Source organism: Lynx canadensis, chromosome C1, assembly GCF_007474595.2.
Source record: "Lynx canadensis isolate LIC74 chromosome C1, mLynCan4.pri.v2, whole genome shotgun sequence".
Classification (NCBI taxonomy): Eukaryota; Metazoa; Chordata; class Mammalia; order Carnivora; family Felidae; genus Lynx; species Lynx canadensis.
The window spans coordinates 154,514,877-154,636,772 of NC_044310.1; the positions used below are offsets into that span (position 1 = coordinate 154,514,877).

Sequence of the window (121,896 nt, forward strand, 5' to 3'; positions counted from 1 at the left end):
AGCTCTTGGTTTCTATTCACAATTATAGGTGGAGAAAAATTGACAAATGTTTCAGCAGAGCTTTAATTTTATTTACTTAAAAAATTTTTTTAATGTTTATTTATTTTTGAGAGAGAGAGAGAGCATGAGCGAGGCCGGTGCGGGGCTGGTGCAGAGAGAAAGGGAGACACAGAATCTGAAGCAGGCTCCAGGCTCTGAGCTGTCGGCACAGAGCCCAATGCAGGGCTCGAACTCGTGAACTGTGAGATCATGACCTGAGCTGAAGTCGGATGCTTAACCAACTGAGCCACCCAGGTGCCCCAAATTTTATTTAATTTTTAATTTCATCAAAGGAAAATAGCACTTCAGCCTTTTGATAAAAATAGCTTGCCCCTGCTCCATTGCCCCACCTCAAAAGCAGCACTAGATTTGTTCATAACGTGTATCGCCCCAATTTTTCAACTACCTGCTCACTCTATTGACTTGCCAATTGGAAATATCATTATTGACTGATTTCCCTTCATGCGTAACGAAGATCAAGTAGTCTGATGCACCCTTCTTATCACACACCACAAATACATATTCCTCTTTCCATCTTTCCACCATAGTTAGAGCATACTTTGGGGTTAAGTCAGTGCTAAATATTTTTTTTTTTATTTTTTTTTTCAACGTTTTTATTTATTTTTGGGACAGAGAGAGACAGAGCATGAACGGAGGAGGGGCAGAGAGAGAGGGAGACACAGAACCGGAAACAGGCTCCAGGCTCTGAGCCATCAGCCCAGAGCCCGACGCGGGGCTCGAACTCACGGACCGCGAGATCATGACCTGGCTGAAGTCAGACGCTTAACCGACTGCGCCACCCAGGCGCCCCAGTGCTTAATATTTATATTACTAACTGTGCATATCACTCACAGCTGAACCACATCATGTTTCGTAACTTACATTTTTTTTCTTGTATTCATTTTTGTTTTACATGGACTTCAAAATGGCCCTGTGCTGTTTTGTCTCCTTAGCTTCCTATGTACCTATCATTCACACACCCTCAATATTCTGACACTGCTGTTAACCCCTTAGTGAAATCAGACGCAGTAGTGAACTATCAGTACTACCTTTTTCATGGACACAGTCTTCCTGGGGTTGTCTTTTGTGCTCACGGTTGCTGTGCTGATGCAGTCCCAGAAGTTTCCTCTGCCCTCATTCTGAATATCCCCTTCCTTTTTTATTTGCAGTGTACCCATTATAGTTTGGATTTTGTGCCTCACTCTTTTTAATTTCCTCCCTCATTTTGAAGAAGTACATGGTTCAGTGGCCTATTGAGAATGAGGACATCAGAGGTATTTATTGTGTTGAACCACTACAAATCAGAAAATATCTTTATTGTGTCCTAAGGTTTGATTGTGGCATGGCACAGTACAGAATTCAAAGTTGTAAATTATTTTCCCTCACAATAGTGAAGGTAGAGCTCCAACTGGAACATGGCCTGTGTTGTTGTTGAGAAGTTCAATGGAATCTGATCTCAATTCTAACCCCTTGTCATGAGAACTGATTTTTCTCTCTTGAAAAGTTTTAAAGTTTTCTTTATGTTTGGCTTTCTGATGATGAGCCTTAATGTGGCTTTTTCTTCCTTCATTGTGCTAGACACTTGGTCCACCCCTTTGATCTGAAAATGTGTCCTTTACCTCTAAACATTTTTATTCTATTACTTCTTTGATAATGTTGTGTCCTCTGTTTTATCTCTTCATTGATTGTGGAACTCTTATTTATGGGCTATGAAGACTCTTCTCTGATTTTCTTGTCTTTTCAATTCTATTTTCCATCTCTCTCTTTTTTTTGAGTTTCTGAAAGAATTCCTCAAAACAATTCCTCTGTTTTTATTTGTACTATTATATTCTTTTTAAGTTTGGGAACTCTTTTTTTTTTTAACGTTCCTTTTAAATAGTATTTTGTTCTTGTTTCAGGGGTACAATGTGTACTTTTGCCTCTGAAGATGTTTTATATAGACATTCCTCCATGGAATGTCTTGTAGCATAGGGAGCTTAGACTCTGCAGCAATTCAAATGCTAATAGTGTCATTGATTATGGCCAATGACCTTAGGCAAGTTACCTGACCTCTGTTTATCAGTTTTCTTAGTAAAATATAGATAATAAGGGTACCAATTGGATAGGATTGTTGGGAAGTACAAATGACATTAATAGATACCATGCACTTAGAAGAATCCCTGGAAAATAGTAACCTTATATAATATGTTATTGTATGCATTTCCTCTGAGTTCCTTTTTTTTTTTCTTTTTCTCCTGTTTTGTTCAGTTAAGTTTTCATGTTTTGTATGAGACACTTTCCTCCAATGCCTGATGATCCTTGGCTATGTGTTCACATTTGAGGATGAGGAACTAGAAAGCTGATTGGAAGCTCTATGTGCCTTTGGATCCCCAAGTTTCCAGACTAGAAACCCAATCCCCTGAGGCTATGATGCTGGAGAGAGGGCATGATGGTACAGAGAGGGGCTTGAGGAATGCCAGATGTTGTAATCTCTACCTGCAACCACCAAACACCCATTTCGCCAAATCCAGTCTACCCCAAAACCATGAGAAGTCATAATAATAATAAATGAGTGCTGTTGATTTATGTCACTAAGTTATTCAACAGCAAAGAAATAATAGGAGGGGAATAGGCTACAGAATGAGCACAGGTCCCACCTAGTATCAGATCTTGTGACTTGTAAGTTTCAATTAGTTGTCCAGAAACAGCCTCCTGATCTCTATTCCTAGTCTACTTAGAGAACATCCTTGTTTGATTCTCCATAGACATTAAAAACTTTTCTCTCTCTTTTCAGTTCAAGGTCAGTTGTAGAACCCTGGCTGGGAGGTGTAAGAAGAGGTGTGCCTCTAAGGCATTGTAATCACTTGTTTTCTAAGTATTAAGATAGCGCATAATAATAAACCACTTACGGGGTGCCTGGGTGGCTCCGTCGGTTGGGTGACCGACATCGGCTCAGGTCATGATCTCACGGTTCGTGAGTTCGAGCCCCGCGTTGGGCTCTGTGCTGACAGCTCGGAGCCTGAAGCCTGCTTCAGATTCTGTGTTTCCCTCTCTCTCTACCCCTCCCCTGCTCACATCCTGTGTCTGTCTCTCAATAATGAATAAACATTAAAAATAAATAAATAAATAAAAAATAAGCCACTTACAAAAAACACAGCATCATTGTTACCTAGATTAATAACACTCTTTTTTCTCTTCGCATCTTATCAGTTCACTCTCTCATCTAAATTCACTCCTATGACAGAAGCAGGATTTCAGGAAAGAGATTCCTTTGCAAACTCAAAAGAGTACTTCAAATTAAGGGAAAAGAAAATGTGGTGAGAGTGCCAGAGAAAGCTTCTCAGAAGCTAAATCAATTCTTTGAAAAGAGATGACCACAAACATTAAGGCTTGACTTTTAGAAGCAGATAATTCAGCATTAAATGATGTGCAACATAATTGCTAGGAGTATATTTGTTTAAACACTGCTGCAGTTATTACCCTGTGAGAGGGATTTTTGGACTTTGAACATCTTGAGAGAGACCTTGTGTCTGAAACGTATTTATTCCAAGTCAATAGACTTTGCTTACATTTCATTCTTGATTTTATTTCCCCCAATGAGAATGATATTAGTCTTTCCCTTAAGAAGTCACTGCTACAAGGATGGGTGAAAGCAGAGAGTAGTCAAGGAGATCTCACAGGGGAGAAGGTAACTAAGCACCCAAATTCAAACACTTAAAACAGTTGCAAACCATGAAATCAGCCACTCGGAAGGTAATGGTCAAATTCAACCACACTTACTGAAAAGTTTACGTCGTGTTTGACATATTTCAAAACTCTTGAGTTTAAGATGACTAGCATATCAGGTTAGCAGAGGAAATTTTCTCTATTCTAATCTTATTCCATTATAGTGAACTATGGGGAGCTAAGTGTAAGTTTCCTGGAAGATATTTACTAAAACTGTCACCGTTCCCTGGTTGAACCTTAATCCTCACATTTAAGTGCTATGTGCAAGAATATGCAGAGAATGAATATCTATCCTATAAGTGATTTAGATTCAAAGAAAACCAGATTTATGCCTTTCAAAATCTTAACACTGCCCCAAAAATAATCCAGCCACTTACACTTCCTTTTGAAGAGGGTGTTGGCTATGGGTTGTCTAAGCAGTTGTAAACTATGGAATAGAGCAGTATTTTCTAACTTGTACATGCATTAATATCACGTGGAGAGCTGGATAAGACACAGATTTCTGGGTCTCACTTCCATGGCTTTTGATTCGGTAAATCGGGAGGGGAGTGTGAGAATTTACATTTCAGCGAGTTCCCAGGTGATGCCACTACTGTTGGTCCAGGGACCACACTTTGAAAAGCACTGAAATAGACCAATCAAAATCGTTATAAGGACCCATAAATGGTGTGTGTGTGGGAAAGGGGATGTGGGGGCGTGTGGGTGTGGGTGTGGGTGTATTATCAAATTTTAGGGTATTTAGACCCTGGGCAAGGAATCCCTCTTAGCTGATTCTATGGAAATGGTCAATGTCAAGAAGAAAGCATAGACCAGACAAGTATTCACTGTAGAACTCAAAGGGTTTATAGACTGTTGAGGAAATAGGACAATGTGTAACCTTTGACCTGCTTACATTGAAAAGAGCTAAAATGGGGCGCCCGTGTGGCTCAGTCGGTTAAGCGTCCGACTTTGGCTCAGGTCACGATCTCACAGTCCATGAGTTCGAGCCCCGCGTCGGGCTCTGTGCTGACTGCTCAGAGCCTGGAGCCTGTTTCAGATTCTGTGTCTCCCTCTCTCTGACCCTCCCTCATTCATGCTCTGTCTCTCTCTGTCTCAAAAATAAATAAACGTTTAAAAAAAAAAAAAAAAGAAAAGAGCTCAAAGGATGCATGAAGGTCACCAGTAATACTAGATCCAGATTGGGCCTTGGGAATATGTGTATAGACTTGAACTTACCAAATCAAATCAAAAGAAATTAATGTTCAGTTTATTACCATGACATCATCATATCTTTACTGTGGGTTCTAAGGGGTTTTGTTTAAACAATTTTTTTCAGTTTATTTATTTATTTTGTGAAAGACAGAGACAGTGTGAGTAGGGGAGGGGAAGAGAGAGAGAGAGAGAGAGAGAGAGAATCCCAAGCAGACTCTGTATTGTCAGAGCAGAGTGTGGGGCTTGAACCCACAAAACCGCGAGATCATGACCTGAGCCAAAACAGAGTCTGGCGCTTAACCAAGTGAGTAACCCAGGTGCCCCTAAGGGGTTTTGTCTTAACACAAATAGAGTAACCAAGAAGAGTATAATTTTGTCTAGTATTTCTCAAATAGAAAGGGTTATCACTGTAGTCATTATCATCACTATCTTTATTATTTAAATGAATTTGCTTCGGGCTAAGTAATTAACATACATTGTCTTACTAATCCATTTTTTAAAATGTTTATTTATTTATTTTTTTGAGAGAGATAGAGAGGTAAGCAGAAGAGGAGAGAGAGAGAGAGAGAGAGGAAGAGAGAGAGAGAGTCCCAAGCAGGTGCCTCGCTGTCAGGGCAGAGCCCAACATGGGGATCGACCTCAGATCCATGAGATCATGACCTGAACCAAAATCAAGAGCCAGACTCTTAACCGACTAAGCCACCCAAGTGCCCCTTAAATCCACTTTAACTGAAAACAAGGCTCTAAGAGTTGACATTTACACAGCTAACAAGTGGCGAAGTGTTTCTGACTGCTCACTTACTGTGAAATACATTCTGACAGTGGATATTTTAACAATTAAACTTTTGTTGACATAACTTCAAATTAGTAAAAAATTGAACAAAGTTTGATAGGACCAGGTGTTATTCCAAGAGCTTTCCGTGATTATACAATACTTGTATATTCCTCATTAGCCATATGCATTAGGCCAACACTGCCTGTAATGTTCAGTAGGCAAAGGTTTTCCTTGATACTCCAAGTTGCCCATCACGGCCTTATTTACCTCTGCTAGCACCAGGAAGATTCATTTCGCATCTTCACAGTCTTTGCATTCTTCCCAATCCTATAAAAAGCTAAGATGACCAGGTCAAACCTGTAACTTCTCTCTATACGTCATCATGAGAGAGCACATTGTATCAAAGGAATAAATGCTTCAAAAGGTGGTATTTTAATTGTTGACAAGTATCCCTAAAACAGCTTTTGTGTGTTTCTCCTTTTTAGAGCAGGGAAAAAGACAGGGATAGAATGGCAGGATGTGTTGTAGAGAGTGGTTTGGATGAAAGGAAATCCTCTGTAAGGCCGTCACATCACTTGTTAATGACTTCACCCCTGGATCAAGAGTACTGTGGAAAAATTATTAATAAGCATGGAATGTTATAAGTGAAAAAATAGAAAGTTATTAGTCTTTGTGTATCTACCAGCATATATGTACGTGTATGTGTTGTAAGTTTACTGCTCTAAACATTGTGTGTGTGTTATAAATTTGCCACTAAAAACATTAAGCATGGGGACACCTGGGTGGCTTAGTCAGTTGTGTCCAACTCTCAATTTGGCTCAAGTCATGATCTCAGAGTCATGAGATCAAGCCCCATGTGGGGCTCTGTAATGGGGGTGAAGCCTGCTTAAAGATTCTCTCTCTCCCTCTCCCTTTGCCCCCCCATCCCCCTGCTTACTCTCTCTCTCTCTCAAAAATAAATAAAAAGAATAAAACCCAGAAAAAATATTAAGTATCAATGGGGACGGTTATCTGTATCACCAGGTAAGATCTATCTGTCAGGCAAAGGGTGTAGAGTGGCAGGAAATGGAACAGGAGAGTCTCATAGCCTACCAGAAGGAGAGAACTCTCATGACTGATGGCGGGTTCAAAGCTGAGTCACTTCCCATAACACAAGCACATTCAATTGAGTTGTAGAAGCATTTGCTATGGAGAAATGGTAATGAAACTTAATAAGGGCTTTAGGATAAAATCCCAAATTTGAAACCTTGTTAAGTGCCCTTGTATCACCCTGGTTTGTTATTCTTTCTGAGATTGGTCTGCAATTAAACCCATCTTTGAAGACAGAACTCCATAGCAATCTCCAGAATGGGGAAGTCTGGGCTTATTCATTCATTTATTCTTTCTTTCTTTTTTTTTTATTTTTATTTTTTTTAATGTTTATTTATATCTGAGAGAGACAGAGACAGAATGCGAGTGGGTTAGGGGCAGAGAGAGAGGGAGACACAGAATCCAAAGCAGGCTCCAGGCTCCGAGCTGTCAGCACAGAGCCAGACATGGGGCTTGAACTCACGAGCTGTGAGATCAGGGCCTGGGCTGAAGTCAGCCGCTCAATGGACTGAGCCACCCAGGCACCCCTCGTTCATTTATTCTTTCAACAAATATTTACTGGCTGACTTGTAGGTGCCACAGCATTGCCATGTTTTCTTGTTGAACGTGAAAACAGAAAAAGAGTATAGCAGCCTAACTCTCACAATCCAATGCCTGACAATGAAAAATTGGAAAAACTGAAGTGGAGATAGAGCTTGGTTTTGGTTTCCTCCTAAGTTTTTGAATTAAAAGAAAAAAAAAATTTTTTTTTTAATTTTAGAGAAAGGGAGAGGGTGAGTGGGGGAGGGGATCAGAGGGAGAAACAGAGAATCTTAAGCAGGCTCCAGTGTTCTCCATGTTCATTCCAGAGCCTGACACTGGGCTTTATCCCAGGATCCTGGGATCATGATCTGAGCCAAAATCAAGAGTAGAAATCAAGAGGTGGATGCTCAACTGACTGAGCCACCCAGCGGCTCCTCCTCCTAATGTTTTTAGAACCCCCTGCCCCTCCTGCCAACTGAACTCCCTGATGAAGGTATGAGATTTATTGTGCAATGACCAGGGAATTCCTGGATCCTTGCATGTCTTGAAGAGGAGATCAGTATCATAGTTCACTGTGGCTTCCAAATGTTCTTGGTAAAGAGCTGGAAGGTTAGGGAGCCATTCACTCTCTGGGCTTTAGTTTCCTAGGTTTTAAATAGGCATTAAAACAAAACAAAACTGGGGCACCTGGGTGGCTCAGTTAGTTGGTTAAGCATGGGACTCTTGGTTTCAGCTCAGGTCATGATCTCTCGGTTTCGAGATGTTTGAGCCCCTCATAGGGCTCTGCACTGACAGTGCAGAGACTGCTTGAGGTACTATCTCCCTCTCTCTCTGCCCCTCCCCTACTCACACTGTCTCTGTCTCTCTCAGGATAAATAAATAAACATAAAAAAAAAAATCTACTTCTCAAAGAATTAAAGACAGAACTTCCACAGGGAACCTGATCATAGAATGTGAGATAACACATCTAAAACCTCTAAAATAGGAACTTTAATCAGGATGGTCTGGTTCAAACTGCAAGGGATCTAAAATGCCACTTAAGAATGTCAGACAAAATGCTTCACCAGTTCAAAGCGGGGGATGATTTGTTTCTCCCTGGAGCCCCCTGTTGGATGTGTTTGGAGAAATTGTGCCATGGCAGTAAAAATCAAAAGACAAACCTGGCCTTTTTCCCGGAGGCGTGCCCTAGAGAGCCCCCTTCATGATTTTTTTCCTGGGCGGAAAGAGCAAAAGAAGTTCATGGAGAATTAAAACCTCTCTCTCGTCTTTTGATAAAGACATTTAGCAAGAATCGTCAATAGTTCCACAAGCATTAGTCACTGAGGGATCTAAATCACCGAAGAACAGAAAAGCCTGCTGATACAAGTTTCCTGTCAGGAATAATTTCGACTGACCAATCTGGCTGTTCCACTCAATGTGGCCACCGGTTCTCAAAGATGTAAACTTCTAGACGGGTGTTTAGGTCACACATTTGTCTATTTCATGTAATAAGAAAGAGACAAGCTCCTAAAGAGCAAGAATTGTGTTTCCCTGGCATAGGTTCTAAATACGTAAGCAAGTAAATAAATGCCAGCAAAAACCTATGAAAAGATTGATAAAATTATATTTTTACAATTTTTAAGGGCGAGGAATGTGGCAAGAATGAAATGGAATAAAAAGAAGAAATGAAGCCATTAATTTATTATGTTATTTGACATAATTTGAAGATAAAGCAAATATGCCTAGAAGGCAGAGCCTGAGAAATCTGTAGGGGAATGGAAACTTATCACCCAGATTCTGCCTTATCTCTGGCCTTAGTGTTAAAACCACGTGTTTCCTTATTGCTCACATCAGTTATCTATTATTTGTGGTTAAAAGCATCATAACTGGTTCAACATCAATGTATTTACTTCAGTCTTTTTATAACCAGAAATGCATTTGTTTCCTATTCCAGACACTCCTTGTTATGTTGGAAAATCTGCGAAGTCCATATTAGTCATCAGATGGTTCTCCCCCGCCACCCCCATCTCCACTTTTCTTTATTTTTTTTTCTTCTTTTCCTCCTCTCTGAAGGTAGAATCTTTTTTTATTTTTTTAATGTTTATTTATTTATTTATTTATTTATTTATTTTTTGAGAGAGAGAGACAGAGAGACAGGGTGTGAGTAGGGAGGGGCAGAGAGAGAGGGAGACACAGAATCCGAAGCAGGCTCCAGACTCCAAGATGTCAGCACAGAGCCCAAAGTGGGGCTTGAACTCCCAGACTACGAGATCATGACCTGAGCCGAAGTCGGACACTTGACTGACTGAGCCACTCAGGCGCCCCAAAAGGGAATGGGATAGTTCATAGTTATGGGATTGTTTTCCAGAGGATGTTAACTCAGTCTTTAGAAATCCTGTTGAAATATTGCTACTTAGACACAGAAAGCATCTCTCTAGTGGCTGGGAAATTGCATGCACTCCAGAGCAAGACTTTTATTTCCTCCTGGACAATGATAGAGACCCTCTATCCTTATCTTCTTCTTTACTGCTGTTTATGTAAACCATCAGGGTTGAAAAGAAATATAACACGAGCCTCAAAGGCAAGCAGGGAATTTTCTAGTAGCCATATTTTAAAAAGTAAAGAGAAACAGGTGAAATTAAATTAAATGACATATTTTTAATCCAATATATCTAAAATATAATTTCAACATGTAGTCAGTATAAAATCATTTTTAATATAAAACTATTAATGTTATTTTACATTCTTATTTTTGTACTAAGTCTTCAAAAATCTTTGTTATTCTATGTTTCTAGCACTGCTCAATTTGGGCTAGTCACGTTTCAAGTGCCCAGCCGTGCAGTTGTAGCTGGACACACATCTCTACTTCTGTTACAGCCTAAGACCCATAGACACATAACATCTGATAGGTAACTGCTTTCCCTTGTTATTGCAATCATCATCAAACTAATGTCATTCTATCCTTTTATCTGATTGAATTCAATTTCATGTGTATCATAGTTTCTGATATTAACTTAACAAGACAGTCTTCCTGATAGGTCTAAGGGAGGCCATTTCTCTTTACCCAAGGATTTCCTTATTATATAATAGATAAGATTATATATATAATAGATTATATATTATCTATTATATATGTTAATATATTAGATAATATATAATAGATTAATTTATATAATATATATAGATTATATATAATAGATTATACATATATAATATATATATAATAGATTATACATAATTATATATATATATAATATATGTGTGTAGAGAGAATATATTCTCTATTTTAAAAAGTGACTGAATGTTAGTTTACAGCTATTACATGGATGCATTGTAATTCATCCTAGGAACTCTACTTTTAAACTATGAATTGACCAAAAGTAAATATGTAGAAAGTATCTGTTTATTCATGGTAAACAGAGTAACTAATGCAGCAAACAGATACTCACACCAAAAGCAAAACTTTGCTCTGTTGGCCTTTTGATGAAAAAGTGTTTTTATCTGATTAGTTGCATTCTATCTTGGGCAATAGATTAACTGAGTGTCCAAGAGACAGTGTATCACAGTGAAAAGAGCATGGCCATCAGACATACCACTTGGGTCTATTGCTTCCTAGCTGTGCAACATTGGGCATATTTGTTAACTTCTCTTACCCTCAGTTTCTTCACTTACAGAAAGAGCATGCTATGCTGCATAACACACTATGACAGACACAGTTAATTTTATATCAATATCCATTCTTTCTTTATCAGCCAAGACTCCTCGAACGTTAGCTAGACACCAGGATACCCAAAATGACGTCCACATTTCCAGTCTCTCTTGCAGTTAGATATGTTTATGTGATAAATTTCTGCCCCAAGAGATAAAAATGGAGGTGATATCTACAACTTCCAGGAAGTTTCCCTAAGAGAAGAGGGAGATCATCCTTTTGTTTCCTTTCTCTTCCCCCCCCTCCCCGCCCCCCCTTCTGCAGGCTGGGATTCAGACACAGCAGGTGGAACTGAATCAGTTGTCTTGAAAAATGAGATGTAAGCGGCTTGTGAAGCAGAGCAGAGCAAGAGCAGGAACCTGGGTCACTTCCGATTATGAAATCGCCACAAATGCCCTAGATCATTTGCCCAGGCTCCTTGAGAAGAAAAAAAACACATATTTCTATTTTGTTTAAGGTATTGTTATTTATTTTCTGTAACTTGCTGCTGAACCGAAGACATGCCTGATTCCTAGGGCTGTTTTTAAAGATTAAATGGGATAGTATATGTCAAGAACTTTATAGAGTTCCTGACACAGGGGAGTTATTAGGATAAAATAGCTCCATAAGAGTCATTCTAAGGGTCAAATGAAAAATATAAGGAAATATGCTTTTTAATCTGTAAATCTAAAAATCACTGTATAAATGTTGGTCATAATTATCATCATTAAATTATGATAAAGAATTAGCTAACTGCCAGCACACTCTACTTGGATCAATGTATCTAGGCCAATAAAAACAAACAAACAGACACAGACTTCTTTACTTTTGTTAGGTTTACTTAGTTTTAGCCAATTGTGAATGTTTAGAGGCTTGCATTTTATTGATGCTTTAAAACTTTGATGCAATACTCATTTGAGTAATATAAAGAACATATATAGAACCCAACAAAACTAAAGTATCTTTTATTCACTTAATTTAACCTTTAGAAAGTTCTCCATTACAAGAATCAATTAATACTTGTAGTTAAAATCAATTACAATTACAAAGACTTGAGTAAAGTCCATCCTTTTCCTTCTCTTCCCCACCCCATTCTTTAGAATTAACTATATTAACAGTTTAATTCAAAATTCCTTGTGAATAAATTTTTTTTGTATGGTGATATACACATTTTCTCCTTACAAAATAAATGCAATCATTCTTGCAGGAAGTTTAAAATTACAGAAAAGAAACTTTTGCAACAGCTTTTGGGTTTTGTGTCATTTTGTTTTCCGTTTTAAAATATCCCTTGAACATCTTTTCCTGTCAGTACATATCCATCTTTCTCATTTTTAAACACCTTCTAGGGAGTCATTTAAATTTCATTTTACTAACTAATTATTGTAAAATTATTTACGAAACAAAGGAGAGTGCCCTTGAAAGAAAATAATAGTAGGTAGCAATTCTGAACATTGTGAGGATTTCATTAGATAATTCAGTAGAGTGCTTAGTAAAAAGTCTGCACATAGTGAACGATTAATAGGTATAAATATTAGCCATTTTGATAATGATAGTAATAATAATTAAAGTTGACCATTTCTCTGAGCTCAATCTCAATAAATTGCTATGGTCAAAGTAGTGGTTTCTTATCCCCTATATCTATAAAACATTACTCAATATATATAATATTCCTCATACTTTCATTCTGGACCCTACTTGGGCTTTGTCATATGGTGGAAGTGGGTGTCATGTTCTGGAGGACTGTCAGACTCAGGTTGGTTCTCTCCAGGATCTGATCAGCCCTTGACTATCCAGATCAGTGCCAAATCTGAACAAAAAAATATGGTCCACCCTACAGCCATCTGTTGAGGCAGCAAAGAAGGCATTTAGTTTCTAGGGCATTGGGGAACCTAAATGATCCCTTGTCTGAACAAGAGATGCCTGCTGGGTTGAGCCTTTGGGACCAGTGGGGATTAAATGGGCCTAATGACTCCCGAATAGCTACCAAGCAACCAACCTGCCATGAGGAGATGAATCACAGGGTGCAGTGGGTAGCAAGTCCCTTGGAGGAGCCAGCTGGGGGTATCTGCTCCCAGGAAGGGGACTGGCTGATGTGGACTAATGGCTCTGGGGCAGAGGGAGAAGGCTATGACAGGAGCTATCACTCAGAAGGGGCAAATGGCAAATTCAACTTGATAGATGGTACCCTTCACCTTGTAAATCTGATAATTTTGCCATTCCCCAAATGCCTGAAGTGTAATTATTCCAGAGGCTGAAAAAAAAAAAAAAAAAAGACTGAATAAGGGAGAAAATGAAATCAACTTATTTTATAAAAACACACAATTCTGCCTTTAATAATGTTATCTAGCCAGGTAAATAATATTAAAAATAAATCTAAGAGCACCTCAAAAACTGGAATGTTCAGGAGTTTTACATGTATCTGAGGTTGGTAGTATCCTTTTCCAGAACATTTCTGATTTCTTGTGAAACTGGAGGCTTGAGTGGTTATAAGTGGATCAGAAGTGACACTGGATTCAGTACCATCATACACTTTTTTGCTCTGTACAAGAGCATTTGAGGCCCTGAAATCCATCCCTCACTGCTCTTGAAAAAACTCTGAGTCTTAAAGGAATGCCTTTCTACAGTGCATCCACCAGGAGTGGGAGCCTTATGATAATCCCCACAAAGTCTTGGCTGGTGGAGGTCTTGCCTTGACTGGCTGAGAGACCTAGGTTTGGATCTCAGTGGAAGTGCTTTCCAGAACCATCGTTCCTGTTTACATAAAGCCATTCTCGGGGCGCCTGGGTGGCGCAGTCGGTTGGGCGTCCGACTTCAGCCAGGTCACGATCTCGCGGTCCGTGGGTTCGAGCCCCGCGTCGGGCTCTGGGCTGATGGCTCAGAGCCTGGAGCCTGTTTCCGATTCTGTGTCTCCCTCTCTCTCTGCCCCTCCCCCGTTCATGCTCTGTCCCTCTCTGTCCCAAAAATAAATAAAAACGTTGAAAAAAAAAAAAAAAGCCATTCTCAAACCTATAAGCTCATAGAATCATGGAATTTAGAACCTGTTAAATATCCTAGAAATGACAAACTTGAACTCATTTTATAGATGAGATAACTGAACCATCAAGAAGTAAAGAGTTTTACCCAAGTTTAGATAGCTAATAATCTTATTCAACAACATAATATAATCTTTTATGAGTTCGTTCATAGTCCCATTTTTACTAGTATATCACTAAAACTTTACTGCGAATTTTTTGAGGTTTAAGCTGTAATTTCAAGCAGACAGGTTAAATTAAGGGCAATTCTGCTTGCTGTTTAGGTCATAAAAAATGTTGATTCTCAGTATAGACTTCCATATTTGACTACTTTACTACTCTTCTAGGTTTTCAGTCAAAATGTGTGGTCATTTCCTCTGATAAATCTTTCCCTTCCTCTCCAGCATAGGTTGGGTATCCCTTCCATATGACTGCCCATCACTTTAATTTGTCTCTGATAACATTCGTGACCTTATATTATAGTTGCAATTTATATTTTGATTCCCCCAAACCTGTAAGCTCTGTGAGATGTAGGATCTAAATAGGCATTAGAAGTACAAATAAATGTAAACAAATAGTTACAAAGTTTATAAAATTTACAATTACAGTTTAGAATTTATAATTTCAAAAATTAATTTACAAAGTTTTAAGATCTCCAAGTAAGGAGGACAGAACATAACATGCCTTAGCAGAGTTCTCTGTCTTTGCCTTTATGTGTCTGTTTACAAGTGGGGCGTTGGAGGTTTGTGGCAGACACCATACAAGGGAACCCCCATGATTCCTGCCTCCTGTCTCCCTTCCTTCCCCCCAATGGAGGGCTAGTTATTTGTATAGCATTAGTAAAACTGGGCCTATGTATGTATCATTAGTATGATACATTAGTAAAAATGGGACTATGAACAAATAACTACATAAAGGTTCACACCTTTCTGCAATTCTCTCCCCTTGCACGTGGCCAAGACTTTTGACCATCTTCTAACCAATGAATATGGTAGCAGTAATAAGATGTCACTCTTGAGATTATCTTACCTTCTAGAAGACTGTCTTGCAGGCAGACTACTCTAGAGGCTGTCCTTGCTGGCCAGGAGAGGTAAGCCATGGGAAAGCCCACGTGGCAAGGAGCAGTAGGAAGCCTCTAGGAAAGGGGGTGGTGGCTAGGAACTGAAGGCAACCTCTAGCTGACACTCAACAAGAAGCTAGGGTCTTCAGTCCACTGCAAGGAAATGAGTTCTGCCAACGACCTGAACGAACTAGGAAGCAGATTCCTCCCTAGTTAAGCCTCCAGATTAGAATACGACCCAGCTGGTACCTTGCTTGCAGCTGTGTAAGACCTTAAGCAAAAGACCCAACTAGGTCAGGCACAGACTCCAGACTCACAGAACTTGTGAGATAATAAATGGGCGCTGTCTTAAGCCACTAAATTTGTGGTAATTCATCACACAGCAAGAGAGAACTAATATAAGGTGTTAGGTTATAAAGATGCTACATAAATAACTAGCCCTCCATTAGAAGGAAGAAAGGAAGGAAGGGAGAAAGGAATACAGCTTCAGTTAAAGTTTCCAGATTTTTTAAAGGACTTATTTGGTCATTTTAAAATCAGTTCAAAAACATTCAAAGGAGTTATCTTAAAAGATTTTAAGAAAACAGCATACAAAAAATATTTATGTGACCTGCAAGGTTTAGATTTGGGTGAATTCTATGAACATATGGGACCAAAAAAGATCTTAAGAAGATAGGTGATCTGTTTTTACTTCAGGTAAAGTTTTCCCCAAACCTTCCCAAACGTACAATGACAATGATGATGACGATGTGAATATTACCATCTTCTACTTACCGAGTTCCTCATATACATCACACAGAATAGGAAGCACTGACTTTATGGAGCACTTACAATTGCCCATATACTGTATGATGAACTTTAGGTAAATAACCCTATATTAAATAACAATAAGCCTTTCACAGTAAGACACAAGTATTGCTTTCCCCCATTTTACACACATCTGTGCACTCACATGCTTGGTATGCACGCAAAAAGAGACACAGAGAAAAAGTGCTTTGCTCCAAGCCAATCAGCAATTAAGTTGTGAAACTGTGATTCAAATACGTAATTAACAGTTCCCACTACTGGAAATTTCCACAAACAATCAGATTTCCAATTTTCATGCCATATTTTAAGCCCAAGGATGTTACATAGGCAACCATCCTGATTTAGTCCTGTCATCTGATATTCAAAAAACAATGAATATGCTACAGAGTGAAACAAGTTTAAAAACTGGGAAAAGATGTGAAAAAGACAATTCACAGAAAAGAACTGCAAATGGCTCATAAGTATACAGTAAAATGGTCACCGTCACTAGCAGTCAGAGAAACAAATCAAAATGAGAAGTCCCTTTATATTCATCACGTTGGTAAAAACTAAAACCTTCAATAGTACCAAGTGTTGGTAAGTCTTGGGAACCTTTGTACAAGGCTATTGGCTAACTAGAACTGATGAGATCAATTTGCAATATTTGGAGACATTCACCATGTATATTTTGAAAACCTAACAAAGTGTCAACTCCCTATTTTATAGAAGCTGGATGCAGGTGTCAACCTAGATCTGTTATTGAAGGACTGGATAATTAAAAGTGTTGGATGCCTCCTATGAAATAACATGTAGTGGTTAAAAGCTATGAATTAGTATGTATAACATCATCTTAAAGATAAGGCATTGAATGAATAAAAAGTATAGGAGAGAGTAAAGAATTAAATCTACTGTATAGGAACACTTCTGAATATTAAGATGTGCATACAGGGGTGCCTGGATGACACATTTGGTTAAGCATCTGACTCTTGATTTTGGCTCAAGTCATGATCTTACAGTTGTGAGATCGAGCTCTGTGTTGTGCTCTGCTCTGGGCATGGAGTCTGCTTAAGATTCTCTCCCCACCTCTCTCTCTGCCCTTACCCCTGCTCATTCTCTCTCTCTCTCTCTCAAAAAGAGAAAAAAAAACATCCATACATATAATCAGTTTATGTATTTTTAATTTTTTTTAATGTTCATATTTTGAGAGAGACAGACAGAGCATGAGCAGGGGAGGGGCAGGGAGAGGGGGAGACACAGAATCTGAAGCAGGCTCCAGGCTCTGAGCTGTCAGCACAGAGCCTGACACAGGGCTCAAACTCATAAACTGTGACATCATGAGCTGAGCTGAAGCTGGATGCCCAACCGACTGAGCCCAGTTTATGTATTTTTAAAGAACATTTACAATAACCTACATCAAACTCATTAAAAATGGCTGCGTGTAGGCGAGGGAAAGATAGATGACGTGGGGGCAGGGGGTAGATGGATAGGGAATAGATTAAAAGAAAAAACATATGAAAGAAAAAAAGGTGGGGTCTTGACCGGACTAATAATTGTTCATTATGGACTAAAGGGTATGATTAACACATCCTTCAGCATTTGAGATCCCCCAAAAGACAACTAAAAATGCTGTGGAATGAAACTTTATTCTTATAGGCTGAAGACCTTACACTGACCTGAGATATTTGAATTTAAAAATGGATACTCAACGTTTTACTGGGGAGAAGAGCCACATAAGGATAACACACTCTCAAATGCTGAAGAGAATAGAGAGATTTTTTTTTTCTAAAAATAAAGTGGGTAATTTCTTAGATTTGTACTTGGAGAAAATACAATGACAAATGTTTTGGCAAGGTGTTAGAACTTGTGCATTAGTCTTGTCTTAATGGAAGAGAATCTGTTGAAATCATTACATTTGAGCAGAGCAATCTTGTAGTAGATGATGTTGTATCTATGTATAAACAGCCAAAAGAGACTTTAAGCCTGGGTTTCATGGTGCATTCCACTTATATACTCTCTAGTCAAGGACTGTGGAATCTCCATCCTCAGGTCCTTGTTAACACCCAGCTCAACAAGGCAGGGCATACCAATGGTGTGTGTGTATATATGTGTGTGTGTGTGTGTGTGTGTGTGTGTGTGGTGTGCATACACATATTATTCCAGTCAATCTGATTTCACAAGGAAGAAATTACAAGGAATAGCTGCTGTGTGCCTTTTCTTTTTTTTGTTTTTTTGTTTTTTTGTTTTAGTTTTTGTTTCTTTTTTTTTTTTAATGTATGCCTTTTCCAAACCATTACACATATTTGACATTGTTTAGACATGTGGTTAAGAATACATTTACCATCTAGTGTTTTAGAACTCACACAGGAAGTTAGAAATTATAAATGAATGAAGCAAGAAATAAACAAATAGAAGCAAGGCGAACAAAACAGAAAATACAAGGCACATACCTCTGCTGTAAATACAATTATCACTTGGCTACAAATTTGAGGGAGTATGTCCTACAGTAAATGTTATCACTTGGTTGAAAATGATTTTTGCCTATTTTGAAAGGTAGCAGATAGATGGAGGAAAAAGAAAAAAACTAAGGTGAGTAAGAAATTATTCCATTTAATGATACAGAGAAGATTATCATGGCCCTTGTGCAAGGATGACATGCAAATTCGTGACATGTTCCATATTAAAAAAAGGGGGGGGGGATTTACTTCATTTATCTATACCTTTGGGGAATGGTGTTTTATGTAAGTGATCCATCACTTAACCCTATGACTACTTCTTTTTAGTTCACCCACCTCTTTTTCTTAAATCTAAACACTTTCTGTAGAATTTTCTAGTTTGTACAGTGAATAGAAATTAATGATATACCTTTAAGCATAGGATCACTAGATCAACTATTTTATTATGACAAAAGGCAGTAATGTGTACAGAGGCCATTGGGGTGTAAAGGCTTAGCATTATACAAATAGCCCTGAACTTCCACGTGTTTACAAACCCAGTCTGCCTTTTATTAGTGTCTTCCTTCTCAATTACCTGTCATTTCTTTCCGCCATGATTGTTTTAGCTGTTCCACCCTTTGTTGGCTATCCCCATGCCTACCACATTCACATCCTCTCCCACTGGAAAAGGATCCACGGACTTTGTGACAACCATGGGGAGTAGTTGTTTTCTCCTTATTTCCTGGTGTGTGTATCCAACTCAAACACCTAAGAGACATTCTAAAAGTGTGGTGGATCTAGATTAGAAAATCTTTTCTGATTGAAATTATTTTAAATGAAACAGTCATGATTTTTATTAGGATTTTCCTGTTTACTAATAGATAAATGTGTCCCATTTGGAGTTTATAGATCATTTTTTTCCACAAGGCGATCAACCAAGACACCAGATAAAATTTTATCAGTACCTATTTTATTGTGCTGCTCCTGCATTTTACTAGTGAAGTTCAAAGTAAGTTTTTTTTCTTTGCTCTCTTCTGCTTACTCCAAAAATTTCCAGAGGCTAATAAAATCTGAATCTTAATAAGGTCTTAGCTATAGTAACAGCAAAATTTAGCATAGCTGAAGAGATATGAATACAATTTCCCAGGCTTTTTTCTCATTAAAATGCTACTCTTCAGACACATAGAGTAAAACTCATGAATAAAACTACGTCTATATACTTAGCAGTAGAACTGTAACAAAATTTCAGTTAGCAATTTTTCACTGGAGGTCCTTTGAGGCTGAGCTTTTAGCACTGGCGGACAGTACATAAACTATGACCTACAAACCTAAGCCTTTCGGACACTAATACCATGCCCTGTTCATAGTAGGTACTTTAAAAATAGTAGAGCACCATTTCTCTTTCTTTACTACTTAAAGTAACCTTAACTAGGAAACATTTCAATCTCATTTCTCAGAATGCAAACAAAAAATAACAATAACCACTTGGCCCTACTGGGTCAGGATGAAAGATTTACCTGACCACCCCGGCTGGTTACAGAAGCTCAGCAGTAAAACAATTTCCGAGTTGGTCTACATTCTTCCAAACTAGAGGCTTCCTTAACCATGAGCCACCACTCCTCCTTGCAGGACTATCATGGCTAGAGTTGAAGAAGGGTTGGGTGATCTGGGCTGTGCATCATGTCATGCAATGGCCATCAGAACAGCATGAGGACAACTGAATGCCCACATGAATAATTCTCAGTGTGCAAGCACAGTCAGAGTGCACACAGGACAGCAACACTTAAAAGGTCTAAAAGCATAAACTGCAATATGCTAGACTGCCACAGTCACACTCCAATTCAGTAATGTCTTCAATCAGTATTAATGAAAGGTGCTTTTTTTTTTTTAATTTTTTTTTCAACGTTTATTTATTTTTGGGACAGAGAGAGACAGCATGAGCAGGGGAGGGGCAGAGAGAGAGGGAGACACAGAATCGGAAACAGGCTCCAGGCTCTGAGCCATCAGCCCAGAGCCTGACGCGGGGCTCGAACTCACGGACCGCGAGATCGTGACCTGGCTGAAGTCGGACGCTTAACCGACTACGCCACCCAGGCGCCCCGAAAGGTGCTTTTTCAGGGGTTTACAGGTTATTTTCCTGAAGGGAATGAAACGTGCTAGAAGATCATCTTCTAATTCCTATCTTTGTTTCTGTAATACTATTAAATAATCACATACAGGCAACTCTAATGCCCTACTGAGACAATACTTCTGTGTAAATATAACATTTTCAGTACATCCTCAAGTCACAGATATGATACATCACAAATTTACATGTAATGCATTGTCCCCAAAGAAAGAACTCCATTCCTTAAAAAGTGACAAAGCATTTAGGTATATTTCTGAGCAGTAACATTCAAATCAAGATTACCAACAAGTGATAGGTGACAATTTTCAATGAAGAAAGCTGTAGAAGATAATTGAATCAGTTTACCATTTGTAGCAGAAAAAATAATCCATATTAGATGTATTCTGTGATACTTTAAAAACTTCTCAATACTGACAAATGAAAAAAATAAATGTGTATGTATCTAATTTTTTCTTCTAATATACATATACATATAAATTATAAGAACTATCATGGCAATCAAAAATTCTGTGTAATTTTTGGGGCCCCTGGGTGGCTCAGTCAGTTAAGTGGCCGACTTCAGCTCAGGTTATGATCTTGCAGTTTGTGGGTTCCAGCCCCGCATGGAGCTCTGTGCTGACAGCTCAGAGCCCGCTTCAGATTCTGTGTCTCCCTCTCTCTCTGTCCCTCCCTCACTCATACTCTGTTTCTCTCTGTCTCTCAAAAAATGAATAAAAATGTTAAAAAAATAAAAAAAGTTTTATGCAATTTTTAAGTCTGATTTAAGAATGTCTAGTGGAAAGCCCCTTTTAAAATAATATGACAATAATTAAAACATTTACAGTTCACTAAATTTAAGAATATTCTTTTACTTTCCACCTTAAAGGTCAACAATTAACCCATGTTATTATAATTTATTTTGTAATTTTCCTCAATTTAATACTTACAAGATTAAATTATCTGCAACTTGTCTTTAAAATTCTGGGATTCAAAATTCTTTCTAGGTTTCTGAAAGTATTAGTATTTTTTCCTCTGTGTAAGTGGAGCTACTATTATTTTTTGGTGTGGAGGAGTTGCTTTAAAAAAAATACAGGTAAATGTGAGTGGGCATTCAGTTACACACTATTTTAGTTTAAAATGGGAGGGGATGGCAGTGGAAAATACTCACGAAAAGATACCTGTCAGGCAGACTCTTCAACTCATTCATTTTATATTTTCTTTCTTTTTTCCTCCTTAACGAATGAGAGGAAAATGCATCTTTGGCATTCCAAGGAAGTGATTCTGAAGCGTAATCTCCATCAGATCATCTAGAAGAACAAATGTCCAATGACGTGATATTAAAGGCAATACATAAGGTTGTTCCAAAGACCAGCTGAAAGCCTGAGACCCCGTCAGTAGCCATGACTGAAGCTCATCATGTTTGGACACTGCAGCTGAAACCTCCAGACTTACTGAGCAACAATGAAGATATTGTACAATCAGCTAGGATTACAGTGAAGAAAAACAAAATGCTCTCAGATCATAACAGAAGTGATTATCACGAGGAAAGAGAAGGGACTGTTGGATTTAAAAGGCAACCAGAGCAAAATAAAAACAAAAGCAAATACAGAACATTAGCACCCTACCCCAGAGGATGTTAAAATCACAAAGAAAAATTTCCAAAGGAATTATAATAAGCTCACACATGAAAAAGCACTTACACAATCCATTGTAGGATGTACACTTTGCTAAATGATCTGCAAAATTAGAAAAAGAAACTGATTCATTGTAGAGGTGCATTATCTAAAAGTACACAGTGTCCAGAAATTCTATTGCTTCTTTCATCAGAATCAATGTGAGGTTTGCACTAGTAAAGATGGTGAAGTTATTTTATAAGAGGAGGAGGAGGAGGAGGAAGGGGAGGAAGAGGAGGAGGAAGGGAAGGGGGGGGAGAAAGCTAGAGAACCAGTATCAAGTCAAGAAACAAAAGGGGTGGAGAGGGCTTATTGGAATATAATAAAGTGCCTTCTTTTTCTTTCAGCTAATATATAAAAGTTAAAAATTTCCAGTACTCCTGAAAAGAGATTTCTACAAATAATGCACCCTTTAAATACCGTTCAACAGCTGTTGTTGAAATTTGGCTCATGAAAAGGTTGCCAGAGGGGATGGACATGGGGGGCGGGGGATGGGCAAAGTGGGCGAAGGGGAGCAGGAGGGGCAGGCTTCCAATTATGGAATGAAGCCTTCCTGCATTCCAATTATGGAATGAAGAACTCATGGTAATAAAAGTTACAGCGTAGGGAATACAGTCAATGGCAGTGTAACAGTGTTGTAGGGTGACAGATGGCAGCTACACTTGTGGTGAGCATAGTGTAGACTTGTCCAATCACTGTGTTGCACACCTGAAGCTAATGTAACATGGCCAACTATTTTTCAGGTAAAAACAAAACCAAAAAGCTGCAGTTACATCTTTCATCAGGCAAATGACGCTAGGCACATCAACTAGTTATGCAATATTTTGCCACTGTTTTGTTTCATGTATACTTTTGTCAACGGTGTGTGACGGCAGTTCTTGTCCTTTTATGTCCCAATACACCTGATGTAAATATTAGTCTCCTGTCAGTAATAGGGATCACTCGACTAATCATGAATGCTTTCGTAGGAGATGATGCTAAGTAGTAGAATTTTTCTCCAGTGGGGAGATGAGAAGGGACTCCAGCTTTAAACACCTTGCTCAGGAGATTCTTATAGGATACCCACGGGTTGTAAAGTGCTTCCCTTTTTGAGAATCACTAATCTTCTCAAAGGTTATAAACCTCTTCCCCCTTTGAGAATAACTGATCTTTGGAATGAAGATAAGGAATTTATATATTTTCTCCATGCCAGGTTAACAAGCTTCTAGAATATGGTCTGTATATGTTGGATTCAGCAAGGGCATTCACTAACCCACATTTGGTAGGGCTTGCACTTTTATTTTTTCTTGTAGCAATGAAAGATTTATGCCTATCCATCACTTTGTTGTGATCGCCACCAGAAGAAAGTTGTCTGGGGTTAAGGGTATAGACAGGCCATGGGATAGATGAAGTTTCACTTTGGCTTATCTGCTCAGCCATTCTAACCAACACTAAGAAACCATAGATCAAAGTCACATGTTTACAGTAATATTAATGGCAACCTCACGTCTAAGTAAATTATCTGGTCCTTTCACTCAGATGTTTGGATCTTAGGAAGATGAAGGAAGAGGTCAGGCAAGTCTTGGCTGTGACAATATTCACTAGCACCTGAAACAATTAGCTTTAGTAGACACATACGTCTTTAAGTGCTTTGTAACTATTTTTCTATCCCAATGATTGAAAACAACTGTACAAAAAAGTGATCTCCTTATAGATGGGCATTGCATCGCCAGTGGTTTCTGTAGTGGGCACCATCTCCCTCTTCAAGATCAAAGCATTCCTTCCCCCAGCTGCCAGGTTGTGACTGCAGATGGTTCACAGCTAAGCCCCTTTTTTTAGGAATTATCCTTGGCCCAAGATTATATCCCCTACTGGAGTGGGGGAAGGACAGCCTGCACACAATGCAGGGCCAAGAGGTGGGTGGAGGAAGTGAGGAATTGGCCTTGGTGCTCAATTTTAAGGGGGGCCAAAAACTCAGGAGCCAAGATAAATAATATTTCAATGCACTAGTTTTTTTTAAATAAAAAATGTAGGGACGCCTGGGTGGCTCAGTCGGTTGGGTGTCTGACTTTGGCTCAGGCTCACGGTTTGTGAGTTTGAGCCTCGCGTCGGGCTCTGTGCTGACAGCTCAGAGCCTGGAGCCTGCTTCGGATTCTGTGTCCCCCTCTCCCTCTGCCCCTCCCCCACTTGTGCTCTGTCTCTGTCTCTGTCTCTCTCTCTCTCAAAAATAAATAAATGTAAAAAAAATAAAATAAAAAATGTAAAGAATCCATGATGATCAAATATCACAATTGTAAATAAAGACAGCATCAATAATAACCAATTTTTCTTTTTTGCCTGAGGCTTCAATATGGCTCCACACAGCACTCTTACTGATCCTATCTTAATTTATTATGTTCAATATTTTGTTCATTGCGGATGTTGTATTAATTTAGATTTTATTAAAATAGTGCATCAAAATATTTATCATGGTAACTGAGGGTTTTGGCATCCCTAAATTTTGTCCTTGAGTGGAGTGCCTCCCTTACCTCACCCAAGTCCCAACTCTGGAAGGTGGTACTATTGCTTGGCTCATTTGCCCTCCAGAGGGACAATGTTGAAAGGCCATCCCAACAACAGAGTACCTGCAGGATTGGTTGTGACTTCCTTTCTTGTGACTTCATCACATCCCAGTCCTGCTTCCTACACTCCCTTTTAGTTTTATTCCCAAGAACACCAGCAGGCAAGTCTCTGTCTCTGTGTGTTTCCCCTAAGACATCCCCATAGAAGAGGTGAAAAATGAAACTCAGAGAAGCTGTGGGACTTGCCCAGGTTCTCAGCATTCCTAAGTGGTAGAGATGAGAACCCAGGTAGGTCTAACTTGAAGCCAGTGTTCTTCTTTGTAACACCGGAGTTTGGGTTGATAGTCAAATAATCCAAAGGTTAAACCCAGATATCAATAATCCCCATGCATGTACCTAATAGTAGACTGGAAATCAGGTTCTCTGGTTTCCAGGAGGTAAGCCTCTGATTATGTTAGACCCTACAGCAGACAGAATAATGTCCACCCTGCCTCCCCAACAAAGATATCTACATCCTAATCCCCAGGACCTATGAATATGTTAACTGACATTAAAAAATGGATTTTTCAGATGTGATTAAGTTAAGGACCTTGAGATGGGAAAATTATATACACTGCTTTTCCAGGTGGGCACAATATAATCACAAGGGTCCTTTTTAGGGAAAGAGGGAGATGTGATGATGGAAGCAGAGGTCAGAGGGGTGTCACCATGAGCCAAAGAATGCAAGCATCCTCTAGAATCTGGAAAAGTCAAGGAATAGATTCTCCCCGAGAGCCTCCAAAAGAAACAGTCCTACTGCCACCTTGATTTTAGCTCCGTAAGCTCCATTTGAACTTCGGACCTCCAGAAGTCTAAGAAAATAAGTTTGTGTTATTTGAAGTCACTCAGTTTGTGGTAATTTGTTACAGCAGCAACAGGAAAGCAATACAGAATCCAAAGGCAGCATCTTTGCCCTGATATCATGGCACCATTCACATCACTCAGAATTAGAATGAATCCCTAACAAAAATCAGACAGAATCAGCAGAGGGATTTAACGATGACTTCTCAGTTGTGTTATATTAAAAAAAAAATCTCTTTTAAATAACTTGGATATGTGGAAGGATTGATGATCTTGTTCTGGCTCCAGATGGTCATGTTCTTCTAATGACAGATGGAAGTCCAGAACAGGCAGGCTCATCTACGTGGAAGGAGGAGAGAAATGATTAAGAAGGCCAGCAAGATCCAAGAACTCTTTAAAGCCTGTTTTTTTACTTTCCAGATTCTTCATTAATTCTCTTTAAATTGCAAACATCGTATTACTAATATTTTATAATGGGACAAACTACTCTGTTTTTCTTCTCTTTCCTTGCTGCACTTGAAGAATTTAGAGTTTAAGCTTCTCTGGCACTTACGCAAAAATAGACATTCTGGTTGTTATTCTTGTTTTTGATTAGATTTTGGGTCTGATGTGCCATCAATTTCCTCATAAAAAGGCTGAGTAATGACGAAGTTTGTTTTTAAAGGTTGGTTATAAGAAAGAGGACAAAATACTTTGGCTAGAAGCCAAAACAAGAGAATTGGGGACATCAAGAAAATATCTTGAACAGAAAGAGAACACAGTAGCAGGGCTTCACTCCAGGCAAGAAAGGAGTTCTATCTTTTGGACATACAAGAAGAAGAGAAAGTACCGTGTGTATGTGAATTAGAGGTGGGACAGTGAGGAAAAGGGGCAAGGGGAGGTGATTATACCTAAGCAGATGGGACCTCAAGCAACCTTGCAAAAATACTCTTACCTCCACTGTGTGCCAGCAGGATGTTCCATGGCCAGTCACCTCCTCGGAGCGGAGTCATCATTGGGAAGTGGTAGCTTTTATCCAAACAAGCATCTCCTACCTCTGCAGGCTCAGTTATCTGTACTTGCCTTCTGCTTCTCCTGAAGATGTCCCTCCATCAGCTAGCATCTTGTTTGAGGCCTCTCTGAAGAAATGATGCTTATCCATTTCCTTAAATTTTTCTTGGTTTCTGCCTGACTTACTCTTACCCCACACTGCCTCAAGCATAATGTGAGCCCAAGAAAAGTGGGGTGGAGTCCTGGAAACTTAATGGAATGGCATAAACAAACAAACAAGCAAACAAAAACTAAGCTAAATAGAACCAGTTTAATTTCTCCCCTACCGGTACCTGTCTTTCGCATGAGCTGGGATAATGTTTAATGGCTTCTTTTTACATGATAATAAAATTCCCTGTAAATACACGGGCCATCCTGCGCAGAAGGAATATCCAGGTCAAAGGTCTTATTATAGATCAACATATTCTTTTTAACGTTTTATTTATTTTTGAGACAGAGAGAGACAGAGCATGAACGGGGGAGGGGCAGAGAGAGAGGGAGACACAGAATCGGAAGCAGGCTCCAGGCTCTGAGCCATCAGCCCAGAGCCTGACGCGGGGCTCGAACTCACGGACCGCGAGATCGTGACCTGAGCTGAAGTCGGCCGCTTAACCGACTGAGCCACCCAGGCGCCCCTCAACATATTCTTTCAAATAGCTTAGTAACCAATATGGAGGAGCACTGGTCATTTCGGCTGATTTGGAAAAGCATAGGCCTGGGCAGTTATGAAGTCACTGAGACTCTCAGCAATAGAGGCCCCTCTGAACTCCTAGTTAACACTGAAGCGGTGTAGACCTCGGTACATCCTAGGTGGGGCTTTTTGGGCATCTGGTGGAAAGAAAACAAATGGAGGAGTTATGATTTGGAACAATTTACTGTGTTAAAAATTACTTCATCAATGAAAGTTGAGTAATTTTTCCCATTATTTAACTAAAGTTTGTGCTTTTTTATGTAGTTGGTCAGCTATGCTTGTGCCTCAGTGCCTTTAAAAAAAGTATATTGCATTAAATACTTTGGAGGGAGATGTGCAAAAAGATCAGAGGACATGCTTGTAGTGGAGCCTTGGGCTGTCTGCTTAGAACTTTCTGAACCCTAGAGGAGACTTGGGTAGTCTGCTTCACTGGGTGGCCTCCCTTGTGGCCAGAGTGGGAGAGAAGTGGGACCAAGGGCTGCACATCAGTCTTTGCCTGTGGTTAAAACTGTAACATGGGAGCAGTGAAATGTCCATGAGAAGTGAAGAGTGTTTCTGCCCTGTTTGAGGATTCTCCTCTTGCTTGGAAGTTGTCTTCAGTGAGCATTTGTTGAATGACTTGAATTAGTGAATGGATGGATGGAAGAATGAATACAGCCATGCAGAAAACAGCAGAGGAAAAGGGTAGAGTCCTGCCCACATTCCAGTCCCTGGTTCTAGTTCCTTCCTGCCTCTTAGCTCCAGTGCTGACTTTAGTAGCACAAGCCATTCTATGTTGGTTTCTGTTACTGGAGATTGTAATCACTAATAAGGGGAGTTTGGAGTCTACTTTGAGACTTATGTGAAAAAAAAAAAAAACATAGGACTTATTCTCTTTGTATATATGTATATTTATATGAGTGTATGTGCATGCATGTGTATGTATATATAGTATCATGCACATATATATACTCCAAATCAATCAGTGTCCCTGAGCTCTCTTCCTTATATCTAAAATGAAAGGATTAAACTAAATGATCTGAATTTTTAAGAGGTTATGCTTTCCAGGAATTGTGTCAATGATTTGTATACAAGGTATAATGTTGCCCAAGTGCCCAAGATAGGCCCTCTGGAAATTCTTATACTTTCCATGTTGTGTCATTGCTGAAAACAATTGGGAAGCTCTTTTGGAAGTGCATTCAGAGGTGGTCACACATTATTTTAACTCCCTCCATGGAGGCAGATCTCCAGTCTGATAAAATGGTGACTGAGAGAGCTGGTAACACCAGTTTGGACAGAAGGCAAATTTTGGCTGTAAAATAGCAGTGACAATTTTCCCATGAACTGGCCCCGGAGGCAGACTCCAGGGAGTGCCATGGCCCTAAGGATGGAATATCCATACACCATGTTTGGTGAAAAAGACACACCAAATTGAAATGTCTGGATGGGAGATAACTTGTAGGAGTCACCCACACTTGGTTTCCCTCTTTTTGGATGGATAGTTCTTCAGTATCCCTCTCACATCAAGCATAAGGCTGGGCCTATACCAGGTTTAGGTATAAGCACTGAGTGATTGACTAAGCCAAATTCATAATGACAGCTATCGTTGTTTGAACTTTTACTAGTGCCAGGTGCTTTACATACACATATATTTTCTTTTCTTTCTTTTCTTCTTCTTCTTCTTCTTCTTCTTCTTCTTCTTCTTCTTCTTCTTCTTCTTCTTCTTTTTAAGTAGGCTCCATGTCCAGTGTGGTGCTCAACTCAGGGCTTGAACTCACAACCCTGAGATGGGGACCTGAGCTGAGATCAAGAGTCGGACATTTAACTGACTAAGGCACCCAAGTGCCCCTTCATGTATTTTCTCATTTCACACTGTCAACCATCTTCTTCTTAGTCTCATTTCAAATGTTAGGAAAGAGAGACTTCAAGAATTTAAGAAACGCGTCCCTAAATTCCACTGCTAACAAGTGGTAGCACGAATGCGGTGAAGCCAGGTTGTCTGACCCGAGGCCCGCTGTGCTCTCCTACCTCCCTCTTCTCGGCCATAATTGGAGGCAAGTGAGAATGGCACAGGCACAAAGACTGTCCATTACATAATATTGATCAGAACCAGAATGTTCTCCTGAATAGCATTGTCTGCCTAGAAAATAAAGTTAGGGGTCGTAAATGGTTCAAAACGTTGTGTGTAAGTATTTTGTTCAAAACATTGTGTATATGCATTTCTAGCTGTTACTTTTGCTTTGTGTTTTCAGAATGTCTGAAAGGGCAGCGTATCCTGTATAATACTCTTCTCTACATGTCTCAGCCGCCCATGTGGCTTTTACTGGCATGCATTATTGTTCTCTCCTTCTCCTATATGCCTTAAGGTAGGGCAATTCTGCCACCCACTGAAGTTCAGTTCTAAAAAGCTAATAGCTTTGGCAAAATAGCAGAGGGGTTAGTTATTTTTTTCAAGTTAGTGTGGAGAAAAGGGAATAGAACAGGTTCTTCCCAGATGCCTGATTTCTAGTCAGCATGCGGCATGAATCCCGGTTGAGCACGTTTCAGTCATCCTGTGCCTCAGGAGAAAACCACCACTCCTGCCTGCGTCGCTATGGTAACTGATGCTCAGCAGGCAGTTGCAGTTTCATTTAACATAACTGGCTTTTAGAACTTGAGGGGAAGCATGCTTTCATGTAAGAGAAAGGGAAAGGCAAGTGGTTTAATTAATGTGTCTCAATTTAACATAGGGATACAGGTCACTTCCACTGTTTGACCATAGCGTGTGTAGCTCTGTTTTATATCTGTGTCAGATCTAAGGCATCAAAGGATGGAATATTTCTCTCATCATGTGTGAAGTGTACAAAGTGGGCAGAAAAGGAGAGACGGGTTGTGTTGGACCCTTTACGAAAGGTTTTTCACTTTATAAAACCATCTCGGTTTGAGAGTGTATAGAATTGCTTCCTCTTCTCACATCCACAAAGGAGGCCTGAGAGATGGGTTGCTAGGCAACCTCACACCGAAGACTGGGGCGCTTTGAAATTAACATAGTTGACCTCCCCGTCATCTCTGCAGCTCTGCTATTCAAAACCATTTGGTGAGGTCCTAGGACTCAAGAAAATAGATACAAAACGTAAATGCAAAAATAAAGAAAGGGTGAAACACATCTAACCTTTTCAAGCAAAGATCAGGATTCTCTCAGTGAAAAAAGGCAACAGTATGAAAAAAGCAGGTTGAGGGGAAAATGGTATTAGTCGCTATAAAACTAGAAACTTATATTTTGAATAATCCAGGAGGCAAATTTTCCTTGCTATGTTTTTAGAGATGTTTACAACTGCCATGTAAACTATCATAGCGAAGAGTCTGAAAACACTTAAAGGGCAAACAAAAAATAAATCAGTTTATGATAATAAGATCTACTACATATTTTTGATGAAAAGCTCAACTCTCAATCCTCAGCACGTGATGTTTTGCTTAAGCTCCAGAGTCCCCTATTCTCCTTCCTGCCACTACATCATTAATATGACACTAGTTGGTGTGGGAAGGGATGGCATTTATTTTGCAAGTAGATGAATATTTGGAAGGAAATTGCAAAGCTGGTTTATGGAGCAAAGCATACACTCTTGTCAGCAGTAAATTATTTAGTTTGATTTTTAAAATACTTCATACCACTGCAAAATGGTTATGGTAACATTTTAAGATAGGCTGTTAAATTTATCAACATTAAAATCAATCAAAATTGGTGGTGCTGTGGAAGGTGGGGGACAGTAAACAAACCTTGAGGTCTTTTAGTAGATTTGTTTTTTTATCATGAGTGTTAAGTGAAGCAATTCTGAAGCTATTTTAGATGGATTACAGGATTGAAGAAATGAACAAATATGTTGAGGTTTTTGGGACACAGGGTCTCCCTGTGGAAGAAGGGATGTACAAATGAACACAGGGAAAAGCAAGAATGAACCTTAAGATGATAAATTGGAATTTGAGAGATGGATGTAATTTTGTGATTCCTAAAATATGTGTCAGTATATGAGTATGTGTACTTATATGTGTGTGCATGTGTATACATGTGTATGTACACATATATATACATGCAAATGTTTTTTATTTGCTCAATGTGTTTAGAAGCAATTCACCCTGGTAGCAATGAGCACTTAGCAGTAAGATCTTGATCTCTGATACCATTCCCCCACTAAAGAAAACCAGGGCTGCTTGTAGAAACTGCAGCTTGCAGGGCTGAGGCAGGGTAATTAGAAGTTCAACCTAACACATTTTGTTATGCTGAAAAGCAGGGAAGTGCTCAAAAAAAAAAAAAAGTGATGGGGGGATGTCACAGCCCACAGGGGCCAGCTTAAAGCAGTTTCTGCTGGCCAAAACTGAAACAATTTGAGCACCAAAAAAAGAACATTAATGACTTATGAATCATTGGTGGGGGGAGGGGAAGGGAATTCATGAACCCATATGATACTAAATAATAGATTAATACATAAAAAGTAAAAAAATAGAGGAAGGGGCTCTTGCTTACAGTAAAATGCTGAGTACTGACTGGTTGGTACATGTGGAGAAAGTGCTGATGATAGATTGTATTTAAAATTTTTTTTAATGCTTATTTTTGAGAGCAAGAGTGCGTGCATGTGAGAGATTATGCAGGGGAGAGGCAGAGAGGGAGAGGGAGACAGAGAATCCTAAGTAGGCTCTGCACTGTCAGCACAAAGCCCTATACGGGGCTCAAACCCATGAATGTGAGCTCATGACCTGAGCCAAAGTCAGACACTCAACCAACTGGGCCATCGAGGTGCCCCTAGACCGTCATCTTTTATGACCATCGTGGTAAAGAGATCAGGCAAGAATCATGCTAATCTAGGGGGTATTTTTGAAGAAGAGTAGACTATGTATATGATCTAGAAGTGTCTCCTCACAGATTGGTTGCTCGTTACAAGGGAAAACAATAACAACTACATAGTGGAAAAATTTGATTGGGCAATCAAAATTAATGTCACCAGTGAGGACAGATGGACATTGTGTGCTTCCAGAGGACACCGGGGGGACACAGCATTATCTGGTATTATGGCCAGGTATACTCAGTGTGGATCTAATCATTAAGAAATATCAGACAATCCCCAAACAAGGAACAACTCTACTCAAGAAAAGGAGGGGCTGAGTGGATGGATTCTTCAAACATGGCTGTGTTATAAAGGACAGAGAAAGGCTGTGGAATTGCTCAAGGTTAAACAAGACTAAAGAGACATGACCAGCAACACGGTTGTATCTGATCCCACAGTGGAACGGGTCTGGAGGAAAAGGATGCTATAAAGGACACTATGGGATCAACGGACAGAGAGTGGAAGATGAAAAGTACCGTGTCTATGTTCAATTTACTGAAGTTCACAGCTGTACTGTGATTATATTAGAGAATATCCCTATTCTTGGGAGATACACAAGAAAGTATGTAGGAGGACAGAGGCATGTATGCAACTTATTCTCAAAAATGCTTGTAAAAAAACATTTCATGGGCTGCCTGGGTGGCTCAAAAATAAATAAATGTAAAAAAAAAATTAAAAAAAATAAAAAAACATTTCATGTATAGATAGGAGTATATATGTAGTGTATATAAATGTATATATAAACATACGTAAACACACAGAGAAGGCACAAATGACAACACAAATGAGGTAAAATAATGGCAATATTTTAATATGTATCTGAGTAAGTGGCATGTGGGCGCTCTCTGTACTTTTCTTATTCATGAAACTTCTGTAAGTTTAAAATGATTTACAAATAGTTAAAGTCAACCAAAAAAATTTTTTTTTCTCTTTTTGTGAAAACAAAAACAATTTGTACTGGAACTAAAATAAGGACTCTTTGATACTTAATTTGTGAAAACAACAACACATACAAAAAAATGTTACACTGTAACCCAGGGTTGTGTGTTTAGCACAGAGAAGTGATAGCGGGATACAGACACACCCTGGTTGTACCATTTCTTTCTCTTGCCTCTTTGTGTGGCATATGTTTAATCACTTTAACTTTGCTCTTGGGTGTTCTCAGAATCCTGGACTTGCCCAACTCCTAAATTCCCCTCAAACTGTCCTCTGCAATTTGTGACTTAGGTCAATGTGAAAAATTGACCAGTTTTCAAGAAATTATATGTCAAGAAGTTTTTATTCATCAACTAGAGTAATTTCAAGTATTTCACGTAAACTGTTTGAAAAGAGCATTTATATGACTGTTTACATTTTAGCAAAAGAGTTTATTTTTTCCCTTCCAAGTTTTTAAACGTAGTGTGTTTTTCAAAGAAAGTTTAATCTATAACTCTGGGGCAGGACCTGTTACCCTGACCCATTACAAGTGAGGATACTACTGACTACTTCACAGCTGTTTGTGATTCAAAAAACTTTTTTTTTAAAGCTTCTTACATCATTTACCCATTAAAAATAAAAGTAGCCTGCCTTTGGCAGAAACTGAAATAGTAATTACCTTCTTAAAATACCCTTGTTTTTTTTAAAAACAGAGTTTCTTTCACATTGCCAAAACAATTTGTTTGAAGAAAGATAAAAATAACATGCACACTATTTGAAAACAGCTTGGTTTAAAGATTGCCATAGATTCTAAGGTTATACCGCTCGGAAGGAAGACATTTAGAACCTGCTCATTACTCAGCTTTCCTCATTTATGGGATCAAATTGCTTTTATGGGCATTGTGCCAGATTCATTTATGTGCACTGTAAGGCAGATTGTAGAGTGAAGCATTTTTCTAGAAAACATCTGGCTCTTAAGAAGAGTATTAAAAGGTGCGTAGCACTTTTTTTTTTGCTCATAACTATGATTTATTATGTTACGGTAACCCCCCTCTAATCTGGCAGGCAGACTTCCAGCAACCACAACCAGGAACCTGGAAGTAAGTGAAAAATATTTTAGAACCCAAGGAAAACAGAGGCCCCCAAATTCCATGCATATGAAGGAGAGGTACTGCATTTAGGTCAAAGTCCATTTTCTTGATTACAAAACTATTGGAGCAAATTAGTGTAAGGGCTCCTGAGGCCACCTTATATGTTACACCTCTTTCTACAGTTATTTTGTTCCTTTACTCTTATAAAAATCGTGCATGCCTGCAAACTCTTAATTTTTCTAAACACCCCCTAGAAACCTACCCTTTTCCTTTTCGTTTTTCCCTCTTCTCTTCTACCTTCAATATCTATTGGCTTTAAATATTCCAAGATGTTCAAGCAGCTCCTCCCTTGGGGGAAAAAAAAAAAAAAAAAAAGCAAGACACTTGTCATATCCCTCTGCAGCCAGCACTCCGTCACCCTTACCTTCAGTCCTGTATCTAAACATTCTCCTGCACTGTATTTCCTTACCTTCCATTCACAGGGCTGTCACTAACCCACCAGGACCTTTTGTTCAAATTAGAAGAGGGGATCCTCTTCCTCCAAGTGGGGGGCAGTTGCAGGACCTAAGACCTGGATGCTGGATTTCAGCCTCCACCCACCACCCCCGTAGCGGGGTCCTTCCATTCAGGACACGAGCTACACAACCACACTTTGTGGCCTTGTGTGATTTCAGTTATTTCCACTGGCAAAACTCTGCTGCTAGAATATGGGCTAAAAGTGCAGAGGACTGGTTTTTCTCTCCATTTTCCCGCAGTTGTGGGACTGTGCTCTTCACCCATTTTGACAAGAGAAGCTCCTACCCTCCTTAGTAATTCCATGTTCTATTACCGGCTATTACCCCTCGGGTTAACATTTTCCAGCAGCGTCTTGTTCTAACTTCTACATCCTGAATCTTTTTCTCTGACAACTGAAATAAACCAGATTACATTTTGCATAAACAATTAGTAGTAGAGTGTGGGTGTTAAGAGTTGAAAGAATGCTAGCTTTTGTGTAGTTTTTTCCACTCATCTTTGTTCAGCTAAACAGCTTCAAACAGGCAGCAAGAAGCAAGCTTGAGAACGTTATTCTCTAAAAAACAAGACAAAACAAAACCAAACCCGAACTTTTTTAGTGTAGATGTTCACTGCAGTGAACTTGAATAATAGCAAAGAAATAAATTGCTGATTATTTCAGCACTCAGATATAACTAGCTATAAATTGGGTTAACTTCATCTAGTTTTGTATTTATATCTATGCATCTATTTTTTTGCAAGTTAATATATGAAGTTATGTTTCTTCTTTTTTACTATTTTGTGAGAATTTAGTAGTTAAAAATCTAAAAAAAGTTTCAAAAAACACATAAAAACATCTTTGAAAATAGTTTTTGATGACTACATAGTAGTACTCCATTATTGGGTACACTTTTCATGTATTTGACCACTTCATTTATGTTGAGTGTTTTTGGTAACAATAAAAAAAAAAAAAACTCAAGCTGTTTGCTATCACATTTTTTTAACCGAAATTTCTGAATATTTCTGATAAATTTTCTCCAAGTGGGATTAGTCAAAGGACAAACTCTTAATCCACGTTGCCAAAACGCGCTTGAGTAAGGCAGCACTGCGTTCTGCCAGCAGAGTGTGAATGTGGGTTTCTTTGCACCTTTGCCAATCTTTCATTTCAAACAAGGCATTTGTTACTTTATCAGCACTAGTGCTGCTATAGGATCCTGTTATAAGGCACTTGTCGTCTCTAGTCCCAAACTCAAATCGTTTCTGTCAGTCTTAACTGGTCGTTTGGTTTCCATGATTGTTAGCTACTCGTACCCTAATGCAAAGTTCAACCTAGCTTCCTCAGCTGTGGGTGCATAAAGCCCTTCCAGAATGGCTCTAGGTTCTTGACTTTTGGAAATAAAGCGATTTCTTCTTGGGACCCAGTTCGTCATACTAGCTGATTTAAGCTCAAAGTGCATTAAACTTTGACGGGATGGTATTCTGATCCTAGGTTGACAGAAAATTCTTCCATGCTGTGCTCCTCTCCTCTGTCCTGAGTGCAGCCCCCAAACCCTCATCTAACTTGATTCCTTCAAGCAGCAGTTCAGAGCAGTCTGAGCTCCCGCTTTCCTGGATGTGTGATCCTGGGTACGGCACATAAGCCGTGGGCAGAAACCATGCCATAGTGAACAAGAAAACCTCAGAGATTGGTTAAGTGCTAAGTGGAGTTTAAAAAGGATGATATGGTAGAGTATGACAGGACGGCTACTTTAGATCATGGGCCTGGCCGTGGACATGGCCTCTGAGGAAGAAAAGGAAATGGATACCTGAAAGAAAGAAAGAATAAGCCTAGAGCAGGAAGCTTGGAGACAGGAAGCAGGGTAAGGTAGAGGAGTAGGGAATAGAGAGAGAATCCTGGGTACAGGAGGTGAGGGCAAAAACAGAGCTGGATGAAATGAGATTATGCATGTAGAGAATACAGCACAGTGTTCCTGGGGGGAGGGGAGAGGGACAGAGGGAAAAAAGAAGAGATAGGGTGGGGAGGAGGGAGAACGTGAATGAGAACCCTGAATCCTGTCTGATTGAGCTGTCTTGGGGAGCTTACTTGTCCTCTTTATCATACCTTGGACTGCATTTTTCTCTTCGGTGAAGGTTTTTCTCAGTTGCAATTACTACTTGGCCCTGTTCCACTTATAATAAGTACAGCCACTATTTATTAAGAGCCTAAGTGAGTCAGATTCATTATAGGTTTTATATATGTTCTCTCATTAAATCTTACAACAACCTGAGACAGATTTATTCTTATATGCTTCTTTATGGATGGGAAACTTAAGCCTCAGAGAGCCCACGTAACTTGAGAAAGACAAAACATCTAGTCAGGGGTAGAGCCAAATGTAAACCTAGGCTGGTCTGACTTCAAATCCATGTTCTTAACTGCTACACCACACTGCTCCTCAATTAGACTTCTCTTTGGTAGTTCCCACGTTTGTAAGAACTGTGCATTCCACTCAGTTCATCTTGTTCCTCATTACTTGACTATCTCTGTGACAGAACATCTAGTTTCGTCTGCTAGCCAGATGTAGACAAGATAATTTGCTCTTACAGACACAATCTCTCTAGCTCTATAAGATGTCTCACTATGGCAAATAGGGTATGAACTTCGAAGCTGTCTGGGTCAGTATGGAATCCAGATTCTGATGCTTTGTCTGTGACCTTTTGCGCAAATCATTTACCTGCACCTCCATCTTCCTTGCCTGAAAAATGAGTATTTTTCCTCTGGAGAGTTGAATGAAAATTAAAAGACATAATGTAAGTAAAGTTCCTAGAATAGTACCTAGCAAATGGCAGGTGCAAAATATTCAGTGGCTGCTGAGGAAACAAAAACAAACTCCTGATTTTACAGAAAGGAAGACTGATTTGGAAATGTCTTGCTGGGAGAAGAGATGTTCTGCTGTCTCTATCCAATTTCCAGGACTCTAGCATCCCATGATGCAAATTCACTAGAACTCCTAAAGGTATTCTGTTCTATAATGTCCTTAACAGTATCCGTTCAGGCTGAAATACAAAGAAAGATATAATCTGCCACAGTTCCAGAGTTGTAAACAGGGATAATGAAGCCTATGTCCTAGGGTTGTGGGGTGATATTAACTGTACTAAGACACGTGAAAGTGTTTCAAGAGATACGAAATGCTTCATAAATGCTCTTATTATTAAATAGTTTCATGAAACACAATAAAGTAGGTGAAAAAGAAGTATGATTAGGGATGCCTGGGTGGCTCAGTTGGTTAAGCGTCCAACTCTTGACCTCAGCTCAGGTGGTTATCTTGTGGTTCATGGGTTTGAGCCCCATGTCAGGCTCTGTGCTGATGGTGTGGAGCCTGCTTGGGATTCTCTTTCTCTCTCCCTCTCTCTGGCCCTCCAATGCTCATGCGCTCTCTCTCTCTCTCTCAAAAAAAAAAAAAGAAGAATGATTAGAATTTTATAACATATAATTGGAATTAAAAGGACTCTGGAAAATTGCAGAAGTGATCAAAAAGAGATATAAAAAGAAATAAACATAGGACATTTAAAAGCAGCAGTGACTAAAAAATACTCTATTTATTGAAAATGCAAATGACATAGAAGACCATGATATTTTTAAAGACAAGTGAGAAAGAGGTAGACAACAAATCAGAAATAATGCTAAAAACTGAGTTTATTAAGATTAGGTTAAACTTAACCTAAAAGACTGAGAACTGCTGGGCCACAGGGTGTTAGGCACGGTAAGGTAAGCAGTTGCTTTCACAGGGTGTGCTTGGTGAGTCCCTGTCGACCAGAAATATTGTCACCCTTCTCTGCCAGATGTTACAGTGTCTGAAGTCATCTCAAAAGACCGAGTCTTTGGGCTAAGGTTAATTATTGCTGTAAGAGCTTACCTATGTAAATGGATTTCAGGTATAGATTATTTCTTAAGATCACATTAGCATCAAAAGCAGAAAGAAGGAGTTCAACGAAGGGAAGGGAAACTCACATTCTTTGTATTTTTCTAAAAAGATTCTTCTAGGCAAGTCACATATTCTGTGCTACTACTCACTAAACATCGTGAATTGTACAGGGAGCTTACCCTGATTTTGCAAAACTTACCATGTCTCTTGAGTTCCAAGAGCAATACAAACCATAAATTTGTAAAGTCTTTATTAAAATAGACTTTTTATTTTTCATACATTATTAACAAGAAAATGTTTTCAAACCTTTGAAACAGCAAAGAATGTTAACAAAGAACAATAGTGTTTTAAATATATTTCCTGAAATAAACAACTAATGTTCCTAAGAAAAGGTATAGGATACTTAATGACCTAGTATTTAATAAAATGTTCTTTATAGAAATGGGTTATAATCTTTACCACAGAGACACCAAATCTATTCCTAATCAAGACAGGCAATCAAATAAACCAGCTTTAAGTCACCTGCTCCATTAGAAACCATCCATGTGACACAGCATTTCTCTTTATATACAATAGCAGCCTCTGCTGGAGAAAGAAAAGGATGCTTCTGTTATAGAGCTTTAGCTCAAACCTATTTTGTCCCAGAAGAACTGATTCCTTCCATTTCCTGCTGCATCAACAAACTAAATATTAACAGTTTTCAAGGTCTCAAAGACATGCGGGCCTTATCAAGTATATCCTTTCTGATTTTTGGATAAGTTGGATGTCCTTCAAGAACCTGCAAAAACAAAAAACAAAAGCACAAGAACTTGTAATTGATTACTGAGAACTAGAGCTATAAAACTTACTGGAAATATGCATTACAGTTGAGATTTCATTGTATTAATATTACAAATATAACAACACTTCTTAAAGGTGACATTTGAAATGTGACATAACTCCTAGTAATAGTACTTAGAAGACAACAATAGAATACATGTGAGAAATACAACAAATATAATTACTTCCTTAATGGATCAGTTGCAAAAAACAAGTATGTATCAATGATTTTAAATATTTAGAAAGTTTAGCTAATCGGGGCGCCTGGGTGGCTCAGTCGGTTAAGTGTCCGACTCTTGATTTCGACTCAGGTCATGATCTTGTGGTTCCCAAGATTGAGCTCTGCATCAGGCTCTGCACTTTCAGAGCCTGCTTAGGATTCTCTCTCTTCTCTCTCTGCTGCTCCCCCGGCTCAAGCACATGCTCTCTCTTGAAATGAATAAATAAAAACTTAAGATATTTTAGCTATTCATATGATATTAATAAACCCTCACAAAGTTAATTTTGACCAGTAGCACATATCAGATATACTTGGAGTTATTTTGAAACATACAAATTCTTAGGCCTACTGAGTCTAGTAGTGGGGAGATACTCAGTTTTTAAAAAAGAATTCCACAAATGGTTCTAATGCATAACCTTACATTAATGCACAACCTTAACCTTAATGTGAAACACTGCCTTACAGAGAGGCTCAGCAATCAATAGCAATCACTGAAGCCAAGTATTTGCTATAATGATGCTGATACAGCTATTTAGGATAGGAGACATTACATAATTCCTTTCGAAGGAGCTGCTTTTCTTGGAGCTCCTAACAATATAATGCCTTATCTGGAACAATGGTGCAGTGCCTTATATATCAATGGGACAATGTACATATAAGGAAACTGCAAATTCTAAACCTGCAACTTAAATATTTGTCACTTGCTAAAGGATCATTTAGTTAGGGATAGATTACAGAAATGTAATTGAATGACTTCTAAGTAACAGGAATACCTCCTATCTCTAATTTATAAATCTGGATTCTGCACTAACCAGACTTAGACACATTCACAAGAACTTCTATTCAGAAGAATGGCTTGGAGAATCAATAGTTTTAGTTCACATGCTTCTCCCCTTGTCTCTGTCTTTAACGTGACACAAACATTTTATTATTTGAGCCTCAATTAAAACTATGTTTGATTCAAGTAAATTTATTATTATCTAAACTTTGAAAAGCAGAAATCTCTCCCAGATGTATTTGATGAAGCCATTTAATCCAAATACAACATCGTCTACCTCTACCATTGCAGTAAGATGTATTCATGTACATCTTGAGATTAACTAAAAGTAGGAAATTGTGTATCTGAAACATTTTAAGAAATCTATATTGAAGTATTACCTGGTGACATACGTCAATTGCATCCACATATCTTTTTGCTTTTAAGTAATTGAATGCCAATTTGTATCCTGTTAAGACAAAACAACAACAACAACAACAACAACATAATGATGTAGCACTATTTATAGAGCACACTGCTAGCATTACCTTTTTTGCCCCCTCCTTTGTTTGCTTACTCATTTGAGAAGTCTTAACGAAGGCTGGTGACTATACTGTAAAGAGAGAAGGGATGGGATAATGGAAGGTGGAGTGGCTCAAAGGGAGAACAGGTAGCAAAAAAAATGGAGTTAGAAAAAGGACTGCAGTGAATACCCTGTTGGGTTAGAAGACTGCCATCCTACAGGAGTGGCTTTTGTAACTTACTAAAAAAATCCCATTTATTTCAGATTATAGTAATAACTCATCACAGGGCAGTAAATGATAACACAGCTATTCATTTATACCACATAGGTTTATTCAGCACTTAACATGTCAGGCGCAGTCAGGAGGTTTACATTTTATTAGGGAAGGAATGTATATTATTTAAGTAATTATGTAAGTATGTCACCAATTTCCAAAGTGAGATAAATGCTATGAAAGAAAGGTACAGGCCAAGAGAGCTATCATAAGCAACCTGGGTGGGGAGGGGGTGGGTATCAGGCAATGCCTGGAATCTGAAGGATGAGGGGATAGGCCGAGGGAATAGGAAGCAAGATGGCAGAAGGAGCTGACCAGGCAGCAGCAGTCATGGGACCCACAGGAAACAAATGGATTTGGAGTACGACAGGGCAGAGCAGTCGGGAGGGTGGCCCAGAAGAGGACAGAGCAGTCACCAGATATGCCACATCAATGATTAGTAACAATTATCACAATTACTGATACCAAAATGTCATGTTTCAAATACTGACAATTTAAAACAAAGTTTTAAGACATTCTTAAATGATTCCTGCTTTTCTGTAAGAACACTGTGTAAGAGTTAGCAAACAGGAGATAAGACAAATAAGATATGATGTATATACCATGATGTAAAATAATATGTAATCAATACATTCAATATTTCAATATTTCACTTTACCTCTTGCAAATATAAATCAGGGAAATTTAAATGCTGCTCTTGGGGTCTAATAAAAGTACCATTTTTTTTTTTATTTCAAACAAATATTTGAAAGGAATTACTGGCTAATGTAATCATAAGGTAGTAAAAAGTAAGAAACAGGACTTATCTGAAATTCATAGTGTTTGATAAAAACACACATGAACACACATGCCTATAAAACCATCAAAGATGAAAACAGTAAGTTTAGGAGAGTTAAACTTGATATCATTACAAAGGAATTGTAAAATTGGCTAATAAAGTTGGTGACATTTAAAAAGGAAAACAATTTAAGATGTCATGCCATGTCAAACATACTTTACATGAAAACTAGAGCCAAAAAAGTTGGACTTCAGTTTTGGGGTCTGGCTTCCTGACTGGCTTTGAGACCTCAGGTGAGCTGCCAACTTCAAGTTTCCTCATCAACCCCTCCTCCCCCCAACTCTTAGTATACTTTTAAGATCAAAGGAAATACTTGCCGTGAAAGGATTTTAAAAGTTTTAGAGCACCATACAAATAAATAGGACTAATAGTAAAATAGAAGAACAAAGTTTTAATGTTGGAAGAAACTTGATAGATCATCTTGTTCAAAATATTTTAGGGAGGAAATAAAGGGCCAGAAATGTCAAAGGATATGTACACTGAGGCTGCATTATACCTGTCAAGCTTACAAAAATTCAACTCTGTGTAATGAGGGGAAAAAAGGTAGCATGGCAGGGGAGGCGGGGGAGGAGGAACATGAACAATGTACACAGTCTAGTGAGTGTCATATAACCAGAGAATGGATGTAAAGGGGGAAACAGAAGTGTGTTTTCTTTTTGGATCTCAGTTCCTGGTGCCTTTCATAGTGACAGTACTCAAGCCTCAATCCTTTGGAAAGAACATGACCGTGATTTTAAGGATTTCCTGACAACTGTAAAAGTGAAAGGCAATTGCAGGTGTTGGATACAATGACAATCTGAAGGAAGAAACTAAAGAATGAACTGGGAGCCTCAGAGAAAACTCACTAATGAGAAGTCAGGGAAATTGACAAAATCATCTATAAAATACATAGATGACACAATGAAAGAATGAATGAGTTGGAATATTTGCTGACGTCTTCCAAAGAACAGAATGTTTAAATAATTTAACTTGTAAATGTATTCCTTCTGTGGAATAAAATATATTTAAGGAATTTTTATTTTACAAGCTGACTTTATTGTGTAGGATACATGATCTTAAGAAGGAAAAATACTATCAACAAATGGTATGGTATTAGTTCCTGTGCCGTATACCAGTCTGGTAAAATAACAAACTCAAGAAAAATACAAGGTGGGGGAAGTCCTGAACTGACAGCAGTTAATGTAAAGACGACCTATCTGATTGCAAATTAAATCTGAGTCCATACCATGACATAGCTGCTCAAAAGACTGATGCCACCTTAAGGCTAAGTTAACAACGGCTAAAATGCTTAATAAAAAAATAGCTTGATTACGCATATAATTAGATTCTTAAATTATACTTAAGAACTTGTTAATTTCTGGTACAACATTTTGGGAGGGACATGGACAAACAAAAGAGCCTTTTCCAAAGTTATCTGGCCATGAAATCTAATCTCCTCATACTCAATTCTCTTCATTTTTTTTTTCTTTTTTTAAAGAAGTAACTATTAATACCTCACCAACTATTCCAAAGGACAGAGTAGGAAGCATTATTTTAGAGTTTACAGGAGACAGGAACAAGAAGGCTGAAAGATTTGGAAGCAAGTCTCAGGAAGAATGGACAAGTAATTGAGATAGTTTGAAGAGATGTCTTGGGAGAGACAGGACAGAGGTTGAATTAGAATGCCACCATCGGTAAGAGGGAAGAGACTCTGTGGGCTGCTCCAGAGAAGAGACCTGACCAGTTTCAATGCAGCATATTTCAGCTCAGTACAAAGAAAGGGAAGAGCACAGGTATGAGCTCCTCGCAATGTGGAGGGAGGCTAGTCACTGAGTATATTCTAGATGCTGTCCATCTGGTAGGGATGTTGGAGACTGCATTCCTTGAGTCTATCACTGGAACAAATTGATGTTTCTGGATGCTCAGTAAAAATAAAAAAAAAATGTTCCAGGGTCATATTATTGTGGGAAACACGTCCCTCTGTGATATCCATCACAATGTACATTAGTGTTTAAAGGCACAAGAAGTTCTGCAGTAAAGAGACCTGCAGGGGCGTCCGGGTGTCTCAGTTGGTTACGCATCTGACTCTTGAATTCAGCTCAGGTTATGATCCTACAGTCGTGGGATTGAGCCCCACATTGGGCTCCATGCAGGGCATGGAGCCTGCTTAAGATTCTCTCTCTCTGCTTCTCCCACATCCCTTGCCACTGAATTTGATCTTGATTTAATGAAATGTTTTCCTAACTGATGTGACATTGGAATACTTTTTCCCACAGCATTATCACTTTAGAAATAGCAGAGGGTTAAAGGGAGAGAAAGGGGCAGAGTTAGATTAGATGCAGGGGCGCCTGGGTGGCTCAGCTGGTTAAACGTCTGACTTTGGCTCAGGTCACAATCTTGTGGTTCGTGGGTTTGAGCCCTGTGTCGAGTTCTGTGCTGACAGCTAGAAGCCTGGAGCCTGCTTCAGAGTCTGTGTCTCTCTCTCTTTCTGCCCCTCCCCTTTTCATGCTTTGTCTCTCCCTCTCTCAAAAATAAACATTAAAAAAAAATTAAAAAAAAAAAAAAAAAAAGATGTAACTGAGGACCCGTCTGAATCTCAGGACATTATACTTAGTAACTATTAAGCTAATAATTATGAACATAAAATTTATTTTTCAGAAGGACTGATAAAGGAAGTTGGCTTTTTATTTAGGAAGCTGACTGTTCATTTTGTTCTTAAAAAATATTAAATGCATTTAAATGGAGATTTACAAATAAAACCCAAGTTTCCAGAAAAACCTAGTATCTAATTTGTTAAACTCACCTACTGTTGGATTTGTCTGATTGCCATGTTTCCATGCCATCTCATAGTTTAAGGCAGCGTCTGTATATGCTTGCTCTTTTTCCATAATGTATCCCATGTATTCATAAGCTTTGCAGCAAGACTGAAAAAAAAAAAAAAATGGAAGATGTTATCAACAGATATCACTTGATTTTATGGGGGTGCTTATGACTCTAGAGGTTGACCATATTAACTCATTTAATTGGCATATAAAACAATGTTTTTCAACCTTGGCTATGTAATTAAGTCATCTATGGGACTTAATGAAAGATTCTGATCAAGTCCCACTCCTATTCCCCCCAGAGTCCAGAGTTTTACATGCTAGGCAATGGACTGTGTATTTTACACATATACACAGTTTTTATTACAAATAGTTTTAAGTTAAAATTAACAGTGTAATGAACCCCATGAACCTCTATCTTCAACAATTAAATCAGGACTAATACTGTTTTAACCTCTACCCCCCACACTTGTCCTTCTGTATTATGAAAGAAAAAAAAATCCTCAGATATTGTATCATCTCATTCATAAATAGTTTACTTTAGTATGCCTCTTTAAATACAAGGACTTTCTTTAAACATAACCACAATTTATCATACCTAAACGTAACAACTCATTGATATTACCAAATATCCATTCATTATTCAAATTTCAAATGGTCTCAATATCATTTTGTTTTGTCTTGTTTTTAGTTTGTTAGGAAGATGATCCAAACAAGGCCCACACATTGTAACTGGTGGAAATGTCTCTCAACTTTCTTTTGATCTAGAGGTTTCCTCTCCATCTCTCTCTGTGTCTCTTTTTTTGCAATTAAATGTAGCAAAAAAGAATTTTTATCCTAGAGTTCCTCACAGCCCAGATTTAGTTGAATGCATCCTTGCAGTGCTTATGTAATATATTCCTATATCACCAATATTTCCTGGAAATTGTAATTAGATCTAGAGGTTTGAATTTGATTTCAATCTTTGAGGACAGAGGTAAAAGTACTTCTAGGTCAGTGCCCTGGTGAGCCACATTGGAGCCTGAGGCAAAAGGAAAAATGCACAACTCTGTATACATGTTTTTGTGATTTAATTGATAATTTCCCCCCCAGATGTTAACATTTTACAAATCAAATTGACAAGTTGAGATATTAAAACTCACAACATTTAAAATTTAAATATTTTCTTTATACCCAAACTAAATTTACTATAATTTTATTTTCCTGACTTTAATGGGAATAAATATATTAACATTTTCATTAAAATCATTACCCACTGAAAAATATATAGGGGCACACGAGTGGTACAGTCAGTTAAGCGTCTGACTCTTGATTTTGGCTCAGGTCACGATCTCATGGTTCATGAGTTTGAGCCCTGTGTGGGGCTCTGTGTGGAAGTGTGAAGCCTGCCTGGGATTCTCTCTCTCCCTCTCTCTGCTCCTCCCTGCTCGTACTTTCTTTCTCAAAATAAATAAGTAAACATTTTAAAAAGGAAAAATATGTAAAAAGATGGATATGGAGGCATAAATTTTCCCCTTTTGTTTCAGGCTTCAATACCACTCAGCACAGCACTGTCAGATGCTATTTAACATTTTGGCATTTTGGTTAAAAAATACTGCATTAAATTATTCATTAAAAATTTTTTCCCCAATGTTTATGTATTTATTTTGAGAGTGAGACAGACAGAATGTGAACAGGGGAGGGGCAGACAGAAAGGGAGACACAGAATCCGAAGCAGGCTCCAGGCTCTGAGCTGTCAGCACAGAGCCCGATGTGGGGCCTGAACTCACAAACTGTGAGATCATGACCCGAGCCGAAGTCAGATGCTCAACCGGCTGAGCCACCCAGGTGCCCCTGCATTATTTATTGTAATAATATTTTATTATAATTTATAATAGGTATCTTGATTAAATGATAATTTATCTACAATGGACTGTTTCTATTCCCCCCAAATCCGTACATGGAAAGCCTAACCTCCAGTGTGATGCTACTAGGAGATGGGATCTTTCAGAGCTAATTAGGTCATGAGGGTGGAGCTCTCATGAGTGGGATTGGTGTCCGTATAAAAGAGACCCCAGACAGTTCTCTTATCCTCTCCTCCCACCATGTGAGGTCACAACAAAAAGTCAGTGGTCTGTAACCCAGAAAGGTGCCCTTACCAGAACCCAGCCATGCTGGCACCCTTACTCCAGACATCCAGCCTCCAGAACTGTGACAAATCAACTTCTACCGTTTATATGCCACCTGGTCTATAGCACTTTGTTATAGTAGCACCAGCTGCCTAAGATCATTACTGAGACGTAAAGTGCCCTTGGAAATTTTGGACCCCAAGTGAGGGTTTCACTCGCCTCACCCCAGTTCAGCTGTGTCATAGATGGCGTGATCTTCCCTGAGGAGGCACATAACGTCAGATTCTCTTTTTATGATGTTATACCCGTTCATCAATTTATCAGGGCTGGAAAATGATGATAGTCTATCACTCTTCATTTATTATCTGGAAAACATCTATAATAAGAGATGTCTTTTATACTATATTGTTTCCCAGTAGTGTAGTTCATACAGAAAAGGTAGGCTAAGTGCTTAATGCCTTCCCTTTATTTCCCAGCTTCAGAACTAATAGTTCATCAGTATATGCCAATGGTGACTAATTAGGTTTTTCATTTTTTTTTCTTTTTTGGATCTTTGTAAACCCATGGATTTAAACTTTTTTGGTGTGTTTCAATCCACTGCAGTTACTATTCTTACTGAGAGTTAATGTGTTCCAACTCTGGCTACTGTGAGTGTCTTCAAGTTGGCTCCTGAGTCCTTGACATGACTCTAATCATCTTCGATAGCTTCCTTGCCATCTGGTATGACAAGATGGTCTAGTGTCATCCTGTACATTTCTGTCCCAGATCTGGATGATCTCCATCTTTTAATTATACAATTCAAGGTTCCTAAGCTCTAGTTCCTGAATCTCATGCTTCCAATATTGACATGCCTAATCAGCCAAATGGCGCCTCTAAAGTAGCCATTGTGTTCAGCCATGCAATATATTGCTGTCAGTGTTCCAGGAAACTGAAATTCTATCTGCACTGAAACCTTAATTTCCATGTAATCTCACTTAATCCTAGACGAGGCGTGTAAGGGTCAGCCATTTGGCTGTTTACATTTTTCTTTTTCTTTTTAATTGAAGTATAATTGACACACAATGTTGCATTAGTTTTGGGTGTACAACATAGTGATTTACCAAGTCTATACTTTATTCCATGCTCACTACAAGCATAGTTCCCATGTGTCACCATACAACGTTATTACAATATCACTGACTATATTCCCTATGCTGTACCTCTTTTCTTTTTTTAAATGTTTATTTATTTATTTTGAGGGGGGGAGGCGCAGAGAGAGACAGAAAGAGAGAATCCTAAGCAGACTGTGCCCTGTCAGCATAGAGCCCAACCGGGGGCTCAAACTCATGAACCGTAAGATTATGACCTGAGCCAAAATCAAGAGCTGGACACTTAGTCTCCCAGGGACCACCCACTCCATGCTATACCTCTCATCCCCATGACTTTTTCACTCCATAATTGGAAGTCTGTATCTCCCATTTCTCTTAACCCACTTTGCCCATACCCCTACGACCCACCCTCTGGCAGCTATTAGTTTGTTCTTTGAGTCTGTTTCTGCCTTTTGTTTGTTTAGATTCCACATATAAGTGAAATCATACGGTAGTTATCTTTCTCTGACTTATTTCACTTAGCGTAATACCCTCTAGGTCTATCCATGTTGCACAAATGGCAAGGACTCATTCTCTTTTTATGGCTGAGTCATAGTCCACTGAATATATCTGCCACATCATCTTTATCCATTCTATCAATGTACACTTGGGTTGCTTCTTATCTCAGCTATTGTAAATGATGCTGCTTTTTAAACATGGGAGTGTATATAACTTTTTGAATTAGTGTTTTCATTTCATTTGGGTATATACTGAGCAGTGAAATTTTTGGATCATATAGTCTTTCTATTTCTAATTTTTTGGGGAACGTCCATACTGTTTTCCATAGTGGCTGTACAAATTTACATTCCCACCAATAGTGCACAAGAGTTTCCTTTTCTCTACATCCTTGCCAACACTTGTTATTTTTTGTCTTTTTGATCCTAGTCATTGTGACAGGTGTAAAGTGATATTTCACTGTGGGTTTGATTTGCATTTCCCAGATGGTTAGTGATACTGAGCAACTTTTCATGTCTATTGGCCATTTGTACATCTTCTTTGGAAAAATGTCTATTCAGGTCCTCTGCCCATTTTTAAATTGGATTTTTGTTTGTTTTTGGTATTGAATTCTACAAATTTTTCATATACTTTGGATATTTTTTCAATTTTTTTCAAAAATTTTTAATGTTTATTTATTTTTGAGAGAAAGATAGAGAGAGAGCGTACATGCTAGTTGGGGAGGGGCAGAGAGAGAGGGAGATACAGAACCCGAAGAAGGCTCCAGACTCCAAGCTGTCAGCACAGACCCAATGCTAGGTTCCAACCAACGAACTGTGAGATCATGACCTGAGCCGAAGTCAGAGGCTTAACTGACTAAGCCACCCAGGCACCCCTATATACTTTGGATATTAACCTCTTATCAAATATATCATTGCAAATGTCTTCTCCCACTTCTGCCCTTTTGCTTTGTTGATGGTTTCCTTCTCTGTGTATAAGCTTTTTATTTTGGTGTAGTCCCAGTAGTTTATTTTTGTCTTATTTCCTTTGCCTGAGGGGTCTGGAGGCAGATTTTTCAAAACCTATTAATTAGTATTACCTGTTTTTCAAGTCCAACTTAACTTCAAATTAGATGTACAGACTATAAATTGATAAATGGCTTGATATTTTGGGTTTTTAAAGTTATTAAAGTAACTTAATAGCATTAGATGATCTGTTTTATAACTTAATTTGCTCAAAGAGAATAAGACAGATTTACTATGATTACGATTTTGAGGTAATTGACATGAATCTGTAAAGATAAATATCCTTAAGTTTCTAAGTTGATTGCAATTATTTCTCAACAAATAGTAACAAATTCTTTAAAAATGTTATAAGACATTCTTTTTTGTGTGCCTAAAAACCAAAATGCGCTATTACTGAAATATGGTGGAATTCTATAGACTTAAAGATTTTCAGCTTTATACCTAAAGGTAAGAACTTTTTAATAAGCAAATTAAATGCTGGAAAGACTTTTCCCCACAAAATATATTATGCATAGTGGATTTTAATAATGTGAAAACAACATGCAGCTGCAGTAAATTTATCTAGAGTATTTCTTAATAGGAGGGACAGACGTCCGCAATTAACGTTCTTCTGCAATTTTCATTAGTTCTGGGATGAGCTGGATAATCACAAATGCTTGACATTCCATAAACACTTTCTGTAAGTGGGGCGTAAACCACAGCTGAACCCTGAAACTGCATAAATCTCTATTTTTCTTTATTTTCAAAAGCAAATGGCTTCTTTCTTCTCATGACTGTTTATTTCCTGATTGTGTTAAGAATAAACATTTAATTTTCAAAAAATACACAAGAATCCTTAGAAATGGACCAACATTCTATAATAACCTATTACGGGAAGCTTGTAAGTGAAAGGTTAACAATGATGTTTTATTCTTCAATCACCTACCCTATTATGACGCAGGCACCGTTTTAATAGCTCTTCTGCCATGTCGTATTTTGCTGATTGAATATAAATATCAGCAAGCAGCAGCCAACTCTTCTCAAAGTCCTCAGCATCAATAGGATTCCAGTTCATTTTCGCAATCCGCTTTAGCTGGTTTCTGGCCCTTGGAGTCTGTTTCAAGATCATATAAGCTGTTGCCATTCCCAAAAGTGCTGGAATATGATCCCTCTGTAAGAAAGCAAAACTTCAGATGCCCATATACACAAATATACATGTTGTATGTTTAAAAGGAAACAGGGAAAGTAGCAAGTGCAACACAATGTGAGAACTGGCCTGTGAATTCTGTAACTGGCTCCACAGATATAACTGTGACATAGTCATTATTTAATACATCGAGTAAACTCAAGCTATCATGGAGAAACCTGGTCAGGCACCATGCGGTCAAAATAATTCAATAAATACACAGATGCCAGAACCCCATGATTCAGACCATTAAGGCAACTTGATCTTTTGGGGACTAATTAGTTTTAATGGTTTTATACAGAAACAGGAAAAAACAAAATTCTATTTCAGTATGATACTCATTAAACATTTGCGTTTCAGATTCTGCATTCAGATTCCTTAGTTCTTTCACTTGTAAAACAAGAATGAGAATGATTTACCTGCAAATGATATTCCTTCTCTATGTGAACTTCTACTGACTTATCTATATTGACTTTTTATCGATATGGACTTTTATTGCTTGTTTTCCCTTCCTTCTTGTTTTATTTGAAAGCCTCTTCATCCAATTAAGTTTGACCAATGAAATCTTATAAACAAGGCATGCGATTAATCACTTAGAAATTATATGAAATAAACTCATGCCTTAAAACACTCTTTTAGACTTAGAGTCTGCTGCTTGATAGTGTCTATAAAACACAATGTTCTTTTAGAGAAGAGTTCAGAGTCAGAAAATGTCACTCTGTGAAACCTACAGACTAAAAAGAATTGGTATGAAATGGAAGCCATTAGTGATCTACCCAGAAAACCAACCTACCTAAGCAATATGTGTATATCCCTGATAAAGCTAGGGGGGCTTCTTAAATTTCAGCAGTGGGATCATGATGTTTTAATAAAGAGAAGCCTTCAGGTTAAAATACAAATAAAAGATGAGAGACTGTGCTTTAGAAATTACAATATCATGACTATAATAAAAGTACACTGTAAGATAGCAAGTTTGGGTAACCAATAAGGAATACTGCCAAAAGGAGACTAGAGGGGCATGTTCAATGTCCAACCCTGATCATGGTTGGAAGTCAGAAATAACCCTGGAATATGGGGTGCCTGGGTGGCTCAGTCGGTTGAGCGTCCAACTTCGGCTTAGGTCATGATCTCGCGGTCTGTGAGTTCGAGCCCTGCGTTGGGCTCTGTGCTGACAGCTCGAAGCCTGGAGCCTGCTTTGGATTCTGTGCCTCCCTCTCTCTCTGCCCCTCCCCTGCTCATGCTCTGTCTGTCTCTCTGTCAAAAATAAATAAAACATTAAAAAAAATTAAAAAAAAAAAAAAGAAAGAACCCTGGAATAGAGAAGGACAGTTCCTTAGAGCTTGATGAAAATTTTTTGGAAGATAAAATTTCTTTGGTTGTAATTCTATGCCTAGCAACAAACTTCCAATATGTAATTTGCTGTTGTAATTAAGGGATGGCAAAAAGGTTTGAGTGCCAAATTCAGCCAATTGGTGGTAGATTTTGGAGACATAAGGGGCATATTATCAATTATTGAGCCCCTCCCCCCTTCTGTAGAAAGGAAAGAAAATAGAGGTCTGCTCTGAATTTGTCAGCCTGGTCCTAGGACAGCCCAAGACAAGAAAGGTTCTATAAAAATGTCCAGATCTAGGGGTGCCTGGGTGGCTCAGTCGGTTAAACATCCAATTTCAGCTCAGGTCATGATCTCAGTTTGTGAGTTTGAGCCCTGCATCGGGCTCTGTGCTGACCCTCAGAGCCTGTAGCCTGCTTTGCATTCTGTGTCTCCCTCTATCTCTGCCCCTCCCCTGCTCATGCTCTATCTCTCTTTCAAAATAAAAAAAAATTAAAAAACGTCCAGATCCAGTCACATGCTAAAAATATCCCACACTATACATTTAAAAATAATCTCTCTGAATCACACACCTTGAGTTTGATTGGAATTAATCAACTTCTCACCGCTTGATCACTCCTGAATGAACTCAAGAATGGTTTCTAAAAGTGCAAACCTGAGTTACAACCCCTGCATTAGACCCATATGTCTTTTCTTGTGCAGACATCCTAAGGTGTTCAGCTGGCTTGTCAATGTCTTTCTCAGTCACTCTGAGCTGCAGCAACTTTAGATCACAGAAGACAATATAGCCATGTTGTAACCAATGCACCCTTATGCTTCAAGACGACAGGATGAAAGCAGGTGGAAACAGTTTGCTTGGGTTTAATGTGTCTTCTACCTTTTCCTCAGGTGACTTCCTGTTACATACCTCTTTTTCAATCAATCTGAATGCTACAGAGTGTCATAAATATACCCCATGCTTGTCTGCCTCCTTGCCTTTGTTCGTACTTTCCCCTTCCCCTAGAATGTATGTATCATCTGTCTCTGCCTGTGAAAATGCAATTTATCATGGTTCTTCTTAAATCACACCTCTCCACAAAAGGGCCTCCTCACTTTCCTTATACTGTTTCCTACACCACTTTTACCTGTAACTCTAGGACAGAATGTAATAGATTTTGGTTTGTACACAGGCAGTATGCTTTGCCTTATCATCCCTAGATTATGATAAACTCGATAAAAGAGACTATACACTTTTGTGATTCCCATTTTGCCTAGCACCCACTGGCTGCTTAGTGAATATTCATTTTATTAATACATACAGCTTATGAGTTAAAAGAAAAAAATGCCAGATAAAACTCACTGCTGAAACTTCAGTTCATGCATCAGTCTTAGGCTGGAATGGTCAGTGAACAGATTTGAGGGTAGTATATTAGTAATCACACATATATGAATGGTAAAAACAATGCAGTCTCACCAACACAAAAAACTGGCACAGTACTGCTAAGAAACAGCCGTGATGTCACTCACTGATTTTGGTGTTCTCTCAAACCTCATGACTTAAACTCTCTCCCCTACTTCTGCTCTCCATTCATCAGCCGCTGTCGTCCATCTGCTGCCACACGGCCCACCCCTGAGAGTGGTCACGTCATGGTGAGCAGAAGGGTGCTGCTCTAGAATGTCACTGCTGCTGATACTACCTTGCTGTTAAGTTCCAAGGGTGGCTTACAGGGGTGATAAAGTGCCATCTAGGATGCTTGTGCACAAATGGCAACAGGAGCTATAGGTTCCCCAAAGCTCTCCTCGGTCATGGGAGGCAAGAGGAAGAGGCCACTGCAGGAGGGTTTTGGTGGCTTACTGCTACCACTGTGATCTCTGAACCGCAAGAAAACACAGCAAAGTTCTGTATGTCCTCTGAGAGACATAAATTATGAATTTTTGGTGGCCTACAACACTGTTGAATGGAAGAACATGAAATCCAATGAGTATGCTTAGAACTAGCTATCACCCACTGCTGATGAGTGGGGTCCCTAGAATTCCTTCCTTAGTATCAAGCAATTGAAGAAATACAGCACTGTGTGAGAGAAGGCAAAACCAAGCACCCAGAGTGAGAAGGTGGATCTGAGGTGAAAAGAGAAGAAAATCTCTGATCTAATTATTATTATTGTTGTTACTATTATTTTTGCAGGGGGAAACAACACCATTATTCTCACGACTGAATTATAAGCGGTCAGTACTGACCTCATTTAGCCTTAGATTTGGAAACATTTCAAGTTTGCATAAGTGAAAAGGTGAACTATCAAGGCAGACAGGTATTTATTTTCACTTAGCAAGTTAAGTGAAACAACACAGAAACTTTCCAGAAGATAAAGCCATTCCTTTGAGTTAATTTATGCCCTTTTGAAGAAGAATTTCCTTTTCTTAGAATTTACCATTCTAATAGAAATAAATATAAATACATATATAAAGAAATACAAATAAATACAAATATAAATAAATAAATAAATATAAACAACATATCAAAATAGTAACAAAACTGTTTCTTCTGGAAACAGAGGTATATATATATATTACGTAGAATTATGCCGAACTACAGAGGCAATTTGTACTTGTAATTAAGTCAATCTTCAGAAAGTAAACAACTATTTCTATACCACCAAGGAAAAATCATATAAAGCTGAAAAAGAAAATCTAACCTCAGATGTTGCTATTTCGGTGAAGGTATTCAATGCTTGTTCAACATTAGACTTCTGTTTGGTAGCGACTAGGCAATAGTTTTCCATTATGCGAAGCTGTACATGACCCTGAATGGTCTGAGGTTTTAGTTCTTTAAGGAGTTTTTCTGCTGTTCTCACTGCTAATTGCACAGACTCTTGCTTCTCAGTTGAATTCCTATATACAATTAAAAATAAATCTGTCTGTTACTCATGAAGTAAAATTCACTGATTTTGGAATGAGCCCTAGGGTACACTGGCTTCTTTGCTGTCACTTATTTAATGTAACCCTTTTGTGGAATGTCACTCATTCTCTTCTAATACAAGGTGAACCACGGTTACAATGCATTAGATTTAAACAATTAATACAGCTTTAATGAAACACCATTAAACATTTATTCACTTTAGACTGAAGACAAAAATTGGACAATATCTGTATGTGGTGAGTGTGTTCATTTCCACTAATATAAAACTAGAATTCAGGAGAAGTAGAATCATACAATTATCAAGTGGTACATATACTCAGAAAATGAAAGGAAAGAAAGGAGGGAGTAAAAAGTAACTAACTTTGCTGAAGCACCTACTATGTGCCAAGTACTGCAATATTTTTACCTATCGGTCTCTCAGAAAAGAAACTATGTATCTGTCAAAGGCTGTAAATGTCAAGTGTAAAAACAATGTGGATATGTGACATCAATTTTCTTATTTTTAAAAAAATATATAAATCAATTAATAAAAGGAAATTAAATTCTCAAAGCCCATTCACTAAACCATTGGTTTTTTTACCTCAGGCTTCAGGCTTTACCTTCTCTAAAACATTTCACATTGTTGAATACCTTCTTCAAAGTCTCCCTCCTTTGCCTTCTGTAACATTATAGTTTTGGGTCTCTTGCTACCATGCTGACTGTCCTTTTCTGACTTCCCTTCCTCCTCCAATCCCCTTAAACGTTAGCCCGAAGTTTAGTTTTCAAACTTATGTTACTGCATTCTATTTGCAAAGAGGCCATTCATTGATTTCCAACTGTCTACTCTGATCACACATCCCCCACACCTGTATCTCCAGCTGGGACCTCCCTTCTGAGTTCTAGTTTTATATTTTCAACTATTTGCTAAATATTTCCATGAGGACAGCCTATAGTTGCATAACAGTCTGTTACCTAAACCTTTATAAACAAACAGAAACATGCCTCTCCTTTGCTCTAAAACTTTTAATGGTCTCTATAACCCAAGCCTTCAAATCTGTCATTAAAACCTCTCAGCAGTCTGTTCTCATTTTCTCTCACACCCCTGTGCATCTTCCTCTGACTGCTTTGCACTGCTAGGATTTGTATGAATTCTTGTAACACTTACTATCCATTTCACCCATTTCTGTTTTGTCAAAGATCCAATGGTTTCAGATATTGTCTTGCCTCCTAAGTAAATTACATGCTCCTGAAGGCAGAAACTACCTTATGTACCTTACGCATTTACATCCTTATATATCCTCTACAATGCCTTGCCCATTTCTGAGAACAAGCAACTAACACAGGTTGATAGCAATAGCACTATTTATCAGCAGTGCACCACGGTGGCTATTAGCAGGAACTTTGAGGTCACGTAGAACTCAGTCCACATCTTGCCCCCACCATTTACTATCACATTAGATAGGTTAACTCTGAGCTTAGTTCACAACACTGTTGCAGGGAGTAAATAAGACAATGCACATAAAGTATATAGTATAGCACAGGGTATGGCAGAGAACTACCATATGCTAAGGAGTTACTGTTACTGTGTGGACAGCTTTTGCTAAAGTAATCAAATTCTACAATTTATGCTGTTTCAACAAGTAATTAGGGAAACGTCTTTGTAGCATGCTTATTCTGATTTAGGAAGCCTCTTAAAAGCATTTCATGCTTGTTTCAGAGAATGGCTATTCTAGCTATGATTTTTTTTCACCTGCCTTTTCATTAGTGCTCTCCTAGAGTTTAGCCCTCTTTTAGAAGGTATCCTTGCTTGTTATCCCTAGTAAGTGTTTCCAGAAAAGGGATAATTTGTCAAATGATAACTCACCCTAGGTCTCCATCCAGATTTTCAAATACTTCACCTCCAACAGTTTCATTATCTGGATTCAGACAGATTTCTATCATATTATAAAGGGCATTTTGGCCCCAGTCACTGTCTTTCCGAGCTTTATTAAAGTGTCGAAGGGCATCATTTGGTTCTCCAGTATACCTTGTTAGATATTAAAAAAAAAAATCACTTATTTCAATTGTCGACTACAAACTTTAAGTCATTTATAATATCTTTGGTAAAGATTTGGTTAAAATTATTAACATGTTTTTTTTAAGTTTTTAATTTGAGAGAGGAGACAGCACAAATGGGGGAGAGAGGCAGAAGAAGGGAAGGAGGGAGGGAGAGATGCAGGGAGGGTGGGGGAAGGGGGAGAGAGAGAGAGAGAGAATGAATCCTAAGCAGGCTCCGTGCTCAGCCCAGAGTCCGACTTGGGGCTGGATCCCATGACCCTGGGATCATGACCTGAGCCGAAATCAGGAATTGGATGCTCGACCCACTGAGCCACCCAAGCGCTCCATAAAATGTAGATCTATCTTAAGACAAAGGAAAGTTTATTCTACTTTATTCACAATGAGAAAGAAAAAAACTATTATGTAGGATTTATTCACCAACAGATTTACCAAAGATATAGTCCTTTACAGTATTGAAATCCCGGCTCCAATTTTGCTCTGGAGTTACGTTTTTCAGCCATTAAGAAAAATCTTGGAACATCCTCAAGTTTTCCACATCTTCTCAGGAAATCAATTAAACGAGATAATGTCATGTAATTATCTAGAAACAAAGAATATTTCAAATATAGACAACATTTTATATCTCTTGTTTTTGTGGTTATAATCCTGCTTCATTAAAGTACAGTTTACTTTAAGTGATGTAGAATTTAAATACAAGCAAAAGGAATGCTTTAGGTATTATAAATCCTTAAAAAGACTGTATGAGTAATTGGATAAAGGTTTGGTTGGTCTGGGCAGTGGGAGAAGGTTCTATACAAGCCAATGTATAAAAATGTACATTTGTTATAACTTAATTTTCAACTGTTCCTGGGACCAAAATCTAGAAACAGTCTCTGCATTGATCATCTAAACTGTAACTGTAGAATTCAGGAGGGTTGATGTGATTACACAGGGTTAAGACTATCTCTGACCTCCTTTCTCCTCCACCCTTAGCTAGGAACAGGGTGAGAACAGTACTTTTTGATGATAATGTTTGGGGTGGGCAATTAGAAATTTTACTCCAGATTTTTCTTAATATGTATATGTGACTAATGTACTAGACACTAGCTTACCATAATACAACTGTAACAAATCAGTCCTAGTATTTTAATCCTAATTTGCCTTCTCCTAAGAAAAAAGAATTAATTTAGTTCTTTGGTATCAGGTATAATTTACTGGCAGGTTCCTAGAAATCCTTCTCCCAATTCTATCTAGTTCTTTTATATCATTAAAATACTGTTTTGAGAAAAATTTAATAAATATTTTTCAGATTGTAAAAATAACGCATGGACATTTTAGAAAATTTGGAAAAGTATAAAGAAAAAGAAATCACTCATATTCCCACCAGCTAGAGATGACCACATTTTGGTACTTTTCTTTTCACATATTTGTGAGTGAAAATCATTCTATCAGTATTTATGTATTTACTTTTATTCTATCAATATTTAATATATATAAAATTAATATGCAATATTAATATACAATATTAATATACAAAATTGAAGTCACACTTGGGGTTTTAATTTTGGTTCAGCATTATACAATAAACATTTCCCAACTCATTAGTTTTCAAAAACATGATTTAAATGGCTGCATAATAGTCTATTATATCAATGGCTCATATTTTACTTCTCTATAGTTGTGCTTTTTAGATGTTTGGACTCTCAAGTTTCAGTGAGCACAGGACTCATAGTAGGGGATTTGCGAAAATCATTGTATAAGCTACGCTGATCTTTTCTGTTGAGTGAATTAGAATTAAAACACACAAACAAAAACTTTTTAAGAAATTTTTCCTTGATTTTATGTTCTAAGGAGAGAAAATATATGATCCAGCAAGTCCACTTCTGGGTATATATTCAAAAGAATGGAAAGCAGGGAATCAAGTAAATATGTGTGCACCTGTGTTTATAGCAGCATTACTCACAACAGCCGAAAGTGAAAACAACCTAATGTTCATCATCAGATGAATGGACAAATAAAGTGTGGTATATACACACAATGGAGTATTACTCAGTCTTAAAAAGGAAGGAAATCCTGACATAGGCTACAGCATGGATGAACATTGAAAGCATTATACTAAATGAAATAAGCCAGGCACAAAAGGGAAAATATCATATGATTCCACTTATATAAGGTATCTACCTACAGTAGTCAAATTCATAGAGAGGTAGAATGGGAGTTACCAAGAGATGGGGGAGGGGAGCATGGGGCGTTAGCGTTTAGTGGGTACAGAATTTTAGTTTAGAATGATGGAAAAGTTCTGAAGATGAAAAATGGCGATGGGTACAAAATAATTTGAATGTACTAAATGTCAGTGAACTGTACACTCAAAAATGGCTAAAATGGCAAATTTTATGTTATGTACTTTTTGTTATGTTACCACAATAAAAAATACTTAAAAAAAAAAAAACTTCTGTAGGCTTGGTTTCTACTCTATTACATGATGTTAACGTAATCCAGGTTGACAACATCATCATTTGCCTTCCTTTACCTAATATCTTGAGATTTTGTTCTTCCTGTTTTTTGGCATCACTAAAATACAGAGCATGGTTTCAGAGAAAGAGGATTCAACTAGTGGTCTTGTCTTTTAGCTATGTTAATTCAAACAAATTACTCAAATTCTCTGAGTCAAGGATTACCTATTTTCTTAGAATAGGAATATAATATTGACCCTCAACATGTCATAGAGACCAAATAGAAAAAGGTCATGAAAGAGCTTTAAAAATACAATGGTCATTAGTGGGGAGCCTGGGTGGCTCAGTCAGTTTAGCGTCTGGCTCTTGGTTTTGGCTCAGGTCATGATCTCCGCATCGGGCTCTTTGCTGACAGGACGGACTCTGCTTGGGACTCTCTGTCTCCCTCTCTCTCTGCCCCTCCCCAGCTTGCACTGTTTCTTTCTCAAAAATAAATAAACTTAAAAAATTAAAAAAAAAAATTACAATGGTCATTAGTAATATTTACAACTCCAAAAGTGTGGACAGAAACTAGGGATAACTACCCACAATAAAGTCACAGGACCTAGAAGCTGTCTTGGATTAGGCAGGATGTGAAGGTGAAAATTTCTGGCCAAAGTTTTTTTGTATGATGTTGCTAATACGTGCGATGCATGATATTGCTAATATTATCTAAAGTCAACATTGGGAGGCCAGTTTCTTAAATAATTATCACTTTCCAATACTACTGAAATGTATTATTAGTTCAAATTATAATTACCACTGATACTGACTTGTCTTTTGGTTAACCATGAAATCTGACAAACAGGCAAATTTCTGTACTTAGGGAATCCACTGAAAACTGAAATGTATTATATATTCTGAAAAAACTTAGTTCATACCTATTGAGGGATAGGGAGAAGATACCAAATGATTATAGTGTGATGCGATGCAGCATGAATAAAAGTGCTTTGGAATTACAATGCACAGAATTCCTAACTGCCCGAGGGAGGCGGGAGGTTTCACATAGAATCAGACCTTTGGGCAGCCTGAAGGCTACGAGGAGGATCTTGCTAGACATACCAAGACATTCCAAGAGGCATATGGCATGTGCAAAGACAGAGCAGAGCAGCATGGGGAGTGCTGCTAAGTCCAAGGTTACCTGATATTAAAGTGGAGGAAGAGGGGTAAGAAATACAAATGGGGGGCGCCTGGGTGGCGCAGTCGGTTAAACGTCCGACTTCAGCCAGGTCACGATCTCGCGGTCCGTGAGTTCGAGCCCCGCGTCGGGCTCTGGGCTGATGGCTCAGAGCCTGGAGCCTGTTTCCGATTCTGTGTCTCCCTCTCTCTCTGCCCCTCCCCCGTTCATGCTCCGTCTCTCTCTGTCCCAAAAATAAATAAACGTTTAAAAAAAAAAAAAAAAAGAAATACAAATGGACCAGTAATTTAGGGCTGCCTTATTACCAAAATAATGCTATGATTTTAGACTTTCCCCTGGAGAGCCATCCTAAATTGTATGCCAAGCAGCAGTTTTTGATTTACAGAAGTGCTATGAAGGTGTCAAATGGCAGGAGCCTAGAGACTGGAGGATGAGTGCGGGGGCTGCACTGGTCTGGGTGAGAGGGGATAAAGGCGCTAATTCGAGCAGTAGGCTTAGCAGACGGCAGCCTGGATGTGACAGCTGGCTCTTTAGCAGACAGAACTGATGAACCCTGTTAAGAAGTTAGTGTGAGGGAAGGGACAACCCAAGATGATGTGGAGATTTTAAGAGTTAAGAGGTGTAATCCGTCAAGAGAACAGTAATTACCTCTATAGGAAGGACTGTCTACTAGTTAGGTTAACTCAAATTAGACAGTGCATTTCTGAAGTCAGCTAAAATACAGCATTAATTTAAGGTATAACATGTGTTACTTAGGATGACCTATAATTCATGCAGAGAGTAAGTATAGATACTCAGGTTTTAGAATGATTCTGATAGAACAGATCTGTGAATTGAGTCCTATTAGGAATAAAGAATGCAAGATTAAAAACCTAAAATATGACAGAGACCACAAAAATTTTAACATTTTGTATTTTTAAATGACTGGGTATTTTAGTCATGCATTGATCCATTCAACCAATAAATATTTATTTTGCACCATCTATGTGCTTGGTGATTTGTCTGATGCTGGGGACTAAGATGAATATGACGTGATCTCTGCAAACTTGAGGAGACTGTAGTCCCATGGAGAAGACAAATGTATGCAAAATATTTTCAGAAAGATACTAGAAGAGACGAGACAAAGAGATATGGGTGAAGTCATCTAGGATTTGGGTGACCAATTCATCCCACTTTGTTGAGACTTTCTTTTAGCATTGGAAGTACTGCATTCCAGGAGATCCTCTCGTCTCCGGCAAATCGAGGTAGATGGTCCCCCTACTCAGCATCATGTAAGGCATCTTAAAGCATAGGTGGTGGCAGTAAGGCACAGGCTTTTGTTTTTGGTAAAGGGTGAGTATATTTTGGATCATGTGTTGGGAAAGAGAAAAAGAGTAAGGAAGGCAATGTGCATTATAGGCAAAAGGAAAAAGAAACATGCAAAGATTTGGACATATGGATGTATGTGATTTGGTATTTCCAATGTACAAAGTCTGTACACTGAATTTACAAATAATTTATTTTATATTTGTTTATAAACAGACAGTCCAAAGCTGCCAGTCTACTAAGCCAATTTGACTATTATCTCTTTCAACAAAATGCTGATGCCAAGTTACCTGGCTGAGACCAAATTCACATGACAGATGAGGGCTTCTTCAAATCTTCTATGTGAGGGTACTAGCATCATCAATGGCTTAAAAATATTCCAAGGGCAGAGGTTTGTTTTTTTAAAGAAGCCAGGTTTGATTATTCACTCAGAGGGAAGTGCTACAATATGAGAACAGCTTGAGACAGAATGAAAATAGTATGTGTGTCCCTTAAACTGGCAGTTCATAGAAGGAGAAAAGGACAAGCAGAGTCTAGAACCCTGGACAGAAATGGCATGACAAAAATAACTTAGGCTTGAAGAAAGTTAGAGTAAGCTTTGGGCAACTGAGGTGGGAAGATGTACTCAGAGTGAGTAGAAGAGGTAAGATGTTAATATAATTAACTGCACTTTTTTATTTTTTTAATGTTTATTTATTATTTTTGAGAGAGAGAGAGAGTGGGATGGGAGGAAGAGAGAGACGAAGACAGAAAATCTGTAGGGGGCTCTGTACTGTTGCCAGAGAGCCTGATGTGGGGTTTGAACTCCCGAACTGTGAGAGAGATCATGACCTGAGCTTAACCGACTGAGCCACCCAGGCACCTGGATTAACTGCACTCTTTTAAATAACACCTGGGTAGAAGCTGGGACAGACTGGGGAAAGAAAGAAACAACAACAGAGCATGAGGCAATCCAAAGGTGGGAGAACATTTAAAAAGATAATAAAAATAGTAGAAATAAAATAAAATGTTGTTATCACTATAAAGACAGAAAGGACTTATTTTCTTTCAACCTTTACTCTAATGAGGGGTATTTTGTTTGTAAGTAGAAAGTGTTGTTCTCAAATTCAAACTTTTTAAAAGTAGAAGCATTAGTAACTACAATAGTAGAGTCTATAAGGTTTTTGAGTTGCCCTACTTGAAAGAGACAGCTGCCCAAACCAGGCAGTTCTGGTTGCCAGTGGTGGCATCCCGCCATGAAGGCATTAGGGTTTACAAGAACTGAGTGACACCTCTAGGAGTCCTCTGAGATTTCAAACTCTTTTTGGTAAAAACGTAAGTAACACACATTACTGTTTCCACCTTCCTTTCCTGTTTTCCTTTTCCTCCCCGCCTTCCCTCTCCCTTGTTCCCTTTGCTCCTCCCACTCTTTTTCTATCCAATATTTACTGAGCACCAAGTTGGCCAGATACTGTTCTAAATCCTGGAAACACAGCAACAAAGACAAAGTTCCTGGCCACTTGATGCTTACATTCTATTATTTAGGGTGATATAAAAAAAACCAAACACAAGATAGAAAGATAGAGAGCAGTAAGAGGTGTCATTGATACAGGATGGCTGCAGAAGGGTGCTCTCAGGATGTGGCCATGCTGGAGCCAAGTCCTGAAGGCGTGAAGTAGCCGCCACCAGAATATTCCAGGAAGAGGGAAGAGCAATTTTTTTTTTTCAACGTTTATTTATTTTTTTGGGGACAGAGAGAGACAGAGCATGAACGGGGGAGGGGCAGAGAGAGAGGGAGACACAGAATCAGAAACAGGCTCCAGGCTCTGAGCCATCAGCCCAGAGCCTGACGCGGGGCTCGAACTCATGGACCGCGAGATCGTGACCTGGCTGAAGTCGGACGCTTAACCGACTGCGCCACCCAGGCGCCCCAAGAAGAGCAATTTAAAAGTGTCAGGGCACTAAGCTGCAAGGACTGTTGCCTACCTAATGTCTACCATCACTTTCTTCCTTACTATCAGAATTCTGATTTTATCCTACATGGCACTGGGTTCAACTAAAAGATGACCTTTCCCACCATCTTTTACAGCCATGCAGGTGCTTCCAGAAGGGAAATTTTTTACAGAAAAAAAAAAAAGATGGCTCACTAGGGAGGTAATCCCTTTTAGCCACCTCCACCCCAACCTTCCCCATCTGGGCCCTGGAACGTTGATGCTAGAGCTGTAGTCATCCTGGACCATGAGGTGATACTCAGAGTGGAAGTCAGGCTGATGAGGGCAGGAGAAAAAGGCAGAGGACTCAGGTGTCCTGATGATACTGTGGGTCCTCCATGCCGCTCTCCGCATAACCGACTTCTACATTTCTTTTACATAAGAGGAAAATAAAGAGCCATAATCATTCAGGCCACTGGAACTTTGAGAGGGACAGTCTCTGCTACTTTCAGCTGAAAGTATTTCTCGACTGTCTGGAGGCAAGGAACAGAAACAGGGGTGAGTTTGAGAACAGAGCATTAACTATCTACGTGAGAGACGCTGATGCCTGAGACCAGGTGGCAGCAGCACAGGAAGTAAAAGGTGATGGGATTCCAGGTATGCCCTGAAGGTAGAGCACACGGATATATGCTGACAGACGGGATGTGGTAGAGAGAAAGATGAGCCGAAGGTAACTGTAAGGTTTGGGGCCTAAGTGGGTAAATGGTGATGCTATTTACTGAGGTGAGAAACGGAGGAGTAGATTTGGAGGGACAGAGGGAGAGATCCATTGTTCTACAGAAACATGTCAAGCTGGAGACCCCCCAGGACAGCAGAGTGGGAATGGGTCAGGACTGGAGGAACATGCTTGCAAGACACCAGCATACACGTAGGACATAAAGCCATGGGCCTGGATGAAGTCACCCAGTGGGCTGACTATATTAAAAAAAAAAAAAAAGTTTGAGAGCCCAGGTCTAGAACATTCTGATATTTACAGGTCATAAAGAGAAAAGAGATCTAACAAAGATGTAGACAACAAAAAAAGAAAAACCAGGGAAGCCCAGCGCCCCAGCAGGCAAGTGAAGAAAGTCCTTCACGAGGGAGGGAAGGAGCTGTGCTGAGCGTAAGGACAGGCCACGGAAGCAGACAGCTGAGACATGAACGCAGGCTCTGGCAGCTTGGAGGTGGCCGCCTGTCCTGCAGAAACAGCCTCCCTGGACTGCAGGAGCGGAGCAGATGATGTGGAGACAGCACAGATGGGAACCGTTTAGAGGAGATGTTCTATCCGGGAAAAGCGAAGAATGGAGCATTAATTGGCAGGAAGAGTAACTGGACAGTTAAGAATTGGTTTTTAGTTAATATATTTAGCAAGGGGCTATCACGCCATACTCGTGCGTGGACTTGGGAAAAAATGGTGGTGCAGGAGAGACAGATGTGCCTGAAGAAAGCCCTCCGGGAGGACAGGGGTGGCATCCCGGGCCCACAGGGAGACACTGCTGTGGGAAGGATGGCAGATCCGGGGAGGACAACGGCTGCGAGAAGGCAGACCTGATGAAAGGCGAATGGAGTTCTTCCAGTTGCTCGTATTTTCCTACTCAAGTGGGCGGCAACATTTTTAGTTGAGGACAAGGAAGGGGGATGAGGGGGCCAGAGGTTTGAGGGGGGGAGGAGAAGGTATAAAAAGCAGCTGGAATGAGTGAATTCATTAGAGAAATACAGCAGGATTGCCAGGCAGCATCTGAGGGCCCACTGGGGGGTCTGTGGTCATAATTTAAAGTGAGGCCAGTCAAAGGTGCTGCATTTTCCTTACAGCCATTTCTGCTACTCAAAGGCAGGTGTGGAATAGAGAGTTGGATTTGACTGAGGTTTTCATAACAGTCAAAAAGAAGAGAAAGGAAGTTGACTGCATTAGTAAAAACATAATTAATGGATATTTACCTGGTTTGCGTTCTAAAAGCTGCTGTAAATGAAACACTGCTTGTTCATAGTCCTGTTTCCTGAACATGAGATCTGCCATCATCTATAAAGGTAAAAGTTGGTTCTAAAATTATTGCCATATATTTTACAAAACATACCTTTCCTGTCAAGATTTAGGGCTATGAAAACACCTATGAAAAACATGAAGAGGGCAAAGTTTTACAAAAAGGAGCCATTTAAAATTCAAGTATATCGAGGAGCCTGGGTAGCTCAGTTGGTTGAGCATCTGACTTCGGCCCAGGTCACGATCTCACCGTTAGTGAGTTTGAGCCCCACGCTGGGCTCTGTGCTGACAGCTCAAAGCCTGGAGCCTGCTTTGATTCGGTGTCTCCCTCTCTCTGCCCCTCCCCCATTCACGTTCTTGTCTCTCTCTCTCTCTCTCTCTCTCTCAAATTAAATAAACATTAAAAAAATAAATAAAATAAAATTCGAGACTCAAGATATGAATTACACTAATTCATATCACTGTAACAGAAGATAATTAAGGATGTGAAACAGATCACTCTGTTCACAAAACTTTATTTTTAGCAGAAAATATGTTTCAAGTGGCTATTTTAAAAACAGAAATTTGAAGGGAATTGCACACTCTATGTGCCGTGACAGAAAAGATGCCTCCCTGGATTTGGCTAAAAGGACGAGAAGATTTAAAAAAACCCAAATACTCTTAAACCCTAAATATTCCAAAGCAATTTAAAATACACAAGATCTACTGAGCTTTTCTTATTGTGTTTTAAAAGGGATGCTTTTTATACTTCTTTTTTGTTATAATAATAATTTTCAGTGAACCTCACATACTATCATCTACCTAGCCGTTGGGAAATGAACTCGTATCTCAACCCGGGTAAAAATGAGAAAGCAAAGCACACCATCTTAGAACAATACATCAAGGCTTCTCTCTGTAACTACAAAAGTCCCATGGAAACTTTTTAATTAGTCCTGCATGTCTGGGTAAGTACTTAAAAGTCAGTCGTTAGCAAATGATAGCTTTGTCACATCAACTCTTCCTGATCATGTATCCTCTTCGGCATAAAGACAAATTAACTAGACCCCAAAGGGAAAGTAAAGGCCTGACCTAGGTTTGCCATTCTTATAAAACAAAAAGATTCTTGGTCTTTATTGGTAAAATATGCTAATAATGTTAAAAATACTGTTTCTTCCAAAAGTCAACATGAGCCAGGCCTCTCATCTAGTATTAGTTTTACGGGGTAAAATTTGAAACTTCCACATGGAATATAAAACACAACTGCCTTTCCAGCACTGAAGTCCTTTGTACTGACCATGGTGGCAGCTTCATTGTCCTGGTCACTCTGGAGAAGCAGCGCACAGTGCCGCAGGCAGGCATCAGGGTCGTCCTGTGCCAGGTACAATCGAGCCAGCTCCAACAGAATCTGTAGAGAAAAAGCGCAAGATTAGTCAGAAACTGTTTGGATTAAAAAGTGCATATGGAAAATGTCTGGACACAGATTACACTTCAGTTGACCAAAAGCGATTGCAATAAAAATGCCAAGCATGATCGGCAGGAAAACTATACACATACCCGCCTCTATTTTCTCTTATACTGGAAGAAAGGGGGAAAACAGGTAGTAACTCACTTGAAAGGTATACAGACACAAAGCACTGTGAAAAGAACACTGGTCTTAAATCAGAGAGAGATTAGATTCTAGTCCAGGCTTCTCCACGATGGGGCCAGGTCCCTGTTATCCCTCTAAACCTGTTTTCTCATTTGAAAAATAAAAAGCTTTTTAGCAGATAATTTCCAAACTATGCTTCAGATTTGAAAACATGATTCTAACTCCTTTAACCACCACTATACAAGGTACCTATTTGGCTATGCCTTAAGGGTTATTTTTGCCTTACATCTGAAAGAGTTGTATTCATTTTACAATGTTCAATTCAAAACCATAAATTTTGGGGCATCTGGGTGGCTCAGTTGGTTAAGCAGCTCAGGTCATGATCTCGCAGCTCAAGTGTTCGAGCCCTGCATCGGGCTCTGTGCTGACAGCTCAGAGCCTGGAGCCTGCTTCAGGTTCTGTGTCTCCCTCTCTCTGCCCCTTCCCAACTCACACTCTGTCTCTCTCTCTAAAAAAAATAAACATTGAAAAAAAAAATAAAACCTTAAATTCTAAAATATAGTTGTCTTTTCTCCTGCATCATGAAATAAATTCATCAGAGAAAGACAAATACTATATGATTTCACTCATGTGTGAAATTTAAGAAACAAAACAAATAAGCAAAGGGGGAAAAAAAAGAGAGATAGAGGCAAACCAAGAAACAGACTCTTCACTGTAGAAAACACACTGATGGTGACCAGAGGGGAGGTGGGTGGGGGTATGGATGGGGATGAAGGAGGGTACTTGTGATGAACACTAGGTGTTATATGGAATTGCTGAATCACTATATTGTACACCTGAAACTATTATTATGCTGTATGTTAACTAACTGGGATTTAAGTTAAAAAAAGAAAAAGAAAAAAAGAAGTATTTAGCCATATATTAATTTTTTTAAATTAATCATCTATCTAGATTTGAGAGAGTAACAGCATTTTAATTTACATAACCAGACACGTATAGAAGTTTTCTTTACCAGTATTATCCTTACAGGTATTCTCATGCTGTGCCACTTTAGGTAGGAGATTCAATCTAGTCACTTTTCTGCATATCCAGCACCAAATAGCAATTGAAATACAGAGGTGTTCAATAGCATTTTAGTAAACTGAACTGAATCATGAAGATCCAGATACCCGAGACTGAGAAATTGTTTTAGAGTGATTATTAAAACATAGATTAATATCAAAAAAACCAAAGAGCTTACTGATTTATTTTATGTCACTTCTTCCACGATAAGTTTTAGACTCTGACATTATTACATGAGGCATTTTGAAGAATTTCTAGAAACAATATTAATTTTTTAGCTTGTATTTTTATTACATTTATTTTTTTACAAACAAGCTGGTAAGAATTTTACATCTGGGGCAATTAGATGACATCTGGAATAAAAGGCGGTGAAAATTTTATAAAGGTTCTGACCTTATTATCTGTTTCACAATGAACAAGAGCCTCTCTATAAAACTTAATTGCTTTTTCATAGTCTCGCTGAGCAACAGAATGTTTGGCAATCCCTGCACAAATTTCAGCTGCTAAATGCTTCTGTGCAGAAGCTGCGTCTGGCTGTTCCATCTGAACACGTTTTAGTATCCGAGATTGTAATTCTCGAGCCTAGAAGAAAATAAGGATAAAAAGGAATTTAAAAAAGAAATGGAAAATAAGTTAAACAATTATCAATAACTCACACACGGCATACATTTACAGAAGATATATTTAAGCATTATTGGCCTTAAATCTAACAAAGCCTGATCCAAAGAAAATGTCTTAATTGAGGTCTTAAACATGTGCTTGTTTGCAAATGAGCCAGCATGCACATATCTTTCCAAACAAAGTATAATAAAATTACTGAGTCTTTTCCCACTGTTATAAGGATATGTACAGAAGGCTCACTAAGGAGGAAATGCAGGCATGAAACAAATATATGGAAAATAATCTAGATGCTGCAATTAAATATGTGGAAATATAAAATGTTTATTAAATTAATAAAGTAGTATCTAAAAATTATTAAATCAAATATTGGAAGGTTTCAGGCAGTAAGTACATCCATGTATCGGTGATGACAAACGAGTGAGTCCAAACATTCTTGGAGAGCATCCTAGCAAAACATGCTAACTTGATAAAACGAATCAAACTACTGAACTTAGTTGTTCCACTTTTGGGAAGGTATTATGGATGTTACTTAGAAGAAAAAAAGGAAACATGTTATCTGTTAAAAAGAAAAAAAAACAACCTCTGTTATTTGTTGTAAAAACAAAAAAAGAAACAACAAAAAATAAGAAATCTGAAAGCAACTCAAATGTCTAATGATGGGGAAATGACCAACGAACTGGTGGTGTATATTTATAAGGTCCAACACTATACACAGATACCCAGAAAGGAGGTAGGGGCCTCCGTCAAGGTAAGAATGTAGAGCAGGTTGTTAAACTAGAATATCAGTCTTATCACCTACCTACATGTTTGATTTGTGAAACATTGAGACCTTCCTTTTGTAAATGACAGAGAAGTCCTACGTTTTAGGCCTTCACAATAAAATTTAACTTTGAGCTATAGATAACCATCCACTAAGGCATTCATGCATTCATTTAACAAAGAGTAAAATGCCCACCATCTGCCACACATTATGCTACACACAGGGAGCCCTTCTGGGGACTCCTGTCAGAATGTTGGTTGACAACTGGTATTTGACGAAGATGGTCTAAAGCAGAGTATTTTTAGAACCGTAGGTCGTAACATTAATTTAAGGTGTCATAATAAGCATTCTTTTGGAAATAAAAGAGGAAAGATTAGAAAACATGGGTATATATAGCATGTGGTAAAGGTTAATATTGTTTCATGAAATTTTTATTTTGCTTATATGAATGTATGCTTAAGTGCAGAGGTATGTGTACATTTGTATATTTGATGTTTTTTATACATACATATATTGGTGTGCATAGTTTTGCACACATATTCACAAACTCACAGACAAAAAACTCTGAAACAACTGTCTAAATAGAGTGAATGTATCGTTCCATCTGGCAGTACCTTTTATATCTGTTGTGCCAGGTTATTATTAATTCTATCTTTTTTCTCTCTCGAAAGTATTTTGGCTAGAATGATAAATTCTTTGGTCACCCTAGGTCTAAACGGTACACAATTCATTCTCCAGATAACCTAAGTTTTATCTCTGCATCAATTAAATTGCTACAAAGTCAGATGAGTGGACCTCATTAGCTTAACCTCTAGAGAAACACTTTATTTATCTACTTATTTATTTAGGAGGGAGAGGGAGAGAGGGAATCTTAAGGTGGCTCCATTACATGGAGCCTGAGGTGAGGCTTGATCTCACAACCATGAGATCATGATTTGAGCTGAAATCAAAAGCAGGACGCTTAACCAACTGAGCCACCCAAGTGCCCTGCTTTGCATTTTCCTGAAGGCAAATAATCAGGGCAGATTTTTTGAGCAAAAGTTTTTGCATTTCCTATTAAAGTCATTTCATAAAAGAACAGTCAATGATTGTGAGTATATAATGATTAGAAAATATTTTCATACAGAATAAAATTTTCTTGAAGAATTGATACCATTTCCTATGTTTTTTCCTTGGGTTCCAGAAAGATTAAAGCTAAATTTAACTGTCTGTTAAAATAACTATATTAACTTTGATTGTCAATGCATTTACTTTCTCTCCTTATTTTATAATATTCTTGTAAATTCCATAAAACCCTTGGGTAGGATGACATATAAACATCTTATTTCATAGACTTCTTAATTTTCCTTTTATATTTCAATAGCCTTGTTGTATATGTATCTTACTGAAAGCCATATCAAAATAAAACCTATCAATAAAGTCAGAATGTCACATTATATTTTATATGAGGAAGATGGAGCTACATAGACATCAGGGAAAAAGCCACACGAATGTTAAGCGAAAAAAAGCAAAAATAAATATAATCTGTTCGTAGTAATTAAAGCTACACTAAGTTAAAAGTCACAAAATTGTTAGTGTTTTATGACATATCGGTTGTTTGTATTTAATTTATTTAGATTTTATTTTCACAGAAAAAATGGTTAAGATAATAAAAAGTGATTTTTTTCCCCTGTAATTGTTCCTGCAATTAAATAATTAAAATAATGTATGGTTTTCACGGGGCGCCTGGGTGGCTCAGTTGGTTAAATGTCTGACTTTGGCTCAGGTCATGATTTCACAATTCTTGAGTTTGAGCCCTATGTCGAGTTCTGTGCTGACAGCTCAGAGCCTGGAGCCTGTTTCAGATTCTGTGTCTCCCTCCCTTTCTACCCCTACCCTGCTTGTGCTCTGTCTCTCTCTCTCTCTCTCTCAAAAATAAATAAACATTTAAAAAAATTTTAAAAAATGTATGGTTTCCTTTCAATCATTCAACTCAAATTTCAAGCACCTGTCATGGTGGACAGATTTTTACGATGACTCCCATGATCCCCACCTCTTGATGTTCACTTCCTTGTATTAATCACCCCTCTTTGTGTGAGGTGTGGCCTATAACTTACTTGTAGCCAATAGAATATGGCAAATATGATGGAATGTCACCCCCATGATTACATTTCATAAGACTCTGTTAGTAGACTTATTCCATGCTGGCTTTGAAGAACTAAGTGACCCTATTAGCTGGCGTACCAGGCAAGGAGCTGATGAACCTCTAGGATCTGCAACAAGAAGCAAACAGGAACTTGGAGCCCTAAGTCTCACAGCCTTGAGGAAATGAATTCTGCTAACAACCCATTTAAGCTTAGAAGTAGATCCTCCACCTGACAAGTCTCCACATGAGAACCCAGCTCTGGCCACACCTTGACTGTCCTGACCTTTTAGAGGACCCAGCTAAACCATGCCCAGAATACACACCCACAGAAACTGTGAAAAAATAAATGTGTGTATTGTTTTCATTGACTACAATTTGTGGCGATTTGTTACAGCATAGTAAACTAATGAAGCAAGCATTTGCTAGGGTCACAAAACATGGAACTACACCTACACTCATGGAAATTTTAATTTTAGCGTGAAGACAGATAATAAAATAATTACGGCAAATTATGAGGGTCCTGTTTTATGGCTGGGAAATACCAGTTGCATTGGGATTACATAATAGGAGACCTGACCTAATCTTGGAGATCAAGTGAGACTTGAAGAATTACTGGTAGTACTCCCATGTGACTTTGAGAGAAGGAAAGGAGATGGGATGGATTACAGGCATTAGGAATGACAGGTGAAGGAAGAAGGTGCGGGATACTATTGTTTGACCAAAGAATTAGAAGGAAAAATGGCTAGAAATACAGAGATAATTTACATCAGGTAAGCTTGTTAAATAATTTGCTTTTTATTCTAGAGGGCAGTTTTTAACACAGGGTAGTTACTACTACATGTTTATAAGCAACAGGGTGACAACATCAGGTCTGCCCTTTAGAGCAATTACTCTGGTGTTGTGGAGAACTGGAATGAAACAAGATTGGAAGGGGATGGGGATTAGTTAAGAGGCTCCTGGAGTCTGGGCAAAAGATAATGCTGGACAGGGCTAAAAGGTAACAGAAAGATGACAAGATGAAAAAATGTGGAGTTATTTCAGAAATCTGAAATCTTTAGAAAGTACAATTAATAAGACGGGGTTTCCCTAAATGTAGCAGTTCTGCCATGGCCTACAATGTTTAGCAATTATGCAAAAATACTATGATGGGACTCCTAAAGTTCCATAAGGTGGAGATTAGGCTCAGTAATGGGTCCTGAATAAATGAACTTAAAATATCAAAAACTTTGATTATATTTATAAGTTTCTGTTTGAATTATAACTCAGGATTTATCTTTTTGGAGATCAGAAAGCATAGAATGTTAACAACTGGGAAGAAATTTAGGGCTCTTTAAATTTTATTAAAGATGAATAATCTCAGTGCTATAACATATAAACTTAAAATTATTTAAATTTGGCCCACTGGCATTGTCTAGCCATGTATACTGTTTCTCAGTATACTGAGTACACTGTTCTCAGTGTTGCTTGATTTATCTGCTCATACAACACAAGAACTCATATAACCAAGGCAGCTGTGACAATACTTATAAAAAAGTAAAATAAGCCAAATTCACTTCTAAAATATTTTAAAAGTCTAAATTTACCAAAATTACACTTTTCTTGTAGCTAATGATAGCTAACCTAGGGTTAGGTGAAATTCTCTTATGTGATAGAAAAATAGGGATAAAACCATACCAATTAAGGATAAGATATTAAGATTTTAAAGATTACATATTTTAATGAAATCATAAACTTAGATGGGTATCACAGAAATTTAATGAGTATCATAGAAATCTAATAGTCCAAGATCAATTCATTCATAACTAGAATAAAAAAAATTATTGGACATATTGGGCAAATTACTGAAATATAGGTTATTTTACACACACACACACACACACACACACACACACACCACTGTTAGCTAAAGCTCAAAATCAAAACATTTGATAAATTATTTGGAGAATGGAGAATTCTTCTGGGTACATGAAAATTGGGTCAAAAGGTGTCAAGCAGTGTGGGATTCTAGAAAGCATATAGGATTAGTAATGAAGTACTCTATATTCCACTTCAAGCTCAGCAAAGATGTAGTATAAATCAATTAACAAATCTGACTCAAATGACATATGTTGAACTAAGTGCTCAGTAATGCCAGAAACACATTATTTCAAATCCACACAGAACCTATACCAAAACTGATTATAATGTAGGACACAGAACAAGCTTTAACAAATATCAAAGGATTGAATCATTCAAAGTATGTCTTTGACCACGGTGGAATTTAACTAGAAATCAATATCCAAAAGATAATACTCAAATACAGAGAACTAGTGGTTGCCGGAAGGGAGGGAGTAGTGGAATGGGCAAAATAGGTGAAAGGGATTAAGAGGTATTAAAAAAAAAAAAAGGTAACAAGAAAATCAGAACTGTTTGGAAACTGAATACTACACTTCTAAATAACCCATGGTTAAAGAAGTAATCAAAGGGGAAATGAGGAATATTATGAACTGAATAATAATAAACTTGTGAGAGGTAGCTAAAGCAATGCTTTGAGAAAAATTTTCACCTTAAATTAGTAAGAACAGAACTAAGGCTAACTAATCCATTATCTAACAATAATTCATCAATAAGCTAGGCAAAGATCAGCAAACCAGATCCAAAGAAAGTAGAGGAAACTAATTAATGAGATAAAGGGAAAACATTTAATGAAGCCAGAAAAGGGGAAAATTGGTTCTCTGAAAATATTAATAAACTCCTCGTGTAACTGATCATTAATAGTAGAAGGAAAATAAAATCATCAGTATCGGGGCCATAAAAGAAGATATTTTTATAGCACTTGCAGACATTCAAAAAATAAGATACAATGAACAAATCTTAGTCAATAAATTTGACAATTAATGAAATGAACAAATTACTTAAAAACATAGCCATTCAATCTCACATAAGAAATCTAAAAATGATCAGTCTGAGGGGCACCTGGGGTGCCTCAGTCGGTTAAGTGTCTGACTCTTGATTTTGGCTCAGGTCATGATCTCACGGTTTGTGGGTTCGAGCGCCGTGTAAGACTCTGCACTGGCAGTCTCCCTCTCTGCCCTTTACCCATGTGCTCTCTCTTTTAAAATAAATAAACTTAAAAAAAATGATCAGTCTGAAACCCTCAGTGGAATCCTTTAATAAAAACTTGCCATCAACGAAGCCTTGAGGTAGAAATGGTTTTAATTTTGAATTACTCCAAATATTAAAGAAACAGCAACAGTCTTAGAGATCCAATCTCCCTTACGAACATAGATATACAAATTTTAGACAAAGTATTAGTGAGTATCTTTAAATCCCAGCAATATCTTTAAAAAAAAAATCACAACAAAGTGACATATATTTAAGGAATATAAGGGTGGTTTAACATTTGAAAACCAATTTAATACACCACGTTAACAAGAAAAAAAGGAAGATTCATGCGACCATCTTGATTCATGCAGAAAGTGCAGTAGATAAAACTTAAGTCATTTATAAAAAAAACTAATAGCAAACTAGAAGTTGAAAAATCATCAAAAACCATCAGCTGCCTAGGAATATATCTAAGGAAATGTGTATAAAACCTCTCCTCTGAAAACCCCCAAAATATTAAGGGAAACTAAGGAAGATATAAATAAACAAAAGTAGAAAAAACTGAATTCAAATCCTGCCTATGACCCTGGTCATGTGATTTTACACAAATTATTAAACCAAGCTTCCTCAGCTACAAAAGTGGATTAAAAATATTAACTTGCTGTAATTGTTACAACGATTATCAATAACACATTTAAACAGTACAATCATTGGCATTTGATCATTATTTCTATTTTGACTTATTTTCTGTGGTAGTTGGGCCAAAAAAACTGGTCTTTCTCCTACCTGTGATGTATTCCCTTCTCCCCTCCCCTCCGACACCCCACAAGCACTCACAAGTACATTTACCTGTTGTAATGAAGCTATGGCATCACCAGGTCTTTCCACTTCACTATAAACTTTTGCTAGGAGAACATGAGAACGTCCATCCTCCATGAGAGCGGACAGTTCATTTACTATGAGAGAAGGTATTGGGAACAAATAGTCATTTTTAAATAAACATTTGCATTTTTCTACAAGTTTTGAAACAGGTCTTTACAAAGAATGATTTTGAGAAATAGTGAATAAAGTTGAAAAACTTTCAGTCAGTTAACTGAGGGATGGCCAAATTAAACAAAGAAAAAAGATTTAGGATAAAAACTAGCTGGAAGAAAAGCTAAGGAACTGGATAACAACAAGGTTTTTCTTAGACTTATATTAAGAGATAACAATGTAACAATACATGTAAGAATTTCAATTTTCATTTTTAACTGTATAAATATTTATGCTGATTGAAATCATTAAAAAATGAGATAGAGTAGTTGCTACATGCAATTAGGAAGATAATGGCTGTTTTTAAAATAATAGACACTTGATAAGCAATGAAGTACAGTCACTAAGAGCACTGACTTTGATGGCAATCTGTCTGGTTTCAAATCTAGTCCTTATCACTTACTAGCTATTTAACTTTGAACAAGATACTTATACATTTTGTGTTTCCCTTTCATCTGTAAAATAAGGGAAAGAATAGTACCCATCTCATAGGGTTGTTGTAAAACTTAAAAAGTAAGTTATGAAACAAGTGTGCATATGCAAAGCAATTAAAATAGTCTAGTACATGGTAAGTGCTATTTAAATATTTGGTATTATTATTTTGTGATTTAAGAGCAATAATAGAACCATACATAAATAAGAAAATGTTTCTTTTACTATTTATCAAGTTCATGAAATGAACAAATTACTTAAAAACATAGCCATTCAACCTCACTTAAGAAATCTAAAAATGATCAGTCTGAGGGGCACCTGGGGTGCCTCAGTCGGTTAAGTGTCTGACTCTTGATTTTGTGCCACATATACATCAAGGTGGTTTATATATAGTATTTCTTTAAAACCCCAGCCTAAGGGGAATCAACAGGATTTCCTACAGGCAGGGACAGGGTGATGGCTAGGATCCGGGCTCTCAGCAATGACTAGAGGGATAAAGCTCTTATTAAGACAATGAAGGTTGCATGCAGGACAGATGTGGGGAGGCAGATCGGTAATTCTGTTTCAGACATGCTAAGTTTAAGATGTTTATTAGAATCCAGGTGCTGGCTACTTCAGCTAGATTAAGTTAGATATGTCAAGGAAACAGAGTCTTAGGTTTTAGTTTAAATATGGGAATAATTATAATTGCCTCAAAAATGAATGTGGACATTAATGAAACAGTATATAATGAAATGCACATGAAGGCATCTAAGTGCACAATGGGGTGTGCTCAACAAATATTTATTACACGAAAGCATTTATATTATGTAAGTGTAATAAATTTATACCCATATAAGTAAAATATGCTACTTGAATCACTCTTCCTCTACAACCTTTTCAAAAATGCATATGCACATTTAAGGCTATCTGTAGTGTTTCAAGCAAGGTCTGACAGACCCATGCAAATATTTTTATGGACTGATACTTTATATGGTGAATAAATCCAAAATTAGGCAAATTTAAGCACCAACCTCATCAAAGCTAAATGAAAATACTATTTTTGAAAATCCTAGAAAACTTCGAGTGGGCTGGCCTTATCATATACCCAAACACATTTTATTTTTTAAAAAATATTTATTTATTTATTTTGAGGGAGAGAGACAGAAAGAGAGAGAGAGAGAGAGAGAGAGAGAGAGAGAGCGCGCACATACAAGACAGAGGAAGAGAGAGAATTCCAAGCAGGCTCTGTGGTGCTGTCAGCACAGAGACCAATGCAGGGCTCAAACTCACAAACCATGAGCTTGTGACCTGAGCCAAAATCAAGAGTCAGACATTTAACTGACTAAGACACCCAGGCACCTCTGAAGACATTTTAAAGCTACAGTGGATAGGATACTGGCAAAAGAAAAATAACGCAGGGCAACAAAATGAAGATTCTCAGAATTAGTCATACAAACAAATAAGTTTATTAATGGCATCTCAATAAATGGCACAGAAATAAAATTGGGTCTCCATTTGGGAAACTATATAGTAAAAACTGTACATGGACTAAAGTTCTACAAAAATTACAGAAAATATAAAAGAGTATTTTTATGATGTTAAGATGAAGGAAGATAGTTTCTGAGTATGAGAGGAAATTCAGGACTCAAAAAAAGGAAAGGCTGGTATATACAATAATTGACTATTCTATTTGACTAAGGAAATGACAAATTCAATTAAAAAAAAAAAAAGGGATAGGCTCAGGAGAAAATGTCTGCAAATGACTAACAGGTGACAGATGATTAATCAGAGGTTCAGGGTCAAAGCAAGGGATATAAATGAAAACATCCTAGAAGGAAATGTGATCTACAGACATGGAATGATGCCTAACCTTATCGATTATCAAAGAAATTCAAATTGAAGTGGTTTTCTCCCCTATAATTAACACAACACAATGATGGGACATTTTTGACCTTAAGAAAGAATGATGCGGCACAACTCAACTCAAAGGTATAAAAACAAGAAGCTTATCTCATATTGTCTTCAACTTTTCTTCAGTCTAAATGTCTATCAATAAGGGACTCATCAAATAAATTATTATATCAAGATATAGAATATCTATACTAAAGCAAATAAAGAAAAGCTATATTTGCCAACATGAAGAGAAGCTATTAAGTGAAAAATGTCTACTGTAGATGTACAGTATAATATGATCCCATTTTGGCAGGAAAAATGTGGTATGTAATTCTGTGTGAGAGAGACAAAGAGAGGCATGGCAGAGACACTAATTAGGATGATACACAAAGTAAATGTGTTTTTTTTTTTTTTCTGGAAAGTTGGGACAACACAACTTTCACTCACTTCTGTAATCTTTAAATTTTGACAATGAGTAAGCACTAGATTTTATTTAAAAATAAAAATCTTTAAAAAAGCAAATTTGTATAGGGGTGCCTGGGTGGCTCAGTCGGTTAAGTCTCCAACTCTTGATTTCAGCTCAGGTCATGATCTTTCAGTCGTGATAGTGAGCCTGCCATCAGGCTCTGCGCTGGGAGTGGAGCCTGCTTGGGATTCTCTCTCTCTTTTTCCCTCTGCCCCTCCCCTGCTTGTTCCCTCTCTCTCTCTCCAAAATGAAAAAAAAAGGTAAATTTGTACCAACTTATAAGAAGGCAATTTAGACAGTATCCAGTTAAATTTATCTTATTTTTATTAGTTTTTTTAATGAATACAATTTATTGTCAAATTGGTTTATATACAAGACCTAACAACTGCCCTCCAGTTAAATTTTAAATGCACATACTTTTTTGACTTAGCATCTTACTCTTAAGAAATATAAGCAAGTACGGACTTCAAGCTATATTACAAAGCTGTAATCATCAAGATAGTATGGTACTGGCATAAGAACAGACACTCAGATCAATGGAACAGAATAGACAACCCAGAAATGGACCCACAAATGTATGGCCAACTAATCTTTCACAAAGCAGGAAAGAATACCCAATGGAATTGATATTCAGCAAGTGGTGCCAGGAAAACTGGATAGTGACATGCCGAAAAATGAACCTGGACCACTTGCTTACACCACGCACAAAAATAAACTCTAAATGGATGAAAGACCTAAATGTAAGCAGGCAAAAACCTCTTTGACCTTGGCCACGGCAACTTCTTACTCAACATGTCTCCGGAGGCAAGGGAAACAAAAGGAAAAATGAACTACTGGGACCTCATCAAGACAAAAAGCTTCTGCACAGCAAAGGAAACAATCAGCAAAACTAAACGGCAACCAACGGAATGGGAGAAGATAGTTGCAAACGACATATCAGATAAAGGGTTACTATCCAAAATCTATAAAGAACTTATCAAACTCAACACCCAAAAAACAAATAATCCAGTGAAGAAATGGGCAAAAGACATGAATAGACACTTCTCCAAAGAAGACATCCAGATGGCCAACCGACACATGAAAAAATGCTCCACATCACTCATCATCAGGGAAATACAAATCAAAACCACAATGAGATACCACCTCACACCTGTCAGAATGGCTAACATTAACAACTCAGGCAACAACAGATGTTGGTGAGGATGCAGAGAAAAAGGATCTCTTTTGCACTGCTGGTGGGAATGCAAACTGGTGCAGCCACTCTGGAAAACAGTATGGAGGTTCCTCAAAACATTAAAAACAGAACTACCCTACGGCCCAGCAATTGCACTACTAGGTATTTATCCAAGGGATACAGGTATGCTGTTTCGAAGGGGCACATGCATGCCCCAATGTTTACAGCAGCACTATCAACAATAGCCAAAGTATGGAAAGAGTCCATATATCTATCAACGGATGAATGGATAAAGAAGATGTCGTGTATACATACAGTGGAGTATTACTCGGCAATCAAAAGGAATGAAATCTTGCCATTGAAACTACGTGGATGGAACTAGAGGTACTATGCGAAGCGAAATTAGTCACAGAAAGACAAATATCATATGATTCACTCACATAAGGACTTTAAGATACAAAACAGATGAACACAAGGGAAGCAAAAATCATATAAAAACAGGGAGGGAGATAAAAACATAAGAGACTCATAAATATGGAGAACAAACAGAGGGTTACAGAGGGTTCCCATAACAGGGGTTATGGGAAGGGGATGGGCTAAATGGGTAAGGGACATTAAGGAATCTACTTCCCAAATCATTGTTGCACTATATGCTAACTAACTTAGATGTAAATTAAAAAATAAATTAAATAAAAATTTTTCAAACAGAGTACTAAAAAAAAAGGATATAAGCAACTATACACCAAAGAATGAAATACAAGGATACTCACTGTAACATAGTTTATAAATATTAAAATAATGGAAAATCAGCTAAATATCTAATAATTGGGGGCATATGTGTGGCTCAGTTGGTTAAGCATCCCACTCTTGCTTTCAGCTCAGATCATGATCTCACAGTTCATGGGATCGAGCCCCATGACATGCTCAGTGCAGAGTGTAGAGGCTGCTTGGGATTCTCTCTCTCTCTCTCTCTCTCTCTCTCTCTCTCTCTCTGTCCCTCCCCTGCTTGCACTCTCTCTCTAAAATAAATAAACTTAAAAAAAGTCCAATAATTGAAAGAAAGTTAAAAAAGAAAAACATGGAGTCATAATAAAAAAAAAACAACTGTTGAGTTATAGAATATTATGATGCCATTAGAATGATATGAATGTACTAACAAACTGTATCTGGGATATGCTATCTGTGGAAAAAATTCCAGAATAGGAAGAACAATACATTCAAAAAGAAAAATTATGCATATTATACTTATGTACTTACATATACACTGAAACACAAAAATGGTATTACCTCTAGGAAGGTAGTTTGAGAACAGGGCAAGTAGAATTCACATGAGAAACTGGAGACTTACACATTACATTCTTGGATTGTGTTGAATTAAAAAAAAAAAAAAACTTAAGAGGAAAGATTATAAAAATGTCTACTTGTCTAAACATCAGATGTAGTTTCATATTATTCTGGAAAGTAAAGTATCTTTCTATGGCACAATTAACTATTTCATAAACCTGTTATTAGATCATTCAAATATCCTATTTTAGTAGACTGACATTCTGATAATGAATTAACCAACCTCACATATATAATACCGAGAATACAAATGAACATTTATATAATATAAAAATAAAACAGATCAGACATATCAGATATGGTATACTTTTTTTTCAAATCAGAAAGACTTTCATACCAGGCTCATGAGCTAGAGCATGTTGAAGAACTTTTTCTGCTTTGTCATACCATTTCAATTTTAATAAAAGCTCAGCCAGGTCATAGCAAAGATAATTTTGTTGTCCACTTTTCAGAGCGGCTTCATAGTAAGTGATTGCCTAAACAAAATCCGTTTCAGTTAGGAAAATAAGGCAATGAGAATGGTGTTCAAGCATAGATATTTTATACATTATAGATTTAAAGCATAGAAAAATTGGAAATAACCTAGCAGAAACTCAGGCATGTACCTATCAGTTAAATATGCCATTTTTTTAGACAATCAAACATCACATAAGGCAACTGGCATTTCTTATGAAAAGCAGTTAATGAAAACTGCTTGGTGAATTTTTTTTTTTTTTTTTACCAGTTTTATTCCAGAGGCCATTGAATGCATTGAATGCAAATATATATGTTCAGTAGTTACCAGGAATAGAACAAGAATATAACAACTAAAGGAAAATCCATTATCCCTACTAGAGGGAAATAAAAGCACATGGCTTACCAAAACTGGTTCATTAGAAAGGACAGCTATTATGCTTTGTCCTATAATGAAAGAGATATAATGTTATCACAATTGACTGGTTGCAGGGTTTAGGTGCAAGATGAAGCCAGAAGTAAACTTTAGGCTCCAGTCTTTGCAAAATGCAGTGGTCAAGAATCTGAGACATTGACAAAATCTTTAACATAAATTCCAGTTTGTGAATATAAATTTGGAGTTTATAACCATCAAGATACAAACAGTGCTTGCTGTAGACTTCCTAGAGAGCAGGGTTTGAAACATTTAATCCAATAGGCATATCTCAAGTACATAAAGTACTTACCTTTGAGTAGTTGTGAGTTTTGACAAGTGCTTTCCCAATTTTGCTTGCCAGTGTTCCATCTTTGGGATTCTGATTTAATGCTTGCTCATACGCTATTATGGCTTCTTCTGGCTAATGTTGGCAGATTCAAAAAATAAGCAATGAATAAACAGCTTAGCTGGATCCTTTTAAAGGGCAACATTTCTGTAATTAAGCTCTGTATCTGTAGTACTCACTCAGTGAGACAAATAAAGTACATAGTTAAGTCTAGAAACATTACCACTGTCAGAGAGGTGACAGTCACTAGTGTAGGTGTAACTCATTACTGGCTCTCTTCATTTTTCTGTTTAAAAGAGACTCTTACCTTGTTTCTGGTATCCTATCTATTTCAAATAATGATAATGCTGAATTACTGGATCTCAGTTTGAAAACAACTTTTTTACTGTAATGGTTATTTCCTTTTTACTGTAATGACTGGATCTTTAAATAACACTTAAAACATTCCTTTAAATAGAATATTATGTTAATCACAAAAAGGAGTTTTTTGTTTGTTTGTTTGTTTTTTAAATCTAAGTTCAGTAGCATCAGAAACTTTACCTCTTGTATATTCATGTATGCATCACCAAGGAGAAGAAAAGAACGAGGGCTGGGCATTCTCTCAGCAATTTCTCTAGAAATCAGACCAATTCTAGTTAGTATCCTGAATATAAATATCTTCTTCTAAAAGAATTAAATAAAAAGTAAGTTTACTTATTTCAATTAAGCCATAGCTTTCAGAGTATCTTCTACCTTGTAAAAGAAAAAAAAAAAAAAACAACCCATTCATACCCAGATTATTTATGCTAGATCAACTTTTTTTTTTTCCATTAAATCTTTCCATTTTTTGATATGCAGGTAACAAGAGTACTGGTAGACAGTAAATATATAAGCTCTCATTATATGAAAATACATTTTTTACCTTTAATTTTGAAATGATGTGAGAGCAAAGGCACCAAAACAGGATGTGACGCTATCAGTAATGTACAGCATCTCACTCAATTGGTCGAAAAACTATATGCGAGGTATAACTTTATACATGACACTAAGAATTGAAGCCTATAACTAATGTGTCAGATCTGCCTGAAACAAGACCTATGCTTTTAACTATTATATTATAGGGCATCCAAAACAAATCAATCTTATTTTTAAATATCTTCTGATCATGAGAGATGACGGTGCTGATCTTTTGGAAACATCACAGGGAATAAGATCTAGGACCTCTAGTTCATCCACCCATACACAGGTGCTGCTCAGTTTCTTCGAATCACTCAGCACCTACAAAGAACCTGAACAGCTTTCTAAGTTTTGATATTTACATGATATAGATGAGCCAATGAAATAATTCATCAACACTGTGCTATGTTCTCAACAGATAAGAATGTTGATCTCTTCTTACATGAAGTGTGTGCTTGTATGTTTATAAGAGTAAGAACAACCTGTGTGTGTTGTCGATCCCAGTAAGAGCACCAGTGTATGACATAATGCACCTGCCCTTTCACCAAGGAAAATTTGTAATCCATATCTTGGCGTGGTGTATACTAAGTCATAATTTTCTATTGCTATAACTATTATGCTGAGCATTAAATATGACCATTTAGCCCCTGAATTGTTGTTATATTATAGTTTTCTTAAGCTATTAGAATATATGTAACAGTTGCTTTTCCCCTTCCCAAACAGAAAGGTTTAAGGTCTAGAAATAACATCTAATGAAGGAGGAAAGTTAAGAATCTAGAGTAAGCCACAGAATAATCATCATCATTAATGATTTATGTCTTAGGAGAGTGAGTTGCTTGGTTAGTGTGACTGTGGTTGGTAGTAGAACATATTAAGGAAAGGGTCTATGAAATATCTCTGTAAAGCAGTTAAAGAAGAAAGAAATCTGGGAACTAATTTTAAGAAGTAAATGTGTCAAAATACAATGGGTTGAAATAATCATTTACCTGTAACAAGTAATATATAACATTTTCTCTTTTCTGTGCTTCAGATAAGTATCTGCCATTTTTTCTTTGGCCTCTATGAAATAAGGCTGTTCAGCGGTAACATTCCGAAGCATACTTAAAGCTCGCTCAACATCTCCCTGGGCCAGAGCTAGGTCTGCATTAGCAATAGTAACACGCAATTCTTCAGATGTCCCAGAAAATTCATGGATGGCATCTTGTATAACTTTCGCTGCCTCATGCTATAAAGATGAAGTTAAAATAACATTCTTTCAAAATATTCAACAAATTACATTAGAAATGAAGATTTTCTACTAATCCAGAATGAACAATAATTATAGCACAGGTATGATGAAAAATGACAGATTTCTGAAAAGTACAAAATTTTAAAACTAAACTCAGACACCAAATTCAGATGACAGTATGAATATTTTTTAGGTGAAAAGTGTTTTCATGACTAGGACAATGGCAATTGCTATGAAAGAGCTCCTGCTACTGTAATTTAATAAGCATTTACTTTGTATCCAGCATTGTATTAACCCATTTAATTCTCACAAAACCCCTCTAAACCTTCTCACAAAAACTCCCATCTTGCAGCAAGGAAAATGAAATTTGGAGAGTTAAGAAGCCATGTTCATTATTGCCCCCGTGATGGGATCCAGTCCACAATCATCCACTGAACCAAATGGCTCTTCACCAAGTAGCAGATTACTTTATTCCCTATACCAGGAGCAGTTCTGTTATGCCTCAGCTGAATACATTACCTCATTTTCAAGTCTGTACCTCAATGAAACTAAAATGTCTTTTAAGATCAATATCAATTTTAGAGAATATAAGACATTCCGATTTCAGAAACATTAACATGAAAAAAAACAGTGCATTTTAGAATCAACTATCTGTGGTAGAACTGGTTCTTGTTATGTATTTATGTTAATGTATTAGTGAAATAGAAATTATTTTGCGATTTGGCAAGTATCTAGACACAGCCTTCTTCATTTCCGCTAAAATATGAAAATAACTGACTAGCAACTGTTGCAATCTAAAAAACAGACCTAAATGATGTTAAGTTCTTCATTTTCTATAAGGCTTTAACTCCTCTCTCAGAATTGCATCCTTGCCTGCTTCCTGTCTATTTATTATATTATATTATATTATATTATATTATATTATATTATGTTGTATTATACTGCATTATATTATTGTATATATTATTTTAAGTATTTGATTTTATGATCACCCTATAAATTTACCAAAGGTATATTCATTAAGTGTTCCTTTTGTTTTCTCAACTATTAGAATTTCAGATTGGTACTTTCATTTGATTCCAGTAGTACTTGTGTGCACATGTACATACGTGTATGTGCATGTGTGGGAGTCCTTTCAGGAATTCACAGAATGACAATTATATTATTACCTTTCATGGTAGCTGAGATCATCACACATTATATTGCTATATACGTTATACTACATTCATTCATTTCATGGTACTTATTAAATTATATTATTACTCATATTATATTACACATGTATTATTCTATTGCCTGGTAGCTAATGTAAGTACACTGATACCTAAGGCCATCCAGGTACAAATTATGTTTAACTTCAGGGACTTGAAGAAAGGACATGATTTGGTTCAAAGTAATGAGAAATTTTCTAAACTTTATCATTTGGCCAAGAAAACAATTTTAGCTTTTCCATTTCCTACTAATATGTACACTTGTATAACAAAGTTCAGAGCTGAACTACTGAATTAAAACTTGACTTACCTGTTCTCCATTTAAGCGGTGAGCCTCTACCAACTCAAGAAAGATTGATAAACGATGGTTTGCGTCAACTTCAGTTTTTCTGTGTTTTGATTTTGAGGAAGCTCCAATTCTCCTCATTCCTGGTAAACTCATTGCCATATGCAGGGTTTTAATTGCTTCTGCTATTTCTCCCATTTTCTTTTGTGACTGAGCTTTTATCAAATGATACAAAGGGCATTCTCTCACCTGAAAAAATAATATTCAGAAATACTTCCTTAGAATATACATACAACATCAACACATAATTTACAATCCACCAAACATTAAAATAACAGAATCTCTGAGGACACTCAGCCTGTATTATGTACCTGAGGTCTATTTCTGCCCTCTTATTAATTTTCTGATCATTTACTGTGTGATACCAGATTCAAGGAAACTGCCATTCTCTAGCATCCTTCTGGATGACAAACCAGGTGATGGGCTTTTACCATGATAGAAGAGAAAATACTTTAAAAAAAGACTAGCCAATATATTCTTTAAAAAAAATTTTTTTTAATGTTTATCTTATTTTTGAGAGAGAGAGAGAGAGAGAGAGAGAGAGAGAGAGAGAATGAGTGGGGGAGGGACAGAGAGAGAGGGAGACAGAGAATCTGAAGCAGGCTCCAGGCTCTGTGTCAAGCCAGAGCCCGATATGTGACTCGAACCCACGAATCATGCGATCATGACCTGAACTGAAGTCAGACGCTTAACTGAGTGAGCCCCCCAGGTGCCCCAAGGCTAGCAAGTATATTCTAAGAAATTTAGTTTTCAGGCAAGGCATTTATCTGGGACTTCTAGTACTGATATAAAGTCATTAGATTTCTAGAAACACAGTTTTTCCCTTTTCTTCTATTTTTTAATTTTAGGATTAAAAATTTCAGAACATTTTAGTCAAACTTGGTGTTACCCTGATACTACTCTGAAACCTGTAGCAATGAAGCTTCTATCTTTATTTTGGCTATCCAAAGTGTTTACAGAAAAAAATAAGCGAATGACAAAATGAATGAAGAAGGAGTCAAAGGAAGGAGATGATCCAGAATGAGGCAGTGTGGCAGTCATCTAATGTCTAGGATGGCTACAATTGCCCTGGAGGCTGCAGCTCTAAGCCTTAACTAGGCATCACATTTGCTGATGGGCTTTGTGTAAATTTACTCATGCTTCTATTCTTCTCTCTGAGATTTCAATTTCTTGGGATAGGGTACTGGCATTGGGGTCATAATGTACCACCCGTCTTGGGAACTAGTGACATAAGAAGCAGGCACTGCCTTCTGCAAATCTTGAAATTATCCAGTCCACTGAAGGGTCCTCACATAATAGGGTTCAAGACCCTGTGAACCAAAAACAAAGTTTGAGGAGCTCCTCCATGATTCTAGGTAGTTAGGAAGCACCTGAACCTATGATTTTCCCCAATGCTTAGAGATATGGGATGTAACACAGAATATCTTGGATAGAAACCTAGTGTGTTTATATCCTCAAACCATATATGAACTTTCAAAATGACTAGGTGTTCTTTGATGATGACTCTAAAAAGATGTTATTAAAGCCACAATCCAAGAAAGAAAAAAGCAGTAAAATAAAGTTCTTACACATAAAAATATTTGGCATAATGTTCTATAGCTTACAATTATTTTTATATACATCCATTATTGCACTTAATGCTCATTATAACTGTAGGGTGTTATTATATGAGTTTTATAGAAAAGAAAACAGGTTCAGAGAGAGATAAGTGACTAGACACTGACCCCCCAGGTATTCTGTGTCCAACTCCTTACGGTTTTTTAATTATACCACAGCTGCCTCCATGTTTTCTCCCACTGCTTGTGAATCCAAACTTGTTTCCATTAAAAATACATTTTTTAGCAAAACATATAAGCAAAAATGCAAGATAGCTGAATATGTAAGTATCTGCTAAAGGTTCAAGGAGGGTGATATGTCCCTTCCCACGTGAATTTGGAATACTTACCTTAAAATTATAGCTCAGGCAAAGTTCAAGTGACTGAGAACACAATTTGAATTTTTCCTGAGACAAATAAACCTGAGCTATCAGGAGATGCGCATCTGCATAAGAAGGATTGTGTTCTAGGCAATGCTGCAGGTAATTATAAGCTGCTTCAATGTCACCTAATGACAGAAACAAAGCATTGTAATTCAAATGGTTAAGAGACAGAGATGTGAGAGAGAAGAGGGTCATGAGGAGTTTATGGAGAGTTCCAGTATTTAAACTAAAGTTCTCTATTCATAAGGCAGTATAACCTCTCTACCTGCACCAGGTAGCTAGCCTCCTTCTAGACTTCATGAAAGGATATACCTGTAAGTCCATAAGGAGCTCCATAAGGAGCTCCATAAGGAGCAAGGCAGAGAAAAGCTGTGAATATATGGATCAGGGTCCATTACTGTTGTTACCGAGAGGACCATAAATGTACCTTTATTTATTTTCCTGATCAAAAAAATTTTGCTTACAATTTTATTACAGTAAGTTTTGCAAAACATAGACATTTAAATAGGTAGAATTCTGTAACGTCTCTTACATTAACAAAGAAGATCTAGTCTTGGAATCATTCTTGGCTAGAAATTTTATCACTATATATAGAATAACAAAAAAAGCATAAGGATATATTCCAGACGTTCAGAAATATGAACTACTGATTTAATATGCTTCTAAATACCAACTGAAATAGTCAGTGTTTTGGGCATACATACTCTGTACATCTGGGAGTCTTAGATGGAAGAAATGATCAAAATTAAAGTGACAAGAATGGGTGATTCGGAATCTGTTAGGCTCGGCTGGTACTTGGGGTCAAAAGAGGCTCTTCAGAGAAGGAAAGACATGAACTCTAGGTCCCAGAAGAACTTTCTAGTGATGTAACCTACAGTGATCTGCCCAAAGCCATCTCATAGACTGGCTTTAAGTAGTAGGTATAGGAGCCCAACTCCCCATTCAACCTTGTTAGGAGCATGGGGGAAGGACAAGCCCTAAATTATTCTCTGTTCCATTACTCTCCTTAACCTTACATGATACCTCAATAGACCAAATAAGACTTACACTTAGGGCTTCCCGTTCCCAAAGGCCTAAACTACCAATGACAAAATCCACATAACCAGAAAACAGTTTTCTTAGAGACAGAGTAACTGGCTGAGGCTGCACAATAACTTAATAAATATAGTATCAAAATTTGTCAATCAACCATCAAACACAATAAATAATATTGGATTATTTTTTGTTGTGATAAGATCTAACGCTCAAGAATCGAACAGGCAGAAAAGGAAATGGAAAGGTTAAGGATAATAACCTGGTGTGCAAATTACCACCTCCATGTAGAAGAATTAAGGAGATAACCTGGAGGTTACTGCTAAGGGGGAAAGTACATAGGAAAGAATCAGGATTTATAAAAAAGAGACTGAAGAATATGAGGACTATATGAATAATTGAGATCAGAATTTTTATTGTTTTGTTTAATGGTGATGAGGGGGAAAGATGTGTGGAGTTAGTATTTAGAAGGTCACTAAATATTTAAAAATGAGAAATGGGTAATCACTGTTGGGGAAAATAGCCACATAAACAAAGAACACATCAACATCACATTTTTATCGAAGAATGGCCCAACTTCCCTTAAGGAGAAAATGAAAGATATTTCTGTCCTACATGTATCTCTTTGTTAGGGTCTGGTGTAACACAGAATTTGGCTGGCCTTTGTCCCATTTCCTGGGAAGGAGTCTTGAAATCATAGAATTTCCCAAGTGAGAGGGAAATCTTTGTTGTTCGAGGTCAGCTCTGATCATTTACCTAAGTGAGAAGACTCATGGTGAGGCCCTAGATAGCTTATGTTAAGGAGATGACTCCACGGGGACTATCCCCGCCAGCAAGACCAACCAAGTACTTAGAGGGTTGGGGCTTTGAACTATGTTTTCTACTTGGACTGGGGAGCAGGATCCTGGAGACTGAGTTCAATCACACACCCAATGATTCGATCTGTGCCTATATAATGAAACTCTAATAAAAACTCTAAACCTGAGTTGAGTTTCCCTGGCTATTAATGTTCTTTATGTATTGTCATATACACATGTGTTGGAAACTTTATGTGCGCTCTATAATGAACAACAGCAGCTTCACATTTGGGACCCTCCCATACCCAACCCCGTACATCTCTCTCTTTTGCTGGTTTGGATTAGTATCTTTTTTCTAAACTAAAACTCTAACTAAGTGGTTTCCTCAGTTCTATGAGTCATTCTAGAGAATTTGAAGCTGAGGAGTCATAGAAACCCTGAATCTGTAGTCAGCTAATCAGAAGTTCAGATGGCCTTGGCAATCCCTGAACTTGTGGCTCGTGTCTGTGCCCCTAACCTGTGAAGACTGGTCCAACTCCAGGTAGTTCTCAGGTCAGAAGTCATTGCATTTGGCAATTTATCAGGATACCATTATTTGGACACATGCCAGCGTTACTTCAAATGCTCTTTTTATTTTTTTAAATTTTTATTATTTTTTTTTAACGTTTATTTATTTTTGAGACAGAGAGAGACAGAGCATGAACAGGGGAGGGGCAGAGAGAGAGGGAGACACAGAATCTGAAACGGGCTCCAGGCTCTGAGCTGTCAGCACAGAGCCCGACGCGGGGCTCGAACTCACGGATCGTGACATCATGACCTGAGCCGAAGTCGGACACTTAACCGACTGAGCCACCCAGGCGCCCCAAGGCTGCTCTTTTTAAAAAGAGTGTCCATCTATGAGACTTTGGCAAGTAAGTAATACTATATTGAGACTGATTTATATCAATTTTCAAAATAAATAGTAACTGTTTAATAAATTAATCACAGAACTCAAAGTCTGTTTAATCACCTAGTAGATAATACTGTTTCAACTGAGAGGAAAAGTAGAAATATCATGTGGCTCAATAGTAGAACTTAATCAGAAGAAGGTATTATAAAGCCACTTCTTACATATAGAGTATTTTTTTTTTTTTAATTTTTTTTCAATGTTTATTTATTTTTGGGACAGAGAGAGACAGAGCATGAACGGGGGAGGGGCAGAGAGAGAGGGAGACACAGAATCGGAAACAGGCTCCAGGCTCCGAGCCATCAGCCCGGAGCCTGACGCGGGGCTCGAACTCACGGACCGCGAGATCGTGACCTGGCTGAAGTCGGACGCTTAACCGACTGCGCCACCCAGGCGCCCCACATATAGAGTATTTTAGAGATACAAACTTTTGAGATCACCTAGTTCCTTTTTTAACAGTTAAAACTGAGGTCAGATAAATTATAAAGTCAATCTTCTCCCTCCATTACATACAAGAAATAATTGTTTACGGTAATATCTTTCAGCTGGTTTCTACTCTTAATGATTTTACAAACTTAATTTACTTTGTGTGGCAATTCATCTACCAAAGGTACATAAATATAAGCACAAAGAATGATCTATTATGTGTATAGTCACACACCTGTTTGTGTCCTAAAAAACTAAGGTTATAAACCTGGGGTTATTTTTTTTTAGCTATACATAATCACAGAAACTAAGCAGGAATTAATCAACACATTTCATAAAGGCCTGAAACCTGGTAAACTTTGCATCTGGCTATACCAATGAGTCAACTATGGATTAATGGCTATGAATTCTTATTGCCATCTAAGTACCATCTGATGGACTTTTTTGTAAATGGTACAACTGCTTTTTCCTGGCAATTCACTTGAACAGTGAAAATTTATGCTGATTTATAAAGAATTAAACACAAAATAATTTAATGCAATTTTACACAATCTTATTTTGGACTAAAATTATTTGTTTGTGCACAAGTAAAATGCATCTTATGTGACTATTCTCCAAGTATGTGGAGTACTTAAACATACCTTTGTTTTTATCAACATCAGAATTAAAAGGTTAATTTAAGTTTTTAAGTTATATTCTACCTGATAAATATTTCACTTTTGCTATAAGGAAGACAGCTTGCAGTAGACCTGGTACAGTTCTTACTATAGTCTCCAGGATTGAGGTACAACGTCTGAGAAGTGGAGAAAGAGGTTGCCCAAGACTTGCAGGCTAAACAAAACAAATTAGCACATCATTTTATAATTATATTAGTATTTAGCTAAAAGTAAACAAACATACTAAATTTTAGTGTAACTAGCAAAACTACCTATTTTCCCAAAATTTCTCTTATTCTATTTTTGCAATAATATCTTTCCTATAACATGACTAATACTAATTTATCCCCTTGGGATCTGTGAGCAGACCATGTAATGGCTTTTATTCAGCAAAATAGTTATGAGATTATTACACAGTTACTGATTTGATAACATGAAAGGAGCATATTTGTTCAAAAACTGTCAAGGAAACATACTCAAAGGAAAGATAACTGAGAGACAGAACTTCTTGCTGGAAATGAGAGTCAAGCAATGTAGTTCTAATTCTAGACCTGCCTATGATTTACACAGTTCAGTAACTTGCATTACCCCCTAGAGTACTGTAAGTTCAGTTTCTAGAAAATTATTTTTCCTAGAAGTCAGAGGGTAGAACACACTCATGTGTATTATACCAAATGTCTCACACGTTCACATTCTCTGCTTCTCTGCCTGGCATGTCAAAGGCTTTCAAAGGATTTTTTTTCTCTTTTTATTAATACATAGTGAATATGGTAACTAAAACTACTAGAACATTTGTTTATTGTTTTAATGGCTGTCTACCCAACCAATCTTTATCCAAGGGTTACCCACTCACAAGTTACAAATGTGCTATTAGTTTAAATATCAAACGTTTATTCCCCCTGCTTTGACCTACTGATGATGTGTCCTTAATTTGAAAAATAATCTTCCCCATTGTCCCCCTACACTCCATACATATATACTCTTTTTTATTTTAAGTTTATTTTTATTTATTTCAAGAGAGAGATAGAGACCAAGTGGGGAAGGGGCAGAGAGGGAGAGATACAATTCCAAGCAGGCTCTCCACTGTCAGTGCAGAGCCCCATGCAGGGCTCAAACTAACAAACAGTGAGATCGTGACCTGAGCCAAAGTCAAGAGTCTGACACTTAACTGACAGAGCCACCCAGGCGCCCGTCCACACGTATATATTTTTAACTAGAGTATAGTGTCTTACAATCACTCCTACAATGAGACATTACTACTGAAAAGAAACTACCACATCTCTTCACTATGTTGAGTCACAAAAAAATGTGCACTCAAAAATTATTTCAAAATATGACCACTGATGCCTACAATACATCAACTTCTTTAAATTTCTACAGCACTTATAAGTTATGTAATAAAATTTAGCATCCTACATTATCTTATACAATTCCAAAGTAGTTTCATGTTTTGTTTTGCTTCTTTTATAGGGTTAGGGTCTTTATGTGCCTTGAAGATCAGAATTTTACACTCTTTCACATAGTATGAATACAGAGTAAATTCTTCAAAAGTATTTATTTTTTCAGTGTAACTGAAAACAGTGAAAGTGTAGGTGATATAGGTGGCAAAGGTTCTTTACCACCTGCTAAGAGTTATTTATTGAGAACAACCATCATTTTTGCTGTAAACACTTTCAGAGTGAATTGTATGTGGACAATCTCTAAAATAACATCTGTCTGATTAAAAACCAAATATAAAAGGGGCAAGGAACAGAACTGGAGAGGCAAGTCTGCCTTTCTGATATTTCCCCATGAAAACACCATTATGAATGTTAATTAGGTGCTGCCATGCTGACAAAGGTTATATGGGGGGGGGGTGGGAACACAAAATGTTGTGGACTAGGGACACAATTGCCACTTAACACATTATTTCTTGCTCCACCTACAGTTAATTCTTAGCACAGCTGCCACAGAAATCCTTTTTAAATTACTGAGTCAGATGACGCTGTAAACCCTCTGGCGGCTCCCCACTGTACTCAGAATCGATGCCAGGGGAGGGACAACACCTCTAAGGACCTACGTGGTCTGGTTTCTCTGTTGTGACCTCCTCCTCACTCCATCCCTGTCACATTAGTCTCTTTGTGGCCTTTGGGCCACTGCACAACTGTTCTCTGTGCCGGAGACAATCTATACCATATCTCCACATGAACACCACGTTTTTGTTCAACTTTTACCACTTAATGAGGCCTAACCAGATCATCTTATCTAAAATTATCACCTAGGGGCGCCTGGGTGGCTCAGTTGGTTGAGCGTCCAGCTTCAGCTCAGGTCATGATCTCACAGTTCGTGGGTTCGAGCCCTGCGTCGGGCTCTGTGCTGACAGTTCAGAGCCTAGAGCCTGTTTCAGATTCTGTGTCTCTCTCTCTCTCTCTGCTCCTCCCCTGCTTGTGCTCTCCCTCTCTCTCTCAAAAATAAATAAACATTAAAAAAAATTTTTAAAAATTATCACCTATTTCTTCTGAGATTTTCTAATACACCATATAATTGGTTATATTATCTGTCTCCTCCTGCTAGTTATATATATGCTTCATAGAGGACAAAGGCTGTACTTTATCCTTTCACAACTACTTCCCCAGCTCCAAGCAAAGTCCTAGGTACTCTACAAGCATTCATTGAGTGAATTCTGATTACTGCACAAGTACTGAAAAATGCATTCTAATTCTAAGCAACTGAAAGCACATCATGACAGGGAAGACATGGATCAACCCTATTCCAGAGGGGTTAATTTATTATTATTTTTTAAGTTTATTTATTTATTTTGAGATACAGCATGAGAGGACAAGCTCGGGTGTGGGGGGGAAGTGGGGCAGAGAGCGGGAGAGACAGAATCACAAGCAGACTCTGCACCATCAGCACAGAGCCCAACGTGGGGCTCGATCCCACCAACTGTGAGATCATGACCTGAGCTAAAACCAAGAGCCAGATGCTTAACCGACTGAGCCACCCAAGTGCCCCCCAAAGGGCTAATTAAAAAAAAAAAAAGATTTATACAAGTTTGGAAAATGACATAGTGATCAACAAAAGTCGCATGGCTTCCCTAAAGAAAGGCCATTATCCTCATTTCCTTATTAACACAATTATGGAAGCTGTAAATCAGGGAGAATGCTAAGAATTATGCTTTTAGCAATGAAACATCTGACACTTCCTGTTATGATATTCCTGTGTTGAAGCATGAGCTGAATATAACGTAAAGTCATCTGCTGTCGTAATGAGAAAGTGCTGACTAACGGATCCACATCAGTTTGGAAACAACTCTCTGGTAGTTCAATAAAAGGCTCCATTTTCAGTTCTACTCAGTGCTACATAAGGCAGATAATGGATGACACTAAGATCTGTATAAAATAGATGACAATCAGGATCTAAAATAATACGGTAATCTGGAATTATGAGAGGAGTCTGAGGAGATCAGGTTTCACAGGGATAAATGTAGAGTCTACAGTTCGGTCCTAAGTTACAGTGAATAATAGATCAAAAGACTTTAGTTAACTATTAATTCAATAGGGGTCGATAATATCGTATGATTCACAAAAGCAGCTAGAAGAACATCTAGAATTAGGGAGAAGAGGATCTGCCAGGGCCAAACCCACATTTGGACTAGTGACCTTAAGGAGAGCTTACTAACAGAAGAAAGGCTATCCTCAGGCCCACGAGCAGGGTTATAGCTATGTCATATAAAAATAAATGGCTAAAAACCTGGACTTGTTTAGGGAGAACATGAAAACTAATTTCTAAAATCTGAAGGTCTGTTTTATGAATGAGGAATAACCCTTGCTTTGGCTAAGTAACTGGACTTGCCCGTGCCACTTCAGAGAGCAGGAGGATGACCAGGACACAGGTGAATTTTTTTTAACATGAAGTTAAGTCTGATTTAACACAGGAAATGCAGTCTAACAGTTACAGTTATACAGTAAGAACTGCACTTTTGAGTGTACCCAAAGGTTGGATGGGCCCTTAAGATGCTATGGAGTGGATTCAGGGGTGCCTGGGTGGCTCAGTCGGTTGAGCGTCTGACTTCGGCTCAGGTCATGATCTCGTGGTCCGTGAGTTCGAGCCCTGCGTTGGGCTCTGTGCTGACAGCTCAGAGCCTGAAACCTGTTTCAGATTCTGGGTCTCCCTCTTTCTCTCTCCTCCCCCACTCATGCTCTGTCTCTCTCTTCTCAAAAACAAATAAACGTTAAAAAAAAAAAAAAAAAGAAAAATTAAAAAAAAAAAAGATGCTATGTAGTAGATTCAAGTATGACATGAATGTCTGACTTTAACAATTTCTAATATTTCTCCTGAAGTGAAGATATTAACATTCTATGAACTACAAGTGAATATTTATAAACCAATACATTACTTGATAGCAGTCATTGGCATAAATATTCTGACTTAAAAACTATTTCAACTAATATAGATATGAATACTACCATTGTAAGATGCAGATAAAATCTAATACGTGAAAGACGATTTATTAACACATTCATAAAACACTGTGTAAATGATGTTGTAAATATTTTCATTGAAAAAAAGTCCCAGAATTACTTACCTGCATTGGGCAGAAATTCAGATATTCTGTAATAATTTCTAGTAAGAAATCAGGATTTAAGTTCTCAAAATATTGTATGCCAAGTGGTAAATCTTCTAAATGTGAAAAATGAGTGTCCAGAACATCATTTAACATATTAATAACTTCTTCTTGTCGCTTATTTTTCTTCATAGCAAGAATTGCATGTAAATAAATTAATTCCTACAAATTAAGCAGTTGCCATTAATTATCCCATTCAGTTGTAAAGCCATTTATTTCTACTTAGATTTCAAACACATATGAAGTGCTATTTATGTGCAATATTTATTTAAATTTAAGTATTAGCTTAGACAAACTTTTAGACTCTTTTTAAAAACAAAATTTTTTTTAATGCTTATATATTTTTGAGACAGAGACAGAGCACGAACGGGGCAGGGTCAGAGAGAGGGAGACACAGACTCTGAAGCAGGCTACAGGCTCCAAGCTGTTAGCACAGAGCCTGATGCAGAGCTCGAACTCACGGATTGTGAGATCATGACCTGAATCGAAGTCGGACGCTCAACCGACTGAGCCACTCAGGTGAGCCAAACTTTTAGACTCTTATACAAGATTACTTAAAGTCTAATTCTGCAAGGAGGTAAGTTAGTAAATGCAATCATACATTAAAATTATCATATATTAGTCTTTTAAAGCCATTACTATTACTAAAAAAAATTTCATATTTTATAAACAGTAGCTAGGATCTATATGATCTGATAAAATAAAATACTGTACCGCAGATTTTCCAATAGACTGCTGAATTTCACTAAGGAATTCGAGCTGCTGATCTGCATCCTGTAACTGCCCTTCTATTAATTGACATCGGATAACTCCTAAAGCCAAACAGGACAAAAATAGTCAAAGTCCACATCCATTCAGGTATGTACACTTCAAGCTAACAACACAAGGATTAATAAAATAGGTTTTTCCCCCCATAATATATTAAAGTATTGATACATTATAATAAAATACAATAAAGTCATAAATACTACATCAGATTTAAAAAAGAAAAGAGAATAAAAGGAAATAAAATTGCCAGCTTTGTACCTATATAAAATCAGTTACTAAGGACTTCAGAATTTATGGGAACTACCCCCATAAAAGTTTATTATCGCAAGATACTACATAAGAAATGAAACCTTTAGGGGCACCTGGATGGCTCAGTCAGTTGAGCATCCGACTCGAGTTGGTTGGGCCCTGGGTTGGCCTCTGTGCTGAGCATGGAGCCTGCTTCCGATTCATTCTCTCTCTCTCTCTCTCTCTCTCTCTCCCCCCCCCCCCCCGCCCCTCTCCCCAGTTCATGCTCTGTCTAAAACCAAGTGAAATTAAAAAGGGGCGCCTGGGTGGCTCAATTGGTTAAGCATGCGACTAGTTTTGGCTCAGGTCATGATCTCAGTTTGTGAGTTCAAGCCCCACGTCTTGGGATTTCTTTCTCTCTTCCCCCCCTCCAACATAAATAAACCTAAAAATTTTTTTTAAAAATGAAAACTTTATTTTTAAAGATTTATGTTTTTTTCTATTGTGGATAGTGGAGGACAGTTTGATTTTAGAAAACTACAACATATTTCCTTCTTTTTTTTTTTTTAATTTTTTTTTTTTTTAACATTTATTTACTTTTGAGAGAGAGAGAGACAGAGCATGAACGGGGGAGGGGCAGAGAGAGAGGGAGACACAGAATCTGAAGCAGGGTCCAGGCTCTGAGCCATCAGCCCAGAGCCCGACGCGGGGCTCGAACCCACGGACCGTGAGATCGTGACCTGAGCTGAAGTCGGACACTTAACCGACTGAGCCACCCAGGCGCCCCATATTTTCTTCTTTAATAGCAGGTATTAAAAGGAATTATTATGTATATATATCTGAGGAACACTTATAGAAACAGTTGTCATACCAATTAGTGCGGGGACACTAGTTTCATCCAGTTTCATGGCGGTATTATACCACTTCAATGCTTCTTTCATGTCTCCTTGTAAAATCATTTGGTATCCAAGTTCTGTAGCAAATTCTGATTGCTCAGGGTTTAAAGCAAGAGCTCGTTGTAGTAATGTCTGAACTTTTCTAAGAATGAGTTGACTTCGTCCACACTAAAAAGAAAAAAAAAAATTTAGAAGTCAAACGCTTCTACTCAGGTGGGAGGATTATTTTTTTTCTAAATATACAAATTATTTGTACTTCATAGAAATAGAATGAAAAAAAAGATTTAATAACCAAAGGAAAATAAAACTTCTCCATTTACTACCTGGACAGTGCAGCAAGAAAGAGTTTACATCTAATCAGAACTTAAAATCCTAATGAACACTGCTTTTAAACAACAGCTTCCTGGAAAGTATACTCCAAAGATGCTACACAAGTGTATTTTTTAGGACTGTTTTCAAACTGTCTTATCATTGTTTTATGAATTAGACGAGGAAATTATTACTTTAAGGTTACAGATATGTATATGTACATATATATGTAGTTTATCGAATCAAAACCTAGGACAAGGATTTGCTTTCCCCCTAAGGAGAAGGTATACCACCAGGGCAAATATTTCATTTTTTTATTATTTTATTTTATAATATCATCTCGTTTTATTAAAAATTGTGTATATGTGTAGAGAAAGGATAAACACTTTAATGTTAAACATGTTAAGTTTTCCGTGGTGAGATTAGTATTTTTACTTTCTTCTTTGTATTTTCTCCTAATTTATTTTTTTAATGGGAAAAAGGTAGTATATAAATATTTTTAAATATAACTTATTGTCAAGTTAGGTAACATATGGTGTATAGAGTATGCTCTTGGCTTCGGGAGTAGATTCCCAAGCTTCATTGCTCACCTACAACACCCAGAGCTCCTCCCAAAAGGTGCCCTCCTCAATGCTCATCACCCATTTTCCCCTCCCCTCTGTTTCCTCCCCTCCCCATTAACCCTCAGTTTGTTCTCTATATTTAAGAGTCTCTTATGGTTTCAGGGCAAATATTTTTAAAGATCATGCATTTGTGCTCAGCTGGGTACTCAGTTAAGCGTCTGACTCTTGATTTTGGCTCAAGTCAGGATCTCCCAGTTCGTGGAACTGAGCTCCGCACTGGGCTTCACACTGACAGGACAGAACCTGCTTGGGAATCTCTTTCCCTCTCTCTCTGCCCAACCCCTGATCGTGCCCACACACACACACACACACTCTCTCTCTCAAAAATAAATAAACTTAAAAAAAAAAAAAAGATCATGCATTAGAATCTTTGTTAAAAAAGCTTCAAAAATAGTTCAAGAAATGGCTACTCTACTAAAATAAGTACATAATGTTCTAACATAATAACTTAAAAAAAGTTTATTTATTTATTTATGTTAGAGAAAGAGTGAGATCGCAAGCAGGGGATGCGCAGAGAGAGAGAGGGAGAGAGACAATCCCAAGCAGGCTCTGTGCTGCCAGCACAGAGCCAAATGTGGGGCTCCAACTCACAACCCGGAGATCATGACCTAAGCTGAAATCAAGAGCCGGGACACTCAACTGACTGAGCCACCCAGGTGCCCCTACCACAGTAACTTTTAAGAGTAAAATTCTAAACTGCTTGAATTTTTTAAGCTTAATTAAAAACTAATCAAAATAAATGATCTGGCAATGAAATAAATAAAAAAAGGTAAATATCTTCCTTAACTCAAACTTTTGTAATAGCAGGGATTTTTTTCCCCTCTAAATCTCACACAATCTGACAATCTGTTTTTTAACAAAAGAATCAGTTTCTTCATGGCATTTAACAATTGATATCCTTGATTTTTTCTTTCAGTTTATCTATTATTTCATCTACTTATGTGTACCTTTTCCTTATTTTTTAAATAAGGAATTAGTTTAATTAACTTTTCAATCCTCCATTCCTTGTATTGATTTTGAGATTCTGCTGTATTTTTCTACTCCATTCCTGATTATCTTCTTCTTATTGGATGTTGTAATAAAAACATTTCTTTATTATTATTAAAAAAAAAAAGATCCCAACCATTTCCCCCACCAAAATTGTCTCTTACCTATGTTAAAACTTTTTTTCAAATACAACTGACCCTTGAATAACATGGGGGTAGGGTGCTGGCCTCCATCCTTCACTGCACAGTTCAAAAGCTGCATATAATTTTTGATTCCCCAAATATTGAACTATTAAAATATCCTATTACTGACCACACCTAATTGATAACATAGTCTATTAACACATTATTTTGTACATTATATGTATTATATACTGTATTCTTGTAATAAAGTAAGCTAAAGAAAAGAAAATTTTATTAAAAAAATCACAATAATAAGGAAACTACATTTACAGTACAGTACTTTATTGACTGAAAAGATCTGCTTTCAGTGGACTCATGCAGTTCAAACTCGTGTCAGTCAAGGGTCAACTGTAGTTTTAAAAAACAAAACAAAGAATAACTCTAATCATAAATCCTACGCTCTGATTAAAATACATGATTTCCCATTTCCTTTGGAATTTACCACTTTCCTATCCTTAAAGGCTCAACAAAGCCTTCCATGAAGCCTTTATGATGTCTTCTTATGGCTGGTGAGAAATTATGTTATCTCCTCCAAACGGATTTTCTTAGGAATGTTATCACATATTTATATATGTAGGGTATTTTCACTCTAGGCCATATGCCCTTTGGTGCCTCAACCTTCGTGACTTATTTTATATTCCCAGCTACAGATACAGAACTCTGGTACATTGCAGGCACTCTTACAGTTCTGCTGAAGGCTACTGTGATCTTATAAAAAAGTTGAGCATTTTGTGGTTCTGTGGCATCCAATGCATTTTCTAAGTTTTCCAGCTTGGTGGCAGCCTAAAACAAAAGTATCCGGTATAATTTTAAAATAACAAAGAAAAAAAGAATACATGACATATACATGAATAAATATTATCATTTAAAAAATGTTTGCTTTTGCAAATTCCCTCTTGACTCCAGTGAAATCATCTATGTTGCAAAATGTATTAAAAGTTCTTTTTTTTAATTAAAAAAAATTTCTTTAATGTTAATTTATTCTTGAGAGAGAGCATGAGCAGGGGAGGGGCAGAATGAGAGAGAGGGACACACAGCCCAAAGCAGGCTCCAGGCTCCAAGCTGTCAGCACAGAACCTGATCCGGGGCTCGAACTCACCAACTGTGAGATCATGAGTGAGCCAAAGTCAGATGCTTAACCGACTGAGCCATGCAGGCGCCCCAAAAATTCTTTTAAAAGGCTCAAGAATTATGAATAAAGAATTGAGTTTTAAAATGTGTTTTTAAAATATCTGTTATTGAATGGAATTCTTTGGGTAGGTAAAGATACCCATAATATTCAATTAACTATATATGCCAAGCTCCCTCTCCAATAATTAATTCTTGACACACATGAGATATGAATAATAACATAAGTATAAACATTACTATTGTATGAGATTGGACTTCAAATTACTTATATAGTCTGGTTTATATTTAAAATATTCTCTAGATTAGAAAAATCACTAAGACACTTATGGTAAGTAACTTCAATGCCAGGAAAATTTACTGAAGAGGCACCCCTACTAAAATTCTTATGGTATTTACTGAAAAATTTATTAGTTGCTATCATATTAACCGATTTAACCAGACTAAACACAATTCAAATCTATTACCTGTTATAATACTATTTGCTTCAAACTGGATTTTGGCATTCCATAATTCAGTATATAATCAATGTGCTCATTACTAGAGAAACATGTACCTTATTATAAGGTCCAATGGGATTTCATCCTAAGCCCATTTAAATAATGCAAACACAGTTAAATCGTAAAAATACTACAAATCATATTTTGTATATATATTCTTCCATACCTAGCACCACCAGTTACATTAATCATGTATATAATACTGTATTGGGGTTTTATGTGGAAAACCACATATACTATAATTAATGATTTAAGGAATTTTTAAGGTAGTTTTAACTACATAATATTTTTGCTTTACTAGTTGATTTAAGAAGCTCATCTCTTTGTTAAGGTGTATTTCTAGGAATCAAGTAAAAAGTACCATGTAATACATTCTAAAAGAGCTCTTGAAGGCTCTTATATATGTGCATATGTGTGTGTGTAACTATAGATTTTTTAATACAGGAAACTTAAATAGTACAATACAACTTACCTTCTCTATGTCCCCCTCCCTACACAAATAGTAAAGAGCCAGGATTCTTAGAGCTTCCACATTTTGATTATCTTGAAGCATTAACCTGCAGAAAAACATTTCACTTAATGTTGAAATAAACTTAATGTGCTTTCTTTTATTTGAAGGTTGAAAAAGTCATTTTGCTGCTCTGACTACTCCATTATCTAAGTAAGAATTTTAAGTAGTAAAATAAAATCTCCTTTATGAAAATTATCAACCTCATTATTTAGGCTAAAAAAAAATCTCTGATTCTTAGTCTTTATGCACTGCTGAAGTGAGTACTGATTCTTAGTCTTTAATATGTTTTAAAAAGATATGAATAGATTGTACCAGTCTCATTAAATTCTTTGGCAATCCTAAATAAAGTATTACTTAACCATGCATAACAGTATATTAAAAGAATAATTCACCTTGACCAGGAAGATTTATTACAAGAATTTCAGGAATGAGAAGATTGGTTAAATATTTAAAAGTCTCTTAATGTAATTCACAACATTAAAACAGATTCCTATGTGACAAAAAAAATTTGAAAATATTATGGAAAAATATCTGATTAGTAATAGGAACAACTCCCCTTACCCCAAAAAAGATATAAACTTAGTAAAAAATATGCAAAAGCTATATAAATTCCTATGAACTCTGCTCAAGGACATTTAAAAAAGAAATGAACAAATGGGGTAATAATACACCAGGTTTCTTATTATGGATGATGTGGTACAATGAATTATTGGCTTCAATTTTCCACCTTCCAAGAATATATACCTTCTGCCATGAAAGTGAGTTCTTCCTATAAATGCTGACAGGTACTTTGTTGCTCCTTGGCTGTGGACTTGGACATCTTCCTAATGTTGGCCAATGGAATGTGAACAGGACTGGCAGTGTGCCACACCAAAGTTTCAGAGGCACTGGATTCTTCTGCCTGTCCCTTTGCATCTCTGCTATAACCACGGAGATGAGCTCACCTCTGGGTAGCTGCTGCTCTCTAGCTTGAGCCCAAAGAAGAACACCCGTAGAGCTGACCAGAGACCAAACTGCAATAAAGTGCCACACCACCCAGATGGACCTAAAATCTGAAGCAGAACACCAGGCGGGGCTGGTGGAGGCCAGCAGACCCCAGATGATCCCTACCAAAGTGAGGAATGAGTGCTTACTATCGTTAAGCCCTGAGATTTGTAGCTGTTTGCTATGCCCCAATAGTTGCCACATGAGAACACCCATTTTTGGTTAAAAAGGTCCCCCCCCCCAAATAATCTATAGATTCAATGCATTTCAAACCAAAATCTTAGGTTTCTTTTTTTTTTTTTAACTTGGTAAGTTAATTCTGACAGTCGATAGAAAAAGAGCCAAGAAAACTATCAAAAAAGAAATGTGATGGAGAACATGCCCCCCAAAATATAAAAATGTATTTGAAATACAGGGAATAATGTGGAAAAAAATGACCATTTTACAAGGGAAAAAATAGCCTTAGCAATATGAAGGTGCTCAATTTCAACATAATCAAAGAAATGAAAATAAAAATACGGTTTTATTCTACCAGATACTACCACTTTTATTCTACCAGATCGTTAAAAACAAAACCACCACACTGATAACAGCCAGAGTTGACAAGGATGGGGGAGGGGCATTCTGGAGAGTACTCATGGGAGTATAAATTAGTACAATTTCTTAGAAGGACAATTTGGTAGTGTCTTTGCAAATTTCAAACATGCATACCCGAGATAGAGACTGCCATCTGTCTCCTCAAATCATTCTTTCCTCATTTGCTTGGGCACATAGCTAGCTGACATGTTCCTGCTACCTTTGCAATTAGATGTGGCCCACGGGAGACAGCCCACTTCTAGGCCTGGGCTTTAAAGGAAAGTGGAATGATTCCGCCACACTCTTACCCTTTCTACCAGCTGGATACCAACGTCATGAGGTTTTAGGACATCGCAGAGTTGCAATATGGAAAGAACCTAGGTACCTGAATGACAGTGTGGAGGAAGGCTGACTGATCAAAAGTTACACCCACTCAAAACAATTACATATGGCAGAAAAAATATTCTATTATGTGTTTAGATCTATTTTATAGGAGCTCGGCCTACCCTAACAAATATGATTCCCTTTAATTCAGTAATCCCTCATTTAAGAAATGATCCTCCAGAAATATACCTATATGTGTAAAAAGGGGTGTGTGTGTGTGTGTACCCCTAAATGGCTATCAACGGGGAAAGATCAACTACTTATATGTTTACTTTATGGATGTGTACTTTGTTAAAAAATAATTATGTATATCTGGCTGAATGGATATAAAAGAATATCCACAAAATACCAAGTAAATAAAAATCAAGCTTAAAAACTATATAGTCTATTTTTTCTTTTACAAACATCCCCAAATATATATGTGTGTATATATATATATACATATATATATTTAATATACTATATCGATACTCCACCACCTCCCACTCATACAGAGTGCCTAGAAAAGAAATCTAGAAAAATATAAACATCAAAGAGTTACTAATGCCCAAATTGTGGCCTCCAAATATCACTTCCCACTAAAAGGGATTATATTGCACGCCACAACAGCTAATTCCTATTTAGGGCAAAAAAAATACACAAAATGACCCTAGTGCGTCTTGCTATACACCAAATAGCAAGGAAATTACTGAAGACTACTAGGATCCTGTCAAAAGGACCTAACTTGAAGAGGCTACTAACAGCCAATAGTGAGACAATATGAGCAATTATCTTTTTTTTTTTTTTTTTTTTTTTTTTTTTTTTTTTTTTTTTTGGGACAGAGAGAGACAGAGCATGAACGGGGGAGGGGCAGAGAGAGAGGGAGACACAGAATCGGAAACAGGCTCCAGGCTCTGAGCCATCAGCCCAGAGCCTGATGCGGGGCTCGAACTCACGGACCGCGAGATCGTGACCTGGCTGAAGTCGGACGCTTAACCGACTGCGCCACCCAGGCGCCCCAATATGAGCAATTATAACAACCAAAACGGTTAGAAGCACACAAGTTTAATCCATGTTATATAAACAAACCCAAACTGCTAATCAATCACAATTCGGGGATGCTAGGGAACTTTCTAATTTTTTTGGTTTTTTGAAACCCAGAAATAAAAGATTCAAGCACTTATCCAACTTTTCTTATATGAACTATACCACTGGATAACCGACCAGTTGATGCGAAATTTTTTTTAATAGTACTCCAGCTAAGAAATGCAGAATGATATAACCATATTATAATCCTAAAGCACCCAGGTACTGAGCACAGATTTCTGATATTACCACAAAAAGACAGCAGGGGATTATGTCCCTTCGATAAAAGAACACATCACCACTTATGAAGTAACTGCAAAAAGAGAAAAAAAATTGAACATGTATCTAACCAAGCCTCTATATCCAGTACCAATTTACAGGAAATTCAGAGGATAAGCAACAGTACATGGCATGCAATCAATAAAATTCTTATGGAAAACCTACTGGATACAAGACTGGTTTCTTTATCGTAAATATCAAGAAAAAGATGTGGGAGAAGTGGGAGGCCAGTGGAGAGAGAAAGTAGGAAAATGAGGAAGGAGACGAGGGAGAGAGGGGATCCTCCATTTTATACTTCAGAAGAAAAATCTAAATCCTCAAGATGACCAACAAGACCATTTATATCCTGGCTCCCCTGCTCCCTCCTACCCTTCTGCTCTGACTTCACTGTCTAGTCATCTTACCCCCCCTCATACTCCTTAAAAACATGACACACACCCTTGCCTCAGGTCTTCACACTTGCTTTTCTGACCTTCTGCAGTCTTCTCCCAGATATCTGCATGGCTTGCTCCCTGTGTTCAAATGTCACCTATTCAGTGATGCCTTCCCTGACCATCCCATAAAATGGAATCCCTCCTCCCACTCCCTATTTCACTTTCCAGCTTTATCTTTTTTCCATAGCACTTAAAACTTTCTAACATACTACGTAATCTTTTACTTGTTCTGCTTATTATATGGTTCCTCTCATTTAAATATAAGCTTCACTAGGGCAGGGATATTTGCATAAAAGATTATCTGTCTTAGAACAACTATTCAGATATTTATATAAATCAAAACATTCAGTTGCTAAAAACAGTGCAATGTTAAGTTCTCTTTTGATTCTATATTGCTTGAAAAAAAATCAAATTAAAAAAATCTTATAATAGGGGTGCCTGGGTGGCTCAGTTGGTTAAGACTCTGACTCTTGATTCTGGCTCAGGTTATGATCTCGCAGTTCGTGGGATCCAGCCCCATGTCAGGCTCTGTGTTGACAGCGTGGATCCTCTCTTTCTCTCTCTCTGCCCCTCCCCTGCTCATGCTCTCTGTTTCTCAAAGTAAGTAAATAAACTTAAATAAAAATAAAAAATCTTATGATAAAAGAATACAGATTTTTTTTTCCCCTGAAATAATAACCAGATCCAAAGGTACTTGTATTATCTTTTTTTACTTAACCTCTGTGCTGTTTCAACAGTCTGGTCCCAATCCTGTAAGGCGAGCTGTAGTTTCATTTTCTTTACAAAAGCAGGAAGGAAACTCGGAAAGTTCACTATTATCTGGTTCACAGTGTCCAGAGCACCTGAATAATTCTGGCGCATCTCAAGGCATTGTGCCTAATAGGAGGAAAAAAGTGACATCAAAACTCCAATCATATATACCGAGGTTCTCATAACTGTGACCCTTGAGACGTAGGATACTAACATTTAACATTTTCTATGTTTTTGTTTTCTGACTTTCTGTAAGGAATAGTTATCACTTTTATAATGAGAAATATAAAATAAGTTTTTAACAAAACGAAAATTTTAAAACATCACAAAACAATAAAAATATTGTATGTAAGTGGCTGTGTTATAAAATCTACTTTTAAATAACTAGAACAGAAAAATTATCTTTTAGAATAAAGTATTTCCAAGATATTTGCAAATAGCATCTAAAATGAAGACATTTCAGAGGCACCTGGGTGGCTCAGTCCATTGGGTGTCTGACTTTGGTTCAGGTCATGATCTCATGGTTTGTGGATTTGAGCCCTGTGACTGGCTCTGTGCTGATGGCTCAGAGCCTGGAGCCTGCTTCAGATTCTGTGTCTCCCTCTCTCTGCCCCTCCCCTGCTCACGCTCTCTCTGTCTCTCAAAAATGAATAAATGTTAAAAAAAATTAAAAGTAAAATAAAATAAAATGAAGAGATTTTGTATCTTTAAAAAAAAAAAAAAACACTACTTTCAGGCTGGGACACCCGGCTGGCTCAGTCCATAGAACATGCAACTCTTGATCTCAGGGTTTAAGTTCAAGTCCCACGTTAGGTGGAGATTACTTAAAAATAAAATCTTTAAAAAAATAAAATAGGGCCCCTGGGTGGCTTACTGGTTAGGCATCTGACTTGGTATCAGCTCAGGCCATATCACGGTTGTGAGATTGAGCCCCGCATCAGGCTCTGTGCTGATAGCACAGAAGCTGCTTGGGATTCTCTCTCCCTCTCTGTCTCTGCCTTTCCCTCACTTGCATGCACTCTCTCAAAATAAATAAATAAGCTTAAAAACAAAAAGAAATAAAAAATAAGTAACTTTAAAGAAAGTAAGACTTTAAGAAATAAGCAAAATAAAGTTCAAACAACTCCCTCTACCTTAATATTTTCACTTCTAGGATGTATCTTAATGAAATAATTGAATAAGACCATAGGAAAAAAAAAGATTATATTTATGGCAGATTTATATTAGATATAGTAGATAAAAAAAATAACCCAAAATGTCCATTCAGGATCAAACTATAGCATACCTATTTAATCAAATTTTAGGTGGCCATTAAAAGTCATTCTATAGATTTATAGATCTATGCTTAATGACATAAAGAGATGTCATTTATAATACAATAGTTTAACTGGTTATCTTCAATGGCGATATCTATTCTTAATTCTGATATTACTGCATTCTATACAGTATCCATGTATTACTTTCATAGTCAGAAAAAATAAAGCTATAGAGTTAGCACTTTAAGAGCAGACATTAGGCATATTTATCATATATCAGATTTTTAAAAATTTGCTTCTGGATCTCCTTTAGGAATAAATTTAGTCCTGGAATATCTCAGTTCAAAATGAGTGTCCAGTCTCAATACATGTACAGTAGAATTACAATATAATCCTGAAATAGGTTTGAGATTATATTCTCATCTGTAGTCCCATATAACTCCCATATAATTAAAGCCTGAGAACCACCCGACCCTGCTACTATGCCAAAATAAATTATTATTAAAATTTCTAAATAGTTGACAATAATGCATAAAGATTAATGCTGAGAATGTTTTCAAATTATATATACCCTTGGAATCTGCCTAAATAGCTGATAATATAAAAAAAAAAATCATACTAAAGGACCACATCTATTACTTCCTTAGACCATCACCTCCCATATGATGCCACATAACACATTAAATGAAACTAAATTTGCTGTGTACTTGGTTCCTATCATTCCTAGTTGGAATTAGGCTAATGCAAACATCCTCTATTGAATTAACTGAAAAATAAATACATAACTGGAATGGGTTGTATCAGAAAAAGAATTTAAACAAATCTTAAGTATTGGAGGCAAAAGGTAAATCTCTCCTAAGCTGCTTATACTGACACCTGAAATAGCCCTAGACCTTAGTAGATTATCAACTAGCTTTTTTTTTTTCTTTTGAGAGAGAGTGAGAGAGCATGAGTGCAAGCAGGGGAGGGGCAGAGGAAGAGAATCTTGAGCAGGCTCCATGCCCAGCACAGAGCACAACCAGGGGCTCCATCTCAGGACGGTGAGATCATGACCTGAACTGAAATCAAGAGTTGGATGCTTAACCAACTGAGCTACCCAGGTGCTCCTCAATTAGCTTTTCTTTAAGAAGAGGGTGGAGTTGAAATGATCAAGAAAAACTTTTTAAAAGCTTGATAAATGCTCAATTCATCTAGCAGTGCCATCAGGTAAAACTTGAGTGCAGTCAGAGTGAATACTAATTTGTACCAGAGGCGAATATCCAAACAAGTTCACTTAGCCACAGAAACTGGCAAAAGCCATGAGGGGGTATTAACAAGAGTCAAGACACTAATAATCCTCTCTTCTTTTTTACACCTGCAAATTACTGCTTATCTAACAGGCTGTTTTCCTAACAAATAAATTTAATTTCCTTTTGCTGAATCAAAAACTTTAAATATTTTAAGACATTCAGAAGGCATCAACGGAACTGAAGAAAGGACCCAAATTATACATTTCTACCCACCAATGATTTCTAATGACTCATCCTTCACAATGTAAGTCAGGTCATGTTGTTTCTCTTATCACTGGCTGCCCATCCATCTAGTTCAAAGTAAAAGCCAAAGACTTTACACAATCAGCCATGGCTCTCCTCATCTCTCCCACACCGCCCCCCCGCCCCCATCCTCATACTCACCTTCTTTTCCTCAAGCCTCCACTTCTACCCTCTGCTTAGCTCATTCCACTCGTCTCCTGGCCTCCCAGCAATGTCCTGAACATGCCTTAAGGTAGTTCAACTTGTTATCTCCTCTATTTGTAAATGCTTTCCCCCAGGTGCCCACAGAGCAGTAACTCTCACTTCCTATAGGTCTTTGCTCAAATGTCACTTTCTCTGACCACATGATTTAAAACTATAGGTTCATACTCCCAGCTCTCCTTCTCTCCCTTTATCTGATTTACTTATTTTTCCATTGCACTTATTACCTTCCAATATACTATGTAATTTAATTACTTATTTTGTTTATTGTCTGTCTCCAACAATAGAGTATAAGCTCCATAAAAGCAAGAGGTTTTATTTTGCTCAGGGTATCCCTGGTATCTACAGTGATGCCTTGCACATATTAGACAAACCATAAATGTTTGGTAAATAAGCAATATAGGAACCACCGGAACCCCCATCACCACCATCACCACCACCATAAAACAAATTAAAACCAATCGGGATTCAGGAATTTGGTAAGGAAATACCTTTCTCTAGTTTGTAGTTCACTGTCCTATACAAATAAAATGCAAGTTCCTCTTACAGTTGAGAGCTGATAAAAGTAACATAACCATTACTATCTTTTTTGAACTACTCAGTTTTGTTGGGTTTCAAATATATAGATTATGAATAAATTTTAAAATATGATTTATTTACCCTAACTTCAACTCACCTTACCCAGCAGAGCAAAAATATCATTTCCATCTTGTAATCCCTCTTCAAAATATCTTAGTGCTTTTTTAGTATAAGGTTCTTTTCCTCTTGTGATATCAAGCCATGCTTTCAAAACCTGTCCCTGTAGAATGAAAAATTCTAATCATACTCCCATTTTATTGGAAACAAAAGAAATAAATGTTGATGAAAGAGGTAAAAACTAATGTCCTTTTCTATAATTAGTAACAACAATCACTCTGTCAAAAAATGTTATGAACAATAAAACAGTGTTCAATAAAACTGGTTCAAACCTTTTCCAGCCTAGAGTTTTGGGAACTGTTATGTATTTTAGCCCTTAAGATTATGATGTGTCCAATATTGAGAAACTTGTCAAATACTCCATTAATACTAAATAACCAGTAGTCTCATCTGGGACTTTGCTAGTAAATTATTATTGAAAGTTGTTAAACATGTAATTCAATACATAAACAAGAATGTGTTACTTCTTTCTTTGGGCAAACAGACCAAGTGAACAGAGATGGAAAAACAGAAGTGTCTTGCTTTATATATAGTAAAAGTTAAGATATCCTGGCAACTATCTTAATCCTTGTGACTAGTCCAGTGCATTTCAAATGAAAGGATAAATGGCCTCAGAAATTAAAAGACTGAAGAAGTCACAGATGCTTACTTTCAGAAGTGTTAGGGAGCCAATGGATTATAAGGTTTATAGAATGAGAAAGAAGGTGTCTACAGGTTACTTTTCTTTTTAATGTCAAATAAAAAGTTGTGATATCTGTTTTTCTATCAAAAAATTTCTAGGGGCACCTGGCAGGCTCAGTTGAAAAGCATGCAACTCTTGATCTTGGGGTTGTGAGTTCGAGCCCCACATTGGGTGTAGAGATTACTTAAAAATAAAGTCTTAAAAATTTTTTTTCTAGGTTAATTCATAAACTTATAAATCTTTAAGATTATATTTACCTCCCTATATTTCACCCAAAAAGACAGAAATGAATACTAAATGCTATTTCTACTCACTAGATCAATGTCTGTATTTGAATCGTTTCAACTATTATTTCTGTGTGGATGATTCTCAACCTTTATTTCTAGTCCAATACCTCTTTCTAAACTTTTCTTTTCCTAAGAGCTCATCTACTATCTCCATCTCACTGTTCCACCAGAGGTGGAAACATAGTATGTCTGGAACCAAATACATTACCCTCTCCAAGATTACCTTCTCGTCTCAACATATTCTCTGTTTATGTTAACTGGGATCTGAACTCTCCAGACTTAAGACCTCAGAGAGACATCCTTGATATCTGACACCTCAAAATCTTGCCCCTAATAATTTTAGAGTCATTGCTAATTTTTTCAAGTCCTGTTGTTAAAAAATTTGCATCTAATTTAGCCCGTATATCTCGAGAATGATATAAACTATAAAGCTTTCGTATGCATTACAGTGGTCATATATGTACACTATTTTAGTGTAGGCCCTTAAAACCTTCTGCTGGAAAGTATGTACTACCATTTGGGGGCAGCACTCTAGTTTCTCCTTAGGCCAGTTCATCCTATAAACCATACTTAAAACAGTCTTCAAAATTTGTACTCTAATAATACCACTGCCACAATTAAAAGTCTCAATGACCTCTCCATGCCTACTAAATTTCATAGAAATACTTGTAGCTAGCTGTCAAGGCCCTTCAATTTGTCCCAATCCACCTCTCTAAGCTTTTCTTCCACCCTCTTTTTCTACAGTGTTCCCGTCAAAAGTGAGCTTCTTACTGTACACAGAACCAACACATCTCTCTGTTTTTCTCATTTCCATTTATTATTCCCCACATTGGGAGTATTTGTTTCCCTTTTCCATCATCTTTGCATGTGGATGCTGTATCCATGTTTCAGGTTTTACCTCAAATGCTACTTCCTTCAAGAAATTCTTCCTCATTCTCCTAACATTTATAGCTGTGATCTCTCCTTAAGTACCAAAATAGTGCCTAGCACAAAGTGAGCAAGAACTGTTAATTACTCTTTTCCTGAATACTTCAATCACACGTCTCTCACACCATTTATAAACGTTCTAACAGTATTAGCTGCATAGGTGCTCTATGACACTACTAGATTAACCCATCCATGTAAGTAAAGTTTATGTACTCCTGATCTTTGTATTATTAACAGTGCAAACAATGGTATCTTGTACCTAGAACAGTTCAATAAGGAGAGTGAGAGAGAAAGATAGAGATAAGGAAGGAAGGTAGGGAAAGAACCAGGGAGGGATTTTTTCAAGAGTTAATTAACAGCATAAAAATAGACAACTTTAGACAACCACAATTTTACCAAATAATATTAAAATAAAGCTGTTATTTATAAATTGAGAATAGAACAAATACTACTTAATATGTAAGCTTCCTTTATTGTATCTATTTCAAAATAAGAAGACCAGCTACCTCTTTACTGCCATTTGACATTTTGATCATTCTGTCAATATATTCTCTCGCCTTATCATGACGACCAATGTGCCATAAAAATAAGCCTGCGTGGTACAGAGCTTTTGGCCCAGCTCCTTTACGCTGCTCTTTTACTCTGGCATCTGATTCTAGAATAGCTTCTTTATCTAGGAGGGGAAAAAAGACATTAAATAAAAATTAAATTCTAGATCAAGTGTTCATAATAGGTCAGATGATTAACAGAGCACAGAATATAGTTCTCGCTAGAACACCACTGTCTAGGGGCGCCTGGGTGGCGCAGTCGGTTAAGCGTCCGACTTCAGCCAGGTCGCGATCTTGCGGTCCGTGAGTTCGAGCCCCACGTCGGGCTCTGGGCTGATGGCTCAGAGCCTGGAGCCTGTTTCCGATTCTGTGTCTCCCTCTCTCTCTGCCCCTCCCCCGTTCATGCTCTGTCTCTCTCTGTCCCAAAAATAAATAAACATTGAAAAAAAAATTAAAAAAAAAAAAAAAGAACACCACTGTCTAACAGAAATAAAATATTAAGTCACATATGTAATTTAAAATGTCCTAGTAGCCACATCAAAAAAGTAAAAAGAAACAAGTAAAATTGATGTTACTAACATATTTTATTTAACTTAATTTATCCAAATTATCATTCCAACACACAACTGACATGAAAATTATTGAGATACTTTTTTTCTTATTAAATTTTAAAAATCTGATATGTATTTTTTACAAGGTACATCTCAGTTATAATGCTAAATTCTCTTCAAAATTATGTGATTTGTACTTAGCTTCCTTAAAATTTATAGATGAAAACAACAGATTCTCAACAATATATTCATTATTCCAAGCATTACTTTTCTAGTAACTGAATCAAGTATCAGTTTTAAATTTAAAATTAATTAGAATTAAAGTTAATTTAAAACTTGGGTTCTCAAACTAGATACATTCCAGCACTCAAACAGCCACATGTGGTTAATGACCACTGTAATGCATACTACAGTTCTATAGTTTATGTCATTCTCAAGATATAAAGGCTAAATATACAAATTTTTTAGCAACAGGACTTGAAAAAATTAGCAATGATTCTGAAATTATTAGGGGCAAATCCAGGACTAGTACTCAAATTACCCAACTCCCTAATCCAATTCTAAAATATGTAAACATTCCTGGCTGCTCTCATTGGTCAATGAAAGGTAGTATAATTACCATTATTTACATGGTTTAATACTGACTGCATAGCAGCTCCCTTAAAAAGATGGCCCACCTCTCATAACTCTAACCTTTAAATCTATTACACGTGTGCTTAGGACACAACTATCAATTTGATCCAAATCCTGAATTGAATCTGAATGTGGATCAACTATGCAATAAGGAAGAAGAAATGTCAAAGCTGAAGGCTGTGATTCTGACTACCTTTCTGGAAATGGCTACTCAAAAAAGGTATTACGACTCTTTCTTTTATCTCTAATGATACCAATGTAAACTTAAATGTGGAACCACCAAGGTACGACTTTGAGTTCATGAAATGAAATTGTTTCTGGAAGGCTATACAGATTGCCTGGCAAGAAGACCCTCCAACGCACCCACTTGAACACCTATAGAAGTTTTCATTAAGTAGCCAGGATACAGAGACAGAACTCTGTAGAAACAGAACTCATCAGGGCAGGGGCACGATTTGTACTTTCCTGCCCAGGTATCTATCAAGTCTCAAGTAGGCCACCTGTTAGCTGTGACACCATCTGCACAAAGCTGGCTCTTACCAGATATCAGCTCGAGTTCTTAATGGACCTTTTATAATCAGGGCTTACATCTGTATTCAGGAAGAATGGACATGAATAATCTAAGCCTTCCTAGGCAATAGTAATGGACATCTGGGCCCCTCCTGAGTTTAAGCCCACTCAAAATCATCTATGGTAGAAAGTAAAGTCTGTACTCAGGTGTTTCTAAACAATATTTCTGCCTCCATCCTTTTAGTGTCCTGGAAATCACATTTCCCAACAGAACCAACACTCTTGGGAATAACCAATTAAATGAAAACTTGATTCTAAGAGGAAAATAGTTTGTACGAATCTGTTTTTTTAGATTTACTGATTACATCTCTCTATGCAAGTTCTGTGTTCCACCTAAATACACTCCTGCTGGAGCACAGAGAAAGGAGATCCATACAAGAGCCTAATCCTGAACCACTTCCACATATTTGCCCATTGATTTATCCTGTACGACACATATGTTTTATATTCAAATCCTACTTGTGCTTCTAAAACCAGATTAAGGCCCCATTTTACACAAAGCGTTTGCTTTGTTCTTCTATGGATTAATAGTACATACCATTTTCAGTTAATTATGAACTCATTTGTTTTATTTCTCATAATTTTATTTAATAGTAACATTAGAATTTAACCTCTATGGGTTTTATATTTTCTTTTCTTAACTAGACTATAAACTTGATGTCATGGGTCACTTCTTACAATTCTTTTGTATTCTCTGTGTTTGGCATAGTCTCTTGCAGAAGGTAAGCATCTAGTCATTAGATTTGTTTACTTGTTAAACACATTAATGTTTTAAATAACTTTTTGTTGATCTGTGCAAGTACATGTAGGATAAAGGAGATATGTGATACTTTTGCTTTGGAAAAAAATTTTCTAATATTAAAAAAAGACATTCTGTGACATCTGGTTATAGTCTAATTATTTGAAACATGATGTACATTTGTAACGTTATTTGCTGTTACTGGATATGTATGAAAGAATACAGTACTATTTCTTCTTTATTACCTGTAATTATGATATTGTGCTTCAGCCATTAAGATCACTGTTCGTTGACAGTTCGCACAATTTTAATTATTGGCTTATGCATAAGGTTCTTTCCATAATCTAGTTATATTTCCCAACCTACTACTGGATAAAAATTTACTGAATATCTTCGAAGCACCAGCACCCCTCCCTGTCCTGCAGGGATGTATATGGGCCTTTGAGAAGCTTAAGATACAATGGAAGGGAGAAACTGCACGTAGCTATAGATTTGCGCATAAGCTATAAAGTTGGCTGCAAAATGGGGCACCTGGGTGGCTCAGTCCGTTAAGCGTCTGACTTCGGCTCAGGTCATGATCTCACAGTTCGTGGGTTCAAGCCCTGCATTGGGCTCTGTGCTGACAGCTCAGAGCCTGGAGCCTGTTTCAGATTCTGTGTCTCCCTCTCTCTCTGCCCCTCCCCTGTTCACACTCTGTCTCAAAAATAAATAAACATTAAAAAAAAATTTTAAATTTTGCCAATCTGATGATATGATACATGTAAAATGGTGTCTTTTTGCAATTTTAATTTCCCTACTTACTAACAAGTTGAACATCTCTTCATATTTGTATCAGCCTTTTCTCTGTGTATTATCTGTTCATATTCTATAACTTTATTACATTGGCTCTTTATTTTTGTAAGAGTTCTTCTATATTCAAACACTATTTTCTTGTCAGTTAATGAATTGCAAATATTTTTTCTAGTATGTAGCTCATCTTTTCACTTTCACCTGCACTCTGTCTCCCTCTGTCTCAAAAATAAACATAAAAAAAAAATTAAAGTTGGCTGCAATTTATGTGTAAACCTATTTTGGGCTGTCCTTTGTTTAATAATTGCTAATATACAACTTTATATTATTTCAAATGATCCCTATATATTAATGAAACTTTTGCCCTAAGATAAAAGGAATATGAAAGTGATAAAAGACACATATTTCTTGTGCTTGATAAATCAGTAACCTTGTCAGGAAGATAAAACAAATATATAAAATGGTAACTATAGAAAATTATAATATAGATTATCAGACTAAATGTTATGGTAATTGAGAAAAATCAAAATGAATTGAGTAGAAAATATTGTCCTAAGCATTATACTTAAATACTATACCTGGATTAGGACTCATTTTATGGGCATATATCAGTGCAATTAGAGAACAAAGTGATACATCTTGTTTATTTTTAATAGCCTCAAATTCCCGAAGAGCTTCTTGAGTTCTACCTGAAAATCAAAATTATAATGTGAAAAACTTCATAGTACAAAATAAGAATTTAAAACTTATGGAACATGTTTAATAATTAGCACATACCTTCCATTAATGTACCATAGGCATGATAAAACCTGAAGACTGGGTCACTGCCATACCTCTTAACTCCTTCACTGGCAGTAAGTAATACATGATGGAAATATTTCTCCTGACAATAGTAATTAATCAAAGTCTAAAAGGAAACAGGGACTAAATGTTAAAAGAGATTTTGGTGTTCAAATACCTTAAGAAGCAGATATTAATCTAAAATTTTAAATAATCTAAAATTAGATAATGTGGTTCTTTTTTCCTTCCAAGTTCCTGAAAATATTGTTAAAGGCTAGCACTTAACAGTAACAAATGCAAAACACAACGAACACAAAATTTTTGAAAAAACTCAATGTTTTCTAATAATTTCCATCTTTTTTTTCTAAATTATTTAACAATACTGAAATTAGGCTACTATTGCCTCTTTCCTTTGCCCACATTTTCTTAAAGGTTTTAGAAAATGGGAAAACAGGGATGCCTGGGCTCGGTTGGTTTAGCATCAAACTCTTGATTCAGGCTGGGGGTCATGATCTCACAGTTTGTGAGTTCGAGTCCCACACTGCTGACAGTGGGTAGCCTGCTTAGGATTCTCTCTCTCTCCCTCTCGCTCTCTGCCCCTCCCCCACTTGCATGTACACTTGTGCGTGTGTGTGTGGGGGGATTCTGTCTCTCTCTCAAAATAAACTTAATAAAACATAAAAGAAAAGAAAATGGGAAAATTGACAAAAACAGGACTAGTAAGAGCCTTCCATTGCCAGACCACAGGATTCTTTAAAAAAAAAAAAAATCTTGCTTCTATTTTGTTTTTAGAGAATTACAGAGTAATGACAAATTGAATTCAGCAATTTACTGTCAAATGTCTTTTTTTCTGAGTTCTACAACAAAGAACTGTCAGTAAGAACAAATGATCTAAACTTTTTTAATGGAAATTATTACCTTTAAGCTTTTTTCAAAATTATATTATTTAGATTTACTTGGCAGAAAACTACTATCAGGAGATACTAAGTTCTGATTAATTGAGTCTATGCTTTACACCTTTCTCTCAGGATCATACCTAAGGCTTAGTTGCTAACCTAATCAAAGAAGGAAGCCATATTCACTATTTCTGTAATGGACCTGATCCACCTCCATAAACCAATTTGGACCATCCCATACTCACCTACTCTGACTCTGCAGCCCATATAGCAGGAGGGAGAAATATAGATGAAGCAGTGATTGAAAAGATTGAAATATGAATGTCTAGACTGTTTAAAAAAATTTTTTTTAATTTTTTTTATTTTTGAGAGACAGAGCATGAGTGGGGGAAAGGGGAGAGAGAGAGAGACAGAGAGAGAGACAGAATCTGAAACAGGCTCCAGGCTCTGAGCTGTCAGCACAGAGCCCAACACGGGGCTCGAACCCATGTACTGTGAGATCATGACCCAAGTCAAAGTCAAACGTTTGACTGAGCCACTCAGGCGTCCCTAGACTGCTCTTTTTTACAGTGTGTTGTTTCTGAAGGGCTACAGTCCACATGCTTCTCTTGAACACTTAGGCAAACATTCCCTTTTAACTTTTACTCTGCATCTCTCCTTGTGGTTACTGCTCTCTTGTTCCCAGTTACCCACACAGCACGCTTCAGTAAAGCGCACTTTTCCTCCTGTGCCCTTCCCTAAGATTGCAGATGAACTCTTTGTTTGCCACAACTAAGGACAATGTTAATATCATCTTACTTGACTTCTATTCAACATTTACTATCACCAAGCATCTATAATTTTCCTGAAAGGTATCATAAAAAGGACATGGATTTAAGGTGAAAAGACCTGGTTTTAAATTTCTGGTCCATCTGACACACCTTAGTTTGGTCATTTGTAAAATGCCACTAATCATTTATAGACCATTGTGAGGATTAATTAACAGTATCATACTGTAAAACTCCTGTTCTGAGAAAAGTAAGTTCCTCTGAGCCTATACATTGATGAAATAAAAAAACGTAGTGTCAAGACCTCTCATCAAAGCTCCAGATTTATCTTTCCATTTGCCCCCTCTACCCAAGCCAGAAATCAAGTCATGGCATCCTCCCTTCCAGTTTGCCCAGTCTCACTAATTCTAACCAGTCAGTAGGCTCTTCTGTTTCTCTAGTCTACTTCCTACTCTCACATCTATTACCACTCCTTGGTTTGTTCAGACCAACAAATGTTTACTGACTGCCTACCAGTCCCAGGCACTGGGCTAGATACTGTTTATGTGAAGATGAATAAGACCTGGTTCCTGACCCAGAAAGGCTTAAAATTTTAACCTGAGACTAGAATCCAAAGACTAATACCATGCCATAAATACAAGCAAGAAAAGAGCTTATAAAGTGTTGTAGGGATGTAAAGAATGAGGTTGGGGTGTGGGATGACAGAAGAATAAAAAGATTCTCTGGGTGGACTTCAGAATTCCCTCTTGAATCATGAACTCCTCACTCCGTCCACACGTACACATATTTCCCCTTCATGATCCTTGAGGAGGGTAGAGGAGTTACCAGGCAGAGGAACTACAGCAACGGAGATAAGAAATCAGCACTGGTAAGAAATCAGCAGTGAAACACAAGGATGGAGAGGCGATGGAGAGGACTTAAAGTCATTCTGTATTGTAGAGCAGGGATTGACAAACTATAGCCAGCTGCTCTTTTTTTTTTTTTTTTTTGGTATGGTCAGCAAACTAAGAATGGCTTGTACATTTTCAAACAGCTGGCGGGGGGGGGGGAACAAAACAAAACAAATATTCATAACATGTGGAAATTCTAAGAAATTCAAATTTTAGTGTTCATAAATAAAGTTTTACTGGAATAGGGCCATGCTCGCTCATTTGTTTAAGTATTGCCTATGGTCGCTATCAAGCTGCAATGGGAGGTTAGATGCCAGGAACCCTATGGCCTGTGAAGCCCAAGATACGTACTATTTGACCCTTTACAGAGAAAGTTTGCCATTCCCTGTTTTAGAGTCTTATGTTAAGACGCAGATTCTAGGATGAGGAGGTTGGAGAGAAAGGTAGGGTCTAGCAGGGCCTCATGTTAAGGACTTGGATTTACTCCTCTAGTCTAAGTGATGAAGAGCCACATAACAGTATTAGGCATGAAAGTGTTTTCATCGAAAAGTTCACTTAGTTCATAGTGCAAAGGACAAATTAAAGTTATGAAAAAAATTAAGGAGATGGGGAGGGCTTTGGAAAATAATGTAACTCAAGCAAAAAATCAGAAGACTCTCCAGGACTCTCTGTCACTGCCAAGTTGTCCTTCATCCACTTTTCACCATCTAACACACTACTTACCGTCTGACTCCCCCCACTCAAATGTAAGTGAAGACTGGGAGTGTTTTTCTTAGCTTTAATATTGCAGGACCTATTATTTTCAGGGCTTAGAATAGTGCCAGCAACATAGTGGGCACTCAATAAATACTTGTTGAATTAATTTAAGGTTTTTGTCCAGCATTAGATTGTACAATCTGTGAAGGCAGGGGCTGTTCAGGTCTGCTCATCACTCTCTCCAGCTGCCAATGTACACACAGCGAGCCCTCCATCAACATGTGCTGAAAGAGGGAATCAGTGAACAAATGGGAGATCATCATCCTACAAAGAAACTTAATTCTCAAGCCTCATGTCCCTGTTTTTAGATCACTTCTTCAGTGGACCGTCACAAAATATTTGCTTAATAGATGAATCGGTGATAAAGAAGCCCATCACCCCAAAATAAAGACTCCTCCATTTTCAAGCCTAGTACTTTGTTTTCATATAATCTTTCGTGTTCCTGTTCTGTGCAATCGGTTTATTGACACCAGTTTGCTTAATTAAATCCTTAAAAATCGCACCGGGAGGCGCAGTAGGTGTTATTCGTTGACCAAGCATCCGGAACAAACGGGATACAAAGTAAAAGTAAACAACCCAAACGGGGTGGGACACGCACACTAACGGCAATTCGTTAGCAGCGTGACTGCCCCGGACTTCAAGATTCCAAGGCAGGGCCCATGGAGGTGGCCCTGGTGATACAGCTACAGGCCAGCACCGCCCGACTGGGACGCCTGGCGAACCCGGGCAGCAAAGGCACAGCAGGATAACGACGCCCTCGCCAAGTCCTCTCCTCCCCACGCCCTCCGGGCCCACGCCGCCGGCAGAGGCAACTTGCGTCCAGGCCCCATCCGCTCACCTTCAGCCCCTGCGAATCCATGGCTCTCACCGGGAGGGGGTGCGAGCCTCCGGCACTTGCGCCCGCCGCGCCCCAGCGGAGGAGCCAGGGGCTCAGAGTCCCGCAGCCCAGGCCCAAACCCCACCAGAGCTTCTGGAAGCGGCGGGAGGGGCGGGGCGGGGCGGGGCCGGGCTGCCATTGGCTGCCGGAAGCAGGGGGCGGGCTCTCAACGCAGGGATTTGCGAGGAGGAGGTGCCGGGGGGAGGAGGTGCTGCGAAGACCCGGAGGAAGGGTTGCGGAAGGGAAAGGGGGCGGCACCGGGTGGTGCGGTGGCTGCGGTTGGCGAAGGGGTCAGAGTGTGGAGCGTCATTAGGCGGGAGGTGGATTTGGAATGACGGAATAAAGGAAATGGGGGAGGTAGTAGGAAAAAGAGCAGTCTCCTTCCGATCACTGGCTACAAAGA

The 121,896-nt window shown here is 37.6% G+C and overlaps 1 protein-coding gene and 1 non-coding gene across 3 annotated transcripts; one reads left to right on the plus strand and one right to left on the minus strand.

Moving 5' to 3' along the window:
• Positions 1 to 18,425: 18,425 nt before the first annotated feature.
• On the plus strand, positions 18,426 to 18,527 carry LOC115522576. The gene has a single exon (XR_003971474.1). It is a non-coding gene; the product is annotated as a U6 spliceosomal RNA (small nuclear RNA).
• A 20,114-nt stretch (positions 18,528 to 38,641) lies between these two features.
• On the minus strand, positions 38,642 to 121,583 carry TTC21B (tetratricopeptide repeat domain 21B). 2 transcript variants are annotated; one of them, XM_030325033.2, is made up of 29 exons: positions 121,455 to 121,583; positions 117,305 to 117,434; positions 117,106 to 117,216; positions 113,204 to 113,370; positions 110,782 to 110,904; positions 107,085 to 107,242; positions 102,606 to 102,690; positions 101,190 to 101,288; positions 98,380 to 98,572; positions 97,227 to 97,324; positions 96,474 to 96,674; positions 91,952 to 92,081; positions 88,017 to 88,174; positions 86,036 to 86,260; positions 84,273 to 84,511; positions 82,891 to 82,963; positions 82,315 to 82,425; positions 81,474 to 81,612; positions 75,663 to 75,769; positions 68,617 to 68,805; positions 66,868 to 66,978; positions 65,552 to 65,633; positions 57,180 to 57,330; positions 56,557 to 56,718; positions 54,490 to 54,685; positions 50,248 to 50,472; positions 44,609 to 44,729; positions 40,593 to 40,660; positions 38,642 to 39,173 (listed from the first exon to the last, which is right to left on the minus strand). In XM_030325033.2, exons 1-29 carry the CDS (start codon positions 121,473 to 121,475, stop codon positions 39,096 to 39,098), a joined length of 3,951 nt encoding a protein of 1,316 aa, XP_030180893.1. In that variant the 5' UTR covers positions 121,476 to 121,583; the 3' UTR covers positions 38,642 to 39,095. The 2 variants fall into 2 exon arrangements, with proteins under 2 accessions (XP_030180893.1, XP_030180894.1); XM_030325034.1 differs by lacking the exons at positions 107,085 to 107,242; positions 110,782 to 110,904; positions 113,204 to 113,370; ... (1 more) ...; positions 117,305 to 117,434; positions 121,455 to 121,583 and adding an exon at positions 103,389 to 105,402.
• Positions 121,584 to 121,896: the final 313 nt, after the last annotated feature.

Bases quoted from the DNA above. Each gene is read 5' to 3' on its own strand.
- TTC21B (XM_030325033.2), bottom strand. From the start codon at position 121,475: ATGGATTCGCAGGGGCTGAAG. The intron at 92,082-96,473 runs GTAAGTAATTCT...TGTTTTGTTTAG, and splicing joins TGAATTTCTGCCCAATGCAG to CCTGCAAGTCTTGGGCAACC. The intron at 86,261-88,016 runs GTAAGTATTCCA...TTATTTTTTCAG, and splicing joins GCCTGAGCTATAATTTTAAG to GTGAGAGAATGCCCTTTGTA.